At 40.8% G+C, this 117,325-nt stretch overlaps 8 protein-coding genes across 13 annotated transcripts; 6 read left to right on the top strand and 2 right to left on the bottom strand.

Annotated features, from left to right (window-relative positions):
• The first annotated feature begins 4,837 nt into the window (after positions 1–4,837).
• On the top strand, positions 4,838–14,543 carry LOC116047787 (abhydrolase domain containing 6, acylglycerol lipase). Its single transcript, XM_031296769.2, has 9 exons — positions 4,838–4,966; positions 6,491–6,606; positions 8,047–8,206; positions 8,359–8,472; positions 9,583–9,715; positions 9,808–9,965; positions 10,204–10,258; positions 12,450–12,550; positions 13,934–14,543. The coding sequence occupies exons 2-9, from the start codon at positions 6,503–6,505 to the stop codon at positions 14,111–14,113; spliced, it is 1,005 nt and encodes a 334-aa protein (XP_031152629.1). The 5' UTR covers positions 4,838–4,966; positions 6,491–6,502; the 3' UTR covers positions 14,114–14,543.
• Positions 14,544–15,123: 580 nt separating this feature from the next.
• On the top strand, positions 15,124–21,806 carry rpp14 (ribonuclease P/MRP 14 subunit). Of its 3 annotated transcripts, none has more exons than XM_031296773.2 (6): positions 15,124–15,229; positions 16,359–16,504; positions 18,534–18,618; positions 18,976–19,052; positions 19,164–19,242; positions 21,557–21,806. In XM_031296773.2, the coding sequence occupies exons 2-6, from the start codon at positions 16,413–16,415 to the stop codon at positions 21,611–21,613; spliced, it is 390 nt and encodes a 129-aa protein (XP_031152633.1). In that variant the 5' UTR covers positions 15,124–15,229; positions 16,359–16,412; the 3' UTR covers positions 21,614–21,806. The 3 variants fall into 3 exon arrangements, with proteins under 3 accessions (XP_031152633.1, XP_035848982.1, XP_031152634.1); XM_035993089.1 differs by having other exon boundaries at positions 15,155–15,230; positions 16,343–16,504; XM_031296774.2 differs by lacking the exon at positions 15,124–15,229 and adding an exon at positions 15,341–15,441.
• LOC118492913 (hydroxyacyl-thioester dehydratase type 2, mitochondrial-like) lies at positions 21,557–22,457 on the top strand. The gene is made up of 2 exons (XM_035993088.1): positions 21,557–22,121; positions 22,153–22,457. Exon 1 carries the CDS (start codon positions 21,620–21,622, stop codon positions 22,103–22,105), a length of 486 nt encoding a protein of 161 aa, XP_035848981.1. The 5' UTR covers positions 21,557–21,619; the 3' UTR covers positions 22,106–22,121; positions 22,153–22,457.
• A 950-nt stretch (positions 22,458–23,407) lies between these two features.
• pxk (PX domain containing serine/threonine kinase) lies at positions 23,408–48,248 on the top strand. 2 transcript variants are annotated; one of them, XM_031296778.2, is made up of 19 exons: positions 23,408–23,816; positions 27,248–27,298; positions 27,480–27,527; positions 30,415–30,601; positions 32,861–32,938; positions 33,608–33,681; positions 34,548–34,622; positions 35,304–35,408; positions 36,222–36,323; positions 36,432–36,593; positions 37,040–37,157; positions 37,487–37,565; positions 38,062–38,110; positions 38,251–38,328; positions 39,228–39,314; positions 39,678–39,741; positions 40,190–40,249; positions 41,773–41,801; positions 47,196–47,412. In XM_031296778.2, the coding sequence occupies exons 1-18, from the start codon at positions 23,715–23,717 to the stop codon at positions 41,787–41,789; spliced, it is 1,536 nt and encodes a 511-aa protein (XP_031152638.1). In that variant the 5' UTR covers positions 23,408–23,714; the 3' UTR covers positions 41,790–41,801; positions 47,196–47,412. The 2 variants fall into 2 exon arrangements, with proteins under 2 accessions (XP_031152638.1, XP_031152636.1); XM_031296776.2 differs by lacking the exon at positions 41,773–41,801 and having other exon boundaries at positions 47,196–48,248.
• A 9,344-nt stretch (positions 48,249–57,592) lies between these two features.
• LOC116047844 (zonadhesin-like) lies at positions 57,593–73,338 on the bottom strand. Its single transcript, XM_035993405.1, has 12 exons — positions 73,334–73,338; positions 70,172–70,406; positions 69,573–69,729; positions 68,448–68,541; positions 67,843–67,905; positions 67,176–67,378; positions 64,484–64,615; positions 63,724–63,914; positions 61,248–61,393; positions 60,050–60,295; positions 58,493–58,655; positions 57,593–57,652 (listed from the first exon to the last, which is right to left on the bottom strand). Exons 1-12 carry the CDS (start codon positions 73,336–73,338, stop codon positions 57,593–57,595), a joined length of 1,695 nt encoding a protein of 564 aa, XP_035849298.1.
• Positions 73,339–76,434: 3,096 nt separating this feature from the next.
• pdhb (pyruvate dehydrogenase E1 subunit beta) lies at positions 76,435–87,044 on the top strand. 2 transcript variants are annotated; one of them, XR_004895321.1, is made up of 12 exons: positions 76,435–76,589; positions 76,677–76,736; positions 78,645–78,752; positions 79,569–79,631; positions 79,713–79,748; positions 82,104–82,294; positions 82,503–82,597; positions 84,071–84,181; positions 85,014–85,105; positions 85,194–85,335; positions 86,226–86,589; positions 86,628–87,044. XR_004895321.1 is itself a non-coding variant. In XM_031296780.2 (11 exons), exons 1-11 carry the CDS (start codon positions 76,551–76,553, stop codon positions 86,369–86,371), a joined length of 1,083 nt encoding a protein of 360 aa, XP_031152640.1. In that variant the 5' UTR covers positions 76,435–76,550; the 3' UTR covers positions 86,372–87,044. The 2 variants fall into 2 exon arrangements, 1 of the variants encoding a protein (XP_031152640.1); XM_031296780.2 differs by having other exon boundaries at positions 86,226–87,044.
• Positions 87,045–91,676: 4,632 nt separating this feature from the next.
• LOC116047791 lies at positions 91,677–97,593 on the bottom strand. The gene is made up of 5 exons (XM_031296779.2): positions 96,581–97,593; positions 96,184–96,351; positions 95,863–96,041; positions 95,432–95,675; positions 91,677–93,133 (listed from the first exon to the last, which is right to left on the bottom strand). The coding sequence occupies exons 1-5, from the start codon at positions 97,217–97,219 to the stop codon at positions 92,645–92,647; spliced, it is 1,719 nt and encodes a 572-aa protein (XP_031152639.1). The 5' UTR covers positions 97,220–97,593; the 3' UTR covers positions 91,677–92,644.
• Positions 97,594–101,044: 3,451 nt separating this feature from the next.
• On the top strand, positions 101,045–116,202 carry kctd6a (potassium channel tetramerization domain containing 6a). 2 transcript variants are annotated; one of them, XM_031296782.2, is made up of 6 exons: positions 101,045–101,190; positions 107,926–108,039; positions 110,537–110,706; positions 111,935–112,187; positions 115,261–115,419; positions 115,655–116,202. In XM_031296782.2, exons 2-6 carry the CDS (start codon positions 108,013–108,015, stop codon positions 115,763–115,765), a joined length of 720 nt encoding a protein of 239 aa, XP_031152642.1. In that variant the 5' UTR covers positions 101,045–101,190; positions 107,926–108,012; the 3' UTR covers positions 115,766–116,202. The 2 variants fall into 2 exon arrangements, with proteins under 2 accessions (XP_031152642.1, XP_035848815.1); XM_035992922.1 differs by lacking the exon at positions 107,926–108,039 and having other exon boundaries at positions 101,053–101,190; positions 115,655–115,921.
• The last annotated feature ends 1,123 nt before the right edge of the window (positions 116,203–117,325 follow it).

Below are 117,325 nucleotides of genomic sequence, written 5' to 3'. Positions count from 1 at the left end.
TGGTGTTTCAAGTACTTAAGGAGATGTTTTGTTGACACAAAAGTGTTTAAAGTACTTAAAGAAACATTTGGTGGATTTATTAGCACTTAAAGTACTGACAGTGACTGGAGCCAGATGTGCTGGTTTCAGATACAAACAGCAGCTTCCAGGATGGGGGATCGAGCCTGACAGTTAAGAAAACAAATGAGTAAATCAAATAAAATGAGAAATAAATATATTTGTTAACACAAATAGAAAAAGGTTCCAGCGCTTTCAACCACATCACAGAGTCTTCATCAGCAGATGGAATACGCTCAGTTATCATGAAACTGGTGATGTTTAAAGTTTTGTCTGAGCACTGTTTGGGGTTTTCTTTCTCCTCAAAAGTTGAGTTTAAAAGTTCACTTTTGACTATGGAAAGAGCAGTTTGAGGAAACAGTCTCAACTCATGATCCACTTAGTTTCTCAGGAGTTTTTGACCGTTATTACACACCGTCTTCTTCATCATCATGATTCCATAACAAATAAGTGAACTCCATCTGCTAAACTAAATTAGATTTCATTTATTTCACAGGATTTATTGTGCCCTGCACACTAAGACGCAGACTAAGAGTTTCTCAGCTTTTAGGACAATTCAATGTTGGGTCACTTGAATGAAATACTGTATAATGTTTTTGGGATTCTCTTACGGCTTTTTAAAACCGGATACATTTGTATAAATTCACGTAACTTGACGACAGTTAAACTGTGGGGGTCATGAAAGTATTGGTACTCAAAAAAAGGTTCAAGGACCAGAAAAGGTAAAGAAAACCTGATTTAACCCTTAAAGGCCTGCTTCATAATGTCATGGATTGTACATTGAAAGTAGCCTGGCTCCGCTCTCCTACTTACTTCCGCTCAATTTTCATTTTCCTTCAGTACTCCATCTGGGTTTGTGGTATATTCTTGGGTTTTCTCCGGCCAAATATTTGGCGGTCCAATCAGCGAACAGAGGGAGTGGCTGAAAAAGATGACGTTGAGGATGTGTGCTAGAAAGATGCGAGCGAAGCCATTCGGTCCGTTGAGGCAACGCTGCCGAATATCCAGAATTTAAAGCCCGAGCAAGAACAATATTTATTTGTGTTGGTGGCCATGATGTTGTGGCCCTCCTCCCCACAGGGTTCGGGAAAAGTTTGATTTCCAGCTCGCTCCGTTAGTGGTGAAGGAGTTGGCTAAGGCTAATGCTAGCGATGCTAATGCTAAATATAAGCCGATAGTTGTCGGTCTCCCCTCTTGTTGCACATGCGCATGATATACGTCACGACCAAACGTTAGCGATTGGTTATGGCAGATCCAGAGTGGCTCTGGGCAGATCCAATAGTTTTAAACTTCAACAGAGTACCCGCCTTCAAGGAAGTTAACACATGTCAATGGAGAGAGGCCAGACTCTCTGTACAAATGAAATGTACCAGAGTCTGGTAGGACCAGGCTACATTGAAAGGGCACGCTGCAAAAATGTTCTTTGCTGTAATTGAACCTTTAAAATAAACATATTTTCAATAGAAATCAACTCATGTTTAAAAACTTAAGTCAATATGCAGGAAATTGTAATGAATTGAATCTGTTCATATATGTGTTTCACTTTTATTTCAGACAGAAATCATCTATTGTTTGACTTTAACCTTAGAGAACTGGACAGGCAGAAGACTAGAAAAGGCATATAACTAATTAGTAATTAATCATACTCTGCTGGATTCTTTTTTTAGTGTTTTCACTAGAGTAGATTTCGACCATCTGCCTTGTAATTATTCAAATAGAAAGTATGGATTTTGCTTTTATTATGCCATTTTCTCTTTCTGTTTGATGTGTTATTTTAGTCAAACTACAGATCTATTTTCATTAACATGGATCTCTGCTGCTGCTAAACGCTATAATGTGTTTAATAAGTTTTTTTTTTATTTTGCTACTAAGTTTTCTGGCTGCAAATTTAGTATTTTACAAAGTGCTAAAATCCCTAAAAAGAAGTCAGGCAAAAATGTGCGCAAGACAAAAGCTAATTAGCTTTACTTTTGTTCCATGAAATACAATTTGGAAATACAAGCAGCTAGCACAACATCAGCGAATATGCTAGTTTTTTTTATCCTTCGATCACTTTTTATATTGGTTGCTGTTAGCAACGCTAATTGTTTAGAAACAAGGACAATATTTAAGCTAGCAAGTAGTTTGATGCGCTCAGCTAAATATGTAGCATATAGACAAGACTACTGTTCAATACAATGTAATCTGTGAAAGACAAGATGATATGTTTTCGTCAGTTTAAAATCTTCACAAGTCAGAGAAAGTAAAGAGTAAATAGATTCTCTGCTGATCATGTTTTGACTGCTTATTTGTTTGGAATTAAAGTCACTTCTGTTTGAACTCCACTTGTCTGTCATCTTTTTGGACACAGATTTCATCTGTAGCCTAAATATATCTTCACTAATTCACATTGAAAGTTCATCACATCATCGACATATACTTTGACTTTACAGTGAGTGGGCTTTGCCAGTGTATGTTTAGTCAAACAGTATCCGCCAAACTATCTTCACCAGTTAAGATGACAATAGTTTTTGTCATACATGATGACATGTGTAGCAATTATATTGTATTTTATTTTAAAGTATTATACTCTTTTATAAACAAGTTGAATGTATAATTTAAAATGAATATTAAAAACCCCTTTGGTGAACTATTAAGCCGTTATAACCCCCCGCCACTCCCATTTAACATTAAAAAGCAATAATAAAAAATATTCGGTTACACTTTACTTGAAGGTATCTACATAAGAGTGACATGAAACTGTCATGAACGTGTCATAAACATTATAAACAAGTCATAACGTTTATGACATAACGCTTCTTTTAGCAAGTGTCATTTGGTTTTTGGCATGACAAGTTATGGTTAGGGTTAGAGTTAGAGTTAGGGTTAGGGTTCATGACAGTGTCATGACACTCTTATGTAGATTCAAGTAAAGTGTTACCAGATATTCAATAACCTGCACACCTAACAGCACAAATGTGGATATGCTTTAATTGTGTAAAGAACTAACTCACCATATGAAGCCATATCATTAGAAAAAGAACACAAAAGAAAATATTTTTTCATTTTTTTCATTCATTTAAGTTCAGACAAATTCAATGTACTGAGGTTACTAAATACCTTGAAACTGTTAGTTGTGAAGTTCTAAAGCCGGCCAAAGATTTAGATCCTAAAATCATTACTTAAATGTAAAATCTGGAGTTTCAGATCATGTTTCAACTGAATCCATCAAGCTGGAGCAAAACTTTTCACAGAAGCAGAGCTCTGATTTAAAGTTTTAGAGTAAGGAGAGAGTGTGTGTGCGTGTGTGTGTGTGTGTGCGTGTGTGTGTGTGTGTGTGTGTGTGTGTGTGTGTGTGTGTGTGTGTGTGTGTGTGTGTGTGTGTGTGTGCTGACCTACTCCCAGCAGAAATGTTAAGTATTCCTGTGGTTTCTCGGCCAGCGTTCCTGTGCAGTTGCGTCACCCAGCTGACTGGCTGACAGCCGCTTCCTGAAGCATGAAAAAACCCAGAAAAGGATATTTTTAGTCCCAGACTGAGACAAATGTATTTGGTTGCAGAGTTTTATTGTCTTTAATAGCACCCAGTGTGATCAGGGTGTGTGTGTGTGTGTGTGTGTGGGGGGGTCTTATTCAGCACTTCCTCTAATGCTATACGCAGATTATCCAAACAGACAAACACTAAGGATCATTACTTAATCATATATATTATCAAACATGTTTTATATCATGTATATGTTATATAAATGTAAACACCATTTATATATGCTAGACTTGCTGGCTCTGCTGCTATTATTCCCATTGCATCACTGTTGCTTTTGCCTTGTATAGTTTTTTTTTTTTTTTTTTTTACTTCTATTCTATTTCAGTTATATATACTGTATATGTTATCATATATTGTTTAATTGATCTATTTATTTATTTATGAATTTCTGGTGCTGCAACAACAGAATGTCTCCCCTGGGCATCAATTAAGGTTTATGTTAACGCTTTGATATTGTTTGTATTGTTCATCTATTTGTAATTGAGACATACAGATGTTGCCAGTGGTGGAGGAGGTACTCAGATCTTTTACGTAAGTAAAAATAGCAATACCACACTGTAGAAATAGTGTTGTACTAAAAGTTCTGTATTCAAAATTTTACTTAAGTAAAAGTACAAATGTATCAGCATCAAAATAGCACCAAAGTAATGCTGCTGTACTCATAATGCAGAATGGCACATTTTACAATTATATACTGTATATACAGTATATATATATAATTGCATTATAATTGTTGATCCATTAATGGCATTACTTCAATGTTGTGGCTGTACACTGTCGGGTAACACATCATAATTCATTAGTTGATTGTTGTTGAATATTACTTTGTATTATTATTATTATTATATACTATTGTATTAATCTGAATCTGTAAAAAAGTAACTCAAATAAATGGAGTGCAGTAAAATTTGCTCTTTAATTTAGTGAAGTAGAAGAACAAAGTAGCATAAAGTGGAAATACTCAACTAAAGTGGTAGTACCTCAAAACTGTACTTAATACTGTATTTAAGAACAGAGTAAATGTAGGTTATTTTGTTACTTTTCACAACTGGATGTCGCCACCTAAAATGTGTATGTAAAATGTGTAGCTGTCTGGATACCACAAAACAGACGTGAGATGGTGGCGCCCTCATGTGGAGGTTGACACACACACACACACACACACACACACACACACACACACACACACACACACACACACACACACACACACACACACACACACACACACACACACACGACTTTGTGATATTTCCGACAGTTCCTGAACGCAGCACGGTCGTCTGATCGTCGTGCAGATGAAAGGTTGTTGTGTAATTTGGGTGAAAGAGGAGGAGGCGGTTGAATGGAGGACGGCTCGCAGTGACAGTTTGCAGAGGACTCGAACAGGTACAGTGCTACTTATGTGCAGGCAGTTATAAACATGCTATAATGAAAATTAATATATCTTCACTTCGGCGGCTGAGTTGTGGAATTCAGTCAATGTGTTTATATCTAGGCTAACCTACAGTACAGTGGCCATGTTGTGGTCATGTTTGAGATGTGATGTCTTCAAAAGGGCACTTAAAGTCATAGCAATGGGGTAACGGTAGCTAGCCCACATATATGTCTGAAATGTAATATTGTTATCTGCTGGTTCTCAAAGCTTATGTGAGGCTTCTCTCTACCGTTGAACTTTCAGTAGGCTATAACATGTAAAATGTCTGATAGAACTAACAGGGAACCAGCGGTGATCTGGTTAAAGGGAAGTACCGTTTTCCGCAACTTTACTCTTATACACAACGTTATACTGACTCTCTTTGTTATTGATCTTTACCTTTTCTTCTACATCTTCTTCTTTTGCAAAACAATAGTAACTCAATGTCCACTTACTTTCTGGAGCTTTCAACCGTGTGTCACCGTTGTCAGACATCTGTGTCTGTGTTAGTGTACATTAAAGGATCAAAGGTCAGCGTTAACAATTTGGCAAAACATTCTCACCTTATAGTGTACATGTTCACATATTTACATTATTATCATATTATTGATTTGTGCAGCAAATGTAGGCTACACATTGACAAACTGACCATCACAACATTTATTTACAGAAAACAAATAACTTAAAAGTAATATATAATACCAAAAATGAAAAACAAATCATGAAGATAGTCATTTTACATGTTTTATTACATTATTTTACCAAAACTTCATTTTATGCCTGCAATATTTCTGAAAACAAACTACACACGCCTACTGTGTAAAGCAGAGTTCTATTTTTGTGGAAAAACTGTGAATCATTTGGATTGCAGCTGAAGGTTAGCCTACTTAAAGGGGTAGTCCAGTGATTTAGTATTGCACTGGGAAAGACATAAATCACTAACAGGTGAGATAGCTAGTATGGGTCAAACTCCAAAACTGGATCCTACTTTTTCCCCATAATGCCCATTCAGAGCAGCTTTGCATGAGACCCTCCCTGCCTGGTAAACGCTCCACACCTAGCAGTTAAGAAATATATTGTAGTCCTACAGCCAGTGGGGGTGCATGGCAAATATTACAGAGGAAGCCAGTGAGCTTGGTATGGAAATCATATTGCGATAAAACAGAGAGCTCAACACACAGGGTGAAAAGAGGAGCTGCAGCAATGTGCAGTACAACAAAAATATGGTGTTTGTTGAAAATTAAACCATGTAAACCTATTCTGATATAACCTCTAAATACAATTATGAACCTGAAAATGAGCATAATATGAGCACTTTAAATGAAACGTTGTCGATGTAGACTATCAACAATATTACCGCAATCGGCAAGAAACAATGCCGTTCGCTCTAAAAAATGATGAAGATTCAATCTGACAAACACTGGACAAGCATCCACAATTCAGAAACTAATCTGACAGCAAATGATAATGTCTGCTTGTGTGTTTTACTTTCAAAGGCGTGTGCAGCGATGGAGCTGATAATGCTATCAGGAGGTATACTGGCTCTCCCTGTCCTTGCCTTCTTCACCTCCTTCCTGTTCTGGCCTGGAGTCCTCCTTAAGGCCTACAACTGGTACACAAACACACTCGTACAGACCCGTTAGACTGCTAATTGGTTACTGGTTTACTGGTATTTAAAAAAATAAAATAAAGTGAGAGACTTTATCCCAGTACGTCCGTTGAGCCAGACTACACAATAGCTGATTTTTTTAATATATTTTTTTAAATTTACTAATAATTTCCCCATTGACAAAACATTTTCAAACATACATTTCATTAACTTACAACACACACACACACACACACATACACACACACAGGTTTGTGTCACTATCTTTGTGGGGACCCGTCATTGACATAATGCATTCCCTAGCCCCTTACCCTAACCTCAACCATCACAACTAAATGCCTAACCTTAACCCTTACCCTCACCCTAACCATAACCTAATTCTAACCCTAATCCTAAAACCAAGTCTTAACCCTCAAACAGCCCTTTAAACTTGTGGGGTCCAGCATTTTGGCCCCACAAAGCAGTTGGGACCCCACAAGTATACTGGACTCCCGGTTTTTGGACCCCACAAATATAGTTAAACAAGCCCACACACACACACACACACACACACACACACACACACACACACACACACACAGTGCTGAGTCACAGTGATGTAATAGTGGTTTTATCAGCAGCTTTGTGACGTGAATAAAATGTTGTGAGGAAACACTGAAACATGACATGCTACGTGAACACTATAAAAGAGACACATCACACTTCATGGACAGACTATATGCAGCATCACCATCACTTTAAACGTATACTTAACTTTCTTAACTTACTTCAAATAGCAGCATGTTAACATTGTCATTGTGAGCATGTTAGCATACTGATGTTAGCGTTAAGCTCAAAGCGTCGCTGTGCCTATGTACAGCCACACAGAGCTGCAAGTATGGCTGTTGTCTTGTTAAGCCAATATTTGGTTTTGCGTGGACACTGTGACAACACATATCCTGTACTTAATATAGAGGCACTGACTGCTTGTCTAGTTTTTTTGAATTTTATCAGTGAAGAAGGAGGCAAATTGATTGCAGACCTTGGTGGATAAAAGTTCCGATGCTACTGATACTGGAGTGTTTGTCAACCTGCCGACAGTAGCAAACAAGGCACGTGCATTGTTATTGTTTGTGGTGATAATGTCAGAGAAGAAGGATTGCCTTGCATTTCTCAGCTCCAAATTATAAATGCAAAGTCTCTCTTTATAGATGTCATAGTGGACTTACCAGAGACAGCTTTCACCTTTAGTAGGAGCAATGGTATCAATTACATTTGTAATTTTAGAATTAAGTTAAGATAGACTTTATTAATATCTCACACTGGGGAAATTCCTGTGCTATAGCAGCTCAAAAGAAAAAAAATTACACACATCAGAATAACACAAATACATATTAAATAGACATAGGACAAAAAATATACAGAAAGTATTATAAAAAGTGATCCTGCTGTAATCCTGCTCAGGTACTGGCGCCGCAGGCTGGGGCTGGTGGTCCGCTACTCTCACAGTGCAAGCTACCGCTTCTGTTATTGCAGCCGCGGGACGCCAGGGGGCGCCACGCCATCACTGCTGCTGCTGCACGGCTTCTCCGCCACCAAGGACATGTGGCTGCCCATCGTCAAGGTAACATACACACATGCTGTACACACATACACACACACGCACTTAGAAATGTGAACGAGTGTGCACTGAATATCATCCGCAAAGACACTTCTTACTGTAAGAAGTAGTATGGAGCACATTTTGATCCTGGGTGTGTTTGTTTTCTGCTCCAGCATCTCCCCAGAGACCAGCATGTAGTGTGTGTGGACATGCCGGGACACGAGGGGACGAGTCGCACCAGCACCGAGGACTACAGCATTCAGGGCCAGGTCCGCCGTATCCACCAGGTGTGTGTGTGTGTGTGTGTGTGTGTGTGTGTGTGTGTGTGTGTGTGTGTGTGTGTGTGTGTGTGTGTGTGTGTGTGTGTGTGTGTGTGTGTGTGTGTGTGTGTCTTTCATTGGATCATCCAATGGCATTGGGCATTGTCAGAATGATAGCACTCTAGTCCAATGGCAGGGGCATGCGATCATATTTAGTAGTATTGTACAGACTGATCTCACTAAGTGGCGTATGTATGACACGCCAATTCGTATGCCATTTTTGCATGTTATCAAGACGCATAGTCGTTTTTTAGCGTGTTTATCAACACTCCATTGACCTACATTACGTGTGAATTATCGCCGTAGCGAGTAGTATGAAAGGACGGAGGTTGGTTGGGGTGGTGGATGGGTAAAACACAGGACTTTCACCCAGGAGAGTCGGGATCGCATCCCGCGTGTGGTGTTTATCAACCGTTTATTTATTTTTTTTTTTAATAAAGCCTTCCCCAATGTTCTTTCCCTAAACCCAACCTTTTTTTTTTCTTTCTTTTTTTTTTACACGCTTGTGACATTCTCGCGATAGCAAGGCACGTGGTGACGCCACGTGGTGTGTATGTTTACATCCGCTGTATACAGCGTAGGCATACACGTGGATAGGTCAAAATGTGTACAGATAACAAGCCATTAGGCTTTAGGAAAGTGGCGTGTATGTTTACGCAAAGTCATGATGCCATGTTGTATTGTGATATTTTCAATGACAGTACTGTATCGATAAACGGACACCGAGTTTCAATCTTTTATTTTAGCAATTGCACATGAAAATCTATCGTTTTGTTACTAGATTAATAAAATCAAATGCTTTTTCAGTCCACTAGATGGTGCAGTTGAAGTGAGATGAACAACAAATTGCAGTATATTGCCGAATATTGTAATGTGTTGAAAATCACAATAATAACTGTGACATAAGTATGGTGATAATATCGCATCGTGACAAAAGTACCGTGATAATATCGTATGGTGGGGGTCTCTGGTAATGCCCACCCCTACTGCCAATTACAACCCCTTTAGACACGCTCCTGCACAGAAAGCGCTGAGCGGATGGGTAACACGTCTCTCTCTTTGCGTCTCTGTGTGCAGTTTGTGCAGAGTATCGGTCTGGACAAAAGACCCTTCCACCTGGTTGGGACATCGATGGGTGGGAACGTGGCTGGAGTGTACGCTGCCCATTACCCTGCTTCTCTGTCCAGTGTCACCTTGGTGTGTCCGGCAGGTAAGCTCAGCAGACTTCTAAACCAGTGTTCCAACCTCAGACTGTTTGACGAAGCAGAATGACAGCTACTCTCCTCCTCTCTGTCCTCCCAGGTCTGGTTTATCCCACAGAATCTGAGTTCATCACTCGTCTGAAGAAGATGGAGGAATCTGAGCAGGAGGAGTCGATCCCTCTGATCCCCTCCACTATCCCAGAGCTGGAGGACATGTTGAAACTCTGCTGCTACAACCCCCCCAACCTCCCCCGACAGGTACACAGCTGTGCTACCTGCTGTGAAGTCAGACACTGTTAAGGTCTTCACACAGCAACAGTATAAATATATCAGTGCAACCACTGTTAGTATGCACTCTAGTTTTGTTGCTGCTATTTCTGCTGCCGCTGCAGTATGTAGGGAATACCCATTGACGTGTGTGTGTGTGTGTGTGTGTGTGTGTGTGTGTGTGTGTGTGTGTGTGTGTGTGTGTGTGTGTGTGTGTGTGTGTTGCCAGGCCCTGCGGGGTCTCCTTGACAACAGGACTCCCAACAATGGTTTCTACAAAGAAGGTCAGTCTGCTCATATACATCACCAATAGTTTTTCTCCCTCCACTGCTCCTCCCAGATTGTAGAGCCACCGTCCTGTGGTGTGCTAAACTCTTTCAATTAATAATCCATACATTATCAGATAGTAGGTGGGCACTTTGTTTAGCTCCTTGAAGCCTCCCTGTTTTCTTATGCGTCGTTTACACTTTTCTAGTCTTAACGACCACTGAAAGCGCTTTACACAGGCGCCATTAACACACACATTCATACACTGGTGTCCAAGGTTGCCATACAGATTAACACTCACGTACATTCACACACCGATGGTGCAGCATCGGGAGCAATTTGACCGCTCTACATCTTCAGCTGCAACCCCTCCATTCCTGCTGAGAAGCACAGGTGTTTGGGACAACGTGTGTTTTATAAAACATAAAGCCCAGTTCAGAACAAAGATTCACGACGAGACGAGTTGAAACTCGCAACTACTTGCAACGCGCCGCTCTGCAACATTCTAAAACGCTTTAGTCTCGTCGCAAATCTGGGCTTAACGCCGCCTACACATGATCCGCGGGCAAAACCGCGAGGTAGGGCGCAGAGCAAAGAGGCAAAGCGCAGCGCAGGGACGTTCTGGAATTGGTTGCGCCCATGGTTGCGCCTTGAAAGGTCAGCGGCGCACGGCGGCAATTCCAAGCATGCCAAGGGTAGCGCTGCACCTAGTCGGGCGACACCGCTCTCCACATAGGAAAACAATGGAGCGGCCAGCGCAGATCATGTGTAGGCAGCTTAACACACACGTTTAAATGTAAACATCAGTGTATTTTGGATCTAGATTAGAATCTCCAGTTGTGTCCTCTGATGCAGTTTAAACTCTTCTGAAATGAAAAAGTATTAGCAGGTCACAGAGCACTGAGGTTAAAGGGGTCCTTGGAATTCCGGTCCTTACTGTAAGCCGCCTACACATGATCAGAGGTAAAACTGATGTAGGGCGCAGAGCAAGTATACGTCATCATTCCTTACGGCTACCGCCTTTCATGCGTTTGTGCCTTAAAAAGGTCAGCAGCAATGGGGTGAAAGTTGAAATAATTTCAACTTTGAGCACAGCGCTCGTGGGGAATTTCATGCCGTCAACACGCCACGCCTCCGAAATGTCTGCCCCGCTCTCCCCATAGGGAAACAATGGCACAGCCAGCGCAGAGCCATTTTACCACAAGACCATGTGTAGGCCGCTTCAGACTTTCAATACTGTCATCTTGAAGTCTCTTACAGACAGGGTCCGGTTCAGGATGAGTTCAGGAATTCACTCAAAGTCATCAAGTTATTCAGAAATAAACTAATTTTCTCCATGTTTACCTGTGGTCTTGATAAACTCAGTGAAGTGTACATTTCCCACAGCACTAATATAGCACTAGTCTGCAACAGTACAGGTAATTCCACCTGTTTTTATTCAAGAGATCTTTTTTTAAAGCAGCCATATTATGCTCATTTTCAGGTTCATAATTGTATTTTAAGGTTGTACCAGAATAGGTTTACATGGTTTAATTTTCAAAAAGCACCATATTTTTGTTGTACTGCAGTGGTCTCTCTCACTGCTGCAGCTCCTCTTTTCAGCTGGTCTCTGTTTTAGCTACAGAGTGAGACCTCTTTTCTTCTTCTTCTTCTGTACTATCTTTGATTGCACATGTGCAGTAGCTGTCAGTTAGCTAGCTCCATAGACAGTAAAAGAAAGGCTGTTTCTACAACTTCGGTCAGTTACAAGGCAGGATTAGCTGAGAGACTTCTAAATGAGGGCACACATGTAAGTAGTTCTTTTGTAGATTATGGTGAACTTGTGTGTGTTGTAGCAGTGCTTTGCTATTGAGAACGAGGTAGCATGCTAGCATTAGCATGCTAACGCTAACGCTACGAGCTAATGGTTGCGGTTAGCCTGCTCGTTTCGGCTTGTGACGTCACAAGCCGTGCCGATTTTGAACAGCTCACCCAGAGACTGAAGGCAGGACACATTCAGAAACTGTATCTCACTCTAAACACCATGGATGGATTTTTTTCAAAGTTTGTATGTGTGTGGAAGCACCAGAGACACAACAGAACACCCCAAATCCCAGAAAAAGTGATTTTTTTCATAATATGGGCACTTTAAAAAGTGTGTGTGTGTGTGTGTGTGTGTGTGTGTGTGTGTGTGTGTGTGTGTGTGTGTGTGTATGTGTGTGTGTTCAGTGTTCATGGAGATTGTCGGGGAGAAGTCTCGCCACTCGCTGCAGGAAAACTTGCATCTGATCACATCACCAGTGCAGGTCATCTGGGGGAAGGAGGACCAGGTATACATTAATCACAGTTATTTAAAAATGTGATATGTTCAAGGAAAAAGGCAAAATAAATGTTCCTAAAATTAGATTTATTGAGTATGTTAACATGCTGATGTTTAGCAGGTATAATGTTTACCGTGTTCAGCATCTTAGTTTAGCGTGTTAGCATCCTAACACCTGTTAATAAGCACAAAACACAAAGTACAGCTGAGGCAGGTTATTTGGTCATATGTCAAAGTATTTGACTTTCTTTTTCTTTACCTGATTATGGCTCTAAATGGATAATAAGGAGTTATTGCAGTTCATCCTGGGGGGGGGGGGGTCATCAATGTCTGCACCAAATTTCATGGTAATCCATACGTTTTACCAATCAGTTGTTGAGATATTTCACTCACAACCATAGATGTGAACCTGCTGGTGGCACTAAATGAAAAGTAATCAGGATTTATCTTCTGAGGGAACAAACTAGGGCTGCACGATATGAGGAAAAGCTGCGATGTGCGATAACATTGTTTAATATTGCGACGACGATATGACTTGCAATAAATATTCAAATGTGAATGTTAGCTATACTGTTCCCATGTCTTAGTGCTTTAATAGGTTCTTTGCGAACCTAAACATTGAATAGCCTATTCCCACTGAATAAAGAAATCAAATAGATAATTTTTGACATGCTTTTTTTTGAACAAATTACACATAAATGAGGCATTATAACTATAAGAAATTAACGTTCGATGAAAATCTTTTAAACTGACCTTTGTTGATCTGAAATGAAGACAGATTCAGCAACTGCATGGCCTATTTCTCGCTTAAAATGTTTTCAGAAACACGTTTCGGTGAACTATTTTAGTTCAATATGAGATCGTATTCTGAACGAGATGCCATGACAGTCTGGCTGTGAATTTCCGGAGAAAAAAGAACCACGTGACGCGTTCGTCCAATCAGCTGCCGGTTTTCATTTTCTGGGAAATAATCAGACTGTTAATGGAAACAATACAGAGCAGCGCCGCCTGCTGCTATGGAGACGTATTAAGCTTCGCGTCATCTCAGTGTGTAAACTGTTTTCCCTTATTCATTGTGTCAGGCTGTCTGTTGCGATGTGTTCATCGCGCTAGTTCATATCGCGATGACGATGAAAAGTCGATGTATCGTTCAGCCCTAGAACAAACATCTCTATGCAACATTTATTTGTTGAAAACGTTCAGTCTGGACCAACGTGGTGGACCAACCGACCGACCAACTGACCAACATATTTCATATCTATGCAGCCGTCCTGCTAGCGTAGCGTATAGAAAATGAATATAACCGATCCACAGCCATGTCTGCCTAGAACCAAAGGTGTTACCAAAATCCACAAACATGCCAAGCTGCTAATAAAGCTGTCTCCTCTCTCAGGTGGTGGACGTGTCGGGGGCGGCAGTGCTGCAGGCAGCGCTGCCAAACTGCCAGGTGGCGCTGTTGGACAACTGCGGTCACTCTGTGGCTTTGGAGAGGCCCAGGAAAGCCGCCAAGCTCATCATTGACTTCCTGTCTGCGCAGGAAGTCAGTGACGAGAGCGCTAAGAAACTCTCCTGAAGAAAAGTTTTGAACCGTATGACCTCGTTTGTAAACGATGAGGGAACTGAAGTTGATTGCGGCGACGATCGAAGAGTTGTCTACGACAGCGTTTACATCCATGAAAAATTCAATAACAAAACAAAAAGTGGCACAGTCAAATATTCCTGAAGTCTTTGTTTTAGATGTCAATGTTGAATGACTACATTCCACGTTGGGATTTTGCACACAAAAACTGTATTTTAGTCTCGTTTCATGTGAATGGCAAGTGTTTGATTTTGTGTGAAGTCTCCTGCTGTGAACTGACTGCATATTTACCCTCACAGAAGCACATTCAGAATAGAAAATGTACTGTAGGTGAATAACGTTTGATAAATGAGGTGATTTAATAATGTCAGCACATGTACAAGGAGTATCTCAGGACTACAGAAATAAATCTGAAGATAAAAAATTGTTGTATTGATTGATTGGAAACTTTTCTGCTCTGTTTAGTTTTTAATGGAGTAATACACCAACTTTGTTTTTGTATTGTTTTTAGTAATAGTAGGTGGGGAGGGGACACATTGGTAAAGCATTTCATCTGTATTGTTCTTTTAATGATAGAAATGGGCTTGGAAGTGTCTTAGAAAATAAAACGTGTCAAATTACCTGCCACAGTTTAGTGATAGATAGATAGATAGATAGATAGATACTTTATTCATCCCGAAGGAAATTTTAGAGGAGTTTGACTTCTGTTTATTGTCTTTAGGAAAATTATTTAGGAAAACAGATTATTTGTGTGACTTGATGTTGATATCATCAATACAAATGTTGCATGACAGAAACAAACTGGATCTACTGGTAGTTTAATTTTTTGTTTAATTTCTCTTGTATAGTTTCAGTTTTTATTTCTATTCTTTTTTTCTTTTTCTTTTAAAATACTTTTCTCAATCTATTTGTACTTATTACTGTCCTGGATGTCACTTTATTTTATCTTAACTCCGTTTGTCATTCCTGTACGTTCGATATTGTGACAGAGTGATCCATCTTACTATTGTGCACCTCTTTGACATATCTGGCAGCGATGACTGCGCATGCGTTGTTCTACAGGCATGCCTCATGACGCCTGTTTACAACACGCCGTTATGTCTGTAGTTGGTGAGTTGAATACTGGAAAGCTCTATTTTTTGGAATACATATATATATATTTATCTTTAACAACAACAAGCGGAAGTACATTTAGTGTTAGCTGTTTTAGCTTCAGTGTTGCAGCTACGAGCTAACTTAGCGTAGCTTAATTTAGCTACTGTTTGACCTGTTAGCTAGTCGCAGGTTGTGCAGCCATGTATTTGACATTTCCACGAGGAAAGGTTAGTCTGTCAGACGTGACCAGCCTGTAAGTGAAATGCGTAATATGTTAGATGTTCAACCGCTGACTGTAACCGCAAGTTATCAGATTTAGCCTTATGGTTAGCTAGCTAGTTATCTCTAGCTAAGTTTATTATTTGTGTGAGTGTCAAAACCTGACTGTATTTAAAGAGGTCTAAACAATGTTCGGCTATCATGTGTGCACGAATCAAATATTAATGCTTTTCAAAGAATATATTTCATCTCTTTGTTTTATACGTAAGCCAGAGGTGCTTTTAGTCATCTGTTTCGGTCATGTGACCTTCATATTAAAAAATACTGTAATAATAATAGTATAGCACCTTTTACAAACAAAGTTACAAAGTGATTTGCATTAAAAAAAAATGCGATCCAGAACTTAAGATATACACTACCGCTCAAAAGTTTGGGGTCACTTAGAAATTTCCATTATAGACAGAATACCAGCTGAGATCAGTTGCATTGTTTTAACCAGGGCAGCAGTTTTCAGCTGACATTATGTGCTTAGATATTTGCAAATGGGTTCTGTTCAATGTGCCTTTGGAACATTGGATGAATGGTTGCTGATAATGGGCAATGTAGATATTGCATTAAAGATCAGCCACTTCTGTCTACAACAGTCGAGAAGCCTTTTGCAATTATGTAAGCACATAATGTCATCTGAAAACTGCTGCCCTGAGACATCCGGTGCTCTGGTGAGTATTTCCATCAGCAGGACGGTGCATGTGGGATTGAGTTAAAAATAAAGAATGCATCAACCTCATAACAACCACCATCACGGTCTGAACCATGTAACACACACAGTCCTGCTTTAGGATACAAATACAGACCTGACAAACACACTTGTATGGTTTAATCGTGCTGCTGATGTCTGTTTAACCTTCAGTGGGTTTTTTTTCAGTCTGAAGTCAGCTAATCGGCCTGTTGGGAGTCTGAGTCACTGATTTTTAATAGAATGAGACGCGCCGACAAGGAGGACGAACCTGCAGTTTACCAACGGGTGGTGTTGAAGAACGCCTCGCCGTACCACTACTTGAAGGTCTGCCTGTAAGTCACTGTGCCGAGTTTTTTGGGAAAATACTGTGTTTATTAGGGATGTAACGATACACACAACTCACGATTCGATACGATACACGCTTTTAAGTTCACGATGCAATTTTCTCACGGTTTTTTAATAGAATGAGCTGCAAATAAAAGAGTGAAAAATATTCCTTTTATTCCTTTAAATCCCACATCAAAAAAACTAAATGAATAGAAATAAATCTCTTTAAATAAAGGAACTAAGAACACGTAGTGACGTCTGAAGTCAAACAAGTGAAATCAAAAGTAGATTACGCCCTAGGATGTTTAAACATTGCATCACGATTCATTGTTTATCTCAGCCGGTTGTATATAAATTCTTATAAAAAAAAAATTCATATTGATATTGTGGTTCTTATGTCTAAAAATATAATAATACTATATATATATATATATATATACACACACAGTGAGGAAAATAAGTATTTCAACACCCTGCTATTTTGCAAGTTCTCCCACTTAGAAATCATGGAGGGGTCTGAAATTGTCATCGTAGGTGCATGTCCACTGTGAGAGACATAATCTAAAAAAAAAATCTAGAAATCACAATGTATGATTTTTTAACTATTTATTTGTATGATACAGCTGCAAATAAGTATTTGAACACCTGAGAAAATCAATGTTAATATTTGGTACAGTAGCCTTTGTTTGCAATTACAGAGGTCAAACGTTTCCTGTAGTTTTTCACCAGGTTTGCACACACTGCAGGAGGGATTTTGGCCCACTCCTCCACACAGATCTTCTCTAGATCAGTCAGGTTTCTGGGCTGTCGCTGAGAAACACGGAGTTTGAGCTCCCTCCAAAGATTCTCTATTGGGTTTAGGTCTGGAGACTGGCTAGGCCACGCCAGAACCTTGATATGCTTCTTACAGAGCCACTCCTTGGTTATCCTGGCTGTGTGCTTCGGGTCATTGTCATGTTGGAAGACCCAGCCTCGACCCATCTTCAATGCTCTAACTGAGGGAAGGAGGTTGTTCCCCAAAATCTCGCAATACATGGCCCCGGTCATCCTCTCCTTAATACAGTGCAGTCGCCCTGTCCCATGTGCAGAAAAACACCCCCAAAGCATGATGCTACACCCCCATGCTTCACAGTAGGGATGGTACTCATCATTCTTCTTCCTCCAAACACGGTTAGTGGAATTATGACCAAAAAGTTCTATTTTGGTCTCATCTGACCACATGACTTTCTCCCATGACTCCTCTGGATCATCCACATGGTCATTGGCAAACTTAAGACGGGCCTTGACATGTGCTGGTTTAAGCAGGGGAACCTTCCGTGCCATGCATGATTTCAAACCATGACGTCTTAGTGTATTACCAACAGTAACCTTGGAAACGGTGGTCCCAGCTCTTTTCAGGTCATTGACCAGCTCCTCCCATGTAGTTCTGGGCTGATTTCTCACCTTTCTTAGGATCATTGAGACCCCACGAGGTGAGATCTTGCATGGAGCCCCAGTCCGAGGGAGACTGACAGTCATGTTTAGCTTCTTCCATTTTCTAATGATTGCTCCAACAGTGGACCTTTTTTCACCTTAGCTGCTTGGCAATTTCCCCGTAGCCCTTTCCAGCCTTGTGGAGGTGTACAATTTTGTCTCTAGTGTCTTTGGACAGCTCTTTGGTCTTGGCCATGTTAGTAGTTGGATTCTTACTGATTGTATGGGGTGGACAGGTGTCTTTATGCAGCTAATTATGTCTCTCACAGTAGACATGCACCTACGATGACAATTTCAGACCCCTCCATGATTTCTAAGTGGGAGAACTTGCAAAATAGCAGGGTGTTCAAATACCTATTTTCCTCACTGTATATATATATAATAATAATAATAATATAAATATACTGTACGTCTTATAATAATAAGACGTACAGTATATTTATCCATAACATTTATACCTAGTTCATACCAATCAATAGGGGCATCCCTAGTTTATACACATCTGTCAATCAATACAATACCTGTACATTGATCCCACATTATATTTCTGTGTGTGTTTAGTGTCCTGGAGGATGAGTCTACCAGACTGAGTGCAGTTGAACTGAAGCAGTTCATCGTCACGGGCCTGAATAGCCTGTACGGAGAGGTGAGGTCATCAACGCAGCCGGGTGTCGACGGTACGATTCCCACGGTGGGGTCTGCTCTGACGCCGTGAGGCCCCGTGAATGGAAGCCTCCAGAAAATGTCTATAGCCGATTCTGAAGTTAACATCAATTCAGTCTACTATTTTGATAATCGCTCGATTCGGTTAAGTAGTTATTTTCCAAGTTAAAAGCACCAATCTGACTTTTCACTATTTCCTAACATTTGAAAGGAAATTCCGCTTTATAAAAAAAAAAAAAAAAAAAATGTATCCGCAGATTCCTCAGTGGTGAAAATAATCAATTTTTAATGGTATGTTTTTTTTTTTTTTTTTTCATTTATTTATTTGAATGTGCTTCAGGTGGGAGCAGCGTTGACCTTTGACCTGTTGAAGTACGACGAAGACACCCTCACTGCTCTTCTGCGTGTTTGCAGCAGGTGAGTTCAGCAGCAGCACGATGGGAAGACATTTTCACTCCTCGTAGACTAGAGGGTTTTTTAGTGTGTGTGTGTGTGTGTGTGTGTTTTATGTGTTGTGTGTTTTTTCAGGGGTTTGGTGAAGCTGTGGAGCTCCCTGACTCTGCTGGGCTCCTACCAGAACCAGGCCTGTGCCTTCAGAGTTCTGCAGGTCAGCAGACTTCACTTCAGTGTCCAGAAATGATCTTTATAGACCTTTTTTCACGGCAGACATGTTGACATGTCATAGTGGGAAAAGCACAGGTGTATTCATAACCATTAATGATGGCTGCATTCCCCTCAGGAGAGGTCCTGGTATTGTTCATGCTGACTCACTGAAATAGCTTACTGGGACACTTGATGGAATGGAGCCATCGTTAAGGTTATCAATTTCAGCTGTGCTTTTCCTACTATGACAAGTCAAAATGTCTGCTGTGAAAAAGGTCCATAGGTATATGTAGCTATAGATAGCTATAGATTATTGTAGTAATCGAGTATTCTACTGATTATTCCATCGATTAATCAAGTAAGCGGATAAGAAATACTTTTGCTTTATTAGAGTAATAGTAAATATACAAAAGAGCGGCTTCCTTCTTTTAGAAAAAGCTACCTTTTTGTTGCTTAAATTGCATACAATAATATTATCTGGCGAAAAACCTATTTAGTGCATTTAAGTGCCGTATGAGATTCTTAAAATTAAAAAAAAAAAAAAATTCTGTAATGCTAAATCAACCTCAAACACAGGCATACATTTAAATAATAATACATAAGCATTGCCTTTAAGTTGTGCAACTTAACTTTCAGGACTACAAGTTTCAACCGAGCTACAGCTCAGCCATAACGTAAGCCTTTACTCTCTTCTTGAAAGGCTTTTGTAGGAGGCCAAACAGGTGACGTCAGCCGCTCATCTGAACATGATCAATGCAGCTGCCATCACTCCGACTCTGTTGTTTACTGAAACAGGGGGGAAATGGTAATAATTATTGGTATGTATTACCAGGCAGACGGAGCCAGTTGAAAGTCGGCAAAGCGTCCCTGTAAATGCTAGCGCTGATGTTACGTCGTGTCAGGTGCGCTTCGTGTGAACGGATGAGTAGACTGGATGTTTTTTTCTGCTGAGGTTCTGTAGCGTTGACAATGTGCTATTGTGTTAAGCTAATACAGAGTTTTTTTTTTTTTTTTTTGCAGCTTGAAATGATCCCAAACTTTTGACACTTTCTGTCGTTTTCCCCCGCCTGTCTCTTCTCCTAGCCCCGCGCTATTTTCTCTCTCTCTTCGTCCATTTTGCAATCTGTGCCGTCAGTCTTCGCGGCATGTGTCCTTAGCAGCATCACCCCGTTGCCCGTGCGACAGTAATAATCCTCCCCGCGGAAACTCAGCGGGCGGTACACCATTAGTTACATTGATTAAACAGAGCTTGGTGGTGATTTTAAGTAATCCAATTATTTGAGTTACTCGAGGAATCGTTTCAGCGGCCTAGGATTCACCTCTAGATTTATGACTTTTACTTAGAAATGCCCCCATCACGTTTTTTTTGCTGCCGATACCAATGCCGATTTGTTGATGAGCCATATCAGCCGATAAATAGCCGATACCGATCATTTTCTTGTTTTGTTTTAGCAGCTGGTATTGCTGTATTACAGTATATACCTAGGCAAATTCATTGTTGTTTGTTTCTTAAAGTGAAAACACACCGGGCGCGTAGCGCAGCCATTTTTCAACGAGACGCAAGCTAATATGTCAAGCCAGGCACGTAATCACATACAGGAAGACCACAGTGCAGCTGGATACTTTACAGAAATAAATCAACCCTCTCTGAAGCGAGTCACAGGTAAACCCGGGACCTCCGGGTACTGGCGCCTCATGACGTATTTTCATCTCAGTTCAACTCAATTGTATTTTATTTCAAGTGCAATATCACCATAAACATGGTCTCCAAACACTGTACAACAGGGAATTCAGTAAAAGTACACAAAAATACAAAAAAACATACATTAAAATCATTGCGGATATATAGGTACATAAAAGTGAAAAAAAAATGTGGTACAAGGTTAAAAACAAAAGATAGAGGAAGTCATAATGATGGTCCGTAATGTTTTGGAAAAAAGAAATGTTTTGATTTAAAAGGGGTGATAGAGCTGGCTTCTCTGACGTACAACGGAAGGTTTATTCCAGAGGTACGGTGCTCGATAAGAAAAGGCACGGTGGGCTGCCGATATCTTTTTGACCCTAGGAATTTCTAAAAGATTGGTACCCAGGGAGCGGAGTGGTCATGGCTCTTGCCACTGTAGTGAGGTTAAGACAGGAGTTCTGTGGTCCTATCTCCAGGCCCTTGTCAGTACCCTGGCTGCTGATCTGGTCTTAAACGTCTCCATGCGCGTTGGTAGCTCTCACGCCATCTACAGAGGCCCTCGCCACAGTGTCTTGCGCGAGTACACACAAAGCTTGAGACAATAAAGACAATCTTTCCCTTGTGTCAACTTCAGGTTTCACCGTTCCTGCTCGCGCTGACAGGAAACAGCCGAGAGCTGCAGCTGGACTGAAGGAGGATGAGAATCTTCAGGATGAGTTTGATGTGGAGCAGCATCTTTAACAAGCGGCGGCTGTGCCTCTGTCATCCCTCCTGCCGGCGGCTCCACGTCGGCCAGCGAGCCTCCCTCACCAAAGCCTTCTCCTCCCGCGACGTGGAGCTGTTCGCCGAGCTGACGGGCGACACCAACCCCCTCCACCTGGACCGGGCCTACGCCCGCACCACCTCCTTCGAGGCACCCATCGTCCACGGCGTCCTCATCAACGGCCTGATCTCGGCCGTGCTCGGCACCAGGATGCCCGGCCGCGGCTGCATCTTCCTGTACCAGGAGATCCGCTTCCCGGCGCCGCTCTACATCGGCGAGGAGGTGACGGCCGAAGCCGAGGTCCGCAAGATCAAGATGTCGTTCGCCTTCATCGCCGTGACGTGCTCCGTCCAGGACAAGGTGGTGATGGAGGGGGAGGTGATGGTGATGATGCCCGAGGAACAGCAGAAGAAGGAGTGAGAGAAGGAGGAGGGGATGAGGTCAGGAGGCCAGACGCCATAGCCCCCTGATGCGACAGTCGCAGCGATTTCAAAAATGGTCGCTGCAGCACCAATGTGTAGCTTGGCGTCTCCCAAGATGATTTGGTCGCAACGCTTTTTCTACATGATGGAATTTGCTCCATGTCGGCTTCACACTGTGATTTTTTTTTTTATGTTTATTGAACATGTAGTTAAAGGCTGGCGATAAGAAGTGCGTCGGGACAGAGCAGCTACCAGAGAGGATTTATTGTTTAGATGTTTGAATTTATCAAATCTGCTCTGTATTTACTTTAATATTTAGAAATATTGTTGAATAAAAACTTGAGAAAGTCTTTTTTTAATTACCATTTGTCTTTGAATTGATCAAATCCATTCTTGTCTTGTCTCTACTTTTGTCAAAAGTAGAGACAAAGATTTACCGCTGTAGGAAAAAAAATGTATTAACTAATAGTAATAGTTAGATCTTATCCTAGTATTGTCTTTTCTGCTCACTGATCAAGTCCCTGCTTTTCTGAAGGACATTTGCTGTGCTGAAAGGATTTTACTTTAATCCAAACGAATTTCTTAATGTATACTGATTTAATTAAGTGTCTGCCTTTTCTAGCTTAGTGTTGCGAGGGAGCATTTACTTTGATCTCTATGTGTGAGGCCTTTTGTTTGTGATGAGAGCCCAGGCTGGCTCGGAGAGAAAGACGCACCTTATCTAAAAACTAAATCAAAGCAAGTGATGCTTTGTGGAACAGAAGTGTATTGAGCTTATGCAAATCCACTCAGGCAAACTTGAGTTGAGTGTCTTCTCAGAGACTAATAGCTTAGCCCAGCCTACAGCTTTTTGTTTAGCCTGTTTCCTGTAAGTCAGTATATGCTTCTGGTCAGAGAGAGAATCCTACAGCTTGTTGTGAACTTCTGTCTCCACTATGCATTGAATGAAACATATCTGAACCAGCTACAGAATTAGACCTAAGAGAACTTTTTTCTTCCACACCGCCCAGCCCTAGGCAAACAGTCTGCTGGTCTTCAGTCCAACCGATCACCTAAACAGGTGATTTCACTGATGACTTTTTTTGTCTCCTTATTTCTTCTACTTGAAGTGCTGTTAGTCAGTATGTGGACTCTTTTGGATGGTCCTGAACTCATCTGTCGTGGGAAAAGTGTCAACATTTACAGTGTAAAGCTGCAGAACAATGAGCATATTATTGATGTTTTCCAAAGCACAGCTCAACTCTGTCTGCTTAAAATTGTTTATTTCAACAACAAAAAACATCTCCAAAATCCATAATGGAGAGAGAGAGTCAATACTGAAGTGACAGAACGGTTCCTGTTCTAGACCAGCAGGTGGCACTGACGCGACATGACGTGGTTTCCCAGCCTCTAATTATGACGACAAAGCAGCCTGTTGACGTTCGATCGGAAACAGCGCTTCTTCCTGGTTACGAAAGCTAAGGTACCAGCTACTAGTCTGCTGCTTCTCCCGGGCTGTTGGTATTCCTCCTCTGATCAGCGGGGCTCTGCCCAAGTGTGCTCCCCGGCGGCTTCAGTCAGTGACAGACGGACGCTAACATCAGACTTTCACCGTTGATCCTCCCGGGATGTCTTTCCTGGAGAAGCCGGCCCCCGGCAGGCTGCTGTTGGATGACACCGTGCCCCTGACGGCGGTGATCGAAGCCAGCCAGAACCTGCAGTCCCACACGGTGAGTGTTTACTGGAAATAAACGACTGTTATCCGTCAACAATCTGCGTGCTTACGGTTTCAACCTTTATGTTATGTTCACTACGGGCGGACCGATGTCTCGCAGCTGGTGCGTTTTCAAATATAGCCAAGTTTTAAAGGGGGCGTTTGAGTCAATCGCTGCGTCACCAGTTCCATTATCGGACACAGATGTAGAAGCTATAATTTGTTCTCCTTTCCTGTAAATTGTTATACTAACCACAAAGGACATCTCAATACTAAAGTCAATATAGATGTGAAAATATTACTATCACTCCCGTGAGTCAGTTGACAGTATCATTTTAAGCATCGGAGTTGCACCGTAACTACAATATCGGACAGGCAGGCAGGCAGCTGACTCTGGCTCTGTAGTGCTGTCACTGATTAAGCAATTTCCTGGAAGCTCTACTACACACAGCAAAACAAACTGCTGATATAATGGGATTTGAAATAGAGCATTGACACTGACTGACTAAAGGGCCAGTAGGCGAAACTATGCCTGTAAACCCCGAGAACCGTCGTTATCTATGGCACTTGAAAGCGAATTTCATTTAAAAGTTGTATTAATTCGTCCCGACAAACGAATACGCTATCTAAAACCGTATATGTGGCCGTTTGTAATTTTGAATCCACATAATGCACGCACCCCATCCACCAAATACCTGTAGGAAAAAAACTAGTTCCCATTGACAGCTTTCTACTAACATTGTAGCCCATGAGCCGGTTAGAAGTGTTGAGATTTACATAAACAAATGCTGTTTTCTGTATGTTATCTTTTCCGAATCGAAGAGAGAGTGTTTTTGTGTGTGTATAAGTTTAAATGTCTTGTTACAGTTAATTCGCGTCTGCTAAAATTCACGGAAACAATAAACAGTCGGATTTCTAACGGTGTTTGGCGTGGCAAACATTAGAACGCAACGGTGTTGGGTTAAGCCGTTCAGCGTTGCTTTGCAATGAAATGTGTACTTTGAACTCGTGTTTGCAGTAAGTAACGAAGTTTAAACAGTATGACTGTCAGCGACAAGATATAGGTATCATAAAACCGTCGTTTGTCCGATAATGGACTTATCTGCGGTGGGTTTGTTGTTGACAGTCCGACTGGGATCAGCTGAGCTAGCCAGTTAGCTTAGCATGCAAATGTCAGACATCCTACCGTTGTTGGTGTTGTAACCATTAATCATAACCTCATTGGAGAGAATACTGATGGATAATTATATCTCTGTAGCCTATTATTAACCTCTTTATATACAGTCTAACCCATCACATGTATCTATATTGCTAGTATTTGTACAGAGTTATTGTTTTTGTTTAGTCCACTCTGGGGGGGGGAAGCAACTTTCCTGTTATTCAGAACATCATTATTTCAGATTTCCTTGATGCTGAATCTGTCAGATGACTTTCCCGAATTTCTCAACATGTAAGCAGCTCCAAAATAAACGCAATACTTTGAGGACAGGCTTCTAAATAAAAATACTACAACACTGTGCTTGGGCAGGACAAAGTTGACGCCTGTTTTAAGCTTCCCTACACTATTGTTATTACTATTACTATTATTATTATTTATATTATTATTATTATTATTATTATTATTATTATTATTATTATTCAGTTACAATAACCCGGAATGAAAACACTTGTTTTTTTGATTGATACAAACGCTATTTTATATATGAAACTTGTAATGAAAGTATGTGTAAAAAGTCTCCTTTTTGAAAATAAATAAATAAAGGAAATGAGAAAGTGGTACGTCTTCGGTTTGAACAAAAGAAATTAGGATGAAAGGACCTTCTCGTGTGTGTGTGTGTGTGTGTGTGTGTGTGTGTGTGTGTGTGTTTCTTGTTTTACTATATTCATGGGGTCCAAAAACCGGGGGATACAGTATACATTTGTCCCAGAGTTTCTGTAATATTCCCAATGTGCTTGTGTGTCTGTCTGTCCAGGAATGGATGGCAAATAAAGATCTAATCTCATTGTTACTTAAATAGGGATTCCAATAGTTCAACTGAACATATCTGCTGATACCAGTACTCTTATTTCCCAAGCTTTAAATCTGTATAGCTCACTGTGTGGAGTTCATTGAGATCAGTTACTGTATAATATGTTGAGTAACTTGAGGCCAGAGGTTACTGTGACACTAAAAACTGAGTCTGCAGCTTGCCCTGACCGAATGAATGTAGCATAAACCCTAAATTATATGACATTGACTAAGAAAATGATCTACCTAATAAGGTCAGTACTGATGCTGATAACGATCCAGCGTATTGCTGCATCCCTATTGTTTGATATTTCTATTTTTAAAGGCTTCCACAAGCCCAAGCCTGTGGCAGGTCAAAGATCACCAGCTTGACAGACTCGGGTCGAGTGGAGAGCTTTGAGAACGGACAGTAGGAAGATTTATTTGTACCGCACCTTTTCAATATTAATTTATCGTGAATAAAAGTGACGTTGTTACAGTGACGTATAATATGTACAAACTGCTGCGCTGGGAAAAACTTTATAGAAATTTGCAGAAAGGCTGATGAAAGAAATCCTCAATGAGAGATTGTATTGAGTTACAGCAGGTTGACAGGAAGTGGTTTACAGCCTGGCTGTTTGGGAAGCTGCTCAGCTCACATGAATTAATGCAAGATTACAGCACAAACCAGTCTGTCAGCAGGAATTAGACGTTAATAGGACTGAGAGGATTAGATTCAAGGAAAATTCCATGTTTACACAGTGGTTTTTGTTTTCATATTTCTGTCCATCGTTCTTGTCGGTTATGAAAGCATTTTACTCAGCGGCTTCACTGCAGAGATCTGTCGAACACGGTGACACTGAGCTTGTCTAAACCACTTATTCAGAAAGGAAACAGATAGTGAACACGCCCTAAATGTAAAACCTGTTTGATTATGTTTCATTGGGGCCTTTCCTCTGGCTATGACTTGTTGAAACTTTGACTTTATTTCTCACAAAATCATGATCTTGATCTAACGATCATACTTTTTTGTCGTAAAAGTATGACTTCATCTTGTAATCGTACCACTTAAAGGTGGAGTCCGTAGGGAAAGATTGTTGATATTTGAACTCAATACCCAAAGAAATACACCCCTCCTGTCAGGGCTCCTTCTGAATGTTGGCATGTGCCAGATTTACCATCCCTCTCACTCCCACTGCCTTTCTCTTTATACATCCATGGCCTTTCCCCTGTCCTGTGCCTGTACAAACAGAATAGTGTGAGCCAGGGCAGTGTATTAACACCACATTTATTTATCAGCGCACACACAGAATGGACAGCTAGCGGACCATGAGGAGATATTTGCTGAATTTGGATTTGGAATGAAATTGCAGACTTTACATTTCTTATTGTGGTACATTTTGATTTATTTTAAAAAGCAGCAAAGTGATTTGATGGTTGTGTTCTCTCTCGTCTCCCAGGAGTACATCGTCAGAGTCCAGAGGGGCGTGTCTTCAGAGAACAGCTGGCAGGTAAATGCACTGATCGTAATCTCAGGTGTCGGGCAGGCGCCCAATTAGAGTTCACCTGGCGGAGAACACGACAACTCTGAAATACCATTCATTGTTCAGTTTTCTGGCAGAAATAATGAACAATAAAACTATCCAGGCCAGGTGAATAGGCAAGTAAGGTGGTGAATTGTTTGTTTTGCAGGTGATTCGGCGTTACAGTGACTTTGATGTTCTCAACAGCAGCCTGATGGTGAGTTTAATCTTTCAGTCACACATTAAATGTTTTAAAATATACTGATCTTAGGGATGCACAGCAGAGAAGTGTGTCATGGACATTTTGGGAATCTGACTTCAAGCTGCTGTTCTGCTGTTGAAGGATGAAACTACTAGCGCCACTGCAGTCACTCAAAACATCAGAAGTGGGACAACCAATGAATGTGCAGGAATCATTGTCTCAAACTGGGACGTCTTCTACATGCCCCTCAAAAAGAATGACGAGGAAATGTCAGTGACATTTCTGTATTATCATATTCAGCTTACATTACCTACCTACATACAAGTGGGATGCTTAATCAATGCATTCAAATTAATATTTTATGGTGGTAGAGCGTGCGGCCCATGTACAGAGGCTTGGTCCTCGCCGCAGCGGCCGCAGGTTCGGGTCTGACCTGCGGCCCTTTGCTGCGTGTCATTCCCCCTCTCTCTTTCCCCTTTCATGTCTGAGCTGTCCTATCGAATAAAGGCCTTATATTCTATCCTTTATAAATGTAAACTTATACATGATGACATGTAATTCATTGAAGAGAAGTTTTGTGGCAAAGGCCATACTGGCGGTCAAACGTGCATGTACTATAGCAGAGTGTCACAGAGAAACTGGTGCCATATTTTCCAAAAAAAAGTATTAAAATTCAAAAAGGTTTGACACCACTTGCATGTATCAACTTGAAGGAACCAATTCTATGAAAATTAATTAGTCCGCCCATTACTAGAAACAACCTACTTTTCACAGCCCCCTTTAATGTTTGATCATAACAGAGTGGGTTTTTGGTATAGATGACACTAGAGTCCATGGGGTCAGACATGTTTAACCCTCCTGTTGTCCTCGGGTCAAATTTGACCTATTTTCAAAAAGTTTCTATATCACAAATTTGGGTTTCTTTCAACCAAATTGTCGCAAAAAAAAAAAAAGGTTCCATACAACGGTCTTCACAAGTAAAATAATTGATCAGTTCACTACTTTCATTGAATTTGGATGTTTTCTTCAATTTTATAGCATTTGAATTTTTTTTTTTATAAAAGAACGTTGAAAAAAGTGACAAATGTCGGAAAAAGCTTCCAAAAATGTCGGTGAAAAAAAACAAAAGCATCAAATAAAACGCATAAGAAATCGATTAAAAACACGTGAAAAAGTGTCGAAAAAGTTTGAAATTTTGACCCAGAAAAAGAAAAAGTTGCATCATCAATGGGAAGACAACACAAGGGTTAAAAAGATCAGTTAAAGTCAAGAGTGGTCAGAACATTGCGAATGCTACAATAGTGGGTTGTTGGTCGTATTCTATATAGACACAACTCACTTGGAGGCACCATTAAAATGTATGGTGATCTGCTTTGGAAAATGCAGCAGTAAAGTATAAGTGGATCGTAGATAGTTGGCTACAACATAAAAAGACTTCAAATGTTAAGTCCGTTGGTCCACATTTAAACACACAAACACCCACTGCCACACACACCAGCTTCGTCTTAGCCAACCTCCTTCCTGTTTGGGAACCCTCAGTGGCGGTTCGTTACGACATGCTCAACAGGGCTGCATGATATGAGGAAAATATGCGATACCGTTGTTTAAACGTTGCGATAACGATACTAGTTGCGATAAATGAACAGATATTAAAGTGTAGTCAGTTCTGCATTTCTGCAGCTTTCAGTATTCTGCTAAAATACAAGAAAGTGCTGATTGTTGAATTTCAAACAAATGAAAGGAAATCCTTTCCAACCTTCTTCTATTGAACAAATTGAACATTGAATTGAATATATAAAAAGGCACCACTTAAAAAAAAAAAAAAGTGACAGTTACATTTTGAAGTGCAGCTTTCTGCTGATATTTCCTTTCAACACAAAAAAAAAATCTCTTGAGTGTCTATCGCGATATGTTGCAGCCTTTTGCGATGTGATTATTGGCGATTAAAAACGGGATACATTTGTGCGGCCCTAATGCTCAATGCTTTGCTGTTGTGTCATCGATTTTCCCAGAAGCCTTGGCTGGACTTGTGAGAGTCTTGATCATCGTCCGTGTGCTGGTTAGCTATTAGTTTTGGAATGAAATATACAGTTGTGCAGACTGAAATATCTCAACAATTATTGGAGGGATTGCCGTGCAATCTTAAATAGAGTCAGTTGTCATAGTGGCTTAATCGTTAGCACACATCTCCCAACCTGGAGGAATTAGTGCCTGTGTGAAGTTTTGTTATTTAGAAACAAGAATAGCACTAATGTTATTTTCACTAATCTTGTCGTGGCTGGACATCCTGACCTGTTCTAGATGTCTTATCAAGTGAAAATCACTTACTGCACTGGCAGCCACATTTGCTTGTTTCAAGCTATAGAAAGCTCATGTCTACAATGTTTTCACTTAAATTTAATAGGGCATTTCTGCTTTGTGCTTTTTTTTTTTTGCTGTGTGCTTTAGTTAAAAGGATCATATACCAAAAAGGTGGGTCTCTAGAATCAGTTCAGGACAGTCTAATATTGATCTTTAGCAAATCTATAAGCTATGGAACTGCATTGTACCAGAGTGGAGCGGATCTGACTTTGTATATCCGATTGTCCTGGTTGTGACTTGACTTATGTTCAGGTCAAATCATCACTGGATAACAGGAAGTTAGCAGTTTTTCTGCTGAGGTTTCCCCTGCTCATTTCCTTTTTTTTGGGGTCTCGCACTGACCCCGACCTCCCGCCAGCCCCTGATCCTCAGTCAACATGAAGCAGAGCTATCGGAAACCTGCTTTGAGTCTATCTGTTTGCCTCTTTTTAAATACAGAAAAGGACAACTGTGGATAAAGGGAAAATGTAGTCAATGGTGATTAAAACCAACCGTAAATAAAAGTGTGAACAGTTCTCTCTACATCTTTCTCTCTCTCCAGGTTTGTGGCATCAGTCTCCCTCTTCCTCCAAAGAAGTTAATTGGAAACATGGACAGGGAGTTCATAGCAGAGAGACAGAGAGGACTGCAGGCCTTTCTGGACTCAATTACCCAGCATCCCTTGCTTTCATGCTCCCTGACTGTCAAGAAGTTTCTGGACCCCAACAACTACTCTGCCAACTACACAGGTGTGTTCCCTCAACAGCTGTATTTCCACCTAAACCACCCAGACTTTTTAAAATAATAAGAGACATAAGTCTTTCAACTTTAACAGCCACTGAGTACTTAATATTGAAATATTTTACTTTGAAAACCACTGAATGTCTTTGTTCTGAATTCACCTCTTTGAAATTAAACTATGAAAATTATTGATTTTACATTTTAAAAATCTGAATTTCAATTTCAATTTTCCAGTGGTCACAAATTCGGATACAACAAAATCAACTTTCAGAATTTCCGAAAATAGATTCAGGTTGCTAAAATTTGATTGGTCAAATTTAGATTGAACAATTCAAGTTGAATATTCACATGGTAACATCCGGGCTACGTAGGATAGCAGCACAGGCAATCGAGCCTGCATGCAATCAAACCGACTTCTGGCCTATCAGAGCCCGGTCTGTGAGTCATGTGATCCAGGGGTCCGTTTCAGAAATCAGGTTTAGTGAAAACTCTGAGTTTGTTAACCCTGAGATGAGGGAAACTCTGAGTTTTCCGTTTCAGAAAGAGAGGTAACTTAACCTCAGAGTCAGTTACTATGGTAACTGAGTCTGTGAACCTAACCTGGTCGGGAGCAGGTTTTCTTCAATAAACCTTGAGTTTCTCTCAGTCTCCTCCCTCTGACACAACATGATGTAATGTTATAATGATGTAAACCCTTTGAAATAAAAGATTATGAATTATAATTCTGTTAATGATGGTGCTGCAGCCTCAGAATGGGATTAGTAGGCCTAGGACTTTTTCGCCCGCAGTATTGCACCTAAATAAAATAGATTGTAGGTTCAATACCATTTCACCAGTAATATACTTATGATTAAATATGATATTAATACACTATATTGGAATATGCGCATTTACTCTAGTAGCAATTTTCTCCCACGCAAATTCTCTCTCTTCTGCAGCAGCTGCTGTGATTGCTTTTTTAACGAAATACATGTTCAAACTCGCCGTATGTGCGCATGAGTATTTCCGCTGACCCGTTTGTTTGTGGTTGTTGCCATGGTGAATCGTAGGATCATGGCTCCATTCGTACTGCCTTTTTATTGTGGTGGTGCACGCACGTGAACCTACTCTGAGTTGATTGAACCAACTCAAATCAGCTGTTCTGGAACCGAAAACTCAGTTTCCCACCTCAGAGTAAATCAACTCAGACATCAGGGTTAGACTCAGAGTTTGTTAAACCTCCTTCCTGAAACAGGCCCCAGGGCTACGTTTAGCCCCGACAAAACGTAGCTACACGTTTTTTTAAACTGAAACGGGGGGTCGTTGAACACCCTGTTGTGTGCGCAAGCGCTCTGCCTTTTTTTATTACCACGAGTTTACAGACACACCCACCAAACGAGAGAAAACATAACTCAAAGCCCGGTTTCACACCATTCTGAGGAAACATGTCATTCAACCAGGAAACCGTAGAAAAACGTTGCACACTGTTTTGAGATTGAACGTGCCCCAGAAGTGGGTTTGATTGCATGCAGGCTCGCTCAAAGACTTATGTCTCTTATTTGCTTCCATAAGGGTATTTCTTAATTAATCAACTGGGTTTCAGTAGATCCATAAATAAACTAGAAGGGCACTCGGAGAGCACCGACCTCCGCTAAGGCATGCCCTATCTCATGATGTTATTGCAGTGTGATTTATTTTTTTTTTTTATGTCGAAAACTCATTTTTTCCAATTATTCCGATACCAAATGAATGCAGCACAAATGCCCTATCTCGCAATGTTAATGAAAGTTAAAAAATAGTTTGTGTATCCGCCCTTTGGTTCGGCTCCCCTCCAAAATGTAATGGGTTCTTCTTTGGCCCATGCTCAACCCTTCCACCAGGTTTCATGAGAATCATACCAGTAGTCTTTTCGTAATCCAGCTGAAAAAACAAACTAACTAACTAACACACAAACAGACAAACAGAATCGAAAACATTACCTCCTGGGCAGCGGCAGGCCTAATTATAAATAAAAGGAGGTAATTATGAATAGAAAATAGTTTATTATGTTTCTATTTGAACATTTCTGGGGACACATAACATTTTGACCATGCTAGCTGTATGTATATGAACATGATATTATGTTTTGAGGATTTTGGTGGGTTTATATGGACATAAATGCCCAGTCAACATGGATGTCAATAGGCGAAAACAGTGAATGAATCTTTGTCTTTTTTTTCTAAAAAAGAAAGGAAAAAGTTTGCTTTATACGCTTATTAAAGTGTTCTGTCTGTCTGTCTGTGTCTCAGAGATCGCCCTGCAGCAGGTCTCCATGTTCTTCAGGTCGGACCTGAAGTGGGAGGTCCTGGAGCCTCTCAAAGACATCGGTAAGACTCTGAACCTGATGGAAAATTGATAACATGAGAACTGTACGTATGCAACTTGAAATGGGATTTGATTTTTGAAAATACTCAAAAGTACAAGAAACACAACACACAGTAACAATAGTGAATGTAGTTTGTTACTTCCACCCCCGGGCATGGCTAACAGCTTGCTTCTTGAATAACAGAATGACAGGTAGCTTAACTCTTGTCCACTTGCATTGTGCTGATATTTTTTTTTTTTTTTATAGCTTTAGGATTGTTGATACTATCAAATGTATAGTTAACAGATATCGTATCATTTTAAAAGCTTGGTATTGAAAATGTATCCAAGTATCACTACTTTCAACAACCTTAGTTTTAACTAGTTACAATTTAGCTACAATATTAATGTAACCACAGCACACAAAAGTCATAAAGTGAGCTCTTATAACTACAGGTCATATCAGACCAAGTCAGGCTGTAGCTGCAAACTCCCTGAATGTACTGAATTTAGCAATGGTGCATTTTTAGTGCTTTATTAACGTTACTTGGAAGAGGAAGAACGTGTTCCTCTTCCCTCGAGAGGTTCATAGTGCTGCTTTAAAATAATGCAGTATATTTAAATAAATGTTACATTCTCTGACGTTTAATTCTTATTGTTATAAATGAAGTGACATTCTGTCTGTTTTTCAGGCTGGAGGATCAGGAAGAAATACTTTTTAATCAAAAATAAAGAGCAGCCCAAGGAGATGTATCTGCTGAGCTGGGTGAGTACATAAGTTCTGCTTAGTGGCATCATTTTTTTAGTGATCAGATAAAAATACCTTGAGGAGTGCAGTTCTCTCAGCACATACAGTATATTAACCCCTAAATGTAATACAAGTGTGCAGCATCAGGCTTTTTATTCTGGGTCTTTTAAATAGTGAGTTAAGATCAAATTCTATACAAAGTTTCAAACATGCACGTTGTGCATGTACATTATTATAGTATATGGTTACTTTTTAGTTTCTTCAAATGCAATAAAATAACAATAAACATAAAATAACATTTTGCAAATATAAATCTGCGACACATTTCAGTAGGAAGGAGTTGTATGAAGCAGTGACTAAGTTCAGAAAACAACAACACATGGAAAAGTTTTACTCGGTGGTTCTAAATCCCTTCTCTTTGGAAAGAGACACTTGGAAAGACGAAAAGTTTCCCTCGTTCACTTCTCTCTGACAGCATTCAGTCGTTTCCAGGAACTTATCCCATGCTGAGTGATCTCTCACAGTCCAGAACAGATTCAATTTCAGGTTGATTTAAATTCAATCAAATGTAATTAGCTGATGTGGAAGTATTGTCCAGTCAGAAGCTACAGACGTGAATGGAGAAATAAAGTCAGTAAACAGTCTGATTGGAACTTCACTCCGATTTCTGTTCAGCTGACTGAAGGGACTGTTGTTGTTTTCTTAGTTTCGTTGCTTGTTGAACTGAGAGCAGACTTAGAGGAATTCCTTCAGAGCCTTGAAATGCAAACAAGGATTAAACCTGATTTATTGAAGGAAAAGTACATGAACTTGAATTACATTTGTGCAAGTCAGGTTTTTCAGACCTGAAGACAAATGTGTGTCTGTGTGTCTGTGTCTTGTAGGTGGACCTGGGTCCTGATAAGTTCCTGTCCGACAAAGACCTGCAGTCAGCCATGAAGCTCCTAACCAGCCTCTCTGTACGTAACAACTACTACAGTTACTGCACAGTAACTACGTATTTGGTGAAAACCGCATGTTAAAATTTGCAGTTACAACAAAAAGGAGCCAAACTGTAGTAACAGCACTCTACTTTGGTTAGCTGTGGACTGTTGAACTCGCCATTAACACTTCTACTGCACAGTGACCGCTAAAGCTAAAGCAAGCTATGTCAACTGAAAGCTAGGTGGTGAGAATATCGTGGATATTCTCACCACCTAGCTTTCAACTTCACCACCTGCTTTAAACGCAGCTATTGCTCAAACTAAATTTGTTTTGCCTTGCCATTTTCTGTAATGAAAAAAATTCATTCATTTTTGATGGTCATTCTGGTAGTTGTACGTATATACAGTTAATTATCCCACATTACCAAATGAGACATTAGCCAAATCAAGTCATGCTGCAAATAGTAACCCAAATGAACTGCTGAAGCATAACTGAAGCAGATTATTTGCATAACTGTCATCTCAGCCTTTGAGTCTAGTGGAACTCAGATAGTTTGGTGTGGTCAACCGTTTAATCACATATTTAAATCTCCTCTCAAATTTTTTAATTTCAATGCAAATTTGAATAGAATTCAGACAGACACCTAGCAAAACAGAGGTACATTTGTTTCTAATTATGGACTGTAAATAATCTTCCTCCTCCTCCTCTTCCTCCAGACTCCATATCTCTGTCCGCTGTTGTTCTCCAGCACCAGCGAGTCTTCAGCTCTGCTCATCCGGCCGTTCACTGAGAAAGGCTCTCTGAGAGACCACATCTGTAAGGTAAAAAGTGTGTGTGACGTAGGGCTGGGCAATATATCGATATTCTGATATTATACTGATATCGTGATATGAGACTAGATATCGTCTGAGATTTTGGATATCGTAATATCGTGATATGACACTAGTATTATCTGTCCCTGGTTTTAATGGCTGGAATACAGTAAAGTGATGTAATTTTTTGAATTTACCAGACTGTTCTAGCTTTTCTATTATTTGCCTTTACCCACTTTAGTTATTATATACACATTAATGATGATTATTTATCAAAAATCTCATTGTGTAAATAATTTTTGGAAGCACCAATTGTCAACCCTACAATATTGCCGCAATATCGATATCGAGTTATTTGGTCAACAATGTCGTGATATTAGATTTTTTCCATATCGCCCAGCTCTAGTGTGACGCAGGAAAAATGATTATGGAATTTTTGCCTAATGGCGCCAAAAATAAAGTTCCTACCACAGCTTTAAGTACAAGTATGAAAATATTACTTAAAGTACCAAATATATATTCTATCACTTGATTTTACTTGAATGATGCATTATTGTGTTCATCACTTTCATGTTGCAGCTGGTAAAGGTAGGACTCGTTTCATTTACTCTATGCACTGCTTAGTAGTTAACATTAACTAGTGACTTATGTTGTCAAATGATTTTAATGGAGTGGAAAGTACAATATTTGCCCCGAAAGTGAAGTGGTAAGAAGCATAAAATGGAAATACTCAAGTACAAGTAACTCAAAATTGTACTTAGGTACTGTACTTGTAAATGCACTTAGTCACATCCAACTACTGTTCTTGACTCGCTCCTCCAGGTGAAGCCCAGAGAGAGTTACCTGAAGAAGTACTGTAACCCGAAGAAGAGTCAGGGTCTCGAACTGCAGCACATCAAACTGTACGGCCGTCAGATCCTGGAGGTATTTAGATACACACAGAAAACACACACAGAAAACACATGCAGAGAAATAAAACGCAGTGTAAATTGTTACTGAGGTGTGTCTGTGTCTGTGTGTGTGTCTGTGTAGGGCCTGAAGCTCCTTCATGATGGCGGATTATTTTATGGTCACCTGCATGCGTCCAACATAATTGTGGATGACGGCGTGTGTCGACTAATGGACGTAGAGAACGGCATGCTGGGAGTTCCTTCGGCACTGCGACCCGCCTTCACCCAGCTCAGGAAGATTAACGTATGTAAATACTGAAAATGGATAACATAGGCTGATTTGTGTTTTTAGAAAACTTCACAAAAAATGTTTTTCTTCAAAGTATAAGAAAAGATTTGTAAGTGTGCTATCTGTTTTTTAATTAAGTTTAAATTCATTGTATGCTCTCTTTGTATATGTTATCTTAAATAACTATATTAGAATACTTTTTTTTTTTTAAATTAGCACATAGTATATGCTTTTATTGGCTGGATGAATGGACGTGATAATAAAGTGATGTCTTAAAAGCTGAGAGAAAAATCGTAGAAAAATATATTTTTGGCCTGTGTTGCTGTAAACAACATCTTACAAATCGACATTGCCAAGTGATCCTGTAAATGTACTAACATACTTTTGTTATTTGAAAGTTTATGATCCATAAACCTGAGTTAGTTTATCCAAATACTCTGTGTATGTTTGTGTATCTGCAGACCACAGAGAGCATCGACATCTTCTGCTTTGGACATTTACTGTACGAGATGACGTACGGCCGACCGCCGGACAGTGTCCCGGTCGATCAATACGCCGATGTCCCCTACACCGCTGTGGGTCAGTATATTTATACACACACACACACACACACACACACACACACACACACACACACACACACAGATTAACATGGACACATACAGATGCTGTCACGTGTCTTTTCTACCTCCAGACATTCTGACATCTGGACCTGAAACATCAAGTTTACATTTGTCCCAAAGTTTCTGTAATATTCCCAATGTGCTCTTGTGTGTGTGTGTGTGTGTGTGTGTGTGTGTGTGTGTGTGTGTGTGTGTGTGTGTGTGTGTGTGTGTGTGTGTGTGTGTGTGTGTGTGTGTGTGTGTGTGTGTGTGTGTGTGTGTGTGTGTGTGTGTGTGTGTGTTCAGCATCAGTGCTGCAGTCCATTCTGTCCTCAGAAGCCTGTAAGAGCGGGATGCCAACTGTGTTGGAGCTCATCAAGACACCGTGAGTTCAGAGTTTTAGCCTCTCTCCTGTTGTTTTCAGTGAGCAGTGACACACACATACAGTCTGTATGCACACACATTATTTCGCTATGTTGCCTGTGTACTCCGGCAGCTTGATTTGAAGACCACATCCACAATAAGCCGCCAAAATCTGAAAATACACCCTTTCCTTTTCATTGTGGCCAAACAAAAGCTCAAATTATACTTTCCGTATTCGAGGAAATTGTGTTGCCTGGAACACTATAGACTGGGACCCGTATCAATTGATTGTATGTTTAGGAAGTGACTGCACTTAATTTTTTTTACACTACTGTTAGTGGTTTAGTAAAAAATGGCAGTATCATAAAGACAGTTGCCAGGTTTTATCTATATGACAAACGATTACCTTGGCTTTAATACAACAAACCAACGTCTGGAATTTAAAATAGGACACACGCAGGAACCAGAACATCAGCTTTTTGTTGATCAGCTGATGAGTCACTGTTTGTGTTTTGCAGTCTGTTTAGTGACGTCCAGCTCCAACACTCAGAAAAACTCCAGATCAAGGTGAGAGGCTCAGTTTGATAATGCTTCTCAGAGTTTGTCCATGCGTGCACAAGGTTCCTACAGAATGTTAACTCTGGGAACAAAACAAAAAAAGAGGAAGGAAAAATAGCAAATCCCTGAATCCCCATCCACTCCTCCAGGTTCCCAGCAGGCTAAAAGAGGCGCTGAAGTCTGCAAAGGAGAGTCTGGAGAAGAGGCTGCAGGAGGAGCAGAGAGTGGTAGGTCACTACACCCATTAAACATCTTTGATTTATAGCACTGAGCCGCTCCACTGGAGATATTTGGGAGGTCATGTGACTTCTTCAAGGCTCCGTCAACAATTTGCTCCAAATCTTTATTTTCAATCAGTGACCTTGTACAAGGTAAACACAGTATTTGCTGCAGAGAGGAATTTTTGCTGGCTCTTGTGACATAAAAGACTGGGAAAACCTTGCAACATACACTACCGGTCAAAAGTTTGGGGTCATTTAGAAATTGACAGAATACCAGCTGAGATCAGTTGCATTGTTTTTTTTAGGCAGGGCAGCAGTTTTCAGATTACATTATGTGCTTACATAATTGCAAAAGGGTTCTCCAATGTTTTCTCAGTTGGCCTTTTAAAATGATATCAGATTAGTAAACAGAATGTGCTTTTGGAACATTGGATGAATGGTTGCTGATAATGGTCAATGTAGATATTGCATTAAAGATCAGCCACCCACTCAGATCAGCTGGTATTCTGTTTGAGTGGAATGGAAATTTCTAAGTGACCCCAAACTTTTGACCGGTAGTGTAAATTCCCACAACCTTTTCATGTTGCAAACACATAAACTCAGTGCTGACATCAATGTGGAATTATTTTGAGCTGCTCTTTCTGTAATGGCCACTGGATGCTGTCATTGGTCTCTGTCACTGTCGTTGCACTCACTGCAGCCGTGCTTCTTCTCTGGTGCTTGGATTATTTCACCATGCCGTTATAAAAAGATGAAGTATGGTGAGAGCGTCTTGATTCTGCGCTTTAGCAGTGGCGCTCGCACTTTTCAGTGCAGGTTTTATGAAAAGGTCGGCAGCTCGTAGCTTGTTTGAAAGTTTTCTGTTTGAAAGGTAAATAATGTTGTATATGTATGTTTGATTGAAGCTCCACCAGCACAGGAGGCTAACAAGAGCTCAGTCTCACCACGGCTCAGAAGAGGAGAGGAAGAGGAGGAAGATTCTGGCGAGGAAGGTAGGCAACCGAGTCTCCCACACACAACCATACAAAGAAACCTCATGACATCTGAACATAAACAGCAATTAACATCAACAAACTTTACTATTAAAGTTTATTTTTGATTTACCTCTGTGGCTAAGGCTCGTGGGATATATTGTCATTGTTTGGTCTTTGTTCAGAAACCCAGAGGAACATATTTCAACTGTTTTAGAAAGAATGAAACGCAAGCATTTAATGCACTTGACTGTTTGAGGTTAGTGGAACAAAGGCTAGTGCATACACACGAATTAGTACGGTTTGTAAAAGCAAAATGGTGCTTATTAGTGAAGTAACGTGAACAGTGAAATTCAAAATCATGTTGCGTTTTTGTCTTTGCAGAAGTCCAGACAGTCAGCTTATGAAAATGAAGAAGACGTCACTGTCAGAAACAACAATAACTCTGGTAGGTCACTGCTCTTACTACCCTCAACAAATACTCCACCTTGTCAGTCAGTTAGTTAGCCAGTTAGCTAGTCTTTTGTCCGTACAAACGATAAAAAAAAAGTCTTGGGCTAACCCTGAGTGCTAAAGCTAAAGCTAATTAATTGGTTAGTTAGCCTGGTAGGTATTGTTTTGGTTAGGTGAGTAGTTAGTGTTTAGTGGTTAGTCTGGCAGCATTTACAGCATAGCAAAACAAGTCTAACAATAACCTTAAGAAGTTAGCTTATTAGCCGGGTAGGTAGTGTGTTGATCAAGGAAATAGTTTGTTTTTGGTTAGCTAGCTAGTTTTGTGGCATGTCAGGTAGTTAGACACCTAGTTGGTCAGTGAGATGGTTAGTTAGCCATGTATCTATCTACAGTATGAGTCAACCGTTTTATTTTTTATTAAGAAAGTCTCTATCTGTCTTCAGGTTCTGGAGCCAGTTCCCCTCCGACTTGCCCCTCCTCCCCCACCCCTCCATCCACTACAGGTAGGCCTGTCTGTCTTTCTGTTTGTTTGTCTGTCTGTCTGTCAGTCTGTCCTCCCATCTGTCTGTCTATGTGTCCTCCCATCTGTCTGTCTGTCTGTCCGTCCTCCCATCTGTCCGTCTGTCTTCCCCTCTGTCTGTCTGTCTTCCCCTCTATCTATCTGTCTGTCTGTGTCTGTCTGTCTGTGTTCCCCTCTCTCTGTCTGTCTGTCTGTCTGTCTGTCTGTCTGTCTGTCTGTCTGTCTCTCTGTTTGGGAAAGTATTGGACAGACTGTGCAGCACCCTCTTGTGGTGAGAACCTGCAGGGCCTGTGGTGTGCGGTCTCAGCACGCTGATCAGATCAACAACAGCATCTTTATCATTGACTCTAAAAAATTCTTCCCTCAATTTTCATCTGAAATGTGCATGTGTGATTATGAAGACTAATCATTTGACTTGACCTTTATGTTCGTCTCTGTCTGTCTGTTCACCTCCTCTCTCGTCCTGTGATGACCTGGTGGTCAGGCAGGTATCGGTATCTGCTATAGTAGTGTGTCTTATTCACCACTTGGTTGTGTCTCTAGCTAGCTGGACACAGGATGGGAAACACTGATGTTTTATTTTATTTTAAAAAGCATAAGTCTGGTTTTCTTATTGACGACAACTCCCACAAAAAGACCCAAACCAACAATGTGTTAGTCTGTCCCTGTAAATCTATCAAACAGCTCACAAATACAAAATATAGTTTCATATTTAAAAAGGCTCAGTAATTTCCTAAAACAGCTGGTCACTATAATTTTTGGAAAACGTTATTCAAACAGGAGGACAGTGCGTTTGTTGGGGACTAATTTCCGCAGCAGATCAACCCACATTTGGTGCTATAGTGAGATTTCTTTAAACCAATCACAATCGCTCTGGGGCGGTGCTGAGCTCCGCACGGAGCCGCTGCAAAATAGCCAAGGGAGGGAACTTGTTTTGGTGGAACATGTGTAAGGTTAAAAGTTGTTTTAGTCGTGCGAGAGAAAACTCAGATTGGACAGCTAGTCTAGCTAGCTGTCTGGATTTACCCTGCAGAGATCTGAGGAGCAGTTAACCATAGTCCTCAGAAATCCACCGGAGTTTAGAATGCCAACACAAACCAAACGGAAGGTAACGGACATCCGGGCTGAAAAGAGGGACATCTGTTGGAATTTTCGACGGCACCGGAGCAATCCCGGAAGTGGAACATAAAGGATATAGACTAATACATGTTAGAATACTCAATTCTTTGTTGGTTTTGGTCTTTTCAATGGGATTTATTGACAATAAGAAAAATGCAGAAAATCACCAGACTTTCACAACATGTTGAACCGAATGTGGCATCGGTTTCCTACCCTGGCATTAGTGTCTCCTCTTCTTTTTTCCTCTTCTCCTCCACCTCCTCCTCCTCTCCTCTCTTCTTTCTCCTGGTGATAATCACTTTGTCCTGGTGTAAATGCTGATTGGTCCACTGAACAGATAACTGTCATCTCCCTCTCTCTCTTCTTCTTGTGCTGTCTCCACCATAGAGCATGCTCCATTTTGACCGTGTCGTTGGGTAAAGTAAAAGATTTCTAATGTCGATGATGATGATGATGATGATGAAGGTCACTGGTGGTTTTTAAAGCTGTCGTACACTCTGGCTTCCCAGCAAGCTCCCGGTCACAGACATCTGCCTCATGCTCATGATCTCAAGTAATGAAAGAATAGACTTTAATACTGATATTGATTTTTTTTTACCTAAACGCATGATGTAAACATACAATCCTGATACAAAACTCTTAGATTTTTTTGATTACAAGGTACATTGTAGGACATTATACAGTTTAAAAAAATAAACCTTCAGTGCTGGAGACACTGTTCTTCTTCCTCATTCAACCAACTCAAGCTGAAAGTGACATATTCAGAAGATGATGCCCAACATTGCTTCTTAAAAGTAACTAGAGTGAAAGTAGACAGTCAGCAGTAAAAGGGCTGAAGAGATCTGAAGTGAAGCATCGAGTCACTGCTTGCCTGGAACAGGGGGTTCCACATCTTTATAAAAACCTCACAATCTGCAATGGTCTCCAAACCTCACAGACAGTCCAACTTGTCCCTGATTCCGACCTGATGTTCTCATTGGAGATTGTGATCTTGTCAGTTCCAGCATGTCTGTCTGTCTGTTTCTGTCTCTATCTCTGTGTGTCTGTGTCAGATCTTTGAACATTTTGTTTTTTGGTCAGAAGCGTAATCTACTATATATATATATATATATATATATATATATATATATATATAGCTCCTATATTATGCTATTACAGTTGCTGTTGAATGTCAACAAGGTTTTTCCTCCCTAAAAAGCTGCTCTACAGATTTTCATGTTTTGTTCTACGACATAAAATACGTCCGTAAATACCCCACTCGTGAATATCAAAGCTTGTATGGGTCTGTGCGGTTGCTAACAAGTGGCTAAATGAGACTACAAACGTTCATTACACTGAACACACAAAATCAGTTGGAAGCTAGTGGTGGTGCGACCGTGGTGTAGTTCGTTTACAGCCTGACGACGTTAGCCTTTTACTTATGAAGATTGCATTTACGCTGCTAAAATCATAAAAGTGGTGTTTATTTGTAAAGATTATCATAAACTTTTGTTTGCCACAGAGCAACAATTCAAAATCCAATAAAACAATCTCATTGGCTTTTTGCCGAGGGAACCAGCAGAATGATGCTAACATCCGCATTGGCCTACAAAAATACGTCATCCCTGCAATACTCTATTAGCCTGGGAAAACCCTGACGAACTTCCCAAAATTTGAGATTTGCTCGGCAAGTCAGTCTTGCCAAGAGCCCATTCAAGCCCATTTCCAATTTTTCCAAATCGAGGCACCAACCACAACCGTTGAGGCAGGCTTTACACGATGACGATAGCGCGGCGACGGCGAGCAGCTTTTTGTTTACATTCAACATGACGGGCACCGCTTCACCAGCAACCCATTGATGCCGCTGTCGCTGCCACGTCACCCAGATTGTTGGTCTGATTGGTTGAAGGACTATCTAATTGCGCCCAGAGGCATTTGAGCGGCATCCGTTGGTGACACCCCTTTGGAAATGCGCTGTGAATGAAGCTTGCCCAGACCCACTCTTAGTTACAACTGAGAAGGGTCTGGTGTCAACCAGGCTAACACGCTATACTTTGTCCACAAACATCTTGAAACTTTTTTGCACTAATTTTCTTTCTTTACACTGGTAGGTTTTTAATTTTTAACACATCAATTACAAATTCTGTATAACTTACATCACTGTTGATCATTTAGGAGATCTCGGCCTGTATTTATCAAGCCTCTCAGAGTAGGAAATCTGTCCTGACTGGTCAAAAATTCTCAGAGCGACACAATTTGTTCCTATTTTTTGTCCTACTTTTAGGACTAGGAGCAAAAACATTTCATCAACTTGCTTAACCAAGAAGGATATACGTAGATCCGCTGATATTTAAGAGTTCCAGACGTGTCAAACCTAGGAGTCACCAGCAGATGGTGTATTTCCCGAGACCGGGTACAGAAATACCACTGTACATCAACAAGGTGTATAGTTGACAGTGGAAGCGATTTTATGTTCTCCAACCAATCACTGTGTGTAATGCTGCAACATGCAGGATGTGTGATTAGATAGGACTCACAAGGATATGTCACACAGCTGAGAGCCAACTGTCCTACTCCTTTTAAACTATTCATAGATTTTCTTCGGTGCGTGACTGGGTTGCATGTGTATTCTTACATTCTACTTTGCAAATGGCTTATTGGAAACGCTATGCGTTTATTTTGGCATTCTAGTTTTGCATAATACAACTTCCGTAACTGTTTAACTTATTTGCCTATACACAAAAGAAGCGTACACATAAAGATGGCTGCTATTCTGCATTTTCTATTTCTTACTATGCTTCATCAATAACTCTCAGTCCTAATCTGAGGTTGGAGTGTTTTAGTCAGAGTTGAACTTTCGGCATGACTTCTAGAAGTGATTCTGTGTCCCTAGACCATTTGTTTTTAGATTGGTTTCCTTCCTTCCAGTCTGCAACTGCTTCTTTATCATTTCTATGAAGGGATGAACTTGCAGAGACTTTAAGTTTAAATTTTGAAAACTTCATGCTGGTGCGTACTTTGGACACAGCCTCTATTAATCTGTAGAAATTCTACCAGCCTGTGATCACAGAGTTTAGCATAGATTTCGCAGTTATTCACATTAATTGTGAAATGTGGACACAGCTGGGCTCCGATCTGACACATCTGATCACAGAGGTCTCACTGAAAGTGTGACTATGGACAGGACTGAGGAGTCATCTAAAATATTACAGAACTAAAGGTCACTGTGGCTGCTAAATGTAATGAAAGTCAGTTTGTTCCACAGCCATCCTGGAGATAATCAGTCACCTCTGCAGGCATTAGTGGGTCTGCAATTGTTCAACTATTCAAATCAAATTTCTTATCTTTTCACTGTTCACCACAGCCCAAAACTGGTCATTAGGCCAAAAAATATCCTCTTCAAACATGCTACTTGTCTCCTGCAGTGACGGGTTTCTCCAGGTGTGGTTACCATCTGTCAGACTGACAGATGTTCTTTCATTACGTTGCAGATAATTCCCCAGAAGGTGGAGTCTGTGAACTCAAGTCGCAGCTTTTGGCCTCTGCTTCACCTACATGTTAGCCCTCTCCATTGTTTCGCTTCTCTCTTCTCTCCCTGTAATCCCTGGGTTTTATTCAGTTTGGGACGCAAAATGGCACATTTGAGAGAGAATGTACCATCTTTAGGTTCATTCTTAAATAAGGCTTTTTTGTTACTGAGCAACATGTGTCCATAGTAACAAAAACTGTTTCGCTGGGTTTCCACAGGCAGCTGAATTAACGGCAGAGCGGGACGATTCAATTGATTCCCTATGAGAACAGCGGTAGAGGGAAATCCGCTGACGGCGGCAAAAGTCCCCGGATGTTCACCGCTCTCCCTGCTCTCCCGAAGTTGACTCCGAGTCAACTTTTGCAGAGCGGTAGCCAATGAGAGGGCAGACTCGCCAACGTGCCTCCATTATTCTATCCCGTGTATACACACATGCTATACGTGCAAACTAAAAGATTGTGATTTTTCCTATAGCCTACTTTATGATACGTCTCTGTATGACTACAGAGATGTTAACAGCTAGCTTGGCAAAAGGTTGTCTAGGCAGTTAGTACTCCTGGTGGGTTTTTATATATATTTGTTTTAGTAGTAGTAGCATTGTAGTAACGTTAGCCTTGTAGCAATGACAACTAGCTTGTTGCTAGTAATATAACGTTATTTGAACTAAACTAAACTAAGCAAAGTGTGTGACTGGAGTAGAAAACATACCAAACAGTAGTTTTAGGCCAGATGTAAAATGATGATAAAAAAAAAACCGTATATCAACACCAACAACCAGGGGCGATTCTAGGATCCGCTAAATCAATTTCATTAGCTGATTATCTCCGAGCTAGCTATTGAACAACAACATCAGCTAACGTTTTTTGACACTATGATGGAACTAAACCTGACACTTTATAAGTCACAGTAATAATGACCATTTGACACAATTTTCTAACATTCAGCAATTTTTGTTTTCAGCAATTTGGGTTCTAATCTGCGCCATGAAATTGAGCTTGAGCCCCCCCTAAAAAGGATCTAAAGTTGCCCATCCCAACAACGCATTGTCTGCAAAACGTGTACACCGTCGGCATCATGTTGTGGTGACACAACTCCGCTTGAAATCTGCTGCTCGTGACCGAAATAGCGGAGTTACAGTTTAAAAACGCTGCCTGTGGAAATCAAGCGTTAGGTAGGCCTACCTGAGCTGAAAGTTGGGATGAAACTGATGGTGGATTGAGTTCAGCCTGGACACTGATCTGCAGGTGCTGGTTTCACAGAGAGAAACTCTTTCTGGAAAATCTGGAAAACCTATGGAACACACAATGAACAATTTTTTTTAATAAAACTGGTGGTAGCACTTTTATTAAGTCACCCTTTATTAAAGGTTCATAGGTTGTAAGTAATAGCTTCGGTAATACATATTTCACTAATGCTTTATAAATCGGTCAGAAGCCATTCATTACAAAAGATGTTTTCAAACTGTAAAGCTCAGTCAGACTTACACGTCCTGAGGATAGCATTATCTCCAGAACATGACATTTTAAAGTTCAAAACAATCCCTTTATCCTCACATCACACCTAACTTCTTTTTGGCTCTTTCGTGCTCTTCGATTCACCACGAAGACACTTCCAGTAGATCACTGCATCACTTCCCTTCTTGAAAAGAGCTTCAGTGCATTTGGATTAGGACAGAAACACGTTTATTAATAACTTATTAACATTTATAATTGCAGATGACTAGATAACTTTTGCTGTTGGCTCATTAGAAAAAGAGAAACCCATGACCTTTTATGAATGACTTCATGAAGGACTCAACTATAAGTGACTGACCAACGAGGTATTTTTGATAACCCAACAGTGGTTCTTATTAATGGCTTATAACTGATCTAGGCCTATTAGTAAATGATCTATTAACCATTAATAAACCATTTCTTGGGAAGGGTGCCTTATAAGAAATATTAGTGTTGTAGTCTGTAATAAACTACTCACAGTGAACAGAAACAAAACAAGCTTTCCATTTTAAATCTTCAGCCAAAGTTACCGTGATGTTGAGTGCCTCTTTTGGTTAAGTGTTTTGATACGGACACATTTTTCCGCCCTCTGCAAGTGTTCAAGTGAATAATTGCAGTGAAAGTAGCATGGATGTGACTCCTTACCTCTCATTAAACTAGTTCCAAAGTAAAACTAAGACCATCATGAATCCATAGACCAGTTTATCTTTGTGTAACCAGCACCTGGGCAAACTGAATGTCAGTAGAAACCAGTGGTGTAGTTTTCTCACTGCTTTCTCTTTCCTTTCATTCTCTTTTATTTTATCCAGGAGCCCTGACTACTCCTCCCCCTCCCCCTCCTCTTCCCCCTGCTATGCTGGACTCGTCCTCCCGTCCCCCTCCTCCTCCTCTGTCCTCCTCTGGCGGAGCGGGAGGAGGTCGCACCGCCTTGCTGAGCTCCATCCAGGCCTTCTCTAAGAACAAACTGAAGAAGTCCGAAACCGTCGACCGCAGCAAACCCATCATCTGACCCCGCCCTCCAGGGCAACCTGTCCCCGACCAGGAAACCGTCTGGATGGACCTGCTGGTTCTGCACTGTGGTCTGGACCATCTCACGTCCTCCCTCCCTCCCTGAGATGTGAAAAGGAATCACTAACAAAATAAATCCAAGTACCATTTTTTTTATTTTTATCGCTATTCCTGCTTTTTTTCTGCTTTTAAATTTAGTTTTTGTTCTTAATCTGTTGCTGTGGTTGGAGAGAGGCTCAAAAACTCTGGACAGTCCGAGGCACCTGAAGGTTTTGAAGGTTTGTCCTCTCTGACTGCCTTATCACAAGGAGACAGCCACCAGGCTGTAGATACAAAATATTTGTAAGCTCAAACTGAGTCTGGGGAGCTTTTTTGGGTCAACCTGCTGCTTCAGCAGGCAGCCAACTGGCTTATTTTTCTGCTTGTAAAAGTGGCAGTTGAACATTTGAAATCCGAAGTTTTGGAGCCACTGTGGATGCTTCATCCTGCTGGATGATGAAGTTGAATTCCCTGGATCCAAAACTCTTAACTTCAGTGCTCTGACACTGTCCTGGCACTGCACTGGTTCAGGCTCCATCTTTCCCCTTTTTGAAATCATCTCATGACATGTAAGCCTCCAGGTTTCACTGCAGGACGTCAGTGACGAAGAAAGACTCCAGAAAATCACTAGAGCCTCTGTCGTTTTATCTATAATTATGTCCCAAAAAACATAATGTTCTTAAAACAAGAAGAAAAAAAACCCTCCAGTGCAGAATATCTCAATTGAATTCAAGTTTTTTTTGTTTTAGAATTTTATAAAAATGTGTCTGCATCTTGTAAAAATAAAATAAGGCAGGTCACTGCATTAGACACAAGGAAAACGTAACTTGCAGGTTTATTTCCATCGGTTTGTAAGATAACAAGACTCAATTACAGACAGAAATAACTAGAGAAGGATATTTGATTTCAGAAGTATATTTTATACGAAGGCTGTTTGCTGCAGTGCGTCTGTCTGAAACTACACAAACTACCTTTAATCGCAGTCAAGGTGGGATCCCACCTGCTGTTTGTTTGGTCTGAACCAGAGGGAGAGATTAATTTGACTTTTCAGCATTTTGTGCAATCCGTTCATCCGTTTTGAGATTCTGGCACTGAAATGGCGTTTGATAAAACCATGACATGGATCCTCTGCGCTGTTCACCCCAGTTATTAACATATAGAGAATAGGGCTGCAACTAACGATTATTTTCATAGTCAATTAATCTGTTGATTTTTTTTTTCTCGATTAATCGATTAGTTGTTTGGTCTATAAAATGTCCGAAAATGGTGAAAAATGTGGATCAGTGTTTCCCAAAAGCCCAGATGACATCCTCAAATGTCGTGTTTTGTCCACAACTCAAAGATATTCAGTTTACTGTCACAGAGGAGAGAAGAAACCAGAAAACATTCACATTTAAGAGGCTGGGATCAGAGAATATTGTCTTTTGTCTTAAATTACTCAAACCGACTTACCGATTATCAAAATAGTTGGTGATTAATTTTAGAGTTGACAGCTAATCGATTAAACGATTAATCGTTGCAGCTCTAATAGAGAAACTTCAGTGTTCTGTTCAGCTCTGTAAGCATGAGGTGTCCTGATTGGTCAGTTGTAGATTCGTTGTGAACAACTTCATGGCTGTTTCAGACCAAACATGCAAGAGCCAATAGTTTGCACAAGGTAGAGTGCAAAATAAAGAGCAGGACATACAGTAATCCTACAAATGTAGCTAACCCCAATGCTACAAACTACAATATGTTTGTTTCCATCCAAATGTCTTTTTTTGCACACTTTCAATTTGTGCATAAAGAAGCTGAGTCGAAACGGCGAAAATGCAAAGTATATATGTATTTAAAAAAGCTTTTACGCTTGGCTGAAGTGGAAAAGTTGGTGTATAGATAAAAAAACATAATACGACAGTGCAAATGGAAACAGACTTGGCTAATAAATCATGACGTACAGTACATGAAGCATGTGTCCACTAAAGAGACCAAAACATCAGATCTGTGAGGAAACTGAGGAAACGATCCTCAAATAAATACATGAAACACACATGAATGTCATATTTTTATCATGTTTTCAGAGACTCCCTGAGAGGCAAGTGAGACATTTTTTTTGTGATCCATTTTCTAAGTCTGATATAAATTGTTTTCTCTCCTGTGTTTATGACTTTACAACTGGTGGGATCATTTTTCTAAGTTCGTTTTTTTTTTTTTAATCTGGTAAAAAAAAAAAAAAAAAGTTTTGGCAGGGTTTTTTTTTTTTTTTTGTCAGGATCATCGTCCAATGTTTTTTGTTGTTGTAATACTCATTTCCAAGTGCTCCACTACCCCATGTTCTAATTATGTTCATTTCTCCATGCACTCTAAACACAAGGTGTTAGAAAGTTACCATATTTCCCCAAAAAGACAGGTTTTGAATAATGGCCGGGGCGTAGTCGACACAAATAAAGGCCGGCCCCCCAATATAGGCCGGGAAAAAAAACAGTGGTGGATAAATTCCCCGCTAAGCATAATATATATTTCCATTGCGTTTCATTTTTTTTTAATTCAAAAATATAATCATGCTATTTTTAACAATAACAATGATTTTTGCGCAACACGTTCCTGCAAATGTTTCACAACAAAATCCCTGTTAAAGCAACACTAAAGAACTTTTCCCGCTTCAGTCCCCCTACAGGTTGGAAGTGGAATTGTCCATTACATTACATTGTCCAGTTCATTCGAACTACAGAGCTACAGAGGAACTTGCATAATGTAATGTAATGGACAATTCCGCTTCCAACCTGTAGGGGGACCGAAGCGGGAAAAGTACTTTAGTGTTGCATTAAGAAATAAAGGGTTTCTGTCCACTGACACACTAAGGGGCTTTTGATTTGAAAGGGATACAGGAAGTGTTGAGTTTGTATTAACCGTGTAATGCAGGAAGTTGTAACAGGGGCAAACGAGAGCAGATCAAACAAGGATTGGTGCTACTATACTTTTTAAACAGGGGGAATTAGAAATAAAGGCCTCCCTCTAACACAGGCCTGCTTCAAATGAAGGCCTGGTACCTTCCCCAGTTGATGTATGATGGATGATGATTTGAGGAAATACGGTATGCAACATTACTGTCATGTCTTTCTTTTGGCAAGAAATGTATAATGTGTGATTTTAAACTCACCTGGAAGAAAACGTGAATGCTTTTAGTCCTATTTAGAACTGGTATGGGGGTAGCAGTGCACTTCAGCCTCTTGTGGTCGAAATCAGTTTTACACAACAGAAATTATCCTGAAAAAAAAACAAAAAAACAGATGATCATGGAAAAACCTTTTTTTTCACCTTTTCTTAAGCCATAAACACAGGAGAGAAAACTATTTGGATCAGACTTAGAAAACGGATCACCAGAATTCTTCTTTTTTTCCCACTTGCGTCTCAGGGCTTCCATATGTTTTCTACACGGATATTCACCATTTTAGGTGTGATGGTCACTCTGTTTATTATGCCATCTGCCCACTTCCTCTGCAATGGTATAATGGCCCCAACTGGCGAATTTATTTTTTGTTTTGTTTTTTAAATTGAATTGTCTGTCATGAATGACAGAATTTCGTCTTTGGCAGGGCAGGCTCAAATGACATGAAATACTAATGAGCGCCACCAACGGTTTATTTTGGTGTAGCCTAAGTAACTCCTAATGCCTAATATGCACATAATGTAGTGGATGGAAACGCTTTTTCTTTTGCTGCTTTTTTTGGAAATGTACTTACAATTTGTGCGACAATCACGATATAATGTAAAATCTTCATATCTGGTATCATCCGTCATTCTCTTGATTATTTTTTTTTACTCAAGTCACAGGAGGACTGGAGAGTAAGATTACACTAGAATTGAGAGCACAACTAAATGAACTTTTCCAACATTCTTCTCTACAGTGAAATAGTCCCCATCATGCTGAAACTGCTCCCTCCACATCAGTAAGACTTTTGCTGCTAAACGTGGCAGAAAAATAAAGGTAGTGTGTGCCACTATGACTAATGCAGCTGCTCTCTCCATTAAAAAAATAATGGCCTTGCTCTATGAAATGTCAAACTTGCACTTTTGGTGAGAAAGCCTGTGACAGAGATACTGGTCAGACGTTTGTACTGCCCCAGAACGGAGCAACATGGATCCACAGCGACGTCCCGCTCAGCTCTGATTGTAATTAGGGTCTGAAATTAACCTGAAATACATGTTTTTTCATTACCATTATGTAAGACTTGTATGACTTTACTTCTTTGCACCCCAGTAAATTCTTATGATTGTATATGACCCATACTGCTGCTTTTGCATGTTTAGGCCCATTAACTTGAAATCATATACACTTGACATCACTGCTGATCATTTTCCAAATCATCAATCGTGTTTTTTTTAGTGTTTTTTTTTTAGATTTTGTTCCTTTCAGACAGCCGTTGGTTTCAGTTATTTCTCTGAAAATTAAATTGCAGAGACTTGAAACTTTGCTACGGAGAGTTCAACATTTAGTCACCTTTAGTTTACCTTAGTTTACTTTATTACTCTGAAGTTGTGTGGTAATGTTACAGTTGCTTGCAGGTAGTGTATTGAACAGTCGTCGTACTGGTAATTGAATGTACTATACATCAGAGATTAGAGGCCCGAAACGTTTCGTAATGCAACAAATGACCAACTTCAAATTTAGTTTTCACAGCATCCCCCCCTTTGCTCATTCTGCATCTTTTGGATTTGAGCTTTTAAATACGTAGTTAACAAGTGCAATGCATTTCAGCAGCTGATTCAGTTCTGTCATTCTGCAAGCTTTTATAGTCTTCTCTTCAGAATAAAAATTCTTTATTTTTCTCACGGTGTGAAAATCTGATGAGGGCTGTAGTGTAACTGGGTTGAAGCCTTGAAAAATCTAGTGTTCATCATAATTCATGGGAAGGTGTATTGATGAAAACACATCCATACTAACCCTGAGTATTTTTAAAAACAAAATATCTTCAGATTAGAAAAAAGGATGGACTACAAGCACATGATAAAATAAAATAAAGATGCCGTTTCACCCCCACTGTTTGCCCTTCTCTACTTTTCTTGTTAAACAGCACTGGTGACTTTAACATTGTTACCCTCCGCAGAGCGGTTTACCTTCATCTGATGCCCGTCCAGGGTTAATTTCAGACCCTTATTGTGTTGATTGCTGTTGTTTTCAAGTGTTTTGCATTTGTTTTAATGCTTTTTTTCTTTTCTTTTTAAATTCTGTTGTATTTTAATGTTGTCACAGAGCTGAGATTATTTTATTTTATTGTGCCATGTGGATTCTTGTGCCTACAGAAATATGAATGTTTTTTTTTTTTGTTAAAATATTGTATGTGACAATACCAGACATACCAGATCATTTGTATGTATAAAGCTCTGCCTGAGGATAGTAACACTTTTGCACACAAGATGTTATTATGTGGTTATTGGCATATGGGGAAAAAATGTGCCTAAATAAGCAAGTAATGATTATTTGTATTACCATTTTGACTATAAAAAAACATAGTGAAAAATGTCTGTCACAATTTTCGAGAAGCCAAGTTCACGTCTTGTTTCCTCTGACCAATGGTACAAATCCAGAGACATTTAGTTTACAGCAATAATTATAGTAATATATAAAACCGAGTGGAATGGAACTCTAAAAAGGCAAAGTGGGAGTAAATGTCAAATTCTTGGATTTGGGTAAAGAAAATGGGTGATTCAGATCCGTCCGCCTGTACTGTTTAACCACTATAGGGTCTATATAGTAGCTGTTCTGGAGCTGTTGATCGTTTCACATCAGTAGCTTGAGGATTTGGCTCCATTTTTCTGAACTCTATGGACTTCCCATCCATGGTGGAAAATAAGACAACTGGGCGACTCCATCTGCTGAGGAAGATGGTGTGATGGTATGCTATAGAAAGCGCTGGAACAGTGACTAAATGGACCTTTTTTGTGAGTTTTGTCAACTTCTTACTTTCAACCTTAATCATGTACTCAATGCAACGTCACAGTGAATCTGCCGTTGAAAGTCCACAATTTTTCATTATGAGACGTATTTGATCTGATTTCTGAAAAGAATAGTTCGACATTTTGGCAATTGCACTTATTTGCTTTGAGAAGATCCATATTAATCATATGTCTGTCTGTTAAGTATGAAGTTACAGCCAGCAGCCACTTAGCTTAGCCTAGCATAGCTAGCCTGCCTCAGTCTGAAGATAACACAGTCTGCCTACCAGCATCTTTAAACTCCTTCATCTTTGTACAGATTAAACAAGCAGTATACAACATGTTATCTAGTGATTAGTAGCCGGTGTTCATAGGCAGACTTTATTACTGTTAGACAGAGGCAGGCTCCCCCATTGTTTTCAGCCTTTTTGCTAAACTAAGGGCTTCAGACTGTAGTTTTATATTTAACAGACAGATATGAGAGTGGTATCCATCTTCTCATCTAACTCTCTGCACGAAAGCCAATCAGCGTATTCCTCAAAATGTTGAATTACTCCAACAGTGCGTGTGACTCAGCACCACGAGGCCGCTGGGATCTACTTTACTTATTTGCCTTTACAGAAACCACACCAAACTGTTTTTGGATTGACTTAAGGATCTTCCCACAGGAGGCCACACTTGTGTCCCAGTTCTCATTTCTTGAATCCCTCTCACCCAGGATTAGCTGGCATACTGTGTGCTAAAGTGTTAGCCTGTGATTTGGACAGAGCTGCTCTTGTGAATGTTGAGCTCAGGTGACTCCTGCCGCCTGATGACTCTGATCACTACAATCCAGGTTGCAGCACTCAGAGTGTTTGTTTTAAAGCAATGCTCTGTGCTGAAATCATTTACTTTTATTCTTCAGTGCAATCCGGTCCAATGCGATGGTCTTCACATCTTGAATGGTCATTAAATCGTATCAGTATGTGTCTCTGCAGCACTTTACCCACGAGGGGTGGAAGACGAGAGGTGTGTTTGTAAAATACAATTCAATTCAGAGTCCCAGAGGCGCGCTGCATTACAAGTAAATTGGCGTTAAAAAAAACACTCTTCGATCTCCAGGTCACCTACAGTCACCACACACTAGATGCATCAAATGTTTTGTCCCGATGCCACCTTCAAATATTAAATATATATTCAGCTCCAAAATGACCCTCATCATCTATATTCAAATTTTAAAAAATCTAGCAAGACTGCTGTGATGAAATGATACCTGTATAAACCAAATAAACATTTAATAAAAAATAAATAAAAAACGTTCAGGGCAATCAAGAGTAAGTGGTGTTAATTGCAAATGCTTGTGGTGGACTGAGAACGGAGGAAGATTTAAAACGCCTAAATCAAATCAAATCATGGAAATAAAGTAAAATATGATACACGTTGTGGTATGTTTTTTTCTTTTGTGGTGGTGGGCGTGCTTTGCTTTCAGCTGCAGGGGAGAGAGGTGTGGGGGTAGCTCCAGGTGGGTAAACTGACACAGTGGGTGCTTGTTGGGGTATATATATATATATATGCTTATTTGAACTGTAAAAAGCTCTGAGCAACTGGACTGTGTGAGAGAGAAAAGCCAGGCAACCAGAGGCACACGGTCAGAAAGTGTGTGAATTTATGTTGCAAGTGTGTGAGCAGTTATAAAATAAATACTACAGTTGTGTCTGTCTAGTCTTGGCTGTGGTTTATGCCGAGGGGGTGAAATGTAAAAAGGATAGCATATAAAAGCTCTCTTACACCTCCTTATAGGAACCAGTGACAGTGGTTTGCAGTTAGTATTGTCAGGTCTGTGCTGCAGTTGTACACCGCCTCACTTTGATTTCTGTGTTGTGATTTTAATGTGGCAAGAAAATTCATGTTCAAATGAAAATCAATTCATTTGGTTATCAAAGACAAAAGACTAAATTGTATTAGTTACACAGACAGACATGCTATGGTCAGAGTTTTTATGGTTTTGGGCAGAGTTTTGATGTGCTGGAACTCTTTCTCCAGGAGGTTATGGCGCCTGGTTGTTGTTGCTCAGTTTGTTTACAGATTAAACAAATGAGATACGTGGTTAGTTAATGAGATTTAAAACCTTTAATTTCTCTTTGTAAAATGTATTTAATGTTTCATCCTACACTGGGTACTGGTAGTACATAAATCTATCCAAGCAAATGCGATTTGGGGTGAACGGCTTACCACTTCCATCATATAAAACCCTTTATTAATTTCTCCCTCGTCCTCCTCCTGATCTGACAACACAGGGGAGGGAGGTGTGTATAACGGCTGGTATGCTTCAAACTGCTGTGGTTCTCCTGAAGGTATAAAAACACAGAACGAGAAGAGGCGGCCATTTACGACACTCTGCTTCCAGTCTTTATGCTAAGCTAACAATGTCATGACTCCAGGTCCGTACCTAATTACTTTTCTCATCTCATTAAAGAAGGCAAATAAAGATATGTTCCAAACTATTCCTTAATTATGCGTTGTGTCTTATAAGGTGGTTGGACTGTAGTCTCGCTTTGCCAGACCTTCCTCCACAACGCTGCGGAGGAGGGTCTGGCTAGTCCACACAGCATTCTGGGATGGGAGAGAAACATGCTCTGGTTTATTGGCATTTCTTTAAACCAATCACAATTGTGATGGGTGGCGCTAAGCTCTGCACAGTGCCGCTGCAAAATAGCCTCGGGAAGGAACTTGTTTTGGTGGAACATTTGTACATTCAAAAGTTGTTTTAATCGTGGAACAGAAAAGTCAGATTGGACAGATAGTCTAGCTAGCTGTCTGGATTTACCCTGCAGAGATCTGAGGAGCAGTTAACCATAGTCCTCATAAATCCACCAGAGTATAAAATTCCAACACAAAGAAAGTGGGAGGAAACAACATGCATCCGACGGAATTTCCTGCAGCACCGGAGCAATCCCGGAAGTGGAACGTCGAGGATATATACTAGTTGGACTGTAAATATAGTAGGCTGTAGGTGTAAGAGCCCAAGCTTCACCATAGTAGTAGCCTATTAGTAAAGTAAAAGTAAGAATTGTAGAATCAGTCCCTCCAGGAAATCACATTGTTGTCATCGCAAAAAGTAATGCAAAAACATATGAAAGAAATCCCTTCAATGAAAGATCCTATAGAGGGATCGTAAACAGTAAAACACGTCTCCAGTCCAGTCTGCTGATAACTGTTATATAAAAATTAAAACTTGTACATAATTACTCTGGTTGTGTAATGTTTTAATTCACTGAGGAAAGACAAAGCAAGACATTCTGCATTCTGCTCACAGTCAAAACCTTGCTCTAACATGTTCTGCAGTAACATTCACATTTAAAGGATTTCGCGGATGCTCTCATTCAGACAGTTGATGGATGACTGGATTACATGACTCTGGGGGGGGGTTTATCCCTCAAACCTGGTTTGTACAGTTTTGTGTGCTACGTGGCTTCACTGAAATAATAACTGAGATAATCATTTCAGGAGATGATGTTCATAAGATCGAAGATATTCCGGCGTCCAGACTCTTCACCGGGAATAATTTTGGAGTCATCATGGAAACAACCTGAGAAGAAAACCCCCCGGGAAGTTATCACAGCAGGAAAATGTCTCCTCAGTCTTGGTGAACAGAAGAATTGTAAAGGCCCCAACATACTATAGACGGTAGGGGGGACAGCAGACGTGGTTCTGGTTGGTCATGAACTCAGACCCATCTCTACAGCGCTGAGTCAACCTGTTTATTCTGGGAGAGGGGAAAACATGCTCTGGCTTGTTTGTATCATATGTTTGTCTTTCTTTAAACCAATCATAACCATCCTGGGTGGCGCTAAGAACCCAATAGCGAGAGAGAAAGCGAGATGGGAGGAACATCACATGCTGGATGTCAGGCTTTATCCCAGCAATGTACATCCATTGAGCCAGACTAGTCTTGAACTAACGTGAGAGACAATATCAATATTATTGAGTACTTCAGTTTATGAAACAGGTTTTTCAATGACATATCAATGACTCTGACTCCTAGTCGATGAATTTGACCCCTACCCAGTTTTCCGTGTTGAAAGCTCTGGAAAAAAGCTAGTAAGTGGACTTTCAGTTAAAATTATGTTTTTTCCATCCACATGATACAAGCCTTACGTGGCCGCACACCGCCCACACACCCCCTTCACGCAGTTGCTTGTAACCAAGGAGGACACGAAGGATTAAAACAACATGATGGACTCTTCAAAAAAGGTAATTATCTTCACTTGAGTTTCTGTGCAGGAAAGCCCCCGGACACCACAATCTTCTTAACATAGCCATACTGAGATATACAGAGAGAGTTGTGTGGAGCTGATAGTCTTAATTAGCTTTGTAGCAACTCATTTGTCATTGCTTGAATGTAACGGACGTTCATTAATGTCAAAAAGTTATGCACTAAAGCTTTAAGGTTTTCAGTGGAAGTGGAGGTGAAGCACATTTTCACACATAGGAGCAACTGCCCCTTGACTGGTGCTCATTATTCAGAGATATGTCTTACCTAAGTACTCCAGGCCATGATGACCATGGCTGGGTTTTCGTCTTTGTATTTAGACATGGCAGATCTGCGTCTCCTACCATTTGGGTTGCAGCTCTAGTTTAAAGTTAAAGACAGAGAGAGAGAAAAAGAAGTTGTAGGGTTTGGTCAGTTCACACTTTAGATACAACACTAATCCAGATATTTTTGGACTGAAACTGCCAACAGAAAATATTGAACATTAGGTCTATCAATTTTCAGGTTAATAGCCACACTAGTGATGTCGGTTGTTGATCCCAATCACATACTTTAGTGTACGTTTGATCTGGGTCTGTTTTTGTCTGGTTGAGGCCCCTTAGAGCCCGAGGAAGGAAATCTTTAATGCTAGTGTGCTTTCAACTTCGTGGTAGTTTAGGAAACAACCTTTTTTCTGTTTGAACATAACAATACCCTTGTACCAGATCCATTAAGAAATGGTTTTCCCAGTTTGGTGCCAAAGAACTTAACTGGCCTGAACAGAGCCCTGACCTCAACCCCATCCAACAGATTTGGGTACACCGACAGTAAGCCAGACCTGATCACCCAACACCAGTGTTGGACCTCACTAATGTTCTTAGCTTGCATGTATTTGTATTTTTGGGAACATACCGGGGCGCAGGAGTTGTTCTCTTTGAGACACAGGTTGAGTCTGCATTGCAGGTAGATGTCTCCAGTGTTCCCATAGAACTGGAACATGTTGAAGGAGAAGTAGTTGGCTGTTCCCTGTCCGTTGCTCTCCACCGTCATGGTTTTGTCAGTAGGGTTCGCGCAGCTGCTCAGAAATAGGAAAAAAACACACACAACATCACCGGCTGCAGTCGTTTGAGGTTCCACAGCATTTATTCAATCTGAATCTAGCATCAAATCCTCCCATTACATCTGAATTCTTTCAGATGTCTCATATAATTTATTTACGTTTTGCACCTTATTGTTCACAAGCTACTTCCTCCAAACACCGGCGATACAGATTCAGAACTATTAGGTTGATAAAAGCTAAACTACTGAGAGATAATGACAACCAAATAGTACATAATCCTGCACATGGGAAAAGTTAGCCTTCAAGGCTTTCTGCCAAAAGGGTCTATTTTAAACAAAGCTGTGATCTCCTCAAACTAACCACATAGTTTTGTTGCCGAAACCATGAAATAAGATTTCTGACTGAAAGCCCAGTTGATTTAGTGCCTAAACCTAACTGTCACCTCCCAGGCACCTTTTTGTGGCTAAACTTAACTGTCACGTAACCGGTCACCGTAACTGTCACATCACCGATCGTAATTTCAGAGATATCTTACGAATAATTAGGACTGCTCGATTATGGAAAAAATCATAATCACGATTATTTTTGGTCAGTATTGAAATCACGATTATTTAACACGATTAGTCATTGACTTCTGGAAAGATGATGCAATTATTGAACTTAAAAAACAGGTAAACAAATCAACAGTAAAAACACCTTGAACTGTGAAGTTTACCTTAATACTTTTCTTGTTGAACTTTTTTTGAATTCACCTTAAAATAAAGAGTATACAAAATATTTTCAAATGTTTAAATAGTATTACATAATAAACAGTTCCACAATCCACACAGCATTCTGGGATAGGAGAGAAACATGCTCTGATTTATTGGCATTTCTTTAAACCAATCACAATCGTCTTGGGCGGTGCTAATTGCCGGATGGAGCCACGGTGCCTCGGCAAAATAGCCTCTGTAAAGAACTTGTTTTGGTGGAACTTGTGTACGTTCAAAAGTTGTTTTAGTCGTGCAACAGAAAACTCAGATTGGACAGATAGTCTAGCTAGCTGTCTGGATTTACCCTGCAGAGATCTGAGGAGCAGTTAACCATAGTCATCATAAATCCACCGGAGTTTGGAATTCCTACACAAAAAAAGCGGAAGGTGACGTACATCAGGCCAAAAAGAAGGACATACGGCGCAATTTCAGGCGACAAAGGAGTAATCCCAGAAGTGGAACATCGTGGATATAGACTATGTGCAAAGTAATAATTTTTCTGGAATACTCTGTTTTTGCGATTGTTAGGAGCTGAAATCGTAATCGCGATAACAATTTTGATTAATTGCACAGCCCTACGAATTGTTGTGCATAACTTTTTCGTACAATATCATATCGTTCATGAGAGTGCGCTGCCTCTGTGTGTGTGTATCTCACCCGTTCATGATCAAGTCGTATATCAGACTGGAATTGGGTGATGGGGTGTTGGTTGCAAAGCAGGAGTCCGTCACCAAAGCAACGTTTTTATCATCCAGGCCATCGGCCTTTAGCTCAAACCAGACCTTCTGGTTCAGGTGCACCTCGGTGTCCTTACCCACAGCCTGTGTGTGGCCCGGGTCAGTGTAGGCCATCATGGTCACTGTGTAGTTCCAAACTCCGGATGTTACATACGCCACCGAAGAGCTGCAAAACAAACATCAGCTCTCTTATGCTCACAAACTACTGAAACCTTTAAATCTCTAGAACCAGGGGCGTCGGACTGGGGGGAAAAAGGGGACTGAGTACCCAGGGCCCTCATGTGAGGAGGGATCAAAAGATGCTAGAATGAATATCTGTGGATGAGGGGAGGGGCCCATAGAAAATGCCTTTCTACAGGGCCCAGTATTTTGTGCTACGCCCCTGTCTAGAACCTGTGGAGAAAGTAACTAAGTACATTCACTCAAGTACTGTACTTATGTACCATTTTGAGGTATACTATACCTATTTTATACTACTATATCCTGTTCTACCCATTACATTTTGGAGGTGAATATTGTACTTTTAAATTCCCTACGTTTATTTTTAAAACTTCAATTACTTTGCAGATTTAGATTATCAATACAAATTATAAATCAACTAATAAACGATATGTTATTAAAGTTACGTTACATGAGTATATAAGTAGTAATCCATATTTTAAAAAAAAAAAAGATATTTGATTTATTTTTGTTTTTGTAATATTTGTTTTATCTTAGGAAATATTTGTGATTGTTTGATCTAAAATATTGTCAGGTGAAAATCAATGATACATTTTAGGAGCTCTTATTATAACAACCGAATGGTATTTGATGTTTTATTTTTATCATTTGTGATCAGTAGAAGTTTGGTTTAAATGAAGGTTTAAAACATTGGGTGAAATATATTGGTATAGGGTAAAAAAGGATTTGGGTATTAACACCTCAAAGTTGGTGTTAATGAATTAGTATATATTACTATATTACATTGTATTTATTTCATATTCTACCTGAGAGAGGAGGTATGTTTTAATTCAATTAGGAAAAAAAACTATCCGCTCCACGATGCTTACTGCCACATTTTTTTTGTGTTGCGATATACTGTGCCATGATATAGTGTGGAACCCCAACCCAGGACACACCTGCTGGAGCCACTTTTGACTTTGAATGTCACTGAGAAATCGATGGTGATATCTGGAATGACGAAGGGACAGGTGAAGCCAATCAATTCCTCACTGGTGGTCTCCAGGATGACGGCATTTTGGTTGATAACTTGGCTGTCGTTCATCTGCAAGGTCACAAACAGTCAGACATTGTTACTGCAGACAAACCACATGAATTCAATCTTTAGCTTCTGCTTGTTATATTTAATGTTTTTTTTAGACTGAAACTAACATTACAGGAAACCCTGGGGTCACAGAGGGACTATAGAACAGTGGTGGAATGTAACTAGTACATTTACTCAAGTACTGTACCTAAGTATTAATTTGAGGTACTTGTACTTTACTTGTGTCTTTTCTTTTCATGTCACTTTCTACTTCTACTCCGCTACATTTCAGAGAGAAATATTGTACTTTTTACTCCACTACATTCATCTGACTTAGATTTAGTTGATTTAGTTACCAGTTACTTTACAAATTGAGATTTTTTCACACAAAAACAAATGTAGTTTATAAAATATGATGTTTTATTATAAATGAAACTACCCAACAATATAACGTCCTACAAGTGCAGCTGAAAAGATTAGACTATTAAACACTTAGTTGGTTAACAGAACTGTTTGGATCGTTTCCAGTTTCTAAAATGTGAAGCTATTTCTGCATTTAGGAACCGTTCTGTATTTATGGAATGGACCACCGGAGGAAAATAGGGGAGGGACATGTCTTTTTATATTTTGCTGAGGGGAGGGTCATCCAACATTTTTTAGTCTGGGTGGGGGGTCACCCAACTTTCTTATTCATGAAAAGAGCAAAATTTTAAAGTGCCTTGTTTGGTGCATATGTATCCATGTAGCTCTCAGTCTCGGCCCCCTAGCAGATGGTCTGACCGCATACGCGGAGTTTGCTGGGGGGGGGCAGGAGGAGCACTGCCCCCCTGGTGGCTCAAACGGGTAAGTGGAATAATTACATCTGGCATGACCAGATATTTTATAAATATCTTAAATAACACAAAACAACTAAATGGTGGTAGGTAATACATCAGATTTCATATACTGCTTTAGGAAAAAAAAATATTTCCTGGCTGATGATGGGAGCAGCAGGACGCAAAAAAACGAAACTTACTGTTGCACTAGTCTGTACATCTTGCCGTGCCAACGTTGCAATAAAGGTTTCCTAAATGCCATGTATATACATGTGATGTCAGCTTACTAATTGATTAGGGGTTTTGTGTAGATTTGGACTTTTATACGTTTATTCCACTTTGTTTAAACGGCGAAGTGGAGAGGCCTCGTTCACCTGTTTGGAGCTGGCTGGTGAATGTGACGCTCATATCGGCCTTGCTGGATACACCGTATCATTTACCTTTTTGTGGATCTACTGATCGCTGTGGATTACTTTTTTTTCGTGTCATTGGATTACGGCAAAATGCGGATATTTTTCTCAACGTGTCTTAACGTTTTATGGTGTGACTGCGCTTGGTTTCTGCGTTTGGAGAGGCACCTCAACAGAATGTACCTCCAACACTGATTGTTCACGGTTACATTTTAGTTGAATTTAAGCGTCTGTCTATTGCGTTCCAAAACAGCCGTGCCGCGATTGGATTTCATAAGGGCGAATTGTTAAATTGTTACAATGTAACTTAAAAATTTTAAAAATAAACATACTGTATGTGTTTTGGAATATAATGTTCAGCTTCAGCAGCTTTACCTATGTGCTAAAATATACAATGACGAAGCCTAGTGACAAGTCCATAGCAACCAGTGTTGAATTGGTTATATCCCAGTGTCCTTTGCTGAATGGTCTCAATGTTTTATTGTTTTATTTCATATAAATACTAGTTTACTAGAGGAGTAACTCAGTATTTGAAGTAATGCAGTAATGCATGAAGTGTGCATTTAGTTTCCATGCTTATTGTGTTTCCACAACAATGTTAGTGAGTAAATCTACTGAAATGGCCACCACACCATAACAGAGGAGTGTGATGTGTAAGATGAGAATGCAGAGGTTAACTCTGTACATCATGGCTGTAAAAATCAAATGGTATCTGTACTTCTTTGCTGAGTGTAAAATTGTACGCGAGGGGAGGGTCATTCCTTTTTTGAAATTGTTATGGAGGGTCATAGGAAAATTATTACTGACGATGGGAGGGTCACATCCTTTTAGGTTAGAGGCCACTAAATTCCTCCGGCCGCTTAATTAAATAACGAACAGTCCCTTAGTACTTTTATTTTTAATACTTTAAGCACATTTTTGTGATGATGCTTATATACTTTTACTTAAATAACATTTTAATGCAGGACTTGTACTTGTAACAGAGTATTTTACAGTGTGGTTTTATAACTTTTATTTAAGTAAAGGATCTAAATACTTCTTCCACCACTGCTATAGAGTGGTTTAAAAACTACAGAGGACATCTGGTCACTTGTTGAGAGTTACTAAGTAGAGGAGAGACACCCACCTTGATAATCGTCCCACAGGGGTTGGTTTCGATGTCGAAGGTTATGGTTACCATGTGGGTCACAGGGTCCATTTGAGCTAGGCAGGCTTTTTCGTAAAGGTGTAAGTTAGTGTAGCTGATGCCTTGGTCCTCCAGGAGACAACCAACCAGAGTTAGAGTCCGAGCATTGCTACTGCAATTCACCACGCCACCTGAACACAAGGACAGAAATTAAAAACATACACTGCCGTTCAACACTTTGGAATCACCTTAAATTATAGTTTTTCTTCTTTCCATCAATAATAACTATTTTAACAGAGATAAAAATTCAGAGCAAATTATGTTTAAGCATGTATCAGCTAATTTAAATAGCTCAAGTTACTGTATTGTGTGAACAGTTAACAGACACTCAATATGTGGCGTTTTCTTTTGCAGGGTGCAATTGTTCCACTGAAACAAGTTCCTTCCCAAAATTATTTTGCAGAGCCGCCGTTGCTGCATCCGGAGCTTAGCGCTGCCCAAGACGATTGTGATTGGTTTAAAGAAATGCAAACAACCCAGATCGTTTTTTTCCTCCTATCCCAGAATGTATTTGTGGTGTAGTCAGACCTTACTCCACAGCGCTGTGGAGAAAGTATGGCAATGAGAGACTAGTGTGAAACCATCCGCCTAAAATGTAGCAGCGTTGACTTTATTCTCAAACTTACTATCCAACTTGAGTTCAGCAGGTTGACACTACAGAGGAAAACATTGTGACTTTGTTGTGTACCAGCCTTCTTACCTAAACTGTTTTGAGCTGTGTATGCGGAGGCAAATAGTGCCCGACAGTAGCAACGGGTTCCATCACCGTTGCTGTTTTCACCGCAGAACTCATGAGCGCTGCAGAACCGGTCCTGACAGAAGGCCTGAGGGTCTGCAGGCAGAGACAGACAGACAGACAGACAGACAGACAAGCAGGAAGACAGAGATATGTTACATGAGAAAACCAGCAAAACAATTTTGCTGCCTCTTTTTTTCCATCTGAAATTAAAATTGTTTATTTTTTGGGCATTTATTAAATTGGACAGCTTAAGATAGGAAAGGGGGAGAAATAAGGGGAATGGCATGCAGCAAATAGCCACAGGTTGGAATTGAACCCACAGCCACTGTGGCAAGGGCCAAGCCTCTGTATATGGGCACACGCTCAACCAGGTGAGCTAACCAGGCGGCCCAAAGTCAACATTAATTAGTGTAGAAATCAACATACTGTCATTACATGATCAAGATGATCAATTTACCTTAGAATTCTGCGATGTGTATTCAATACCTTGTGGCCAAATTGTAATTACCAAACCACAGCTCCCCCCAAAGTCTCCCCTCTACATCATTTCATTAAGAAACAATTATCTACCAAATGATTGATTATGCACATTTGATGCATTACTCACAAGAAAGATGCAGTTTTGTTATAAAATCATAGGCCTACTTATCAGAAAATATACACTATATTGATAGGCTATAAATGGATTACATCGAAATGTATTTCCTTTTTTTCCCCCATTGTTGTCAGTATTCCCAAGCCATTACTGGCGCAAAATACAGTCGATCACAGATGGTTGAGATCATTTGTAATATAAATCTGCCTCTTTTACACACTTTGACCTACATGTGGTTTTGTGTGCACACGGAGCCTCAAGAAATTAACTCTTTTGCGAAACAATTTGCTGAATACTTCAATGCTTCATGAACCTACATTAGCCATCACTACTAGATACTAACTTGACAGATTATTTACCTAACCAACTAAGGTTGTGGGCCTAACAAAGTCTCACTGGTTATATAGAGAAATAGAATGGTTTGGAGGCAGAGGACAGAACAATTCTGCCATCACCAGGCTGCAGGAAAGCTGAGCATTTTTTAAATGTCAGGATGACATGGCTGGATGGACAAGTCAGCTGTTGACACACCCCAGGCCGAATCTACTACTCCAGCCAGTCAGAGAGAGGCACGTATTAGTGGATGATTCCTCACACAGTGTGTGCTCTACAAAGCCACACAAACACAGAAAATACTAGACATTTTAAAATATGTCTGGGGCTGAAATATCTCAACAACTCTTAGATGGATGGACCTCAGGAAGGATAGCTCCTGCAATGCAGAAGCTAATGAGAATCCTAAATAAACAAACAAGGATCGCGTTGAATTTTGTACAGACGTGCATGTTCCCCAGAGGATGAATCCTAAAGACTTTTGAAGATATCCTGACTTTTCACGTAGTGCTGTCAGTAGGCCAGAGTCTTCATTTTTCCAGTGAAATATCTCAACAACTATCAAATGGATGTGTACAAAATATTGTCACAAATAATTATGGTTGTCAGTCAATGAATCATGCTGAGTTTGGTGATCCTGAAATCCTCTGATTTGTCTCTAGCGCCATCATGAGGCCGGCATTTGTAGTTTATAGTGAAATGTCTAGAACAGCCTTTAACTGAAAGAGAGACGGAGCAGGGACCCTCGACTACATATATTGTACAAAAGTTGCATATCAAACTGGGCCTACAATAACATGTAGGGCAGCCTAAAGCCTTTATACATACCTTTTTAGTAAATAGAATACTAAGCTATTAAAATAGTAATTGTTGGTATGATTTTATAAATCATGTTTTAATGATGTTAAACATACATGTGGCACATCCTTAGGATTAACTGTATCTGTGGGTGGCTACCTTAGTGACCTTACTCATAGGCTAGTAAGCCTATCATCAATGTGTTTTTTTTTTTCACTAATAGGCTGATTTATATTTGCTAATAATATGTTGGATTCATGTTAAGATGTTTTATTTTTGAAAAAACTTTCAAAAAAATGAACAATATTATGGTGGGCCCCCCTACATGGCCACAACTTTAGAATTTGCTTTATTATTATATTTTATATATATATATATATATATTATATGATATTATATTATATATTAATTAGCTTGCTCAAAATTGACTGGTAAAATTCAGATTTAAAAATTGAAGTTTAAAAATTCAAATAAAAACTTCAGTAAATCGTCCAGTTTGCTATTTATGTACAAACGCAGGGCTCAAATTATCTCAACTTGCATTTTTTGGATCTGAATTTGACTATTTGAATTTGCCTGATGTTTTATTTGAATTTTTTCAACTTTAATTTTTAGATCTGAATTAGTGACCACCAAAAAAATAAAAACAAAAAATATATTCAAATTTCGCTTTTGAAATTGCAAATCAAGAAAATTCATATTTTAATTTCAAAGAGGTGAATTCAGAACTAATAAAGGCAGATACATGTTTTTTTAACATACAATATTTCAATATTAAGTAGAATTAATAGTAATGGTAAAATTCAAATACTTAGGTCTCTTATTTGCTCCCATAATTATAGTAAACAACACCTGCCTAATATCTAAGTCTAAGTGAAAAATCATCATCCCTGCTTTGCATAACTCAACATTGAAGGACAGTCTTACAGCAGTTGGCGTTTGACCTCCAGCCGTCCAGTGTGAGATTGCTGTACAGGCTGCAGGCTCTGGCGTAGGCCTCTAGGAACTGACAACTGAGACCGTCCACTGCAGGATATTTGCACAAAGTGTTTGTGCAGGCCATTACATAGGGCTCCGGGTCAATGTTGCTGTGACAGGCCGTGAAAGGCGCCTCCTTTAGGACATTACAGCTGTTCCAGGGAGGCAGAGAGGGAACGTGGCAGTCAGCAGTGTTTCCAAAATGATTACCAGCATGAAGTTATTTTCAAAACATCATTGTGTTATTAAAAGGCAACATTTTTTATTTATTTTTTATTTTTAAAAGCAGGAGATGTACTTTCAAGCTTTGAGTTTAATGCAAATTTAATAGGCTTTTTATAATAGGCAAATTTAATGTGTGCGTGTGTGTGCGTGTTTCTTTGTGTGTGTGTGTGTGTGTGTGTGTGTGTGTGTGTGTGTGTGGAGGGGGGGGGCTGCCAGATTGTTCTCACAGTTCAGAGGAGTTTAGAAACTTTTATTGCGAGATTTGTGCTGAATCAAAATGTCATCAACTCTGTTCCCAAATAAAAAGGTGCAATATCTGTATTTAAGTTTTGGGCTTTCACTTTTATGCATGACAGGAGTGTTTCATCTGTGTTCAGGTGTGTCTGCTTACTGTTCAGTCATTGTGTTGCAGTTGATCGTGCTGTTAGCGGTGTCCTCGTATTGCATCTCACAGCTAGGGGGCAACAAGCAGCTCGGTCATATACAAACACACAAAGCACAGACACATCCAACCGCTCTGTGCAAGAACCAGAGGTGGAGTATTCAAGTGTTTAGATCCTTTTAAAGTACTAATACCACTCACTGTAAAAAAAAATACTCTGTTACTAGTAAAACCTTGACATTATTACAAAAGTATTAAAATGATTAGAATAAAAGCAGCAAATTTTCACATAGAAGCTGGAAACATGAAATGTGTTTACATGAAAAATAACTTTATTGTTCAAAATAGTTTAATTAGCAAATGTTCTGTCAGTCAATTAATCGTTAACTAATCTTCATGTAAAAACTGTTAATTTAAAACAAAACATTTTTCTTAACTCTTTGATTGTTTTGTAAACAAGTAAAAAGTGTCAAAAGAAAAGACTCAAGTAAAGTACCTCAAATTTGTACTTAAATACAGTACTTGAGTAAGTTAGTTACATTGCACCACTGACAAGGAGCCCACAGTATATGTGAAATGCATCAGCAGTATACCAGGACAGAAGGAGGTCTTACCCGGTTGTCTTGCTTTCGGAGAGCCTCGCTTCACTGAAGGGCCTGCTGGAGTTTCCACATAAACCCTCCACAAGTGGAGCTTGTCCAATCGGTCCTTTTCAGGAGAGGGAATATGATCAATAAACTGGCAGCACACTAAAGGACAGCATTCATTCGTTGACAACATGCTCACTTTTGAAGAACCATATGAGTATGAAATGAGAAAGGCTGGCAGCAAAAACTCAGTTAATCTTCATTAGGACGATGAAGAGTTTTTGAGTGTTAAACTCTGACTGAATAACAACTCAGGATGTTTATTCTGGACTTTAAGTTTTATTGTCAGCAATTTTTGATGTTATAGAAACATATACACCAGGTTTTCAGGGGCTCTAAGAAGTAGTGGGAGTTCTGGGGGGGCGGGGGGTTGGGGGCAAGGGTGGCCAGTGCCCCCTATCATATTAAGCCTCGACCTCACTCTAGCCCCTCTATCTGTGGCAAATATTTTCATACATCTTAACCCCACCTTTATCCCCAAACAGGGGACATTATTAATGTGCAGTGATAAAATGTAGGTTAATACTGAACAAGTATTCTTGTGTTTATTTTGATATATGTACCGTTAGTCCTTTGTAGAACCAGACCTATGGAGGTTTGGTGGTATGAAACACTTAATATTAATTGCTTAATATATTTGGTACCCCTAAAATTGCATGTGGCCCCAGCCTGGCCCCTCCATTTGAAATGGTCTACAACCACCACTGCTAAGGAGTCTTGATGTATCTAGCCTACCTGACTCCTTAATAATGTCACTAACAAGCTGCCCACAAAGGCTCTGATTGACCAGGTTGTTTCTTCACCTGGGCAAATAGCTATGAACCACAAAAATGTGGCTAGTGATTCAGACATGTGTAGAACCAAAACCTGGTTTTCCTGTTTGGGGATTACAGCACCCTTTACACGGTCACAGACAAGTAAAACTTGTACAGAGCTGCACGAAATTGTGGAAAACCCTTCTTAACGCTGATTACAGGCAATTTACAGATTTTTATGTGGTGTTGAGTCAAATAACTCTTTACTCTATACTCAAACACAAACATCTCTCCAACACTGCAGTCTTTTATTAATCCCGAATGTAGTGTTCTGCACCTTTAATGTATATCTGTGCTGTGTATCCATCAAAAAAGACAGTCATCGTGTAGTTCAAGTGGGACATCTTGGCGGTCACTCCGGTCTGGTCCTTAGAAAGCTCCACACTGTGAACCAGCTGAGCCGTGGCGTTGAGCGCCATTGTTATGTTGTCCAGCTGCATCATGGCAGAGAGGAAAAGGGGAGGTAAGATTAATAACTTCAACAATTAATCAAATATCAGCACTGGTCCAGTGTCTATGGGAAGGCTAGAGTTGATTATTTATCACTATGTTCAACTACTGCTGCTGCCACTCAAAGTGTAAAGATCTTAGAGCTCACAAAGGTTACACTAATTAGACTCCTCCTTAGGGAAGTGTGTGCTTGTGCAGATCAATTTTTCTGGGTGTCTTAGTGGGTCAGTGGTTCACACTGTTGCTTCATAATAATGATCTGCTGCCCTATAAAATAACCCAATTGGGTGGAAAAATCTATTAATTCCAGTGGATGGTAGTCAATTGCAGTAAATCCGCACAAATCAACCATCTTGTGAGGCACACCACAAGAGGATCCTATACTGATTTGTTACACCTGTCAAACTGTGGCACTAGGTAGCTTACCTGAACTTTCCCACCTTGTTCCAGGTAAATATTAACACCTGGATTGTCCAGAGACAGGATCACACGGTCCAAAAAGCTAACATCTTTACGCCGCCGTTCCTGGAATGTCGTGTAAACCTGGATATCTGGGATTGATGGGGTCTTTATCAGAGAGTACACACAGCGATCCTGGACAGAATTAACGTGGCCATGGATATCGATGACAGTGGGGCCAGTCACAGTGCACAGGGTGCACCTGGTGGAGGGGACCAGAGACAGATACGTAAACAAAATAACATCGTCAGTATAAGATCCGATCTGTCTTACTGATTTTTTTTATATTAATAACACACACCACGGGAACGCATTGCAGAAACAACATTTAAGAGTCTACATGCTAGTAGTTCTATGAGGCTGTACTTAGGCACAGCAGTGCTTTGAGCTACAGTAAATGCTAACATCAGTGTCTACATGGTGACAATGACAATGCTAACCATCTGATGTTTATCATATACAATGTTTACCATGTTCACCATCTTAGTTTAGCAAGTTAGCATGCTAACATTTGCTTATTAGCAGTAAACACAACATACAGCTGAGGCTAATGGGAACATCATTAGTTTAACAGGAATGTGTTCATTAACCTAGTATTAGACAAATAAAATGTTAACATGATGATAGTGCTAGATGAAAAGTTTGCCAAATTGATCTTGAGGGGGGGCATGAATGTCTGAACCAAATGTCATCACAATTCATCCAATAGCTGTTGGGATGTTTCAGTCCAGATCAAAGAAGACCAAGTGATAGATGGACAAGGCCATCTCTAGAGCCACGCTCTACCTCTGGATGGCTTTAGGGATGGACCATTGTTAGTGGCAGTAGGCATATTTGGGGACATAGTGTGCTGCAACTTGACTATGAAATTATTGGGATGTGGAATACCATTTCTCTGGTGGAAAAGAAGCCAGAGCTTGTGCAGGTGGAGGAGCAATGCCAACTAAAGTTATAAGCGCACAAGTACGCACAATTTTAGCTCCGGAACCAGACTTCTGGATTGGGTCTGACCTTTCTTTTTCTAGGGTTGCCTAGGGTTCAAGTTCCCAGGCAGGGATTGTCAAGAGCCCCCAACTGAGATTAGCCACCTCTATGCAACTGGACACATTGAAAAGGAAGGCTCTAACTGTTTGTGTTTATGCACTAAACAACAGTTTGGAGTATTCATATTTTTTCTGGCTCCGTTTTCAAGTTCCTGAAAAGGGGACCAGACTCCATAGTTCTGCTGAGGGACTTCAACCCTTTCCCAGATAGACTAAGTCCTAATATTTGTTACATTTTAAGTCTTTGTTCATGCCCTGGTGATGAGATTTCATTTACATCAGTTATTTAAACATTTTCATAGCACTTTCTACAAAATATGAAGCAAAATATTTACTGATTGTCTCCCTGGCAAAGCTCCATGGAACCACGGGTAAAATGGAGAACTGCAGTCAGGTAGATCAGCAACCAAAACATGATGGAGTAGTCCAGTCACGGAGCTGGATGAGACAGAATCACAATGGACATTTTTTGGGTGATTTAATTTCCAGCCTAAACAGGAGGAATGATTACAGCCCTTCTTACTGTTTTAATGTACATTCAGGCATCTGACTATTGTTTTAAGACAGACTTGAATTGTGAATTCATCCTAAGAAGATAGAATTAGCTCCACATTGACCCGCTAACATTACAATGCTGCTTAAGATTAATCAGTTATAATAAACTACATTGTGGTATTAGTAAGCTTACATAAATGAAGGATTTGAGTTAGCATTCCACCAGTGGTGAGTTAAAATAAAACATGTAGGGTTTTTCCACGCCTACATTCAGTCATTAATTGTCATTTAAATGTAGAATGTGTCATTTTCTGCTAGGGGTCTCTTAATCGAAACATAGAATTTTGTATGACGTTGTGAAGCTGCATGGGATCATGGGAGTTGTCGTCTTCATTGTTAAACAATCACCTTTGCCGATGAAAATGTATCTGTTCCCGTACGAGTTAATGTATTAAAATTTTATCCACGTTATGTTTAGTAATTTTATTTTTTATTTCATGTCATTCTAATGAAATAGCTCAGTGTTTCCCCCATAAATAGTTAGATTTTATTTGTGGTGGTAGCTGATGGGAAAAATAACTTTTAAGTGTTGAGCATTGTTGTAACCTTATAACGTTACCGTAGTTTAGCCACCAAGCATTAGCATAAGCCACTTCTCAACGTAGCACATTGTAGTAAGATGGATCAGTACTGAAATATAATAACAATAAATTAGGTCTCTACTGTATTACTGTGTTGCAAAGTGGCATGTAATTAATGCAAAAATTATGCTTTTTGGCAGACAAAAATAATGTATTACTGTTACTGAGTATAACTCTGACTCTGACATTGTAATGACACATGAACCCTAACCCTAACCCTAACTTGTCATGACTGAATGACACTTACTAAAAGAAGCGTTATGTCATAAATGTTTATGACTTGTTTATAATGTTTATGACATGTTCATGACAGTGTCATGTCACTCTTATGTAGATACCTTTAAGTAAAGTTCTTTCAAATATTTTAACTAACCCAATGACTTTCACCCCCAACCCCTTACGTATGTTTTTGTGTGTGGAAAACAGTCTATACAACCTTTAAATTATAAAACGAGACACAAACAGGTTGTGTGAGATTCTTGGTTAAACTGCTTCAAAAACATAAGCCCCAACCCCTTACATGTTTGTATGTGTGGAAAATAGTCTACACAACTTTTAAAATATAGTTGAGACACAAACAGCCTGTGTGAGATTCTTGGTTGAACTGCTTCAAAAAATATTATTGCTGTATGCAAATCTTCCCACCATTTCCAAACCCAGCAGGCTGCATGTTATTCACCCCTTCCTCTCCCCTTTCATGTCTTCAGCTGTCCTGTCAAATAAAGGCCTAAAATGCCCAAAAAATAATCTTAAAAAAGAAAAAAAACTTTTACTCAGGTTTCATTTAAATCAAACCATGTCACTAATCTTTCTGATTTCATGCTGGCCACGGTTCAACTTCTGGAATGTGAATTTTTCACAAAAGCAGCATAACCAATAAAAGAATTTCAAGAATTCAAGTCCAGTTGCTTTTGCTTTTAAAGCCTTTAAAGCAATTTAAAGCCTCTTACCCCATTCAGTAGAATTGGACACAACCAAACTTTGATGCTCACATGTCAGGACTAGGGCTATTGATATGTTGATTGACAGTGAGATAGACCAATTGATTTATGTACAAGCTTTGCTTTCATGTCCAGCGGACTGGACGTAAAAGGTAATTTAAAGTATTTCCTTATTTTTACATTCACCTCGCTCAGTTCCCTTTGTGTCTGCAGTATTTCCTGCTGACTGAAGAATACACAATTTAAGATTGACTCCCACTGTGCTTTTTTTTGTATAACGTTAGTATGTATTTATTTATTTTTTTTTCAAATTCAAGCCTTTGCTTATTCCAAATTGGTTTTGAAATTTTCTTTCATCTCTCCTGCTGCGTGTTTAAGAGGCAGGATATGTGCTGAAGATGTGCAGAAAAGAGATGAAAAGCATGATTGTCTTACCCTCAGAAAGATGAAGTTTGGTGCTGATGTCTCTGTGAGTTTGTCTTACCAGTGGAGGACTCTGCTCTCTCCCAAACAGTCACTTTTTGTGTGTTTCTACGTGACAGGCTGATGAAACCTACAGACCCCTCCTCTTTTTGTCTTCCACATCTGGTTATGCGACATGCACTCAGGAGAATGTGCTTTGGGTTATAAAATACAATATGTGAATTATTGTGACCTTTTGAGGAGTTGGTAGGTGCATTTTTAGACAGGTGCAACTTCAGACAGATCAAGGCTAGCTTTCCTCCTGCTTCTAGTCTTTATGCTAAGCTAACCACGTCCTGACTCCAGCTCCATACTTGAATCACACTCATGAGATTGATACTGTAGGTATCTTCTTATTTAAACTTAAGACAAATGAGTAAGCCTACTTTTCAAAATGTCAAACTATTCCTTTAAACAGTACGACAGGCCTTTATGAGAGACACTGAAAGCAGACAGGGTCCGTGGTCATTTTGAGGACATAGTTGGTGTTGTATAGAAATGCATATACTGAAAGTGTGGTTACACTTTACTTGAAAGTATCTACATAAGAGTCAGTCATGACACATGAACCCTAACCCTAACTCTAACAATAACCCTAACCATAACTTGTCATGACAAAAACCGAATGACACTTACTAAAAGAAGCGTTATGTCACAAAACGTTTATGACTTGTTTATAATGTTTATGACATGTTCATGACATTGTCGTGTCACTCTTATGTAGATACCTTCAAGTAAAGTTCTTTCAAATATTTTAACTAACCCAATGACTTTCACCCCCAACCCCTTATGTATGTTTTTGTGTGTGGAAAACAGTCTATACAACCTTTAAATTATAAATCGAGACACAAACAGGTTGTGTGAGATTCTTGGTTAAACTGCTTCAAAAACATAAGCCCCAACCCCTTACATGTTTTTGTGTGTGGAAAACCTAAAATACAGGTTGAGACACAAACAGGCTGTGTGAGATTCTTGGTTGAACTGCTTCAAAAAATAGTATTGCTGTATGCAAATCTGTTTAAATGGTCTTGAATGTAATGTTTTTGCCTCCAGCAAAGATGGCTAAATTCAGGCTGTGAAGGAGGGGTGGGGATTAGACAGGAGCAGCAGTTTTATAAAGCATCTGAGTACATTTACTCAAGTACTGCACTTGCACAAATTAGGCAAGGCAAGGCAAGGCAGCTTTATTTGTATAGCACATTTCAGCAACAGGGCAATTCAAAGTGCTTTTTTTAATTTAAAACTTTAATTTTGTCTTTTCTTTTCATGCCATCTACTCCACAACATTTCAAAGAGAAATATTGTACTTTATTATTACAATTATTGGACAGCTTTAGTTACTTTATAATTTGCATAAAAAACATGAATATTCTATAGATTATTAATTATTCATGTATATAGTAGTATATAGTAAGTATTTTGACAATCATTTAAGTCATTTTTATTCGAAAACATTTCATGGTTCCAGCTTCACAAATTTGAGAATTTGTGGCTTTTAGTTGAAATAGTTTTAATAATTCTATTTTATTTCTAATAATTTTCAGGTTTGGAAAAAACAAACATTGTGAAGGTGTCACTTTGGGCACTGGGTAATTGGGACAGCATTTCTATTTTTTTTCTGATATATATTAATCAAGAAAATACACAGCAAATGAATCCATAATAAAAATGATTACTATAGTTCCAAATTAATTCAACTATAACAGTAAAAACCTGCTTTTATCATATTGCATGAGTAAAAGTAATCTAATGATATAATATATTAGAGTATAACACAGTGGCAGACTCAGGCTGTCTGAGTCCTTGCGTAGTGTATACAAGAGGTATACTTAGGCTATTACTTATTTTACATCCTCTATTTATCTGCATTTCTGTCTTTGTGCTGCTGCAACAACCACATTGTTCTGGGGATCAAAATAAATCATTTTTCATCCACTACTGTTATGCGAATATAGTAAGTTTATCCAAATAAGCAGCAAGTGGACCCGATTCTCCAGTCTGATGCCATTTTATCGTTACAAAAAAGAGACACAACAGAATGGCATAATTAAAAGGGGAAGCAATATCCAACCATTGTGTTGGGTCATAAATACACTTAGGCGGGGGAAGACTGAAGGGGCATGACGGCAAACCAATCAACCTTATTATTTATTAAGGTATCGCAAACACTCAGGTTCTGGCAAGTTTGAAAAAATAATTATTTTATTTTACAAGAAATAAATGCATGCAAACTCATCAAAATTAGAATTCAAACACATGATGATCTTCTGTTTCGGCCTTGAAATTTGACCTCTTGTTTATGGGAAAACTAAAATAGTTCCTCCCGCTCTGCGATTTATTGTTTGCAAATGGATACTAGCCTATATATAGCAATGCAACCTGTCTAGACAAGGCCTTAATGCAGGTTTACGTGAATTTGGGGTGCCTTGTAATAAAAAAAAAAAAACTATTACAAAAATTCCATTTAAAGTATATTCAGTATTTTTATTTTGTCATTTTGTTTCATTCTTTACATTTTATAGTCTATTTTTTTCTCGTGGCAGAATTGATCTTCCATAGCCTACATAATGACAACGCAGTACAGTGTCCTTGGATTTTTTTTCCCACTCTCAACGTTTCTCACGCCTCCGTCTCCGCTCAACTGCTGTGATTGGCTTTTTGGTATGACAGCTTCCGCCCTACATGTAAACTGCAGCTCTGATTAGTTGAAACATCTGACCTACGTAGAGTTCACGCCTTCTCTCCGGCAGAGGACAGGTTAAACATGGCGGCGTCCGTGAGGTGCTTTCTCCGCTCAGGAAAGGTATTGAAAATATTATCTTTTATGTAATAATTTTGCATTTGTAGGGTGATTAGTGTACGTAATGGCGTCTCTCTGTCTTTTCTACAGAATGCCGTGTCGGCTCTGGGCCGGCGGGGATTTCACAAGAGTGCTCCGGCCGCTGTGCAGGTCAGTGTTAGCAGCGTAGCAGGCTAGCTCTAGCTAACACTCCAGCTGTTGTTGGGTTTTTATGTTGTTTAACTACAGAGTTAATGACAAAGTACAGCTGACAGTTGTAATTGTCAGTGGTTACATGGTCGGACTATGTTTCACGTCTCCTGGCTTAACCATAGACTGTATAATATAACGTTAAGTTTAAGGGTTACTGCTGTAGTCACTGAACCGAGATGTCACGTCCTGTCAAACCTAATTTTCATCTATTAAACACATGTAGAAATTAAACTGTTTACTGTGAAAACCCATTTCCCCCCATGTCAAGAACAAAAAAAAATCCTGTCATAATGAGAAACTTTCTCAAAATAATGACTTAGTATCTCAAAAGAATGAGCTTTCTCGAAATATACTAAGTCATTATCTTGAGATACTATGTCATTATTTTGAGAAATTCCCATTATAATGACTTGCAGAATCTTTTATTCATCATTAGCGAAAATGGGCTTTCATAGTTCACTGGTTGGTTGAAGCAACAGAAAACATTAACACCAGAAATATAACAATTTAGCTGTCAACTTGATGGATGGACGGATGGATGGATATATATATATATGGGTGGGTGGATGGATGGATAAAGTGTCTTTCTTTATCCTTAGAGGGAAATACCCGTGTGCCAGTTCACAAACGAAAAACACTGAACAAAGAATAATTTTAGGGAATCAATCAAATATCAAAGTTAAAGGAACACGCCGACTTATTGGGAATTTAGCTTATTCACCGTAACCCCCAGAGTTAGATAAGTCGATACATACCCTTCTCATCTCCGTGCGTGTTGTAAGGCTGTCTGACGGTTCCAGCGGCATCAGGCCAGCACAGAACATGCAGGTGAATGGTTCCAGCAATCCTACTGCTCCCAATAAGTGACAAAATAACGCCAACATGTTCCTATTTACATGTTGTGATTTGTAGAGTCACAGCGTGTACAAAAAACAACATAACATGAGACACAGCTATCTTCTAACCGTAAACAAACCGGGAACTATATTCTCAGGCTGAAGAATATAGTACTTGGGTGGAATGATTTGCTTTGCAGCAAGCCTGTCTGAGAATATAGTTCCCGGTTTGTTTACGGTTAGAAGATGGCCGTGTCTCATGTTACGTTGTTTTTTGTACACCCTGTGACTCTACAAATCACAACATGTAAGTAGAAAAATGTTGGCGTTATTTTGTCACTTTTGTCACAATTCGGAGCAGTAGGATTACTGGAACCATTCACCTGCATGTTCTGTGCTGGGCTAAGCTACCGGTGGAGCTGTCAGACAGCGTTACAGCACACACAGAGATGAGAAGGGTATGTATGGACTTATCTAACTCTGGGGAATACGGTGAATAAGCTAAAGTCCCAATAAGTCGGCGTGTTCCTTTAAAACCACAATCAAAATGTCAAAAACACAAGTACTAATATACTATAAGAGCTAAAAGTATGCCCTTTAATTATATATATATATAGGGGGGAAAATGCCTCATCATCATGCAAATAAAATAATCAGAATAAGCCTGCCACAACCACAACTTTATGGCTTACTTACTCTAAACTATTATTTATTTATACTGAATACGTATATAAATGTATATGTATATAAAATGTACAAAAATATAAAAAAAAGACAAGTATTGCAGGAGTAGTAAAACATACAAGTTAAGAAGTAGTTGTAAAAACTCTAACAAAGGAAGCTACATTTGTGACATTCATTGCATTTCTGATTTAGAGTACTTCTGTAGTCCTCCCAGACAGTTTTAATGACATTCGTATATAAAAAAATGTATTGCACCCAACTGTAAAACATCAGAGTACAGACTTCACTAACAGGATGGCTTGACATGAAAAAGACATGAGAATAAACTCTGTCCTTATTTTTCCAGATGATGGTCCGTGATGCCCTGAACCAGGCGATGGACGAGGAGCTGGAGAGGGATGAGCGGGTGTTCCTGTTGGGTGAGGAGGTGGCCCAGTACGACGGAGCCTACAAGGTGAGTAGACGCTCCGTAGAACACCGTGGACAAGTTTCATAAAGAGCAGTTTTGACGTATTTCAGCACATCGTCTTTTGCGAGATGCTAACTAGCCAGTGACTGGACCAGATGTGGGACAGTTAGAGTAATATTGCTTGTTGTTGTCATTTCAGTCGCACTTCCTCCTTCTTGAAACCTGTTTCTATCACAGTTACACACTGAGGCTGTGAGTCAAATTCAGTAAAAGAATCAGAAAGGAGTTTATCGCCACAGTAGTTAGCCTACGTGGAATTTGCCTTGGTGATGGGTGCACACAAACAAACATATTAAACATTAATACGAATAAACAATAAATACAGAAACGGAGACAAATATATACAAAAAGCTAAAAGCTACAGAGAAGTAGATTCAGGAGATATAAAATGGTGAAATAAAGATCAGGCTAACATGAGCTCTATATTATTTTAACATTAGACATTTCAGCAGCTCAGCCTGTTATCTTAGTGCAGCCACATTTATTTTAGTCTCTTTAAAGGAAAGCTACAGTTTGTTTAACTTGGGTGTTATTACTGTAGTTATGTCCATCATTTCGATCAATAATGGCATTGTTCTTCTCACCAAGTTCATAGCTGAGATCAATAAGAACTAGTCCAGCAGGGCAAGTAACATGAGCAGTCAGACGATTGGCTCGCGCTTTATATTTTTCCCTAACAGAACGCGTACCGTAAAATTCATCGGGAACAAGGAATGTTATATAGCCGGTTGCTTGGTTTAATTCTTACGCTATTACCCTGCGTGTGCGTGCGTGTGTGTGTGTGTGTGTGTGTGTGTGTAGGTGAGCAGGGGTCTGTGGAAGAAGTATGGAGACAAACGCATCATCGACACTCCGATCACAGAGGTGAGACTCTATACCATTTCGCCCTTTACAAATGTTCTCTTTTGTACTCTAAACTGAATCAGCTCTCTCTCCCTGGTGCAGATGGGCTTTGCTGGCATCGCAGTGGGAGCCGCCATGGTGAGTTTCTTTTCATCCACTACACAGTAAAAGGCATCGAAACATGGTCCACCCAGGTATACAAACTCAGGGCCTGGACCCAATGGCAAAAACACATGTCCCTGGGTAACATACTGAATGTGCGCTCCTACCATAGTGTGTACAAAATAATGGTCTCCGTGATGTCACCTGTAGGTTTCTTTAGAGCTAAAATGAATGGCCGCCTTGGCAGTGCCTGACGTCTCCTAAATCCTGACTCATCCTGGATATAATTTGGACTTGGTCTGACTCAGGTCTTGGGACAGGTGTTAGTTACTAGGAGCTAGGAGTGGACCTGTGAAGACCTCCACTAGATATTTTTGTATATTACAGCAAGAAATAAATACAAACATTATCGTGCAAAACAAATACAAAATTTGAAAAAATACTAAATTAAAATTAGTTCAGAGCTGCAGTGGGTAGAATGCAAAAAACCCCGCCAATTTAAAGTAGAGTGAGACCTCTTCCAGCTGCTCTCCCTTTTATCCTCTTTGTCGCATGGGGGATATGCATGTCAGAACAGCCAATAGGATCACTCTCTCTCACTGAAAGGACCTGCGATTGGCCAAGGACTCCCATGACAGCTAGATTTACTAAAGCCTGAAAACAGAGCAAAGGGGAGGTGCAAAAGTCTTGTTTTCTCTTAGACCACTTGAATTACAATATGCTGAAAGATTATTATGGCCCATTAAGTTTAAGTTCAAGTTCAAAGTTTTATTGTCATATGCACAGTAAGGAAACATGTTTCCCTGTACAATGAAATTCTTCCTTTGCTGTCCACAGAATGCCGAACATTGTAAAATCTACAATATATACTACAAATTAGTGCTGTCAAACGATTAAAATATTTAATTTTAATACTTTTTTTTTTTTTTTTTTTATATAAAAAAATAAATAAATTAATGTCATAGTTAACTCGCAATTAATCGCACATTTTTCTCTATTTTAAATGTCCCTTGATATCTTTTTTTTTTCCATTATTTTTTTCTCATTTTAATGCTCACATGATACGATTGCTATTCGGTCCGGTGGATAACGGTCGTTAAGGCACCAGTGCCGTATTAGCACCGGCTCTAGCTAGATCCGGTGTGGTGTTGTAGTTTTTCTAACGCTACTAGTTGTTGCAACAGCATGTGAAAAAAACTACAAAGTTTGCTAGGCCAAAAAGAATGTTAATCTCGCGATAAAAAAACAAACAAATTGACGCCGTTAAAATGGGTTTGCGTTAACGCCGTTAATAACGCGTTTAACTGACAGCACTACTACAAATATACAAAAAAAATGGTTTTAAAGGCATGTGAAAAATAAAGCAACAATAATAATAATAATAACAGTAAACAGTGCAAATGTAAATAATGCAATTAAGAATGTGCAAACTGGAGAAATGTAAACAGTTGAGTACAGGAGTATAAACTCCTATCCGCTGTTTAGGAGTCTGATGGCAGCAGGAAAGAGAGTTCTTTAGTCTGGAGGTCCTGCATTTAACACTTCTGTACCTCCAGCCTGAGAGTAGAAATGTGAACAGTCCGTGCTGGGGATGGGTGGGGTCTTTGAGGCTGGAGTCGGCTCTCCTGTGGACTCTGCGATGGTAGGTGCTCTGCAGAGAGGGCAGTGGAGTCCTGCTGATCTTCCCTGCAGTCTTCACCACTCTCTGCAGGCGTTTGCGGTCCATAGCAGTAGTGCCGCCGGTCACAGAGGGTGGGGTGCAGTCCAAGTGTAGACAGTTTATGGGTGAGTTTGTGGGGGATGACCGTATTGAAAGCGGAGCTGTAGGCCACAAAGAGTGTCCACAGCTTTAAAGGTATAGTAAGTGATGTTATCCAATACACTTTTTGTCAAATTCAGTAAATATCTTGTCACGGTCACCTCTCCATTTTCTGTGTGCCCTGAAAATAAATCTGGTGTTTACAGTTTACACAGCCTGGGCTGTGTAAATGGAAAACAATCCGAAAGGAGTGCACGAGCCACAAAACACTATTCCAGCCAATCAGCAACAAGTGGTGACAGTGGATGGTAGGGGGGGAGGGGGGAGGCAGCATGTGAATTTGCCGGCCGGCCAGTAGTTATGTCTGTGAAGCTTGTGAAGGTTGTAGGTTGTATTTATTTGGCAGTTGAGTTCAAACATCAACAGTATTTGCGCAGCATCGCTTACTGCACCTTCTAATACTAATGAAGGCCAGCCATGACAAAACACCCGAGTACTCTTCAGAAACTCTTTGGATTTAAAATGACGTCTCTGCTGTGGACATTGCGTCCACCTAATTTTGTCAACATTACTTGTTTTTCCCCCAGCAGCTCTCACTAATGTTACCTTTGTCCCAACCCCCCCCCTCCAAGGCTGGCCTGAGACCCATCTGTGAGTTCATGACCTTTAACTTCTCCATGCAAGCCATTGACCAGATCATCAACTCTGCGGCCAAGACCTACTACATGTCAGCTGGTTTTCAGGCGGTGCCCATCGTCTTCAGGGGACCCAACGGAGCATCCGCAGGCGTCGCCGCACAGCACTCACAGTGCTTCGCTGCGTGGTGCGTTCACTGACACCTGATACTATTACTGTTATTACTCTCACTTTTTACAACTTGGATCTTATTTTCGTAGTTTTGTCCATTACTTTATCAGTAATAATACATTGTAATCACCAAGGTAACAACTGAGATGTGAGTAAAAAATAGTAGGTGAAGTAACGGTATGTGATGTTGGTCTGGCAGTAACAGTTGCTGTGCCTGTCTGCAGGTACGCTCACTGTCCAGGCCTGAAGGTTGTGAGTCCCTGGAACGCAGAAGATGCCAAAGGTCTCCTGAAGTCAGCCATCAGAGACGACAACCCTGGTGAGACACCGCACTACAGCAGGTCAAAGTTCAACACCACAAAGAGTTCCACAAAGCTGTCGCTGCTGCATGTAAAGCTCACTGCTGTGGTCCACATGTGGAGCAGGTTCTTTCTCCTCAAGTGGATTTTGATATCTGGACACATCTAGAAAGTCAGGAACGCGGTCCGAACCAACGTTCATGTTTTTGTTGCATTGTATACACACCCAGTCAGTTTTGGTTTCACATTGCAATAATGCGACTGAACTAAAGCATTACAACAATTAGCAGCGAAAAACTATCCCTAAACGTTGTAATAATAATGTATTGCATTGTAATTTTGAGTCTAAATGTTTTATAGCAGGGGTCATCAACTCCATTTTTCCAAGGGCCAGAATTTTTCTAAGCAGACACTCCAGGGGCCGAACTTCCTAATATGCCTATTTTTGTTCGAAATGAGGAGTGATGGTTAAAGTCTGTGATTAGGAAACATGGTTGTAGTATGCAGCGTCCTGATTGGTGGAAAATGCTTGCAGAAAGAAACGGCTGTTGTCAGGGAAGAATATCACTGTCAAAGAGGCTGAAGCGAAAAGTTGACGTGGAAAAGCCCAGCTTTAATGATGAATGGACAGATAAGCAGGCTATGCATTCGTCACCTATGCCCATTTGCAATGAAACGATGTTGCAAAATAATACAACCAGCATCATCATCAAGAATGAAGAACGCAAACAAAATGGTCACGTCATTCACGTGCATATTAAGTAGCCACATGTATATGTTTTGGTCTTATAATACATCCATAGATTTACCCCTCCAGCGGAGAGGATGGTTCGTTCAGCCGGCAGTTAAATTTATAAGAATTTGTCCAAATTTCAAGATTCCCGGCAAACTAAGAAACAGTTGGACTACAAACAGACACCTTTTGTTTTAGTTTGTTTGTAAAAAATTCTCTATTTGCAGAGTAGAGCTGTTCGTGTAAAACAGCGCGGTGGACTGAGCAAACAGAGCAGATTGAAATATCGCTTTCTACATGTTTATGCCTGTCCATACAGGTGAGTGCATTGATAAGTATTGACTTTTTACTCGCAAAGGTTTTATTATAGCCTACTTACAGCAACGAGACTAGCGTGAGTTGATCTGCCCAGCGGCCATTGGTTATCTTCTTTGTATCGTTCCCAGTCAGGTACTGCGTGTTTTAACGCACACACATCTCGGCTCAGCTGTGTGTGCGGAGCGCGGGCATCTCTGTACAGAATCCCGTTTTATGGTTTCTATTTTTATTCTATTCTCTTTATTTGATATGAACATACTGATTCCGTTACACATGACAGCTTTAAGAATGCTTCTTGGAGAGAGGGATGCGTTTACACCTTTTCAACATCTGACTAGAATGCGGCACAATCGTCGCAATCTTGAATGTATTTACACTTAGATTTTACTACCGAACTGAAGGTGTGTGTGTGTGTGTGTGTGTGTGTGTGTGTGTGTTGCAGTGGTGTTCCTGGAGAACGAGCTGATGTACGGTGTTCCCTTCGAGATGTCAGAGGAGTCCCAGTCCAAAGACTTCACCATTCCCATCGGCAAGGCCAAGGTGGAGAGACAAGGTGAGGCGTGGTTGTACCAAACCTGGCAACCAGTCACTGCAGCCAACAGCAGATAGTTCCAGCATGTAGATCAGTATCATAAGCTGGTCTTGTCTTGGGCTATGTTTAGACGGAAACGATCTGAAGAGAAAATGCAAAAGTGGCGTTGCGTTCTCACTTTTTATTCCGCGTTTAGACGAGCGTTATGGGGGGGGGGATCTGCGTGCATATGGTGATTCAAAAGTGAGTGAAATGCGATCCACCAAGTCCGCGCACCTGCATAGAACCTTCCTTCTACTTGTCTCCCTCTCCTCTCCCTAGTAGTGTGAAGCGAACAACAAAAGCTGATAATTTTGTCTGGACAGATGAGGAGGTGGAGTTATTGCTCCAAACAATGCACACACAGACACACACGCGGCGCACGCACATGCATGCGCGCGGCACACACACACACACACACATTTGCACACTGCGTATTTTTGGAGCGTTTTTAAGATTTCCACTCTGGAGGGTGGTTTCACTTTTTTCGTCGGCGTCTAAACGAAAGGCACATCTGATAAAATATTTTGTGGTTTTCACCCGCGAGTGTATTTGTGTAAACGGGGCCTTACACTTACACAAAATGTTGAACTATTCTTTGAATTTGCAGAAATCACTATAGAGGGTGAATAGATGGGTGCAACAATCTGTAATAGTGTTTTATAGAAAAAAAAATGTGATTTTTTTTTTTTTTGATGGTTTGCATAAAAAAATACAAAATGAGTTTTGTTCCCATTTATGTGGTGATTAAAAACAGGTTGCTAATTGCTAACTTGTGACCTGAACCTCTCTTCTTCTCCTTTCTGTGTTTCAGGGACTCATGTCTCTTTGGTCAGTCACTCTCGGTACGTCAGTCACTGCCTGGATGCTGCCGTGGTCCTCGCCAAGGAGGGAATCGAGTGCGAGGTAGAGGATGGAACACACCTGTTTGTCCGACACAGATGACCTGTGCTCTGCGGCCTGTTAACTACTTCCTGTCTGCCTTTTGTGTCAGGTGATCAACCTGCGCACCATCCGTCCTTTGGATGTGGAGTGTATTGAGACCAGCGTGATGAAGACCAACCACCTGGTGACAGTGGAGGGCGGCTGGCCTCAGTTTGGGGTCGGAGCGGAGATCTGCGCCAGGATCATGGAAGGTAACAGCTGACGCGCTGCTTTAAAGCCCCTTTGAGACCTGGGAGCATGTCCCATTGCTATTTGTCTGCAGTGCTCATTTGTTAGTATGTTCAGTAGGTGACTCACTGTTCCTTACGGCGTTATCCAGACATGACCGGACTATAAGAAATGCATGCTCCGTGGACGTTGTTCTTAGCATACCTGTTTTTGATATTTGCTGCCTGCCTGTTTGTTGCTAAATTGATGGCTTGGTTTAATCACACAAGTGTCTGCACTTGTTTTAATTTGCGTGATTTTGTTTGTTTTGTGGTTTCTCACTTGCTGTATGAAAAGTGCTATATAAATAAAGTTATTATTATAAAATCAGGAATCTCTGAGTAGGGCTGTGAAATCGCTATTTCTATACCACTAACAAGGCTCAAAATAGCACCACACTTCCACGGTAGCATCAAGAGGGTCCCTACATGTAAACCGAAGCATTGAGAACTTTGTAAGTGTACAGACAGTTTATTAAAAAGGTAGTTTATAAAGACAGTACCGTTAATGTATACGGGCAGGTGCCATCTTGGGAAAACAGTCACGATCAGTCGAACGACCAACGCCGTGCTTGAGCTATGTTACGGGTTACTGGTTACACGTCGTTCGACTGATCGTGATCGCATGAAGGGAGGGTGGGCGCGGGTCATCTGATAAATACAACGCTGCTTTTTCTGGAGCGTGAGGTGAGCGATTTGAGTCAAGCGGGTTGAAATCTGAGTTGAGCGTGGAGCGCTATTGAGCGGAGTAGCTGGGAGCGAAGGGAATGAACAGCTCCGTGAGCAAGGAGGGGAAATTCTCACCTTTCTCACCATTTAGAGAATTGAGGGCATCAGCTAAACTAAAATCTTCAACCTCCTATGTGTGTTTTCAGGTCCTGCCTTCAACTACCTGGATGCTCCGGCCACCAGGGTGACGGGCGTTGACATCCCCATGCCATATGCCAAAATCCTGGAGGACAACAGCCTGCCGCAGATCAAAGACATCATCTTCTCTGTTAAAAAGACCCTCAATGTCTGAAACACACACACAAGGCAAACCCACCTGAATCCTTCTTTGTCTTGTTCACACAGACGGTAAAAACATTTGAACCATGTGTAAATACAGCCAAACTGTTCCTTTTTAAAAAATGCTCCAGATTGTAATGTTTTTTTGCCAGATGTTGGCCCATGAAACGCACAGCTGTTTATCTGCACCGAGAGCAGCGGACACACACGGTTCGGTCAAGTTGTCGACTCTGTAAGTCCGTGTTACAAACTTGACCGAAATCTGCGTGTGGCTCTGACTGCTCTCTCCATTTTTCTTCCCTTCAAAATAAAGGTTGCTATTTCCTGTAGGCTTTTTTTTTCGGTTCGGTAACAACAAATCTGCTGAGTTTGCTCCTGCGTGCTCTCAAATTTAGACTTGCAGACTGATCACAACTTAATTTTTACTCTCAGTAGTTTTGTTGTTAATAAACTCCCACATTTCTAACCACCAAAACATATTATACTCAGTCTATTAAACGTAATTCCTCCCACTTAACACAGACTGGTTTGTCTCTTAAAAAAGCAGCAGTGAAGTAGAATAAGCCTGAGTGCTGGAGGCGGAGTGTGGTCAGGAATATTTATTGTAGCTGCAGCAGCTCTGTGGATGTTTTTGCTGCTGTAAATGACTCTGTTACAGAAATAAAAACCTTTTTTTGAGTCCTTCATGCTGCTTCATTCTTTCACATTACAATGTATATATGTTCCTTTCTCTAATGGCCCTGACACACCAACCCGATAATCGGCCGTCGGACAGTCTGGCGAAGTCAGTGACTCGAGTCTGTTCGGTGTGTTCCGTGCTGTCGTCAGCCGGAGGAGCCGTCGGCCTTCATTTTGGCCGACCTGACTTGCTGGGTCGGACGGCGGGCAGTCGGACTCAATGACCAATCTGATTGGTGGAGTGCTAACCCAGAAATGACGAGCGGGATGAGCCTGATGAACGCCTCTCAAAATCTGACAAAAATCTTTTAAACTGACCTTTGTCGATCTGAAATGAAGACAGATTCAGCAACTGCATGGCTTATTTCTCACTTAAAATGTTTTCAGAAAAACGTTTCGGTGAACTGTCTTCGTAAAATATGAGATCGTATTCCGAACGAAGCTGCCATTATGCCCGATTGTAAAATCCGGAGCAGCCAGGCCCATGTGACTCGTTCATCCAATCAGCTGCCAGTTTTTATTTTTTTGGGCGACAATACAGATTAGCGCCGCCTGCTGTTATGGAGACGTATTATGTCTCGCGCACGCGTCGCTTCGGTGTGTTCCGAGGCACTTTTTTGACCAACTCGGGGAGGCAGTCTGCCCGACTGCTTTTTCTGCTGACGGTCAGCCGTTGGGTTGGTGTGTCAGAGCCTTAATAATTCAGGAGTCCATCCTGTTTACTTCACTTTTGAAGATGCAAACCAGTTAACAGGTAAGAAATAGCATTTGTTTTTTTCCACTACGGTTTGACTTCTTTTAATTATTTAGGGGACTTTTATTTCATAAGTCAACATTTATTTCACTATTTTTTTTCAATTTCTTATATTCAAATGAAGGGGGTGTGGTTATCACAGATGCAGACCTGTGGCATGTTGGTGTTTTGTGTGTGTTAGAGACGATGTGTAGGCGGTCGGGGGATGGAGGGGAACTAGGATGTCGAGCTTTTATATACTGCTGTGTAGTTTAACCTACTGTATCATGATATATCACAATGTATTAGCTGATCTAAATCTGCAAGGTATAATGTAATGTCAAATAATGTAATGTTGAATAAATGTAAAGTAAGAAATACGTTTGCCTCCAAAATGTAGAGTAGAAGTATAAAGTAGCTAACCTGACTCCGCCAGATGGATTGCTTCGCATTTGCTCGGCATATCCATCTGGGAACTTTCCGTTGGAGAACTTTTGGGAAGGGGCGAAAATACTGGTTAGCTGATTGGATAAACCATCTGTCTACCACCGCCTATGTTGCTGATAGACGGGCCAAATCAACCAATCAGATCAACGATATATCAAACAACATCTTTTCCTCCGAGAAAAGCCTCCAGTGCCGTTTTTTGCTCTTCTTTCAATGAAGGAATACTTTCTAATTCGGATAAAACTTGCGCGATAGCTATGCTCATCTCATCCGTGGAAGCCGACATGTTGTTTAAACTGAACAGTCGCTTCTCGTTGCGTCACACCTAAACCCGCCTCAAAACCAACGCTGATTGGTCGGTCGTTTGGCGAACGGCTCCAAATTTTCTCTGTCTCAAGATGCCAGACTGATCTGCGAGTGGAAAACTGGAGCTTGCGAGATCAGGACGGTCTCACGAGGCTATAAAGTAGCATAACATGGAAATAATCAAGTAAAGTACAAGTACCTCAACATTGTATTTAAAGGTGCTGTAGGTAGGATTGTGAAGATCCAGGACTTGGCAAGAAAATTTGAACAGCGATAACTTCTCAGTCCCTCCCCCCTTTCTGCTAAAGCCCAAAACGGTCTCCTAAGCCCCCCCCCCACAAGGGAGAATGAATGCGTGTGCATGAGCAGTGATTGACATGCAGTTAGACACCCCCCCTGGCCCTGATTGGTGCATCTGAACAGGGAGCGGTGGATTTTTCCAACTCGCACTACAGGCTGTAGGTGGTGCCAGAGGAGCCAGATTTTTTTTTTTTTTAATTACCTGCTTCATGTAGTTCTACTGGAACATAGGGTCAGTTTCAGCAAATATGACAGAAAGTTAGTTTTATAAGTCTTACCTACTGCACCTTTAAGTACAGTTGAGTAACTGTACTTGGGTCATAATACCACTGCTCTTTCTACAGAAAATCAAGCAACATCACAGCTTAATCAAAACATTTAAAAATCTAAATCTAAATCATTGCTTTTCCTTATGGGTAAATAATAAAAAAATAACTTGTTATAAAATGAAAGAAAAGTCAGGATTCATTCTGAAAGCCCCAAATCTGCAACAACTGACGGGAGCAGCAACAAGAGAGTCACTGACAGAGAAACAAGACCGTTGAAGCCTTAAACATTTTTATTGGCAAACTTTTACAGGACGTTCTGCATCAGCCTGGCGGAACATCAGATCTCAGACCAACAGGCAGAAAACATCTGTTACAGTCCTCGACCTAAACACATCAAAAATAAACTATTCTGAAGAAGCTTTGAGAAACTCAAAAGAACAAACCCTCGTTACGAATGAAACTATATTACATGGTCTCCTGGTTCAAAAAACTTCATTTCATCACTTTCTAATTAGGAGAGAAAAGTTCAGCCGCGTTTCTAAAAATGGTGGACTTATTGCTAATGGCGTTTTTCCACTGCTAGTACCAGCTCTACTCGGCTCGGCCTGAGGTGGTACTAAAAAAAGTACCTGTTAGCAGGTACTTTTTTTCGTAATGGAAAACCAAAAAAGGCGAGTCGAGTCGAGCAGGCACCATGTAATGGAAAAACGCCATAAGTGAACACCACAGAAAACCATAAAACACTTTTAATGTTTGTGTCCTTAATTTCACAATGTCCTGGAAAGAACCATTTCATCTGCTACCAATTATAGGGAAAACATTGGGACGTTAATCTCCATCCATCTGAAAGACAAACTTCACTTCTGTGTTCTTCCATTTTCAGCTGACCTGCTGTGCTTTGATTAAAAACACTAAGCCACGCTAGTTTAGTCAGAGTTGGAAGTGAAAGAATTGAATTTGTCTTTACTTCAAAAAGTCAAGATTTTTGACGAAATTGAACTTGATTTTTGACATTTTTCTGAAAGCTCCGATATAAAAAGGTGCTTCATAATCTGGGTCTGAAAACCAAACGTACATGGAAGCCCGCCGTTAGTCAAAGTCGGTCTGAATGGTTATTTAATGTCTACAGTGGGATACTGTCAATGGACAGGATGTTTAACCCTCACATGACCAACTCTGTAATCTAACAACCATCTCGAGTTGTCAGATAATGTGAACGGGACTTGAACACAGCATAAAAGGCCTCAGCATGCTTCAAACAAGCACGTTGAAGCCTAGATTGTGTTCTGATGGCTTCACAGTGGCCAACAAACAAAGAAAAGAAAGGGGGGGAAAAAAGCGAGAAATTCCTTCTTTTTTTTTTTATGTGTGCATCCACTCGGCTCTCAAAAAACGTTAAACAAACACACAGCTTCAGTCTATAAACAGGAGAAGCCTAAACAGTTTAGAACAGCCACAGTGCCCAGGATGAAAATCAAACCACTTTCTGTTCCTGTGAGTTTACAAACTTTACTTTTGGCCTTTTTTCCACTACATGGTACCTGCTCGACTTGACTTTTTTGTTTTTCCATTATGAAAAAAAGTACCTGGTTCCTGCCGACAGGTATTTTTTTTTTAGTACCACCTCCGTCGAGGTTCCAAGCGAGCTGAGGCGATACCAAAAGGTGACGTGAAGACCTGCAGACTACTGATTGGTCGGAGAGAATCGTCACTAATCACTGCGTCATCATTGCTAGCGACAGACGGGGGTGTCCTGAACAAACCCGCCATTTTTAAATAGTTTAGCCAGCGGTGTTTTGTTTTTTTTTTGCTGCCACCAGCTACTTTTGAAACTGAATTTGTCTTCTGGCTGTGGCAACAGCCGCATGCCGAGAGTCCAAAACAACACACCTTCGACGTTCTGTGTGTTTGTCGCGTCAGGTCATGGCAGTGTCCTGCGGCGTCGCTATGACGACCAAGCCACGCTCGCCTCACGCGTGAGGCGGTACTAAATCTGCAATGGAAAAAGGCCGAGTCGAACCGAGTTGAGCAGGTGCCATGTAGTGGAAAAACGCCATTTGTGTCAGAGTCCTGCCAAGGAACTTTAAACTGAAAGAGCTGCAGCGACTTTTAATTAAAGACATTTTAACCCTAATCAGGATCCACTTTTTTCTTTTTAGCTTTTAACCTCCTGATAACTTCCATCATCTGGATAGACAGAGCAGAACTGACTCCTGCTGCTGGTCACTTATCTGTAATCTAACCGTCAGATATTTAAACATTTACACAGATTTATTGGTGGCTGATGGCTTTTTTTCAAGGCATGTTTGGGGTTGCTCAGCCTCTCTGAAGCCAAAGATTTGGCGTTTTCTTCCCGTCGTACTTTTGACGTGTACTATTCACCCTAAAGTGGAGTTGTGTTTTTTTCCCGTCAGAAGGGGCACGGGCAATTTGGTACTAACTATATGGAAATATTTTGAGAGTACACATTGTCAATATCCAGTTGTCAAGATGAAAGTTAGCCTCTTACTAGTAGTTTAACTGTAAAGTGTGGAGTCAACCGTTTCAAATCTGCTAAAATGTTAGAACTGAAACATTATTCTGAAAATGATTTTTTTTTTTTTTTTTTTTTTTTTTTTAATAAATGCAACTTTTTCATATTCAGGTTAAAATGTGGATTTGTTCTCACGAGTCTTTCTTCTGAAATTACGAAATTCTTTTTGTAGTGTGCTTTTTTTTACGACATTACTTACGACGAATGTCCAATGTCTTTTATCCCCAAGTGGACCTAGTACTCCATCATACGTCCCTACAAATAGTACCAAATTGCATAGTTCTGTCCAGAAACCTTCCTAAGGTTTAAGACATTTCATCTCAGTTCCTTTCTAGTAAATTACTAGGAAACTATGACTTCTGGAAAACAAAATGTTACCCAAAAATGAATTCTGGAAGCCGCTAACATCATCAGGAAGGTGGACAAAAGAGGAGGTTGGTTGATTTTGAGATCCAGCTAACCTGAGACACACCACCATCGGGGGCATTTAATCTCAAAACCGTATGCGCCGCGTTTCCTCAGAGCCGCGTGAAACCGCGTGCAGCGAGCTTTAAGGTGTGTTTTCTCCCGTTTGGTGGGTGTGTCAGAGATGTTATCCAATCAGCGGCGGCTTTTCGCACACAGCAGGTGGTTCAACAACCACCGTTTCGGTTCAAATAAACATTTATTTTTTGCGACGTTTTGTCGTGGCTGAACGTGTCCCAGGGGTAAAACCAATGCAGATAATCATGTGATCAATCAGCTGCGGGTGTGTTATTAGTCTCACTTTCATGGGAAGCAGTTCTGTGTTGTGAGGCGTTTCTGGGCTCAAATTAACTCATTTCTGGCTCAAACTGATTTTCAACATCAAAATAAGAATTTAAAGTAAAGCCCTCATTGGTTTCCCTCCAGTTACTGATGTCCTACAATTCCCAGAATCCCTTTCAAGCCCCCCCCCCCCCCCCCCAGAGATGAGGGCGGGACCTCTGTCCTGCTCTCTGATTGGAGGTGAGCATGTTCTTGGGCGAGGCCTACAAAGTCTTAGGGAGCCGATAGGTCAGATCGTCCGACTTCTGAGTGTCCTTTCAGCAGGCCGAGCCTCACCACCACGACCCGCCTCTTCTTCTGCTCCGACCCTTCCTCATCATCATCATCGTCCTCCTCCTCCTCTTCATCCACCTCCTCCCTCTCCTTCCGCTTCCCTCTCTCCTTCCTCTTCTCCTCCTTCCTCTGCTTCTTCGCCTTCTTCTTCCTCCTCTTCTTCTCCATCTCTGCCTTTTCCTCCTCTTCCTGTTGCACTTCTACCTCTACCGCATCCATTTCTTCCTCCTCTACCGCCATCTCCATGTCCTCGCCTTCTTCCTGATCCTCCTCCTCCTCCTCCTCCTCCTCCTCCTCCTCTTCTTCATCGTCATCATCGTCTTCCTCCTCTTCCTCATCATCTTCTTCCTCCTCCTCCTCTTCTTCAATATCCTCTTCCTCCACGTCGGACATCTGTTCTCCTTTCATCTGCCGTCCATTCTGTGTTAGCTGACAGGAAAAGAGCACAAAGTTAAGAGACAAGCATGATGTTCTCAACTCAGAATTTGACAATCTCCCAAAGATTGAAAAACTCTGGTACTTCACGAGAAAAAAGCAATAACAATCCTCTCTTAGATATGTTTGTTCTTTAGACGGAAAGAACTAGTGTCGATGAAGGCCGACTGTGTCTTGGCCAAAAAGCACTTGAACACAACACTAAGAGTTCAGTCGACTGCCAACCAAGCACGCACGTTCTGCGCCTGCGTGAGAAGAAATAACTCTCCACTCCGGCAGGCGGCAGTAACCTATTTGGCATTCATAAAGGAAAACCGCTGTGACGAAAGCGGACACCGGGAGATGGCCAACCAGACTGTCCATCTCCCGGGCTGTCATCCGTTCTCTCGGCAGAGAACTCTCCCTGCGGTGGGGAAGTGGGGGGGAACGAGCAGCCTCACAAAATGAGCAGATCAAAATTTCCACTGATCTGGTGATAGCAAGGTGTTTTCCTACACTGTGACAAAAGTGTGTGAATTAAACATTACGTTTTTTAATTTGACTTATTTAGTGGGCTGGCTGGCCAGCTGGCTAGTTAGCTTGCTTGGAGGGTGCTCAGTAGGGCTGTCCCAAACGATTATTTTTTAAACGACTAATCTAGCGATTCTTTTTTCGATTAGTCGACTAATCTAACGATTCATTCTCTGATTAATCTTCAATTCGCGATTATTTTACCATTGCTCAATTATTAACAACTTACACAAAACAAATTTCAATAACGTTCAAGTCTCTACTTATTAAAATTGGTCAACAGTGCACTGTTCAAGTCAAATGGATTTTTAGTGCAACCTGAAGATGTAGGCTATCAATCCAACAACAAAATAAAGTCACTTTCAGGAGGAATACAAAAATAAAAACTTAAAGTAAACAGAGCAAGTGCAAAAAGAGTAGCCTGTATTTGCTTTTTTTTAACAGTAGGCCTAGTAGGTAAAATAATACAATAATAATAATAAGCTCTTGTTTAACATCCAAGCTCTTCTCCCTTTAATCTTACAGTAAAAAAGTGCAATTTTAGCAACATATGAAATCAGATGTATCATATAAATCCAACATAAGGCAAGTTGCAGAGTGTCTAATAACAGTCTGTAATAGATTGGGTCACTCATGATGATGGTAAACCAAAAAAATAACACTGCCGACTGACAGCGTTTGATGATGCATAATGTTAAGTCACAGCGGGGCATTAAAACGAATCAACGGACTAACGTAGCCTACTGTTGGGCTGCTACTGGGAACACATTCCGTGTCACTATGTTGATAATCACACATGCTTGGGAGTAAAGCTTAGATCAGGCCCAAAACAATCAAGCCCGAGCCCGTGCACGTTGTGTCTGAGCCCGGCCCGGCCTGACACATTAATTGGAATTATGAGCCCGAGCCCGATTTAAACCCGACAATTTTTTAATACGTGGGCCGTTATAACTGACGTTATAAAGGACTCGTGAGATATCTGAAACAATCTGGCCTGGTTGCGCAATTATGGAAGACAGTGCTGCAGATGGGGGAGACACGATTTTAGCAGTTTACCTCACACTCAAGTCAGTGCAGGACATATACCCAGAGCTACGGGAGAAGCTGGCGAGGCATAGCTTTCTCCCCACCAAATTAGGCTAATAAAGTTATGATTAAAAAAAAAACACAAATGCTTGGACATATGGGCCCGACCCGGCCCGTGGGTCAAGTTCGGGCTCGGGCAGAGAATCTAAACTCTACTTGGGAGGGAAAGGGACAAAAAGGTGAGCAGAACTTACGGTGTTTTGCTGCTGTTATCCTGACTAAGGGATGCATTTGACAAAGTCTACAGACTACCACCAGTGATTCTTCTCACCGACATCGCCAACGCTGATTTAACCGGTTTAATCAACTGAGAGAGAAAAAAGCCAATGGGGTCGACTAGCGGCGGCGGTGCGGGGCACACCGCAAAAACTAGGGTGACTGGCGCACCTTAATGTCTAAAACCTTCAATCAAGTCACAATGTTCACTGACTTCAACACATAAAGGACTCCTAAATCAGACAAGCCGTTCGATGAGTACAACTGTATACTTCCTTCACTTTAGATGTTCATTTCATCTTTATGAACAAACATACAACATGGGTGACTTCCTTCTTCTCCTGATCCTGTTTTTTTGGATTGATTCATTGTGACATTTGCATTGTGCAAACACATACAAATGTCTAGCTGCCGTCAATGCATGTGTAACAAGCTAGTTGTGAGCTCTGCACCACCAGCACCACCGATCATGATACTCACTGTCTTCTTCTTGCCGTTTCGGAGCCTGTGCAGCAGTAACCTGACTGTGTCTTTGTTCTGACACAGTCCCATGGTGTTGAGGGCGTCAAGAGCAGTGCCAGAGCAGCCCTGCAGGCGCAGCTCTGCCCCCAGAGCGGCCTGCAGGAAGTTGTTCTTCCAGATGTTCCTGGTGAAGAGCGGGATGGAGAGCGCCAACACGGCCCGGCGCTCCAACAGCGTCTGGGCCTGGTCCTCTGACATCTGGCTGCACACAAAAAAAAACCCAGAACAGATGCTCATCAGATCGTTGACCCACGCCTGGCCAGATTTTGATCCAAGGACCCCATGAAAAAAAATGAAATTAACCTTCTGCATTAGCAGGATCCCTCAACTTTTTTACTAGGCCAATGGCCCATGTTAAAGCTCTGTGGACTGTGAACTGTGAGACTTACTTGCTGCTCTTAGAGAGAGCGGTGATGTCGGGGAACAGCGCGGTGAGGCAGGTGGTGACGAGTGGAGCTTTGTCCTGGGCCCAGTTCAGACAGCGCCGCCAGGGGAAGGAAGACAGGGGCTTTCTGTTCGACACCTTCTGATGAAAGGGACTGTCTGTCTGCCTCGTCAGCGCCTTCATCTGTACCATCACCAGGACACACATCATGCCACGATTACATAACAATGAAGAAACAAGTGCTATGTGCCTTATGAAGACTTAAAGCTGGATATATGTATCCTGATTAACAGGTATATCAACCACGAGGAGCTTCTGTCCTCACCTCCTCTTTCAGCTGTTTGCTCCAGAACTCCATCATGGGCTTCCGGGCGCCTTTGGCAGACCAGAGCATTTTGAAAGCAGACTTGTAGCAGGACTTGCTCACCAGCAGCGCCGCTTTGCTCTTCTTCCCCATCCTGCGACCTTTCTTATTCTTGTCTTTCACCACTGACTGCAGTCACCCACACCAAGGACACAAACAGCAAAACATCAAACATTAAAACGTCTTAATGCATCCCAAGTGTATGAAACATGACCATATCAATGGTTTGTGTGCAGACTGGTAGCCCTCTGTGTATTATAAATACAGTAGAGACAATCTGAGGCCTATATGGCAGAATCGCCTGGATTGTGATACCACTGTTCAGTATATCGCTGTTGTATCAGTTACACACACATACCCGTTTTGTCTGAGGCGGTTTCAGCCACAGAGTCCTCTTCCCGCTCTGTTTGCGTTTGCATTTGTTCCTGATGACCTGCGCACAGGTCTCGCAAAGGAAGGACTTCTCGTTCACTGTGGCGTCTGGGAAGACCCAATGCACAGTCTCCGGGTTGCTGAAGGTGTACACTGCCCTCCGGTTGAACCTGCGGCCCTGCCGCTCGAACAAAAACTTACAGGTGGCGCAGTTCTTGTCCTCCGGCCGCTTAGGACGCCAGCGGCCTAATCCCATTGCGGGAGAGATGACAACAGCAAGTTTAGTGGTATCTACTTCTTGAGGGTCCCCTTCGGTCTTCGGTGGAGAAGACACCTCCACATCATTTCCACCGGGGCAGTCCACTTCGGCACCCACGGCCGGTTCGGGAAGCTCCACCGGCAGGTTGGGCTGCCCTGGCGAGCTATGCTCGGGTTCAGCCGCTGTCGTAAAGCTTTCCTGCACGGGTACTCCATCGTCAGCCGCCGGTGTAACCGAGGAGGAAGACGCCTCCGTCGAAGTTAAGTTAGTGGCCGCAGTGTGGGCATAGTCGTGCTCGTTTGGTTCGGATGGAGGACCAGTTTCATTATCGTTCCCCGCGTTTGTCTCGGCGTTTTCACTCGCCATAATGTATGAAGGCTATCAGATTTGAGTCAAAAGTCGAAATACGCAGAAAGATAAACTCTGTCAGCGAGCATCACTGCTCTCAGAGCAGCAGGCTAACGGTTACTTACAAGCTAACACTGAACCCTCCAGAAAAAAACAAAATAGGATTTCCAGGCAGATGTTTCAAAGTTAAACTCTCCTGACCGCTTTAAGCGACGTGTGCAACAAAGTTTTTTTGAATATTACAAAGTGGCGGGGACAAAATATTGTCCGTTTTGTAGTATGAACAGTTCCAGAGCAGATTGAAAGAAGAGGAAAGCTGTGTCCAACAGGATGTAGCCACTGATAAACAAAATAGTTTCCGTTTCTGTTAACCGACAGGCTGCTGGCGTCCCCACGTGTTGGGAGGCAGATACTACATGTCTCTACAGACAGACAGACAGATAGCACAAATATTACACACTATGCTATTTTACTAGTATAAAAACTGCTGTAACAATTAAGTAATATTTATTATTTTATTCACATTTATCAAATCTGAACACTTAATTATTAAGTCATATAGGTTTTACATTAGAAAATACACACAGAAAATAAATTCCTACTACTATATTACCATTATTAAGAAAAGTGATTGTTTTAAGGTCACTCCAAACTTTTTATGACTTTGTATTATGATCTCAGTATTTATAAAATCCTTTTTACTGCTCTGAATATATACAGTACACTGATCAGTGGTGTAAACGTAGCAACAATTCAATTCAATTTTATTTATAGTATCAAATCATAACAAGAGTTATCGCGAGACACTTTACAGATAGAGTAGGTCTAGACCCCACTCTATAATTTACAGAGACCCAACAATTCCAGTAATTCCCACAAGAGCAAGCATTTAGTGCAACAGTGGCAAGGAAAAACTTCCTTTTAGGAAGAAACCTTGAATGGTGAGGAAAACTACCTGTTAGGGAGAAACCTCAGACAGACCCAGGCTCTTGGTGGGCGGTTGTCTGCCGGCCGGTTGGGGGTATGATGAACAGTGGCAATTATAGTCACAATAAAGATAATGGAACTATGATGAAATAGTAGTTGTTGTAGTAGTTCATAGCAGGGCACTGCAGGGTTGAGCAGGGTGTAGTGGGGCACTGCAGGGCGTAGCATGACGTAGCAAGGCGTAGTTCATGGCATAGCAGAGCACTGCAGGGTTGAGCAGGGTGTAGTGGGGCACTGCAGGGCGTAGCATGACGTAGCAAGGCATAGCAGTGTACTGCAGGGCGTAGCTGGACGTAGCAGGGCACTGCACAGCGTATCAGGGCACTGCAGGGCATAGCAGGGTGTAGCAGGGCATAGCAGGGCGCCTAGCAGGACCACGGCGACAGCTGCAACCATGATTTAGGTGCCACCCTAATCCAGGGTAATTTAAGGGCTTAGGGGAACAAGCTCCCCAGAGCTAGGTTAGTAACAAGCATTTGCACACAGATGAAAAGAGAGAGGAGAGAGGAGCTCAGTGTGTCAAAGGAAATCCCCCGGAAGTCTAAACTATAACAGCATAGCTAAGAGAAGCAGAGATAGGGAGGGGGCGCGCAATGACTGTGGCTACACACCCTCCCCCACCGGTCTAAGTGAACGCTGCAACTCCTCACTCCCTAAATATAAGCTTTCTATGAAGAGAAGCAGAGATAGGGAGGGGGCGCGCCATGACTGTGGCTACACACCCTCCTCCGCCGGTCTAGGCGAACGCTGCAACTCATCTCTCCCTAACCATGAGCTTTATCAAAGAGGAGAGTTTTAAGTTTACTCTTAAATGTGGTGAGGGTGTCTGCCCCCCGAGCCCAGACTGGGAGCTGGATCCACAGGAGAGGAGCCTGATAGCTAAAGGCTCTGGCTCCCATTTTACTTTTAGAGACTTTAGTAACCACAAGTAACTCTGCATTCGGGGAGCGCAGTGCTCTAGTGGGACAATAACAATAAGGTACTATGAGCTCTTCAAGATAAGATGGTGCTTGACCATTTAGAGCTTTAGAGAGAAGGATTTTAAATTTAATCCTGGATTTTAGAGAAAGACAATGCAGAGAAGCTAATACAGGAGAAATATGATCTCTTTTCTTAGTTCTTGTCAGCACACGTGCTGCAGCATTCTGGATCAGCTGGAGAGTCTTAAGGGACTTATTTGAGCAACCTGATAGTAAGGAATTACAGTAGTCCAGCCTGGAAGTAGCACATGCATGGACTAGTTTTTCAGCATCGTTTTGAGACAGGATGTGCCTTTTTGGCAATGATACGCAGGTGAAAAAAGGCTGTTCTTGAGGTTTGTTTTAAGTGGGAGTTAAAGGATATATCCTGATCAAAAATAACTCCTGGATTTCTGATAGTAGTGCTGGAGGCCACGGCAATGCCATCCAGAGTAGCTATATCTTTAGATAATGAAATTTGGAGGTGTTTAGGACCTAGCACAATAACCTTGGTTTTGTCTGAGTTTATCATCAGAACATTTTCAGTCATCTAGGATTTTATGCTTGAAGTTTAAGTTACTGCTTGGTTTCGTCTGGCTTGATTGACAAGTATAATTGGGTGTCATAACAGTGAAAGTTAATTGAGTGTTTCCTAATGGTATTGCCTAGATAAAGCATAAGGTGAATAGAATTGGTCCAAGCACTGAGCTTTGTGGAACACCATGGCTAACTTTAGCGTGCCTGGAGGATTAATCGTTAACATTAACAAATTGAGATTGATCAGATAAATAGGACTTAAACCAGCTTGGTGCGATTCCTTTAATGCCAACTAAATGTTCCAATCTCTGTAACAGGATGGTATGGTCAATAGTGTAGAATGCAGCACTCAGATCTAGTAAGACAAGTACGGAGATCAGTCCTTTGTCTGAAGCAGTTAGAAGGTCGTTAGTCATTTTCACCAGTGCCGTCTCTGTGCTATGATGCATTCTAAATCCTCAAATAAACTACTGCTATGTAGAAAGTCACACAACTGATTAATGACTACCTTCTCAAGGATCTTGGAGAGAAAGGGAAGATTTGAAATAGGTTTATAGTTGACTAAGACCTAAGGATCAAGGGTGGGTTTTTTCAGAAGAGGTTTTATCACAGCTACTTTAAATGACTGCGGTACATAACCTGTTAATAAAGTAATATTGATCTACTAATGAAGTGTTAACCACAGGTACACCACAAACACCACTGTGTAAAAATACTCGGAAGTCCTGCATTGTTATTTAATTCAATAACAAAAGTATTAGCATTAAAAAAGTACAAAAGTAAGAGAACTCATTCATCAGAATGACCCATTTCAGAATTACTATTGGATTAGTTATGCATTAACATGTTCAACACATTAATATTGCAGCTGGTAAAGGTGGAGCTCATCTTAATTACCTTATACACTATTGGGTAACTAATCTATAATAATGTATTAGTTTATTTGTATTTGGTAATAATCTACATAAGAAACTGTAAATGTAATGCATTACTACTAACTACGCACGGGAACTAACGCCCCCTCACATCGGACAAAGTAGCCTACCTTGGTTTCCACATTACCGCAGTGGTAGAAGAAGTAAAAAGTATTCAAACATTGCAGGTCAACCAGCTTGACTGACTCAATTGTGTAGAGAGAAAAAAATCACAGGATGCCATATTTTGCTTTCTCATTACAGACACACAAACACACAAGTAGCCTACATTAGCTGGAATGCGCTGACACTGCTGTAATACATTTATTTTTGTATTAATCTCATCTATAAAGTAACGGATATAGAAATGAAATTGATCAGTCCATCATCAAATCAATTTTATTTCTATGGTAACGACTCATTTTTCGTTCTTTTATTTTGATAGGTCCTACCGGAAGTGTCCTCACATTTGAGAGAACTGCAGCTAACTGGTGGACGTAAATGGACAGGTTAACGTTAGGTAGTTTGGAGCTGGTTTGGAGCTTTTACCTCCCCCTGTGTGTCGCTGTGAGCAGTGATGGAGCAGTAATAGGTAAGACCGGACGGACTTTTAACATTTTATTTAACCTGTCAAAGTGACGGTGTGACGTCTTCTTTGCATAAACACCGTCCATGCTAACTAACGTTTGCTACCTTGCTAACTGCAATTATAATGGCAGCGAGACACCGAGACGCTTCATTAGAACGGAGAGGGAGGGGGAATCATCACACACAGGACACGACAGGTTATTAACTCAGGTCTTTCAATTATGATCCTTGTATGTATAAACGTTATGTGGCAAAACAGTCTAAACGTTTATTGTATGACGCACGCACATCTAACATGACCACATTTATATAATCTGACAACAACATCTGAACAAGATCACTGGTGGCAGAAGTAACGTTACTCAGATCTTATATCTATTCCCAGTGTAGAAATACTATGTTACGAGTAAAAGTCTTGCATTAAAATCTCAATTAAGTAAAAGTAAATAAGTATTGGCATCAAAATATACTTACGATATTCCCCATTTCTATTAATAATAAAATATATTTACCAGCCGCGACAGCGACGCTGGTTTTGTTTTGTTTTGTTTTGTGTGTGTGTGTGTGTGTGTGTGTGTGTGTGTGTGTGTGTGTGTGTGTGTGTGTCATCATCATGGCAAAATGGTGCCCTGGACACACGTACTGTATGGTCCATAACTGCATGTAAAATAGTGGATGTAGCATCTATGACGTCACCCATTGGTTTTTGGACTGCCATTTTAATAGTGTGTTCTGCTGTATTTTGTGCATACAAACAGTGTAACAACATGTCAACAGATGTACATTGGACAGTAGTGTGTGTGTGTGTGTGTGTGTGTGTGTGTGTGTGTGTGTGTGTGTGTGACTGATTTAGTGAGACACAATTAAAGGACAAATCCGGTGCAAAATGACCCTAGGGGTTAATAACACAATGGGTACCGAGGTGACCGTTCTCTGGGATATGTTTTCATGCTAATCGAATGTGACCAGTTTTAGCGCAAACCGCTAATTAGCTTACTGTACGTACACACCGCCACCGACTTGAGCTGCAAAGAAGGTCAAGGACGCTTGCCAAAAAGTACGGGGAAGCTGTTTGACGCTTTGGCCGCTCTGACGTAGTAGCATTCTATGTTCGATCATGGAAAAAGCACAAGCAGCCACTGCACGGCCAATACATTGACAGTAGAAACCTTTTATAAATTACATATATAATGACAGAATTTGTATTGGTTGTTGGTCGCAGTTGTTAGCAGTTAGCTCGCTCGTTAGCCGCTGAACCGCAGCAGAATGCAGGCAGAGCGAGCAGCCGCCAGCTGTTGATCCGTGCAGGACTTCACCGTGAGCGGCCTGTTTAGAGACGATGTGACCGGCAGGTAACGTTAACGGGTCTCTATACGCAAACAACGTCATATCATAAATGATAGGGAACCCAGCAACGGCGATGATGAGCTTTTCCTCCTTTTTCTCTAAACTTATGTTTTGGTAGGAACCAAAGTTTACATCTTATGTTTCTCTGGAATCAGCCAGCGCGAAGGACGTCTATATTCCGATTGGTTGCCGCTGCTTGCCGCTGAACCGCGTCATAGTTCATTACCATAAAGTTGATCTACTTTCAACTTTCTGATTGACGCTCTGGTCGCTCAAAACGCCCAAAACGCGACGCCGACAGATTTGACGCTCCTTGCAGCTGAGAGAAGCAGCTTCCATTGAAAATGAATGACTTCCGGTATCTTTAGAAGCTCAAGTCGGCGGCGGTGTGTACATACAGTTATAACGCTAGTCGTCATGGCACGCAAAAGTAAAAAGAAATCGCTATTTCTATACCACTAACAAGGCTCAAAATAGCACCACACTTCCACGGTAGCATAATGAGGGTCCCTACTACCGACGACTAGCGTTATAAGTAGGGATGCACCGATGCATCAGCTGAACATCGGTAACGGGCGATATTTGCCTCGTTAACTGCCATCGGCCATCGGGGAATAAAAATGACATTCGCCGATGATTATATGTGTCATGAACGCTGTGCTCAGGAGAAACTTTTTTTCCCTCTTTTTATTTGGGCGGGGGGAGAGACCGAGATGGAAGAGGGCACCCGCGCACTCTCCTCAGTAACTTAGATTAAACAAAGAAGATGGCGGTCGTGTGGCAATATTTTACAGTTTCAGAGAAAGATCAGCGTTTTGCAGTTTGCAATATGTGTTCCATTGAAATTTCAAGAGGGGGCGCTGTTAGAAAGTCATTTAACACAACAAATCTCATTGGACATTTGAGAAGCAGGCACGAGGCGGTGTACGGCGATTACCTGCAAGCTGACCAAAAACGGAAAAATGAAGCCGCCAAGAAAGCGCAAACCCCCGGTAAGACTCAGATGTCAATTGACACGCCGTTTGAGAAAGCCAAACAGCTGCCTCCAGACAGCGCCAAAGCGAAACAAATAACAAACAAGGTGATGGAGTTCATCGCTTTAGATGACCAGCCTTTCTCTGTAGTGGAGGACGTGGGTTTTCGGAGTCTAATGAAGTTTATGGAGCCACGCTACACGCTGCCGAGCCGGCGTCACTTTGCCGAGGTAATTTATTTATTTTAATAACATAATTTATTTATTTCACTTGTTTTTGCATTTACACTTGATGTATTTTTTTTTTATTTATCAGAAAAATATTTTTTATTGGGCCATGAAAATAATCTCATTGATTAAGTTTTTGTTTATCAGGCTAAAACCACTCAAATAATTTTGTTGGGCAATGTACTGAAATAATCTTTTCATTGATTAGTTAGCAGTCAAAGGTTTTTGAATGTTATTTTTCAGAAAAGAACTTGTCATTAATAAGGTTATAACTAATGTCAACCAGAAAGTGACATTAAAGGTTGTTTTTGTTTCATAAATTGGTCTGATTGAATTTGTGCTCATTCTAGGATAGTGTGATCAAGAGCCGAAAGACTTGTATGTTTCCGTGGCACAAAAGAAGGAATAAATAACAAAAAGAAAAAACATCGGCATCGGCCAAGTTGTTATGTTAAACATCGGTATCGGCCCAGAATTTCCCAATCGGTGCATCCCTAGTTATAAGCTAATTAGCGGTTTGCGCTAAAACTGGTCACATTCGATTAGCATGAAAACGTATCCTAGAGAACGGTCGACTCGGTACCCATTGTGTTATTAACCTCTAGGTTCATTTTGCGCCGGATTTGTCCTTTAAGACAGAAGTGCTAATAAACTGTATATTACTACAGTGTTCACTACTGTTGATGCATGGAGCAGCCGTCTTGGATTTTGAGGTTGGGGTACTGTGAGGTTCTCCAACTTTCCGAACGAGTCGGAAATCCGACTTCAAAGTTGTAGATTTTCAAACCTTTGGAAGCCAGTCATCCGGTGGGATTTATCGGCGGGGAAATGTGGACCTCTGGGTACTGCCACCATTTATCTGCATGTAACTTTACGGCAGTACAGAAAATCTGCAAACTTTCCCGCTAGCAGTAGCTAGCTAGCTTGGTTGGCATAATGCTGAACAAGATATTTTTAGGTGGCCAAATGTTCCAATTAACTCTGATGAAGTGAAAACATACAGTGAGATGGTCAACGTTTAAGATTAAAACACAGACAAAACCCAGAAACAAGTTCAAAGCTATTGTATACAGTGCCATGGTTAGCATGCTAAGCCTCTGTCCTGATTGACAGGTCGGCGTGTAGCCACGCCCCTAAAGCATCCCCTGCTTTATCGTCATTTTAAATTAATGGAACCATAATTAACTAAATGAACATCATGCTGTATTTAAAAAGACTTGAAAGTAGTGAATCAGGCCATAAACTCATTATGGAAATGTTTATTGAGGTAATAAATCAAGTGAGAAGTAGGGTCATTTTCCCATACACTTCTATAGTATAGTAACCGACTTTTTCTACAACCAATGGAGTTGCTCCCTGCTGGAAATATAGGTTTAAGGTACTTCTGCATTGCTTCACTTTTCAGGCCAGGAAGCTTCAGACATTATTTTTACAGTCTATGAGCAGGTGCTATCACCAAGGCGGATTTGACTACTTTGCCAGTTTATACTTCTGTCAGTCTGTTGCCAGTTTTGGCACTGGGATAGCGTCACAAAGATGCAAGATGCAGTCATGATGAAACATTACAGGCGAGTAGTTAAGATCCCAATGAAGGTCGAGTGTAGGGTTGAGTACTGTTCACATTTTTACCGATACCGGTAAAAATTACCCAACGGTACATTTATTTGGTACTCTGTAATAACAAAAAAATAATTTAATTTGTAAAAATAATTCCAACCTATTTATCCTATTTATTTAGAACATTTTGTTAATTTTAGAACATTTTACACACCACACAAAATAAAACACCTCCCTCTCCCCTCCCAAACCCGTCCCTCCAATCTATTAAATCAAATAATTATTCACTTCTTACACTACACTGTCACTTTTATTCTTGTATTTGTATGTTATTTAATTTTAGCCTGTTTTTATTTTCTATCTCTTTGCAATTTCTGTTTATTGTTTAACGTAAAACACTTTGAATTGCCTTTTTGCTGAAATGTGCTATAGAAATTTGCCTTGCCTTACAACCTCCAGCCTGTCAGTCTGTCACCAGGGAATAGAGAACACTGCTGTGAGTTTCTGTCTCAGAGCAAGAGTAGTTAACTGCACCGCGACCGCTTTTGCCTCACCATTAGGGGTGGGAATCTCTTGGCACCTCACGATTAGATTCCAATTCAGAGGCCAACGATTCGATTCTAAACCGATTATCGTTGCAACAATTTCCGTGTGTGATTTAAAAAAAAATATACATATAAATAAAAGCGTTTGCTAATCACTTCCTAGACAAAGCAGCTAGACAAAGCTTAGATTTTGACATATACAATATTTGTCACACACAAGTTTTAATGAAATGTTTTGTCTACTGAGGTTTTTGTTTGGTAGTCGTTCCATGCTTAAGCCTTAAATGTGCTTGTGGAAGTCACCTTCTCTCCCAGTAATCTTCCATGTCAGAGGCTCAGTCATGTTTAAAGGTGGATAATTGGCTTCTTAGAACATGAAACATGACGTGGTCATATGTAATGTGATAAAGTAGATGAACAGCCTATATGTGTTTTGCCTAATTATTTTATGTATGTCTTATTAGATCATGTGTGTATATATATATATACAAAAAAATGTTTTTCCTTTTGGCCATTTTTGTGTGTTTTTTTCTGCCTAAACTCTAAGTTGTTGTCCATTATCCCATCCTCTTTCAGTCACTCTGTTTTCTGATTTGTACTTGTCTGGAGACAGTAACTTTTAAATAAAAATCAACACATAAAAAAAAAAAAAAATCTTAAATAAAATAATCGATTATTAACTTATCAGAATCGATAATCGAATCGTTCTAGAGAGAATCGCGATGCATCTAAGAATCGATTATTTTTCCCACCCCTACTCACCATTAGGCTATATGACATTGCAGCGAACGCTGTCTGCATGACGTTTTGAAAAGTGTAACCACAATTCACACTGTGACTTAAACAAACTGCAGAGGCAACGTAATTTCGCTCCGTCTGCACCACACCTCTGCTAGTGTATCGGAGCCACGCTCTCTGTCACACATGAAGAGAGGATGGATGAGTGAATCAGTTTCAGTCAGTACCCAAAAAAGTGCTCAGTCCGGTACCCATCCCTGGTCGAGTGTGTATAAGTGAAGCCAAAACATCTGGTTTGCCCCCTAGTGACTCGCTGCAGTGTAGGTCAAAAACCATGCCGCCTCCGTGTTAGCGGATGGGACGTTGGCCAAATAAAAAATTCAAAATACACATCAATTACTGTATATTTTTTCCAAAGATTTTTTGTCATTTGAGGTAGTTCTTATTACTAGTCGCTAGTCTTGCATTGCCAGACCTTACTCCACAGCACTGGAGTAAGGTCTGGCTCTACCACACATACATTCAAGGATAGGAAAAAAAAACCCGCTCTAGGTTGTTTGCATTTAGCTGGATACATGGTTAAACATAATTTGCTATTACCAGTGTATCGCTGTGTGTAACGTTACTTAATCCACAGCAATCCTGCCACAATCGGTCCCAAAACATCCCAGTTGGATAGAAAATGCCGTAACTTTAAACACATTCCTTGTAAATCTTTACAATCATTCCCATAAAGAACCAAGCAGGCCTGCCTTGTTGTACGATCCAAATTTTCTTCAAAACTTGCCATTTTTAGCATGTAGCTTGCTAGCTCAAAGATTGTAGTTGTTTCCGCCAACAATCCAGACTATTATCACGCTGATCTTTGTTCAAGTGTTCATTTATCTGATAATGTTTGGTTTTTATTAGTTATTTAACGCTTTAAGAATTGTGTGAAACATCATGATTGACAGCTGTTATTGACTCGCGATTCGTCCGTAGGGTGTATGTGTGGAATTGCCATATTAGTCCACCGCCCGCTCACCACTGGATTATAATTATTGATGCATTAATGTGTTCATCACTTTAATGAAAAATGAAATCGGTAAGTGAAAGTGCCTCAAGTACAGTACTTGAGTAAATGTTTTCCAACCATCAATCCAAAACCCAAGAGATCTAAATCCAGTAACTGTAAGAAACAAAGTCCACACCCCCTCATGTTGTTTATCACTGGCTGGCAGTTTGTGGAAAAAAATCAGGGACACAAGACTAATCAGCCAGATGATGTCTGAACCATGGGAACACAGCATCAGCTGGCCGTTTATCTCCTTGGCAACCATCTAACAAGCAGTTGTTTTTCTTCTTGTTGCAGGTGTTGGTGGAAACAAAGAGAGAGATGGTCTTCTTAACAGTCTGACCTGAAGAAAAACAACAGTCAGTCAGCAGCCCAAAGCTGCAAATGGAGAATGGAGACCTGGGTCACATGGTGTGTGTGTGTGTGTGTGTGTGTGTGTGTGTGTGTGTGTGTGTGTGTGTGTGTGTTATCACGGCAATATGGGGCCCTGGACACACGTACTGTAAGGACCATAGACTGCATGTAAAATAGTGGACGTAGCATCTATGACGTCACCCATTACTTTTTGCACTGCCATTTTAATAAAAGTAAAGTGCGTTCGGTTCCGTCATGTATTTTGTGCATACAAACAGCCTAACAACATGTCCACAGATATAAATTGGACAATAGTGTGCGTATGACTGATTTCCTACCCGATACCAACTTAACAAACTGCTAATACTGGGTAAAGATGTGATCCCAACTCTAACTTAGACCCGCTTAATGAATATACCAATTGCTAAAATTCAGAATTTTATAATGACTTTAACAAGGAAACTGTCGCATCATGGCATATAATGAGCGATAACCAGTAGGCTTGTGCCGATTGGCGATCAATTTGTATATCAACGATCGGAGGAATGATCGGCGATTGGTTTTTCCTACATTAAAGAGATTTTAACTAACTTACTAGCAGAACTGTAACATCTAGACTCTGCGCTCTACTCTTTATTTTCTGGTGGAGTAGTAAGTCCGCCTGCTGAGCCCCGTTAATCAGCACTAGTGACTTTAAAATCCTTAACGTTATTAAAAAAAACAGTTGTCCGTCTCTTTTTCATGAATCTCACACCTGATGGGCTGTGCTTCTTTCGGACAGTCACCTAGCCTCCTTGGCTTCCCGGCTGCTGCCAGGGGACGGGAGCTACATTAGGTCAGCCCGCACCAATTAACGTTACTTGGGGCTAAGATACAGCAGCTTACGTTAACGATCGAGTTTCCCTGTTGCGGAGCTTCGCCTCGCCTCCTACACGACAAATATTTACAGTTAGTTATTACATGTTCAATTATCACATTAGAAGGGAAATAGCTAAATTTGATGCGCAGATCAACAGAGAGCCGGAGAGTGAGTGAAGCTATCGCTAACTTCTAAGAGGAGAGGATTAGCAAGAAAGTCGCTAAAAGGAGATCGCTAAGTGCATGAGTAAACTAGTGTGATTTATAGGTCCCGTGGCATGAAGATTTCACTTTATGAGATTTTTAATATTAATATGAGTTCCCCCAGCCTGCCCATGAGAAAGAGAGAGACATCATGGCTTGCAAACAAGCGTAGCATGGCAGTTGGTCAAGGCCACACCCCCACCCTCCACCTTGCCCCCCCTCTCTCTACCTCAATAGCATTTAAAGCTACAGACACAGAAATGGCACATACTAAGGAAAGCTCATTGTGGGACTGGCTCAAGTGGCTGTAATTCTGCACCAAGGCTGAATTTCGGGAAAGAGACTTCAGATACAGTATTAGGGGGCCACTAAGGCCTATATAAAAGAGACTTCAGATACAGTATTAGGGGACCACTAAGGCCTATATAAAAGAGACTTCAGATACAGTATTAGGGGACCACTAAGGCCTATATAAAAGAGACTTCAGATACAGTATTAGGGGACCACTAAGGCCTATATAAAAGAGACTTCAGATACAGTATTAGGGGGCCACTAAGGCCTATATAAAAGAGACTTCAGATACAGTATTAGGGGACCACTAAGGCCTATATAAAAGAGACTTCAGATACAGTATTAGGGGGCCACTAAGGCCTATATAAAAGAGACTTCAGATACAGTATTAGGGAGCCACTAAGGCCTATATAAAAGAGACTTCAGATACAGTATTAGGGGACCACTAAGGCCTATATAAAAGAGACTTCAGATACAGTATTAGGGGACCACTAAGGCCTATATAAAAGAGACTTCAGATACAGTATTAGGGGGCCACTAAGGCCTATATAAAAGCATCCAAAAAGCAGCATGTCATAGGACCTTTAAATGTAAACTGATAAGCTACTGAAACAAGACACGGAAGCATGTCAGCCAAAAAGGAAGGACAGCCGAGCCGGTGTAGTTTCATAGATGAAAGTGAAAGCCGCTCCGCATATCCATAATATGTCCAATTACATGTTCAGTGTAGCCTGTCAGACTGGCGATCTGGCTATCGGCGATCTCGAGTAACCACAATTGAATGATTTGAAAATATTAGAGATCACCCAAGCCTAATACCCAGTCTGCTGCCCTATAACAATGCAATGTGTCGTCATCGTTTAGTTCAGTCTCAACGGCTCTGGTCATTTAGGGGCTACAAAATGCATTATATCAATGACTGTCCTTGTTTTGAGAAATTCTTCAACAAATTAACAGTTTTGATTTCAAATATGTGGTCGATTTATCGAAATAGTGTCTACTTGAGAATTTGCTACACATTTTGAGATGTAAATATAGGTAGGTTTAAACAAACAAAGGACTCAGGTGTGTTATCACTTCTGCTCTCAGGAGTTTAGACTCCAGACATCAACTAGCCAAGAGCACAAATTCCTTCTTGGTGTACTTAGTAGTGACAAAGGCCTTCGGTGTTGTCTCTGACTGCTGTTCCTGCTCTCTCCAGATGGGGGAGCCCGTGACTCTGAATGTGGGCGGCTGTGTGTACAGTACGTCTCTGTCCACGCTGCAGCGCTATCCAGACTCCATGCTGGGAGCCATGTTCGGAGGAGACCTGCCCACCGTCAGGGACGCAAAAGGAAACTACTTCATCGACCGTGACGGCCTGCTTTTTCGGTGAGCGTCTGTTTATGTGCATGAGTTTGTGTGTCAATGTGGTATAGTCAAGCAGCAACTACCGGGGTTGAAAAATTAAGCCAATGCAGAGTTCATCGAGTGGCCACTTGAGGCAGGCTCCAAAAGGGAGTTAACCCCCAAAGACCCCCATGTAAAAATTCTATATCGACGAGAAAACTATCAAAAAGATAGTTTAGGAAGACAGTAGCTCCCAAGACGGCGGCCGCCTGTATACGAGAACGCGACTGTCTTTATAATCTATCTTTTTAATAAACGGTCTGTACACTTCTCAATGCTTCGGTTAATATTTAGGGACCCTCGTTATGCTACCGTTGAAGTGTGGTGATATTTTGAGCCTTTTTAGTGGTATAAATAGTGATTTGTTTTTACTTTCCCTGTGCCCCGAATACTAGCGTTGTAAGCTAATCAGCGGTCCGCGCTAGCTTGTTTCAAGCTACAAACACATTTGATTAGCATGAAAACATGTCCCAGAGAGCGACAGAGTGGGTACACATCTGTTATTAACCCCTAGGTTCGTTTTGCGCCGGAATTGTCCTTTAACTATAAACTCGCATCGAGCAACATCAACGGCAAGTTTTAAGGAACATATGGATCGTGCAACAAGGCAGGCCTGCTTGGTTACCTTCGGGGAATGATTGTAAAGATGAACAAAAAATATGTTTACGGCATTTGCTCTCTAGCTGGGACGTTTTAGGAACGACTGACGGGGATTTTCTGTGGACAAAATACACACGGTGATACACTGGTAAGAGCAAATGACGATAACCATGTATCCAGCTAATTTAAAGAGCTCACGTTACTGTATTGTGTGAACAGTTAACGTCATTTAATATTGTATGTGGCGTTTTCTTTTGCGGGGTGCAATTGTTCCACTGAAACAAGTTCCTTCCCGAGGCTATTTTGAAGAGCCACGCTCGCTGCGTCTAGAGCTTTGCACTACCCAAGACGATTGGGATTGGTTTAAAGAAATGCAAACAACCTGGAGCGTTTTTTCTCCTATCCAGGAGTGTATGCTCCTGTTGCCAGACATTCCTCCGCAGCGCTGTGAAGATAGGTCTGGCAATGCGAGGACGACCTGGGCTCAACTAGACCCTGGGGTCGTACAGCAGCTCTCTACCTTCCCGTCCTAACTTTAACTGAAAGCAGAGTCTTACAGAATCCCCAGCTCAGCAGTCTGGACTGATCCTGTCTGTTTCTGCTGTTTCAGCTACATCCTCAACTTCCTGAGGACGTCAGAGCTGACTCTGCCGTGCGACTTCAAGGAGACCGAGTTGCTCAGGAAGGAGGCTGACTTCTATCAGATCGAGCCCCTGATCCAGTGCCTGGGAGACCCCAAACCCCTGCTGCCCTACCCCACTGACACTTACGAGGAGGTGGTGGAGCTGTCCAGCACCAGGAAGCTGTCTAAGTACTCCAACCCTGTCGCAGTCATCATCACCCAGCTCACCATCACCACCAAGGTCAGTGGGAACACGTCTGAACATAAAACGTGATTATATGCATTATTATTTCTCTTCTGACCCTCTTGTCTGCTTCTGTCTCTGTTATTTTCCTTGTTCATTCACTACATGTGATTCACACAACTCAGAAAAAAACACTCACTTTCACAACACTTTCTTTCTATTAAACAGTGTTTCCCACAGAATTAGATTCCACTTGTGGTGGTAGCTGACGCTTTCTTAGATTAATTATCAAATAATACTGACGGCGTTGTGTTAAGAACATACAGACTAACTTATCAGAGTTACCTTAAATGCATCAGGTTTGGACAAATTTGTGCAGAGGTGTTCATGTATGTATGCTGCATGCATTGAAACAAAGGAAACGTTGGCACTGAAAAAAAAGATCCACTGAAAAACAAAACGCAGTCATTTTGAGAGAGAGAGCGTTATCTTCATTTCGGCATCTCCTCTATTTCTTCTATGAGCGAATGTGGCAAGCCAGGTAGGTAATCACATAGAGTAAGGCTAAAGTGCAACCGGATACCGTACAAAATCAAACAAATTTCAAAATAAAACACACAGGTTTATGGTGATTTTGGCTGTCTTTCTTCTCAGCTGTGTCTAGGGATGTCACGAGAACCAATACTTGTGATACCTTTTATATTCTAAAATGACAAAACACCGACGATGCCCATTTTTTTTAAGCACCAATGCCAGTGTTAGCATCGGTGCGGCGCCTCTTCCGGACCTGATGGGGGCAGTATACGCCTACAAGTGTTCTAGTCTGACGCTAAATGCTGGAGAAGAAGATGAACGCCGACCAGCACAGAAAAACAGAGCGCCTCATCTCTATGCACGGCTTTACCGTAACGTTACATCTACAGCAACGGCTTTCACGACTTGACCTGGAGCTCCATCTACAGCAACGGCTTTCACGACTTGACCTGGAGCTCCCAATCAGAAAGTAAGTCTGTTTCTCTCTGCCGTTGACTGTCACAGCCTAACGTTAGCTACGATAGCTGACATTTAGCTAACTTTAGTGCTAGTGTGTTTGGGGGACCTCTATAACGTCAGTTAAGTTAACTTTAACCAGCCCGGTTCTACGTGAAAAACCACAACGGCAGAGAGAAACAGACATAACTAAACATGCTTGCTGTCTGGGAGTTCTGGGTGAACTTATTGAAGACGTTACCATACGCTGGCTGTGTAGTGATGCCAGGCATCAGAGCAGCGGGCCGTGGCTCCAGAAGACTGATGTTTTCTCCAGATTACATGTAAATCACGCTCTCCTTGCCCCCTCTACTCAAACAACTCCACTCCACACCAAAACAGTAACGAACAAAAAAACAAAGCTGACACTGAGCATCACATGTTATAAAGAAAGACATGGGATTCGTTGTTTAGTTTTTTACTGTAGTATCGAATTAGGTATTAAGAATTATGAAATATCACTGGTATTGGTATCGAATTTCTAGTAACATCCAGTATCTGTAGTTGCCACTATTGTTGTGTTTTTTGAACAGCCAGGCACACGATCGGACACATATCTACGCTTCATGGCACTTTATGGCGCTCCGCCGGTGGTGTGTTTTTCCGGCGTAATAGTCAAGCTGCGGGCTACCGATAAGATAACCTGTGTCTTTAGCTGCGTGCTACCAGAATGTAAGCTAGGCTGTGTCAGTTTTTTCTTTTTCTTTGAACATGTGCAAGTAGGCCGGGTGTGTAGATTGCTGATGAGGAACAGGTGAGAGCAGTTTCAGGTGATCCTGGATTTCCAACCTTGCACTCGTTGCCCGGCAACAGGAACAAGGTACGTTCAGGAACGTCGCACAAAACACAAAAACAAACCAGACAGACAGGGAAAACATGCTCAAGGGGATGGGTTCATGACAAGGGAAGTATTTCCTCACCACCGTCGCTTGCTCATTGGGGAATGTTGGGTCTCTGTAAATTATAGACTGTGGTCTTGATCTGCTCTATATGAAATGCAGACTGATCTCATGAAGTGGCGGTTGTATGACACGCCAATTCATATGCCATGATTTGCATGTTATAAAGACGCATACTCGCTATTTTGCGTGTTTATCAACGCCGTTTGGCCTCTATTGACTTACAGTACCTTGTGATTGCGTGTGAATTGATGCCGTATAAAAGGCCGAAAATCCGCGTGAGGAGGTTGGTTGGGTTGGCGGATGGGTAAAACACAGAACTTTCACCCAGGAGAGTGGGGATCGCGTCCCGCGTGTGGCGTTTCCTTTGTGTCCCTCATGTGATGTTTCCTTTTCACATTTGTTCTTTTCCCAAACCCAACCCCGTTCTTCTTTTCCTCATCCCAACCGTTTCTTCTTTTCAACCTAAAGTCAACCCCGTTCTTCTTTTCCTAATCCAAACCGTTTTTTATTTTCAACCCAACCCCCACATGCCACGTGGCTTTAGAAAGACGTTGCAGACTGCAGTCAGATGTATACAACGTAGACATACACGCGGACGGCTGAAAATGCGTACAGATAACACGCCTCTTGGCTTTAGGAAAGTGGCGTGCATGTTTACGCAAAGTCATGATGTCATGTTGTGAAATGTGTCCTGAGATAGCTTCTGTTATGATTCGACACTATAAATAAAAATATATGGAAATTGAATTAAGTAATTTTGTGTAGGTGCGGCGCTGTCCATACTGAAACGGAGCAGAGGAGATAAATAGATAAACAGAACACATAACTTAGTTTGTTTTCTTAAGCCTGCTTGCCTTCCGTGGTTGTAAATATAACTTTTGGCCCTTATTCAATTTCCCCCCCATTGTAGCAATCCACAGACAGAAATAGAGCGAGAGAGAGAGAGAGAGAGAGAAACAGCTGTTTCTACGCTCCACCCCTTGCTGAATGAATTCAAAAAATGTTTATCGCTCTTCTAGTGCTACATTATTACGTGAATGTTCTGCACCCTCATATAGCCCGAATAGAATTTGTCAGTCGAAAACAAGCTCCGTAGTTTGAATACTCGACTATTCGGGGGTCCCCTCTAAACGAAACAAGTAAAAAAATATATTAAATAAGTAGTCACACAACTCTCTTCATTTCTTTTTTTTTTTTAGGTCCATGCATTGTTGGAGTCCATCTCCAGTGGTTTCACAAAGTGGAACAAACACATGATGGACACCAGAGACTACCAGGTGTCCTTCACCTTCGGACCATGTGACCACCAACAGGAAGTCAGCCTGCGTGTCCACCTGCTTGACTTCATCTCCAAAGCTGTATGTGGTTTTTATCTCGTCTATGAAATTGTGTAGAAATGATCCTCCTGCTAGAAAACACGGGTCAGATCAGTCGGAGTACTTTAACTTTTGACATCGACACGAAAAAAAGAAAAAAAAAGCATCAACCATTAATGGGTTGTACATGATAGCATTTTTTTTCAGTCATGGCTAATAGCAAAATTAGCATGTGTGTGGTAATATGACTCAGTTTGTCTGTCTCATTATTTTTCAGGGTTTCACGATACGCAACACACGTGTTCACCACATGAGCGAACGGGCCAATGAGAACACGGTCGAACATCATTGGACGTTCTGCCGACGTGCCCGCAAAGTCACAAACTGATGGATGAACTGATGGAGACATTTGTTGAGAGACAGAAGATGGTCAGGGTGTCTGCAGACAGACAGACAGACAGAAAGACAGACAGACAGACACTTATTTGTGGAGGCTTTGTTGTTAGGTGTTAATGTTTTGTACGTGTTGTTTTTGAATCACAAAGAAGTCCTTTTATTTTGGAAAGTAAAGTCATTTTTGGAAAGCGTTTTCTCTCAGCACAAGGTGAGGTTACTGAAGGCTAGCACATTAGCTACATGTAGTACATTATAATTGGACGTTTTGGAATCACATGTTCATCTATCATATATACTGTAGCTGCAATGTTTGGGTACAAGTATGTCCACATACTTTTGGCCACGTACTGTAAGGTAGCTACATATCGGGCATATCAGCAGTATCACAAATCTGTTGTAGTAATTGCAAATTAAACACTCTGGAAAATTGTTATCTCAAGTAATTTCTTTACTCTCAGTTCTGCTTTTATCGACCATTCTCACAGAAATAAATGGACCAGTTTTAGACTAATTTAAAGGTCCCCTGGCATGAAAATGTCACTTTATGAGTTTTTTTTAACATTAATGTGAGTTCCCCCAGCCTGCCTATGGTCCCCCAGTGGCTAGAAATGGCGATAGGTGTAAACCGAGCCCTGGGTATCCTGCTCTGCCTTTGAGAAAATGAAAGTTCAGATGGGCCAATCTGGAATCTCCTCCTTATGACATCATAAGGCGCAAGGTTACCTCCCCTTTCTCTGCTTTGCCCATAGACTGTATATAAGAATGGACCAACAGATCCCGTTGCTCTGGACGGAGACCAGTGAAGGCCTTTAGAAGCACTTTTCCGGTGAGCGCTGAGCGTTACTGCGCAGCCTCCAACTGAGAGAGACGACGTAAATGTGACGTGAGCAACCTGTCTGAAAGTTGTAAGTCTTCTGGTAGCTGTGCCAAGAGAAATCTCAATCATTCCGAATCTTGCAGAGACGGAGAGCGTAGGTATATGTAAGTGGATAACATAGGCACAGGCTAATTATTGCTAACTAAAATGCTAGTTAACATTAGTAATTAAACTTAAACAGCTAATGTAAGTCCAAACTGCCTGCGAGCTTCTCCTGTACTATACGGTAATTCCTCTACTATGCGACAGTAAGTCGCGTGGTTATGACACAATCGTTAGCCTATTTTTATAAAAACGTCTGCTACGGAGCCATAAACGTGAGATACAAGGTAATGGAGCCTTTTATACATTGTCGTGTTTCTTTAGAAATAAACAATGGACAAATAAAGTCTTTAAACGCTTCAGATGTAAAGTTATTTGCTGTCAAAGTGACATCAAAATGAATGGCAGTCAATGGGATGCTAACGTCGGGTGATCGTTTGGTAGCATCAAAATGGCGCCATAGGAGGTTAGAGCTCTGAAGCGAAGCTTACCCCCTTGGCTTTGCCCACCGAGAGAATTTGGCCCGCCCATGAGAAAGAGAGAGACATCATGGGTTTAAAACAAGCGAAGCATGGCAGTTGGTCAAGGCCACACCCCCACCCTCCACCTTGCCACCCCTCTCTCCACTTCAAT

The sequence above is a fragment of the Sander lucioperca genome, chromosome 16 (genome assembly GCF_008315115.2).
Source record: "Sander lucioperca isolate FBNREF2018 chromosome 16, SLUC_FBN_1.2, whole genome shotgun sequence".
NCBI lineage: Eukaryota > Metazoa > Chordata > Actinopteri > Perciformes > Percidae > Sander > Sander lucioperca.
The sequence above is the reverse complement of the archived record's forward strand: the minus strand, read 5'-3'. Positions and strand labels throughout refer to the sequence as shown.

What these genes read in the sequence shown, in the direction of transcription:
- LOC116047844 (XM_035993405.1), bottom strand. An exon ending in TCCGAAAGCAAGACAACCGG is followed by an intron (nt 67,906 to 68,447) that starts GTAAGACCTCCT and finishes GTTGCCCCCTAG; the next exon opens with CTGTGAGATGCAATACGAGG. An exon ending in GTCAAAAGTGGCTCCAGCAG is followed by an intron (nt 60,296 to 61,247) that starts GTGTGTCCTGGG and finishes TTTGTTTTGCAG; the next exon opens with CTCTTCGGTGGCGTATGTAA.
- LOC116047787 (XM_031296769.2), top strand. Translation starts at nt 6,503, where the DNA reads ATGGAGCTGATAATGCTATCAGGAGGTATACTGGCTCTCCCTGTCCTT. An exon ending in AGGTCCGCCGTATCCACCAG is followed by an intron (nt 8,473 to 9,582) that starts GTGTGTGTGTGT and finishes CTCTGTGTGCAG; the next exon opens with TTTGTGCAGAGTATCGGTCT. An exon ending in CCCCCAACCTCCCCCGACAG is followed by an intron (nt 9,966 to 10,203) that starts GTACACAGCTGT and finishes GTGTGTTGCCAG; the next exon opens with GCCCTGCGGGGTCTCCTTGA.
- pxk (XM_031296776.2), top strand. Translation starts at nt 23,715, where the DNA reads ATGTCTTTCCTGGAGAAGCCGGCCCCCGGCAGGCTGCTGTTGGATGAC. An exon ending in TTCTCAACAGCAGCCTGATG is followed by an intron (nt 27,528 to 30,414) that starts GTGAGTTTAATC and finishes CTCTCTCTCCAG; the next exon opens with GTTTGTGGCATCAGTCTCCC. An exon ending in CAGAAACAACAATAACTCTG is followed by an intron (nt 39,742 to 40,189) that starts GTAGGTCACTGC and finishes ATCTGTCTTCAG; the next exon opens with GTTCTGGAGCCAGTTCCCCT.
- pdhb (XM_031296780.2), top strand. Translation starts at nt 76,551, where the DNA reads ATGGCGGCGTCCGTGAGGTGCTTTCTCCGCTCAGGAAAG. An exon ending in AGTACGACGGAGCCTACAAG is followed by an intron (nt 78,753 to 79,568) that starts GTGAGTAGACGC and finishes GTGTGTGTGTAG; the next exon opens with GTGAGCAGGGGTCTGTGGAA. An exon ending in TCGCAGTGGGAGCCGCCATG is followed by an intron (nt 79,749 to 82,103) that starts GTGAGTTTCTTT and finishes CCCCCCTCCAAG; the next exon opens with GCTGGCCTGAGACCCATCTG.
- LOC118492913 (XM_035993088.1), top strand. Translation starts at nt 21,620, where the DNA reads ATGAGAATCTTCAGGATGAGTTTGATGTGGAGCAGCATCTTTAACAAG.
- rpp14 (XM_031296773.2), top strand. Translation starts at nt 16,413, where the DNA reads ATGAGACGCGCCGACAAGGAGGACGAACCTGCAGTTTACCAACGGGTG. An exon ending in CACTACTTGAAGGTCTGCCT is followed by an intron (nt 16,505 to 18,533) that starts GTAAGTCACTGT and finishes GTGTGTGTTTAG; the next exon opens with TGTCCTGGAGGATGAGTCTA. An exon ending in GTGCCTTCAGAGTTCTGCAG is followed by an intron (nt 19,243 to 21,556) that starts GTCAGCAGACTT and finishes TGTCAACTTCAG; the next exon opens with GTTTCACCGTTCCTGCTCGC.
- kctd6a (XM_031296782.2), top strand. Translation starts at nt 108,013, where the DNA reads ATGGAGAATGGAGACCTGGGTCACATG. An exon ending in ATGGAGACCTGGGTCACATG is followed by an intron (nt 108,040 to 110,536) that starts GTGTGTGTGTGT and finishes TGCTCTCTCCAG; the next exon opens with ATGGGGGAGCCCGTGACTCT. An exon ending in CGTGACGGCCTGCTTTTTCG is followed by an intron (nt 110,707 to 111,934) that starts GTGAGCGTCTGT and finishes CTGCTGTTTCAG; the next exon opens with CTACATCCTCAACTTCCTGA.
- LOC116047791 (XM_031296779.2), bottom strand. Translation starts at nt 97,219, where the DNA reads ATGGCGAGTGAAAACGCCGAGACAAACGCGGGGAACGATAATGAAACT. An exon ending in AACCGCCTCAGACAAAACGG is followed by an intron (nt 96,352 to 96,580) that starts GTATGTGTGTGT and finishes GGGTGACTGCAG; the next exon opens with TCAGTGGTGAAAGACAAGAA. An exon ending in GAAACGGCAAGAAGAAGACA is followed by an intron (nt 93,134 to 95,431) that starts GTGAGTATCATG and finishes TTTTCCTGTCAG; the next exon opens with CTAACACAGAATGGACGGCA.